Here is a 144,179-nt window from a genome sequence, read left to right as displayed (position 1 = left end):
GGTGACTGAAACAGGAGCTCATTTAATCAATTAGTGGAGCCCCATCTGGTGGCCGAATTTGCTATCCAGGTCTGCAGTCAAAATTAGCTAGGAGGTTTTTATTTGTTTGTTTGTTTAAAGGCAGCAGCTGTATTGAATAAGCAAAATATAGGCCAGATTTTCAGCTGAGCACTCAGCTTCTTATGGCAATAGCAAAAGTAAGTCTCCTGGTTCTTTGCTGTAGCCCAAGCCATACCTCTGGCCTGGGTTAGACTGGAGGCTGTTATAAATAGCACAGGGTGACAGTGATCCTTAAGAGACCATCCACCAGCTAAGTATAACTAGAACTCAGAGTGCTCTTGTCACTCTGCCTGCATTCCCCACCCAACCGCCCAAGCCTGTTTAAAATTTTGCACTGTATTTTTAGTCTGAATATATCTAGCTTCTAATTTGAGCAACTGTATCATCAGAGCCCTATGTTACCAAATGCTGTTCCTCATTTAAGTCCTTATATAGGAAGAACAAATCATCTCTGAGCTTTCTTTGATAAAAGAAATACATTGAGCTTCTTAAGTCTTTCATGATGAACTGTATTTTCCAAACTTTTAATGATTCGGATTTCTCTTCTCTGAACTCTTCCCAGTTATTTAATATCCTAATGGAAGAGCTGGACAGAGTTCTTTCACTAGTAACCATTAGTGGTTACACCTGTGCCAAATGTAGAAGTGGTATCGCATCCCAACTCCTGCAGATTTTTACCCTGTTTATATATTACAAGACTGAATTAGCCTTTAAGCCACAGCAAGCTAATGCTCAACTGATTATCCATTATGATCCCCCCCAAATTGTTTCCATAAGTATCATGGCTCCCCAAAATGCAGTTCTCATCCTGTGAATGTAATCTGTATTCTTTGTTCCTAGATGCATGACTCCACCTTTGGCCAAGTTGAAACATATTTTGTTTAACGATTGCTTATATCTAGCTTATTGAATGATCCAGAACATTCTGTGTTTCTGACCTATCTTTGTCATTATTTACCACTTCCCTTATTTTTGTGTCATCTGCAAATGTATTTCCTTCCAGGTCACTAATAAAAATATCAAATAGTGTGGGATCAAGAAAAATCCTCTGCCACCTCCATGGGAAATCCCATTCAATGATGATTACACATCAGTTTTGTTTTAAGACCTAATCAGGCAACCAGTCATCATTTCATTTCTTGTTGGTCCTAGGAGAGGAAACTGCAAGCATGAGCTGATCTAACTTTGTTGTCTGAATTGCCCAGTGGAATAATTAACAGAGCTGCCAAGTGCTGTATATCTAATACAATGCTCATGCATGCAGGCAGCCCCTCACATATTCCTTTCTGAGTATCACCAATAACTGGATTGTAAAATACCTGTTATTGTGGCTTTCAGTTCCACAAAGTCTTCTTCCACTAGCTAATTCAGCAGTCCCCATCTTGGCACTGACTTCTTCTGCAAGCTATGTAGAAACCCCCAGGAATGCCCTCCAAACCTAGTTACCTAAAACTACCCTCCAGTCACTCAACTGCCCATTAGATTAACTCATCCTCATCAGCTGCTCTCCCCAGACTTCTGCTTCTCTGACACTAAGAGCTTGTCAGCACTGTGGTACCTACAAGTTCTGGCACTGTGGACCCAAGCCGTGCCCTTGCCCACCCTCAACTTCAGGCACATTTCAGACCTGGAAATATTAGTGGGACCACTCTGGGCTTATCTGTCTATGCTTGTTCTTATGCTCTTGAGCATTATTAATCTTCTAAATTTTGGAGTATGTTTGCAGGCATGGGTAGAAGGGCCATGCAGTGGTCCTACATTGCCAGGACACACTGTCACTGCAGATGATCTCTAAGATGTCCCGTTTTCCACATCTAACCACCCTGGACACAATCACAAACCTTCTTCTACCCTCAGCTACTTCCATTGACAAAACAACTTCCCACATCAGATTTTCTGAGACAGTCCTGAATGTTTTGATCTACATCCCAAATCTGGCACCAGCACTATCACACAACATCTGCTGAGATGATTCAGCATGACACAACCCAGCACAATGGGGATGGTGCTAGTCTTCTTTCAGTTTGGGACATAGTCTCAGGCAGGGGAAGATCCGGGGCAAGGATTGCAGGGGTGTGGTCACACCTCCCTTTCCACAGGTGTAGTTTGGCACCTCTGGGTCCCCACAGCCCCAGATGCCTGGGTCCCCTGAGGAATGAACTATGCCATGGGAGCAGCAGTCAGGGACCTTAAGTCCCCAAAGCAGGTAAGAATTCTCCACTGTCAGCACCCACTCCTGCCCTTCCATGCTCAACACTACCTCCCCTCCAGTCTTTACTTAAGTTTCTGGGCCCACGCCTACTTACTTTACAGTTGGGATTGGAGACAGCCAGGAAACTGTAGGTTTATCTTAACCAAACTAAATTTACAGTGACAGAATTTTTGGGACAACCTAAGAGACCAAGGGACAGGACTGAAGGTCAAAGGTTAAAAACTGGGGTTCCCAGAGGGGATGGGAAAATGTCAAGCAGAGCATACTGGCTAGCACTCACTACCCCTTGAACATGTCCAAGGAGCCTGTAGGCATGCCTAGTGAAACCCTGCCCAGAGAGGTGCACAAAGAAGTGTCTGGCAGGGCATCTTTGGTGCTGGCCACTTTAAGGGCTAGAATAAACAATAGAGCAGCCTACAGGTGGCTGCACTCCCAATCAGGAGTCACATGGCCAGCAGGAGGCCCCCTGATTGGGAAGTGGGACCAGCTGCTAGATATAAGAGCAGGCTTTAAGCAGTGGGGCCCACAGTTTGCTGCAAACAGCTGGAGGGAAAGTGTCACCCGGTTGGAGCTGCTGCTCACATAACATCTTGGAGCTACAGGGCAGGAACTATGGGGATGGCAGGGGGTTCCTGGCTCTGGGGCATGACCTAAAACTATACCCTGCTAGGGATGGATAGTATGATGGGGCTGCCACTAGTGGGGTGATGCGCAGGAAATGCCACACCAGTTGCCTCCCTAGTGAAAGGAAAGTATGGGGCACTTTATAGCCTCAGCCCCCACAATCTGGTGAGGACAGGCATGGGTCCAGGGATTATCATCAGGTCTGGCACCTGAGGGGCAAAAGGCCCTGAGGCCCTAGTGAGGGGGCAGAGGAGTGGCTCTAGTGAGGGGGTGTAATGATAAGTAGTAGGCCGCGCAGAGTAAGGTACATATGGGGACCTGTAAGACTGTGTAAAGTAGGATCTGTGTAGGTGGGCCTGAAGGGCTGTACAGGGGCATGCAGAATCGGGTCTGAACAGGGCCTGAAGGACTATACCTAGGCCAGCCGCAGTAGTTTGAGTGAGCCCCAGTGAGGGGGTGTGAGTTTAGGCCCCAGAAAGGAGGCATGAGTAGAGGCCACAGTGAAGGGGTGTAATGGCTAAGGCAAGTCTGTGGATGCCTGAAGCTGAATTTGGGTCAAAGGCTGAGGAGTAGAGCACAGCAACGGGGCTGCGGGAAATTTGACGATATTGGATATCTGAGAGGCATGGGACATGGTATAGGTGTCTTGTATGATGCCCTAGGCATCAGGGCATAAAATGGGCAGCCTCCCGCATTATTACATTTTCTGTTATACACCAAGTCATTGCGGGTGAGACAGGACAAACTGCCCTAGATAGGTGGGCAAGCCGACATCGGGACTGGCCTCGTGACAGCCCCTTGTCACAGAGTGACAGGAAAGTAGCCCCATAGTCAACCAGGTTCACCCAGGCCTCTGGGTACAGGAAGAGAAGACCCATCTGCCACTGTCCCTGGATGGCCTAGGATCTGGAGGAGTCTCAGAGATGCTCTTACCCTGCTCCAGCCTGGGGCTATGGCGAATATCTGTCTAGAAAGCCACACTCAGTTAGAAACAGCAGCAATGGCAGCAGTGGGCAGATTCCCCTTCCCTGCACAGTCCTCCTGGGTGTGCCCTGCCAGCTTGGGAACAGGCCCAGGGAAGGGAAACTGCCCACCACCACTGCTGTGCTCAGCCAATCCCAGCTTCCCATGCAGCTGCTCCCACAGCTCTGGCTGAAACAGGGCAGGGTTAGCCAGGATGGTAGCAATGAGAGGTGGGTTTCCCCTTTCCTCTGCCCAGAAGCATAAGAGAGGGTGAGGGGGTGAATGGGAGGAGAGGAGAAGTGCTACTGAGCACAGAAGGAAAGGGAGGTGCCAAGATCTGGGGGTGGAAGAAAGAGATTCTGATTTAGTGAATTTAAAGAAGGCATGGGCTGCCCACCCTGGTGCTGTGGGAATGGGAAGGTCTAAAGGTAGAAGCCACTCCTGCAGTGCTAGTCACTGCTCCTACAACCTTTTTTTTCCAGAATCCTGGATCTGGCCACAGGCTACCTCATGAACTGCAGGCAGTATAATTGCATTTTACAAGGTATTGTGTCCAGGCAAATTAGCTCTACTTCTAAGGTAATTACCCTCTAAGCTAATTATCTCACCTGCAAAACCACATTCAGGTGGCTAAACTAACCAAAACTTGCAGTGGAGTGAACTACCTCCAACTCTTGTGCTCTGTGGAGCAACAGAGCCATATCCTAGACTAGCTAATTGCCCATCAAAAATTACGGGGGGGAGGTGGCTGGGGACAGCGGCCTGCACCTGGCCCTGCTCCCCCTTTCTCCTCTTGCCAATTTGGGGCTGGGCCACCCCACCTCTGTCTGCTGGCCCCACCCTCCTATATGCTCCATTGCTGCTGCCTGCAGGGCAGGGGTGTGTGGCCAGTGGCCTTGCCCCACCATCCTGTCTATTTTCGCAGCCCAGGGTGCTGCTGGCCCTGCTCCCCCTCCGTTTGCTCAGTCGCTGCCACCTGCAGGGTCTGGGGGGCCAGGGCCAGCAGCAGAGAGGAGTTGTTGGCCTGTCCGCTCCATCACCTGCCAGGAGGGGTGGGGACAGAGGCCCGGAGCCAGGCTTGCTCCCCTGACCCTCACCCCCACCACTTTGGGGCAGGGGGCACTTCTGCCCACCCCCACCTGGGTGGCCAGTGGGGACAGAGCCCAGCATCTGGCCCTGCTCCCCCACTCCCCTTGTCCAGCTCTGTACCCCACAACTTTGAGCCTGACCCTGCTCCCCTCCCCATTGCTTCAGGCCCAACCCTGTTCCCCCCGGCAGTTCAAGTTTGAAGCTGCTCCCTTTTGTCCCCCACCTTGCCACAGTGGCCTTGACCCCATTCTCCCCCCTCACGCCACTGCTGCCACCTCCTCCACAGAACGGCGGGGGAGCACTCCCCATTTCCCCCACTCCACTATGGGGCCAGACCTAGCCCCCCGTCACCCTCCCTGCTGCTCTTGCACGGCCCAGCACAACCCCCTATACCCTCCATTTTGGGGCCTGGCCTGGCCCGGTGTGCCCCCCTGTCCTCCCTGCCACCACCGCCACCTCCAAGGAGCGGGGGCGGGGGGGAGCAAGGTCAGGTCCACTGACCTCGCCCCTTCCATTCCATCTGCTTCGTTGTCGCTGCCTCCAGAGAGCAGGGCAGAGGGGGACAAAGGACCCCCCCTACCCCCCCTGGTTCTAGCCCCGGTGTCCCCACCATCATGGTGGTGCTCCACTGTACCACAAATGCTGTATTTGCACTATTGTTTGGTTGTTTGGTTGTTTCTGTCAGCCAATCAGAGTACAAATAAAGTGTTATAGACAGACAGACAGAGTACAGCTTTTATAATATTAGAATTTTGCTCATTGAAGGTTGGGCATCTTTGTCCATGGATATGACCATAAACCCAGCTTTCCTTAGCAATTCCCCTTAGATAGCCCTCAGCTATCTCTTAACCCATTCCCAAACATCCCCACAAACACTGCTTCCTCTAGCTATCCCAAAAGCCCTCAGCTGTTCTGGCTTTTCCTAGCCCTCTGGTAACCTCTGCCCATTGCCCCATTACTTGTATGGCCTCCTTCAGCACCCATCCACCACAATTGTCCTATTCTGTCACTATTTGGGACACAGAGTACTGGCCACAAGCCTAATACATAGGGTTTTATGCCAATATACTTACTTAGATAGATTTGCATGTTTGCAAACAATTTACCTAAGTATTGTAAATAGATTTGCACACCAATTGGTAGCTATGTATTAAGATAGGGAATCAAGGGTCAAAAGAAAAATAATTCTCTCAGGGTGTTATAACAAAAAGTAAGACCTTTTCTGTCTGACCAGATTCTTGCAATAGCCAAACAACAGTTGATGTAGTTAACACTAAAACAAATAGCTCCACCTAGTTGCTAAATAGTGTTATAATATATGTCACAGATACAATGCACTGCCTGTATCATTCTCAGTTTGGTTGCCATGGTAAAATGTACAAGGTCACATATGAAAAGCAACTGAAAAGCTAGATAGTTTTGTTAAAACTGGAATTTATTTTCAAACCTCAAATCTTCACAATATAGTTAAACAGTCCAACTTACTTTGTCCTTGCTGGTTCTCCTCTTGCCTCTAATTGTTCATTCACTGCATACTTTAGATGCTTATCCTCATCTGCCATCCAACTTTTTATATGTATTCCACAGAACTCTGTCCCTGGCCACCTTCTACACCTTATCTGGGTAATTTCATTTGTAAATACAAATTCAACCATCATCTTCATGCTTGTGACTTTCAGATCTACTTCTGCCCCAGGTACCAGATTGGTCAATTTCTCTGGCCATGGACAGGCATTCATTTCAGAGAAATTCTTACCAGTACAAAAATAGTCCAGATGCAGGGTGTAAATGTGTTGTAGCCCTTTGGCTGGACAGCTACAAAGAGGAGCTCTCCAGCCAGGGAGGCACTAGAGAATGGCTCCTTGGGCCATCCCAGCCATTAGGGTAGCCCATTACTTGGTAGTCTGTCCTCTCTCCTGCCTGGAAAGAAGACAGGCTGTCAAGAGGCAGACTCCCTGGTTTTTAAATCACCCTATGTGGCCACCTGAGCAGCACATACAGCACCTTAAAGCCAGCAGGGCCAGAAACTAGAGTGGAATAAGGTCTCCCTGTCACTGTTGCCAGCTCCATGGGCTTTGAAAACATTGCCTGTGCCACCCTGCTATGATCCCTGGTCTAACGAGCAGGGAAGAGGTTTACCCTGCTTCTTCTTCAACAGGTATTATTAAAACCTGTGGAGCCAACAACCACAACAGTGAGAACTCTCCCTGCCCTGGTTCCCAGCCTGGTGGATTTAAATGCCACCCATAGAAGAAGCAGCATGACAAGCCTCCTTCCCACACCTCAGACCTGGGACCCTGGTCTGAGGAAAACACAGAGCAGAGACCATCTACTCCTCTACTCTGCTCCCACTCTCTAACTAGCAAAGGAGCATAAGATTGTGGATCTAAAGATTCATCATAAAAGTAGCTAGGCCCTATGCCACTACTGTTTATTCTGGAAGGTCGTTCATTCTCCTGATTATCCAGAGAGCTTTTCTATTCACCTCTTTCAGTGTGAATTCATCTCTCCTGAGTACCAGTGGCCAGAATTATATACACTACTGTTCAAACTGAAGTTGCACCAGTGCATTGTACAATGATATTAACACTTCCCTATTTAAAAACAAACAAACAGCAATCTCTGTGATCACCACAAAAAATGGCATTGGCCATGATTCCCAGGAAATCAACCCCCACCCCCAAAAATGTAATAAAAATAAAATGCTGGCTCTCTAGTGGGAGTCAGCAGTCCTCTCTGCCACTGTGGCCCAGCCTCACAGTCTGCCTGGGAGGGTAAAATGCCAGCTGGTAGCTTGGCAAAAAAGGGCAGCAGCTAAGATTGTGGCTGCCCCCTCCTGCCTCTCCACCAGTCAGCAATGAGGGGCAGGGCTGCACGAAGGGCAGCCAGTAGTCAAGATGGTGGCTGTCTCCTCACCCCTTCTCTCCCACATGGCCTCTCCACTAATCAGCACCAAGAGGCAGGGCCTCTCCACCAACCAGAACCAAGTGGAGGGAGCACTGCAAAATGACCACAATATGGGCTGTGACCAAGCTGCAAAAATTGCTTCCTTTCTTCACAAGTTAGGTTGGTCCCCAGTCATAGCACTGCATTTGTCCTTTTCATGGCTATATCACATTGGTGGATCACAATAATCAACTATGATTAGCTGATACATGCTAGTCTCTTTCTTCCTCAATTATTTTCAGCTGATGAGGTCCCAGCCTATAGTATAAATTCTTGTTATTCACCAAATCCATGACCATGTGTTTTGTACTATTACATTTAATCCCATTTAGTTAGTTTAGTTTAGTTTAGTATATAGACAGGGGCGATGCATAGGGGATGCACATGGGTGCACGTGCACCCCCTGAGTGTGGCAGTGCACCCCCTACAAAAAGGTGCCACTGACACTATTGGCGGTGCCTGTGGGTGGTTGCCACTCACCACCCCTGCAGGCGGTTCATGACCACTGTTGGCTGCCACCGTTGCTGACAGTGGCGTCTGTGGGTGGTTGCCGACCCGTGGTTGGCACTCGCCACCCCCACCCCCACTGCTGACAGTGCCAGTGACATCTGTGGGAGCTCCCTCTTCCCACTGCTGCACTCCCATCACTGCGCTCCCGCCACTGCCGTGCCCCCCCAGCCATAGGGCGCATATGTTGTTCATGTATATAGATGTTGTAACCTCCTGTGCTTGTCCTTTGGTGTTTGACGAGACTTCTCACCTAGAGATGGTGTACTTGTTCCCTGGTGCATAGACAGCTTGCTGGTTCGTGCGTCTGCATGGGCACTATAAGTTTTCGTCTGCCACATCTTTGGTGTTATTGAAAACAGAGTCTGATCTTCAACGCCCTCGTACAACCCTCACACAGACGACATGGGTCCTGCATCTCAAGGCTCCACCTCCCCTACACCCCACCTGGCACCTCCCAGATGACAAACACGGGTAAATTATGATCTGAAAATATTCTCAAAGTCCTTCTCTGGTATTAAGGATAATAGAAAAAAACCCCTCAGCACCAGTATGGCTCCTCCAATTGGGAGGTAAAAAGCCCATAGAAGAATCACAGTCTGTGTACTTGGTTCTTTCACTCGTGACTTTCTGTCTTACTTACAGGTCATTCCAGCCTGCCTCCAGCCATCGTCACCACTGAGAACCAGTCCCCACCTTCAGGTAAGCTGCCTGGCTCCTCTAAGCTGGCTTCAGTGTGAGCTGCTTGTTGCCATGGTTCCCACCATTCGCCCCTGCTGGGGCAGTCCTTCAGGCACATGGCCGCCACTGTGCAGCCTCAGCTGCTTCCAGTCCCCCTGCCTGCCAGCTCCGGGTGATATTTCAACTCTGCCGCTGCGTTCCTCTCTTCCCATTGGGAGTGGCGAGTACTTGCGACACAGGCACAGCCTGGGGCTGGTGTCCCCTGGAGCGCCTGCAGTACCTCCGTGCCATGGCCTGTGTGCCTCAGCCCAACCTTGCGTGCATCTAATCGAGCTCTGCTGCCACAGATGTATATCCCTCCCTATAGAAGAAGGCTCAGGGCAGCTTACAATATTTGAAAATAGCCAAACTGCAGATGGCATCAGTAGATTTCCCAGATATCACCCCAACACTTAAACTTCATTTCTGTGACCCTAGAAGTCCTCCAGTTTTTCCTGTATGATATTCCAATCCTGGTCTGAGTTGACAATGCCTATCAACACTGTGTCATCCAGACATTTGGTGGCCTGCTACGACCAGGTCACAAAATCCTTGGATGCAGGTGTCACAGTGGACATAGTCTTCCTGGACTTTAGGAAGGCCTTCGACACTGTCTCTCACCCCATTCTCATGAAGAAATTAGGCAACTGTGGCATTGATGCCTACACGGTCAGATGGGTCGCAAATTGGCTGGAGGGCCACACCCAGAGAGTGGTGGTGGATGGGTCTTTTTTAACCTGGAGGGATGTGGAGAGTGGGGTCCCCCAGGGCTCGGTCCTCAGAACCGCACTGTTCAACATCTTCATCAGCAACTTGGACAAGGGTGTGAAAAGTACCTTGTTCAAATTCACGGATGACACTAAGATGTGGGGAGAAGTAGGAACGCTAGAGGAGAGGGACAGGCTGCAACTAGATCTAAACAGGCTACAGGGGTGGGCAGATGAGAACAGGATGGGATTCAATACTGATAAGTGCAAGGTACTACACCTAGGGAAGAAAAACCAGCAGCATACCTACAGGCTGAGGAACTCCCTTCTAGTCATCACAGAGGCAGAAAAGGATCTTGGTGTCATTATTGATTCCAAAATGAACATAGACCACCAATGTGGGGACGCGGTCAGGAAGGCTAACCGCACCTTGTCATGCATCCACTGATGCATCACAAGCAGGTCCAAGAAGGTGATCCTCCACCTCTATGCAACACTGGTCAGGCTGCAGTGGGAGTACTGTGTCCAATTCTAGGTGCTGCACTTTAGGAGGGATGTGGACAGCATCGAGAGGGTCCAGAGGAGGGCCACTCACATGATCGGGGGCAGCAGGGCAGGTCCTATGAGTGGAGGCTATGGGACCTGAACCTATTCAGCCTCCGCAAGAGAAGGCTGAGAGGGGATCTGGTGGCCTTCTACAAACTGGCCAAGGGGGACCAGCAGGCTATGGGGGAGTCCCTGTTCCCCTGAGCACTACCTGGAGTAACACAGAACAATGGCCACAAGTTGACCGAGAGTAGATTCAGGCTAGAGATCAGGAGGCACTACTTCACAGTCAGGGCAGCTAGGATCTGGAACTAACTTCCAAGGGAAGTGGTCCTGGTTCCTACCCTGGGGGTCTTCAAAAAGAGGCTAGATAATCACCTAGCCAGGGTCATTTGACCCCAGCATTCTTTCCTGCCCAGGGCAGGGGGTCAGACTTGATGATCTGCTCAGGTCCCTTCCGACCCTACCTACTATGAAACTATGAAACTATTTCCTACTTCCTCCTGCCAAATTTCCAAACTGCTATCTTTTGTACTCTGAAAAAATAATTATTGTATTCTTGTGGTTTGGGGAGAAAGAACTGCTGAACTATTTTTGACAGCACAGTCTGAGTGGCTCAAGACACCCTTGAGTAAGGCAGACAGGCAGGCAGTTGTTATGCAGATGGCATTAGTTATTTGACAAATCCCACAATTCGTTTCATTTAGGCTTGCCCGCCATTTGTGCAGAAATGCTCCCCCCCATGTCTGATTGCCAAATAAGCCAACTATATATTACATAGTCATAAGTGATTTATAGTCTTTTTCAATGTAAAAGCTTACCTACACTTGACAGCTAATTTGAAATAATCTTCAATTAATCAAGTGTCATCCTCTTCAATGAGGCTAGTGGCACAATGAAAAAATTATTTACACCTGGTTCCAATCATTAACCAACTTGTATTATAGTGTGAATTTAAAGTGCAGTATCTATTCCTGAATAACTCCATGTGTAGATAACCTTATTCTAGAAGCAAAATGTCTTTTTCTGTTTTTGTTTAAGTCAGTTCTAGAATGAATGCCTATACATTGTGGGGTTGAGTCCCTACCACCTAACACATAAAGATCTGAATCTTCTAATAATCAGCATCGGCTTCTCTATTTGAGCATATTTATACTCAGTGGGCACATCTACTTCTAAATGCGAATCAATAAATTCCGGTGCTTATTGTACCAGAGTTTATTGCTCCTGGGAGTGGTCATTGAATGTGTGCCCAGGACTGCAGCATGTTGAGCTAGGTCAGAGCAGCCCCAGCTGGCAGGGGACCCCAGGGCTCAGCCTGCCAGCCTGGGGCTGCTCCTGCGTGGTCCAACATGCTGTGCAGGGGCTAGATGGAACATGAGGGTCCTCCAGTGCAGGGCTAGCCAGCAGGCAGCCCCATCACCATCAACATGTGTTGTGCTGCAGAGTAAAATACTCCACAGTGGGATAGTACTTATAGTGACAAGTACTATCCTGCACTGGAGTTAATTAGTTTATTCCTGCCTAATAGCACTGCACGTGTAAGTGCAAAATGTTTGCTGTGGAGCTAATCAGTCTACTCTGCAGTATATGTCTCATGTAGATGTGCCCAGTAGGCTCCTATGATTCTACCAGATTTTACCTGTCCCTGGAGGTGGCCTTGGACCACTTCTTTTTGGGGTAACTCTCTTAGTATGTAGGATTGGAGTCTCTTTAGTTGCTTCTTTAGTTTCTCAAGATCCTTATAAGATTTGTATCTTATGCCCATTAGAACATTCTTGCATATTAGCACTTGTGGTAGCTAGCATGGGCAGCTAGATCAGGTACAACTTTCCTCTTATTTCTTCTTTGGGACAGGCAGGGCCAGATTAACCCTTTAGTGGGCCCTAGGCAAAGAAACTCATGGGCCTCTACTTAATATGTATATTTATATTACTTCCTTTCACTCAATAATTGCAATATGTAAAATGAGTACAACCGGGCCCCTTCTTCACTTAGGGTCCTAAGCATGTTCCTAGTTTCCATATCCGTTCATCTGGCCCTGGAGAGGTATATTGGCAATGATCACAGTAAGGCGAAAGTCTACCTGTACGCTTTGCTGTCTGAACTTCCCTTCAAGACATGTTATTTTTTGTTACATGGATTCTAAATTTTGGTTTGGCTTATTTCAGACTTAGCTCTTGCTTTTTCAGATCTATCAAGAGCCTCTGGGCATGTTCTGCTGTTTTTTCCCATATCTAAATATCATCTCGGTAAATCTTTGTATTCTGTACAACTTTTGAGTCCCCATGTGCATGTGCAGTATAATAAAGTTTTTAATTATGTGATCCTGTACCAGTTTTGCTACAGGACCCTTGAATTGCTCAGTACACAAAATGAATAGTGCTCATTTCATAAATAGCTATGCAAAACTTTGTTTTCTCTGCATTCAGTATGTGGCTTCATATCTTTTTGCTATTCAAACGTCATTTTGAAAACAGAGGTATGAAATTCCTTTGGTGATTTTTATGATGCTTATCACTACAGTATCTGAGGACATGTCAAACACTAATTAATTTACTTTTACTTTACCCCTGTGAGGTGAGGTAGCCCATATTATCCCCATTTTACAGATGGCAAATGAAGGCAAAGAAAGATGAAGGTCAAAAGTCTTTGCTAATTGTGTGAAAGATTGCTCCCCCTGCATGCAAGTGAATTTTGTGCTCTACTGTCACATAAGGTTGCGGGTGCCCTCTATGATGTGAAGAACTGTCACCTAGTCTCAATACTCTGCATAGACTATGTAGTATAGCAAAATCCATGTCACACTAAGGTCAGCACTGGTGGATGTGATCTATCTTGGTTAACCTAAACCATGGCACTTGACTGTTTTTAATAGCATGACTAGGATCTTTTCTATCTAGTGTCTGTGTCTGGTTTGTCACTACTCTTCCTGGCTCTCAACCAGGAAACGGAATTTGATGCACTCGATTTTAGGTATTTCACGGGAACCTTTATTCAGTTTCAGTTTCTACTTTGTGGAATTCCTTCAGGTGTTGTGTCCTTCTGAGCAGTGTCTTGTTAAACAGGGCCCTGATTGAATCTGTCATCTTTATTCAAGAGGTGCATCAGGGCTGATTTTCTGGCCGGTCAGTTTTACAACACTGGATTTTCTCTGTCTGCTTCGTAAGACACTGAAAGTTGTGCTAATAATGTACTATTGTATCTTTGGAAAACCAACCACATATAACAAATGTCAGTCAGGTGCATAACTTCCTTTTGATTGGAATGTACTATAAATTACTAACAAGTTAAATAAGCCTCCTTACTTTTCTGTGCCAATAATGATGGATTTTTATTTCAATTACATTAATAAATTAATTATTCTATTTTTAAATTAAGATTTTCTTTATAATAAAAACAGTTGTATGAGCACTCCGAGTAACAGCTTGGCCATATAAACAAATCCTGAGGTGCCACTAGGGGTCCTAAAAACACTTACTGGCTTGGCTCTGATTTTCAGAGACAGAAAGAAGTTAATGTAATGGACCACCGCAGAAATCTGCCTCTCAGAAACTCTGATGGGCAATGGTATTTTCCTGTGAATTGTTCAATGAAGCTTTTAGCCAGTATATTCCAGGCACAATGACTATGCTTAGGTCAGCCACACTGATGACTGCATCAGCAATATCCTCCTGCAACATTTGCTTCTATTCTTTTCCTGTCATGAATTCAGTAGATGGTGGTTATACAAAAAGGAAGAGCTTTTCAATATGATATCCACTCCAACTGCCTAGCAACTGTTTTCAAGCAACCTGATTAGCATGGTAGTACTAGTTATGGTGTAAATGCAATACATATTTGCAGACACAAGATGGCAGCATGGAATACAAAATAAGTGCATTGTTTTGTGTGCATTCCTGAGTAATGGTTATTTAGAATTATATACTATACTCTGATTCAGTTGCTTGATTAGAAATGTTAAGTTGAATAGTGCAAAACCCTTTTCCTACTACTATCTTCTACTATTTTTGCTACTATGTGAATGAAATATTTTTTAACAGTAGAATTACATGTTTATGTTGTTTCCCTATGTTTCTGGACTGTTCTTGCATTTTTCATTCATTGCCATTGCATTCACTTGCTACAAAAATCACAGACAAGGTTTATAAATTAGCATGAAAACAGCTAAGTACAGACAATTAATTCTTGCATGAATAGTACAATTTGGAACAATTCAGCACCTGGAAAGTGCTGTTAATTGCTAATTATATAGATCAGTTACTAAGCAGACTGTCCTTATGCAAATTACAATGGAGTGGACAGTACCTTTAAAAAGTCTGTTTAGACAAAAATAAATTAGTAAATACAGACCTGAAATCTTTACTGCCCAGATGTAGATTATCAGTGAGTGGGCTTTGGATCAGGCCTAAGAAGAAAGTTGTCTATTCTGAGACTGCTAGGTACCAGGTTAGTGCTTGTGGGGCAGGTTGAGGCAACCCTAAGGCTCTGATAGATGTTGCAACACAGTCAAAGAATAGATAGGCTGCTGGTCTGGTCAGATCAAATTTTTCACCATACATATAATAACAGGCAATCTGGTGTGACTCAGTGCCCTCTTAGAAGGGTTATAATGCATGCAATGGTGCACTGAAGGATGCCCCAAAGGACAGTGTCCAGATTCCGTCTCTTAGGGAGTCTCTTGGCATCACAGGGTATCCCCCAAGAAGAGGCATGGGGGGAGTTCTTCTTCCACCACTACAGGTGGAACAAAGAGGCTGTGGGAGATTGAAGAATTTTTAATGATGTTGATGATTGGTTCTTTGGGAATACCAAGAAAAGTATTTACCTTAAGTTTCCTATCATGCTTATAGATGCATATTAATCCATACACATCCAGTGAAGATGTTAGTAAAGAGCTTGAATAAAAACCAAGAAGGAGGAGGCAATATAGAGAGAAGTTAGGGCAAGTGGGTAGTTATCTTAGAAGCTTATACACTAAGGGCCTTGTTAAACCTTATGCTATGAACAGCACAAATGTTGATGGGCGTGAGTGCTACGTCAAGTTTGAAGTAGTCACGCTTTAGGCCATCAGGGGCCTGGAGAACTGAAAAGTAAGGATTCTTCCCTTCCCATTCTAGGCTTCCCCCTGCCCCCTAGGGCTCTCTCAGTTCCTCCACCCCATCCCAGGGGCTCTCCGCTTGCCCCTCAGGGTTCCCCCCTATCTCTTCCTGCTCTGGGAAATTACTTACATGGGCTTCCCACACCATCTCTCTTGGGGGAGTGGGGAAGGAAGGGTTAATCTGCACCTAGCCACCACTGCTGCCAGTCTGCTCCTTCTTTGGCCCAGAGAGAAGCAGCAGTGGCAGTGATTGGGCAGGCAGTTTAATCCTTCCTTGCTTACTCCCCCAGGACAGATGGCACAGTCAGCCACAAATAAGTGGTGGGAGAAATGGAAGGGCAGTGAACAGGGATCTGAGGTGCTGGGGGTGGGGGGAGTGGGCCCAATCCAGGCCAGTGGGGGAGGAAGGCAGGTGGGGTACTTACACTAAGATGTAGCCTAGAGTGGCTATACCTTAGCGCAACATAAGCTGGGTAATACAGATCAGAGATCATCCTGCCCTGGAGTGGTATCACTTTGATCTCCATAACAAGTGGTTAAAATGAGTTTGAGCTATTAAAGTGCAGACAATCCAGGGGTAAAGAACTCCAGAAGCTGCCTAAAATTACTGTGTAACAAGGCCCTAATGCAAGAAGCATGGAGAATAAGCAGGAACTGGGAGTCCTAGCATCATTAGGGAAGTATGATTTAATTGAGAAAACAGAGACTTGATGGGAGAGTTCACATGACTGGAATACTGTCATGGATACATATAATTCCTCCAGGAAGGCCAGGCAAGAGGGAAAAGGATATGGTGTTGCTTTTTTATGTAAGAGATGTACACTTACTTGCTCCATGACTTGGTATAAAGTAGAAGGTAGACCTGCAGAAAACCTCTGGGCCAAGATAATAGTAGGGTATAAATGGCCAATAAGGTCTCTAGATTTTATTGTCATAGGTAACTCATTGCTACAAGTGGCAACAGTGTGTTCCTGGTAGAGGTTGTCTACCTGCATCAGAAAAGCCATGTTGCCAATCTGGCAAATAGTGCATGGAACCGCCGTATTGGAATCCAAGATGGCTACCATACATTCACATTTTGGTCAATATTTCAGCCCCAGCTGGGGTAAGAAAGCTCATTCCAATGACAAAACCAACATTGTATAAACTGAGGAGATCAATTGTAACATTTCCATCATGGTAGCCATATTTGATCCAAGATGACTGATGGCTGTAATTAAAAAGCCTAGTAAACAATACTCTAATACTAAAACCTCAGAAATTCTATCACTACAAATGTCATAGCTAGCCTACAGTACTGAAAATATTATAATTCAGGCTAACCTACTTGTTTGAGTTATATTGAATAAGACAATACTATTTTTTCATTAAAGAATATGTATTAAGTCGGACATTAATAATACATAACTCTATTGCAGTGAACAGACAGACACATGTTCAGCTTGAGGCAATAGGAAAATGTAATAGTTTAACCCAATGGTAATATCATAGTAATATAACAGTATACATTGTTGGGTGGAAACTCATCCAAGCCCTACTTCTCTGTGGGTGAGGAGAACTCTGTGATTAACCACTGGCACTCGTCCGACAAACAGTCAGAAGCTTTTTGACTACAAAACATCTACTAAGCCCAAAGCAATTTATCAGCTGGGGTTGCCAGAATACAAGTAGTCAACTTTACTGGGATTGCCAGAATATAAGCAGACAGTTACCAAAGACTGAGCGCGTTAATGTGATTCTTCACCACTTCACAGTCTGTCTAGAGCTGTTACGCAGGAGTTACTTCCCACAGCTGGCCATTCTGGGAAAGCTTCCTGGGTTGCACTGTTGTTCCAAGTCCGAAGGCTTGGTCCTCCCTTAGAGATCCATGAAGATGTCTCCCTCAGAAGCTCATGCAAATGGTTCATATAGCAAACAGCAAACACTGACTTCACTTGCTTAGGCTATTTAACCCTTTAGCGATGTCATCATGATCAATGCTAGCCAAGCTTGTTATATAATATTTTGACTCATAGATCCTAAAAATACAATAGCACATCCTTGCACCTTGAGAATATTTTCCTGTTATTTTCCCATTCCCAAATTAATTACTCCCAAAAATTACCATGTTATCATTTTATTTTATGGTTCTATTGATCCATTGTTTTAAATGGTCCGTGTTCCCTGGCATTTTACTGGGGTTAACTTTAGGCCACAATCACTGCCAATTTTGAGTCAAAAAACTTCTGGGAGTTTGGTCAATTTGACATGACTAGATTCGATTTTCCTTGCAACATACATAACATTAATACAATGGGTAATTGCAGTTTTTCAGATCTCTTCATCATTTGAATCCTGTAGTTATCATATGGATTGCAACATGCTGACTCGTAACACTCACAGACAGGAGTGCATGGCACATTAATCTGCTTGAACAAACATGCTGGTCCCTGGCATTCCGTCTTGCCCTTGCAACTTGTTATCTAGAGGTATTCTGCTAGTAATGGTTTAAGCATGTTTATGATAATGTAATGCTCCTGCTTACATGAAGAACAATTTCTAGAGTATCCGAGTGGGTTCTACTCCCCTCAACTACCCTACCATGACTTAATTGAATAGAATTTCAAAGGAGGGGTTCAGCAGTGTGGATAAGGAAGTCTCTGCTTGGGATACTCATGGTTTCTGGAGCGACTGACACTGGGGCTCTGCCTCCCCTACACCCTGTCCACACACCAGCCGTCAGTGCTGAGATGTTATGATCAGTTGTGGTACGTCAGCCTTGCCCAGTTCCTATCTTTGGTAACTGATGTCCCAGTGTTTACTTCCTCAAGGAAATGCCAGAAGTCTGGCAGTATTTTCCTGGCCCTCCTAGGTTGCCCTTCTGGTCCTTGTTCTCAAGGAGCTACACCCTGCAGCAGGCCTGAGATAAGGGCCTACTTGTGCCCTGGCCCTTGCAGCCTCTCAGAAAAAAAATCAACAACAACAAAAAAAAAGGGAAAAAAAACAAGGAATGATTTATTCAGGACCCAGCATCCCTGATAAGGTCAATTCATTCTCTTTACTCCCTATGAGAGCTACCCCTTGCTCTACGTTAAGGCTCTATTTCCCAGTCTCCACCTGCTGGAGCTTCTCTGCCCCATACTAAAATAAGGCTCTCGTGGCCCTGTTGGCTACAAATGTCCAACTCGGGATCCTTAAGATTCTGGTTCATTAGGCGGATTAAGCACTGTAATTAAGTTAAAGCATAAACCTTGGGGCTGGTTCCCACACACACACACGCACACACACATGCACACACGTGCGCACACACACAAGAGTCAGGTATACCTATCCCACCGGCGCTGGAGTCTGCTGTCGATGGCCAGTCAAGGCTTCTTTCAGAGTGGTGTTATCCTCCAGAAGGGGGTCGCCGGCTGGTCCTTCTGGCTGGACAGGTCTGGTCGAGTTGGAGATCAAGAGGGCACCACTGAGGGTCACTTTTCACTGCTTTTTATTTGTCCTTGGCAGACTTTGGTGACTCCCCAGTTTTTAGGTTTGCCTAATCCAGGGGTCATTGACTCTCGTGGGACTTCCCCCCTCGGTGGCTACTGGATGGCATCTGTCAGCCCCAGGGGTCGTCCGCATGTACGTGCAGGTTTGGGAGTCTGTTGATGAATTTTGAATAGGGCTCTGGGAGCGGTCGATGTGGAGATATTCAGCCCTATAGTTGGTCCCTCGCATTGATTAACTCAGGCCAGGGCTTCTAGCTCTTGATCAGTGACATTTAGAGATTTCCTGGTTGTTACATTGTCTTCTATTGAGTTCTTCCGTTGGTTGATCTGCGGTTTCCTTAGGTGTTAATTGCTGTCTGCTGCTACGGTGTTACACATTCAATCACTGATTCACTCGCTCTTTCAGGGGCCAACCTGATACAGGGAAGTGGCAGTTTGACTCCTGCCCTTGTTAACATTGTTACTAAACACATTTATAGTTGAAAGTTGAAAGGTGAGGAGTATAAAATATAAGCTACAAATGCCATGGCACACCAATAGATAAAAATACCAAAATACACAGGGAGATACAAAATGCGCACACACAAATTTTAAAACACAATTCCTTATCTTAAAGTGAAAGAAAGAGTAAGGAAGAAAAGATAGAAGAGGAAAAACATATTTAAAGAGGGGAGAGCAAATGCAGGCAAGAGGAACAGGGGGCTTTCTGCTACAGCCCCAGCACTGTTCTGCCTCGGTGCCCAGAGCCTGTCTCTACCCTGGTCTCGGTGGGCCTGGAGGCAATTCTGTCCCCCACCCCCTTGTTGGCACACTGAGTATCTTTTAAATCACCCATGGCTGTGCCTGTGGCTGACATCATTATCCGGGTGCTTCCGAGATTGATGATTTTGACAGAGCTTTTAAACTGCATTGGCAGTACTGCGTGCCGCTGTGGCTCCGATTCTTCCTGATCTAAAGGTAAATTTTCCCTGCTCTCCAGGGCTTTTTGGTTGGCCCATTTAGGGTCGGCCAGGGGTCTTGGGGTATTTAAGGGGCGTACATGACCCATTGTCACAACTCTCATGTTCAGCTTGCCAAGAACGCTGGTCACGTGATGGCAATGGTGGATTAAGTTCAAGTGCACATCACCAAATGAGACAAATGTTTCTACATACATAGTGCATAAGGAAGTCATATATAGGTGGAAGTTTATCCAGAGCTTTTCCTTGATGGGATAATTTCACCCTAACATCCAGAAGGGTAGTCAAGGATGTTGGCAGCTGATATAACAACACAACAAACTTTTATTCACACCTGTTCAAATCCTTATCAATATCAGGCCAACAAATGTGCATGTTGAATGAACAATTTCCAGGGAGTTTTCTTAGCATGACCACTGAGCTGGCTGGTGATGTCACAGCCAGTGACAGTGTGGAATCCAATTAGAGATGCATGGCCCGGCTCAGGCAATTCTGCCACAGTATTATGACCTGGAATGAATCTTACCAGGTTTCTTCTCTTCATCCAAACCTTTGGTACAAGATTATGCCATAGAAGAAGGACCAGTACATCTTTGTCATTGCAGAAGAATACTAGAGAGGAGTATCCCTGACTGACTGCATGTTTGCCATATAAGAGCATTTTTGTGTTTGCTGCCTCTTGCTGTGAAAGCAATTGCAAAATGTCACATAAGCCAGAGTGTTCTGCTTTTCCATCAGTGAAATTACTAACAAAATGAGCACTCTTTCACTTCAGAAACATTGATGTGATTCCTTATGAAGTTCCTCACTTGGAAAATTAACTAGGTGTCCTCTGTTTGCTGGTAAGTATATGAAACTACTCCACAGGTGTGTACAGGAGTTACACTTTTCTCATGATGAAGTGCCAATAGCACTCTGTACCTGTAATATAACAAATGTTCAGAGCTTCAGAGCACGTTAAAAATCACACAAAAAGTTAATCCTCATCTGATTATAGAATCAGATCAGATGTAGTATCAGATAAAGGGGCTCTAGGGCACAGCACCTTACTGAACCTGAGCACAGGGTTGCATTGAGGATTAATTTGGGGCAATTCCACCTGAATCCCAGGGGCCTTTGCAGGGCTGTCAGAGAGGAGACAGAAAAATCTCTGTCTCCGCCCTGCACAGCAGGTTCGGGGAGAGAGAACCCCCGCTCCCAACACTGCAGTCCCCTCCACCCCCCAGCTACCCCTGTTGAGGTATTGGGGGAAGCCAGGCTAGGCCCTTGCAGCAGGGGTGGTCCATTTCCCCATCCCCGCCACTCCAGCCTCTTGATAGCAGCAGCACGTAGCTGCCAGCTCAGCTTTTCCATGGCTGGAGCAGGGCTGAAGGAGAAGGGAATGAAGCACCGCCATCTCACAGGCCCAGCACAGCTCCCCCCAAGACCCCAACAGAGGTAGCTGGGGTGGGGGTTCAAGGTAGGGGGGGTTCTGTCCCCACTTCCTGCTCTAGCTTAGTCTGTGGGAAAGCTGAGCCAGCAGCTGTGTGCTGCTGCTGCCAAGAGGCGAGGGTGAGGGAATGGAGCCCCCGAGCAACAGGGGTTGGGCCTGGCCTGGCTACCCCTGCTGGAGGCTTGGAGGGAGCAGGGCCAAATCTACAAAGTTGGGGGCTCTGTTTCCCTTCCCCCCTCCCCCCCTCAGCTCCAGGCATGGCAGCTAGGACACTGTCACTGTCACGCACAGCTATCAGTGGAAGTATTTCTTCAAAGGTGCATAAATGCTCATAATAGTTTCATAGGTTCATAGATGTTTGAGTTGGAAGGGATCTTAGCAGATCATCGAGTCCGACCCTCTGCCCTGGGCAGAAAAGAGTGTTGGGGTCAGATGACCCCAGGCAGGTGCATGTCTAGCCTCCTCTTAAAGATTCCCAAGGTAAGGGAGAGCACCACTTCCCTTGGAAGCCCATTCCAGATTTTGGCAACCCTTACTGTAAAGAAGGGCTTCCTGATGTCTAACTTAAATCTGCTCTCCATCAGTTTGTGGCTGTTGTTCCTAGTTACCCCAAGAGATGCCCTGGCAAACAGAGCATCTCCTATTCCTTGCTGTCCCTCCCTGATGAATTTGTAGGAGGCCACCTGATCATCTCTCAGCCTTTTCTTGTGGAGGCTGAAGAGATCCAGGGCCCTCAATCACTCCTCGTAGGGCTTTGCCTGCAGGCCCCTAACCATACAAGTGGCCCTCCTCTGAACCTTCTCGAGGTTGTCCACATCCCTCTTGAAGTGTGGCACCCAAAACTGGATGCAGTACTCCAACTGCAGCCTGATCAATGCTGCATAATGGGGAAGTATCACTTCCTTGGACCTGTTTGTCATGCACCTGCTAATGCATGATAATGTGCGATTAGCTTTACTTATCACTACATCACATTGATGACTCATGTTTATCTTGGAGTCAACAGTGACTCCAAGATCCCTTTCTGCTGTTGTGCTGCTGAGGAGGTCCTCCCCCAGCCTGTCAGTGTGCTGATGATTCATTCTTCCTAAGTGCAGCACCTTGCATTTGTCCTAATTGAATTGCATCCTACTCTGTTCCACCTACTTTTCCAACCTGTCCAGATCCACCTGGATTCATTCCTTTCCTTCTGGGGTGTTAACTTTACCCCATAATTGGGTATCATCTGCGAATTTGGACAGAGTGCTTTCCACGTCCTCATCCAAGTCAATGATGAAGACAATGAACAGCACCAGTCCAAGGACCAAGCCTTTGGGGACTCCACTGCCCACATCTTTCAAGGTTGATACCAACCCATCCACCACCACTCTCTGGGTGCAACCCCTAAGCCAATTTGTAACCCTCCAGACTGTGTAATCATCTACGTCACAGTCACTCAGTTTATATATAAGAATATAATGAGATATTTTATTGAAGGCCTTCTTACAATCCAAGTAGATGACATCCACCTCGATTCCTGTGTCTAAGCATTTTGTGACCTGGTCATAAAAAGAAACAAGGTTAGCCAGGCAGGATCTACCTGCTATGAATTCGTGCTGTTTGCCCTTTGGCACTGCTTTCCCTGCTGGACTCCCACAAATGTGATTCTTAATAATTTTTTCAAAGGTTTTCCTGAGGATAGAGGTTAGACTAACCGGTCTATAGTTACCTGGATCCTTGTTCCTCCCCTTTCTGAAAATAGGGACCACATTGGCCCATTTGCAGTCCCCTGGGACATGACCTGAGCACCAAGAGTGCTCAAACAGCCATGCCAGTGGGCTCTGCTATGACACTGGCCAATTCCTTCAGCAGCCTTGGATAAGGATCATCCAGGCCTGCTGACTTAAACACATCCAGCCCCTCCAAGCATATCTTCACTAAGTCAGTGCTAACAGTTTCGTAGTTTCATAGTTGGTAGGGTCGGAAGGGACCTGAGCAGATAATCGAGTCCGACCCCCTGCCATGGGCAGGAAAGAATGCTGGGGTCAAACGACCCCATCTAGGTGATTATCTAGCCTCCTTTTGAAGACCCCCAGGGTAGTAGCGAGCACCACTTCCCTTGGAAGTTGGTTCCAGCTCCTAGCTGCCCTGACTGTGAAGTAGTGCCTCCTGATGTCTAGCCTGAACCTACTCTCAGTCAACATGTGGCCCTTATTCCTAGTTACTCCTGGTAGTGCTCGAGGGAACAGGGACTCTCCTGTTCCCCACTGGTCCCCCCTGGTAAGTTTATAGACAGCCACCAGATCCCCTCTCAGCCTTCTCTTGTGGAGGCTGGACAGGTTCAGGTCCTGTAGCCTCTGCTCATAGGGCCTGCCCTGCTGCCCCGTGACCATGCGAGTGGCCCTCCTCGGGATGCTCTCAATGCTGGCCACATCCCTCCTGAAGTGCAGCGCCCAGAACTGGACACAGTACTCCCACTGCAGCCAGACCAATGTCGCATAGAGGGGGAGGATCACCTCCTTGGACCTGCTCATGATGCATCTGTGGATGCATGACAAGGTGCAATTAGCCTTGCTGACCACATCCTCACATTGGAACATCCTCCATGTTCATCTAGAAATCAATGATTCCAAGATCCTTTTCTGCCTCTGTGCTGATGAGAAGGGAGTTCCCCAGCCTGTAGGTATGCTGCTTGTTCTTTCTCCCTAGGTGAAGTACCTTGCACTTGTCAGTATTGAATCCCATCCTATTCTCATCCGCCCACCCCTGTAACCTGTCTAGATCTAGTTGTAGCCTGTCCCTCCCTTCTAGCGTGCCCACCTCTCCCCACATCTTAGTTTCATCCACGAATTTGAACAAGGTGCTTTTCACCTCCTTGTCCAAGTCGCCGATGAAGGTGTTAAAGTGTGGTTACGAGGACCAAGCCCTGGGTGAACCCACTGCCCATGTCCCTCCAGGTTAAAAATGACCCATCCACCACCATTCTCTGGGTTGTGGCCCTCCAGCCAATTTGCAACCCATCTGACTGTGTAGGCATCAATGCAACAGTAGCCTAATTTTTTAATGAGAATGAGAGACAGTGTCAAAGGCCTTCCTAAAGTCCAGAAAGACTACATCCACCACGACACCTACATCTAAGGATTTTATGACCTGGTCGTAGAAAGCAACCAGGTTGGTCTTACAGGACCTGCCCCTAATGAACCCATGTTGGTTGCCCCTAAGCATAATCTCCCCTGCTGGTCCCTCACAGATATGTTCCTGGATAATTTTCTCAAAGAGCTTCCCCAGGAGCGAGGTAAGACTAACGGGCCTATAGTTACCTGGGTCCTCCTTCATTTTGAAAATGGGGACCACATTCGCCCTTTTCCTGTCCTCTGGCACCTGGCCAGAACACCATGAGTGCTCGTAAAGCCATGCCAGGGGTCCCACAATGACCTCTGCCAATTCCCTCAGCACCCTGGGATGGAGATCATCTGGACCTGCTGACTTGAACATGTCCAGTCCCACCAGAAGTTCCCTAACTAGGTCCTCACTGACCCTAAGCCTGGCGGTGCCTCTGAGTCTGTCCAGAATCCGGGTGGGATGAATTCCCCTTCCCTGCTCAGAAAAATGGAGGCAAAGAATTTGTTAAAGAGGTCAGCTTTATCGTCTGGTGCAACCACAATTGCCAAACGTGTCCTGCAGGGGCCCCACATTACCCGATGCTTTCTTTTTACTCCCTATGGAAAAAAGGACTTCTTGTTATCTTTGATCCTGGTCGCTATTCTTAGTTCTGTTTCTGCCTTGGCCTTCCTAACAGCCCCACTACAGTCCCGAGCAATGGAGGTATAATCCTCCTTGGTGATGGTCCCTCCCTTCCATAGGGAGTATGCCTCCTTTTTAGTTGGTGGGCTAGTTTCCCTTTTATGCCTGTCTATGGTCCATTTGGGAGATTTGTCCTGATCCAAGTTCAGGAATATAGAGGCAAAAAACCTCATTGAAGAGCTCAGCTTTGTCCCCCCTATCTGTCACTAATTGCCCTTGTTTGTCTTGTAGGGGGCCTATGCTACCCTGCGCCTTCTTTTTGCTCCCTGTATACCTGAAGAGGGACTCTTTGTTGTCTTTAACGTTTGTTGCCAACCTAAGTTCCATTTCTGCTTTGGCCTTTCTGACTGCCTCCCTGCAAGTGCAGGCCAAATAGGTATACTCTGCCTTGGTAGCTACCCCCTGCTTCCACAGCTTATATGCCTCTTTTTTGTCCCTAGACTTTCCTGGATTTCCCTGTTCAGGCAAGAGGGTTTCTTGTCCCACTTGCCCCCTTTCCTGCACAAGGGGATTGTTTCTTTCTGCGCCTGTAGGATTGCTCCCTTTAGGAACAACCACTCTTCCTGGACTCCCATCTCGCCAATTCTCCTGTACTTCAGTGCCTCACTAACTAATCTCCTGAGCACACTGAAGTTAGCCTTTCTAAATTCTAGCACTTCTGCCCTACTGGTTATCTTTCCCACCCTATGCTGGATAGTGAATCACTACCCCCTAGGTTACCTTGTATCAGTAGATCACCCACCAAATCCTCCCTTGTAGCCAGGACCGAGTCCAGTAAGGCATTTCCCCTAGTGGGACCATATACATCCTGTGTTAAGTGAAGGTCCTGTATGCAGGTTAAGAACCTATGTGAATGGTTGGATCTTGCTGACTGCTCCTCCCAGCAGATGTCCGCGTAGTTTAGGTTACCCATGACAGCCATGTCCCTTGACCGTACAGCCTCTGATTGCTGTCTGTAGCCATCAAGTTCCAACTCCTCCTCCTGATGTGTTGGCCTGTAATAGACCCCCACTACCAAGTCCCTTTCCCCCCCGGCCCCCTTGCATTCTGACCCACAATACCTCAATTTGACCCTCCTCTGATCCCATCTTGATTATGGAAGATATATATTCCTCCTTCACATAGAGAGCAACACCTCCCACTTTTCTCCCTACTCTATCTCGTCTGTACAGCCTATAGCCCTCAATGCTTACTGCTCAATCATGGGTAGGGTCCCACCAAATTTCAGTTAGCCCAACTAGATCGATGTTTTAGTTTGCAAGCAGGAGTGTGAGTGCCTCCTGCTTGTTCCCCATGCTCCTAGCATTAGCACAGAGACATTTGATCCCCCCGATGGGTGCCTTTGGTGCCCCCCCATCTTGATGCCCATTGGGTCCCTTAGTACATACGTGGGCTGTTCCAGCTCATGGCTTGTGTTTTGTTGATCCTAGGTTCTCACTGTTGTCTGCATCCCTGTCCCCAATGAACCTAGTTTAAAGCCCTGAGTATGAGATCAGCCACCCTGTAAGAGAACAGACTTTTACCTTTCGAAGAGAGATGAAGACCATCATATCCCAGGGTGTTTCTTTCATGGAAGTGCGGATCGTGGTCGAAGAAGCCAAAACCCACTTTATGACACCAACTCCGGAGCCACAGGTTGGCTTCTCTGATTTCATAGAGTCATAGATTCATAGATGTTAGGGCCAGAAGGGACCTCAATAGATCATCGAGTCCAACCCCCTGCATAGGCAGGAAAGAGTGCTGGGTTCAGATGACCCCAGCCAGATGCCTATCTAACGTCTTCTTGAAGACCCCCCAGGCTAGGGGAGAGCACCACCTCCCTTGGGAGCCCATTCCACATTTTGGCCATTCTAACTGTGAAGAAGTTCTTCCTAATGTCCAGTCTAAATCTGCTCTCTGCTAGCACATGGCCATTATTTCTTGCGACCCCCCCGGGGCGTCTTGGTGAGTAGAGCCTTACCAATTTCCTTCTGCACTCCCATGATTAATTTATAGGCAGAGGATGGTGATACACTATTCTCTGTGGATGCAGGGGACAGAACAAAGAGCAATAGTCTTAAATGAAGCAAGGGAAACAGAGGCTGAGTATTAGGAAGAAATTTCCCACTATGATGATGGTAAAGCATTAGAACAGATTGCCTAAAGAAGTTATTGAATCTCCATGCTTGGAAGTTAAGAGCAGGTTAGATCAAGGGCAGGCAATTATTTCAGCTGGAGGGCCGCTTATTGAGTTTTGGCAAGCTGTTGAGGGCCACTTAGGTAACCCCACCCCTTGACAGGTGCCCTGCTCCCTGGTCGTGATCTTGGGGCTGGAAATCCCACCCCCTAACCCCTGACCTTTTCCATCAGAAGTCCCTCCCCTTGTCCCCCAGAAGTACTCCTTTCAGCAAGGGGTTTTGCCATCTCAAAACCGGAAAAATACTAAATTATATTCTAAAAATCAAACATCTACAATATTCATTAATTTGATTTCAAAAATATTTTTGTCCTGTTTACATGTGTTTTTGTAGTGTACATAGAAGTGATTGCACAATAGCTGAAAATGAAATCTTAGCTGAAAATGAAATCTTGTATATTGTGGGGATATTGGGGGCTCTGTGTGGGGGGAAGGGTCGCTGGGGAGGATTCTAGCACGTGTGGAGGGGAAGGGTGGCTGGAGTGTGTGAGGGGGCATGGGTATGGGGGTCTGCATGTATGGCAGTGTGAGGGGGGTGTAGGTGCATGTGTATGGTGGGGTATGCGTGTGGGACTCACCCTATGAACCATACACACACAGAGTCTGTCCTTCCCTCATTGCGCGCACGCGCGCATGCATGCACACATGCGCGCGCACGCGCACACATACACACACACACACACACACACACACACTGTCCCTCCCTCATTGCTTTCTTTGACTCGCTCTCTCTCTCTGTCTCTCTCTCCCTCCCTCTCTCCTCATAGCATGGACATGCACATACACGCACACATACACCCAACCCCCTCCCACTCCTGGCCCTGGGGTACTGGCACAGGCCCCATTCTCCTGCAGTCCGGTGATGCAGCCAGGAACATGTGGTGCCAGAGTGCAGTGGTGGTTGGCAGGAAAGTGGGAAAATGGCAGTGAGTGGGTACACAGTGACAACCGTGTGGGAGCGCAGGGCCTGTACCAGTGCCCCAGGGTCAGCGCTGGTAGGGCCCAGAGTGGGGCAGCATGACCACAGGGCATGGGCTGGCAGGGGCTCTATGGAACTCTGGGATCACATGGTTCCTGGTTGCATGGCCGTGACTGCAGGACTTAGCAGGAGCTGGCCTGGCCCTGAGGACTGGGGCATCACCTGCAGTCCTCCCTTGCAGGACAGCCCCAGGGTCCCAGTCCAGAAGCCTCTTCTTAGGCAGAGGCTTCTGGTTGGTGGGGAGGGCAGGGCTGGGCTGGCTTTGCTGCTGCGGCTGCTGGGGCCTGCCACCGGCTCCCCCTGGGTCCTGCTGCTGTTGGCTCCTGTCATCTTTGACAGGCAGCCGGGGCAGATAAATATTAATTTTCTAAAATTCTTAGGGACCCCACAGGCTGGATTGAATGACTTGGCAGGCTGGATCCAGTCTGTGGGCCGCATTTTGCCCACCCCTGGGTTAGATAAACACTTGTCTAGGGTAGTTTAGACAGGGATGATCCTGCCTTGAGCAGGGAGTAGGACTAGATGACCTCCTGTGGTCTCTTTCATCCCTTTTCTATGATTCTAATACAGTTTGTTTCCAAAATGTTGATTGCTAAATATATAGATGTCAAATCAGTTATGTTTAAAATACAAGTACATATCTACTCTCATTCACAGTATCATCTTCAACAAAATAACAGTTTCTGCCCCTTTATTTTACCTCCTACTTCTTCAAATACATGATCAGCTTCTACTTGGATGCTGTCAGATCTCACAAATGCAGACCTGTGAGTGCTTGGGTAAGAGGCCTCTAAGCAACGTCTAGTTACTGCTTGGTGACCTGGAAATGTCACTGAGTAAGCACTGAACCACTGTAGTCTGATGCCAGTGACATAAAGGGATTTTAAATCTGACAAAAATAGTTCCCACATAAAAGGATTCATCAAGAACAGAGAAATAGTTCTACACCACGTGGACTTTGCAACTGAGTAAATTACAGCAGTCCTGTGACTGCTCTAAATTACCAGATTATGACTACAAGAGCACAAAGGTTCCATTAAGCAACTTCCAGCCTCCTATCTCCTCCATTTGTGTGTCCAGCAAAGACTGATTAAAATGGAGAATTCATCTTGCTGTGTTTCAGATGACAGATGGAAATGGAACTTGGAAACTGAATTAGGTAGCTGGAATCACCTCACTGGCATTTAATTTTTATATACAGTGATGTCTAAATAAAAGGCACCTGATATGCTTTTCTGGCTTTTGCCCTAAAAGCTCTATTGTACTTAAGTAATAGCAATATGTTTCTTTGTTGTACTAAAATATAGGAATTTCCATAACTGATCAGACCATCAGTCTGTCTAGACCAGTTTCTGTCTCTAAGAGTAACAAATTCAAGTAGCTGCTTCAAGTGAAGGTGAAAAAATCTACGCATTAGGCAAGTATGGAATAAAGGCAGTTTCTTTTTAACTCTCATCACTTAAAATTAGCTTGTTCACTAAAGCATGAAGATTTATATCCTTTCCAAACATTTTAATCCTTACTAATTTAATTGCAGATACTCAGTTCCTCTTCATGTCACATCCTGGGCTGTAACAGCATTGTAATCTTGTGTTAAAGTTAATCCATTTTAATTAATTAATGCAATGAGTTAATTCTAGTTAAATTTAGTTAAAATTATTATTAACTAACTAATTAATTAATTAGTTAATTTTGTGTCAGCCTTTCTGACTTAACCCCAGAGTTGGCTATATGACAGTGGTGGATGTAATCCTATACATTCCTTATGTCTATTGTAAATGTTCTTCAGAAGTATTTTATTGCATGCCACTGATCAAAGGGATGGATGGATTCCTTCAGCAAGTTGTTAAATATTTTTCCACAGTTTTATATCACAAGGTTTCCTGATAATTATAAAATGTAATCATTTAAATCTGTCAGCAAATTCTGACTTTTTAATTTCAGCTACTTTATATAGTGCTACAAATTCTACTCTAGGACAAAAAATAGAATAACATTTTCATTTGTAGCCTAAGCAGTGTTTAAACCCAAGGCTGTTTTTAAACATTCAGCATCTTAACACTTTCCCTGGTTTAATTATGTAAGAAATTTATTTTTGTTGGGTAAAAAGCTTGCTACCTATGATAAAATTTTCAAGTCTCTAAAACTTTATCTTTGCCAACTGCCTTAGCAAGCCCTCATACCTACCTAGTGTTGAGAAGGGAAGCCACCTTGTTTGTAGAAATTACCCAATCCTTTCTATGTTGCTTATGTTAACCAAGCTGCTATATACCTAATGATGAATTTGCAACCCTACTGCCGGCACTAGCTGGCAACAAGGGCTGGGTACACCCTCAAATTTCAGGCACACAATAAGTGTTCACTGGAACTCAAGCCCCCAACCAGAATTCTGGAATCACTAAATTTGGTGTCCCACTCAAACAAATTCCCTCCTTGCAAGCAGTGTAAACACAAAAGGGCAAATTTACTATAGAAAACAAAGGAAACACCAAATGCAGTTCAAACACTCTTGACTGCAAGATATAGCCTCTAGTTTGCATCCCTTCTGGGGAGATTCCACCCATGCCTAGGCAGTCTGGGATGTGGGGGCTCACCCAAAGGGTTATTTCCAGGGGCCTGTACCCCTATACCTGCCACTCAGCAAGAGTCTAGGGGGGATGCCAGAGAGTCCTAAAAGCTGTTCCTTGTGGTCTGCTGTGCCTCAGTGAGTGGCTAGTGAATGCAGGTCCTTCTGCAGTACAAGAGGCCCCTTATTGTTCCCTGGGAAGCTGTAGGTGCTGATCTCCAATTCCATGTGATGGCTGTGATGTAAGTGTGACTCTAGTCAGCATATCACACACCCAAAATTTTTAGGCCCAATTACACAACTCTGCTGGGACACAGAAACTGCAAAATGAACTCAGAGGGTGAGTCCTATCTCCTCTGGGGCCTGGACTACAGCTAGGGCCCAATCATACCATTCAGCTGGGACAAAGAAGCTGCAACTACAACAACGAGCCAGGTTTCAAACCTGGCCAAAAAAACTGTGCCAGGTTTCAATCCTGGCCAAAAAAACTGCCAGAATTCAATCCTCCTCACTTTGCTTCAGGGATTAATACCCTGATGGTATTATCCCACTCAAAACCCAGAAAACAGAGGAGGAAAGGAAGGGAAAAAGAGGAGTCCCAAATATGGAGAGAGACTCTCTCTCCCTTTACCTGAGGCTTCCCCTTCCACATTGGCTCCTCTCACCGGGGTCCACTTCCCAGCTCCAGATTCCCTTCTAACCAGCTCCTCTTCCTGTGTACCTGGCGTGACATCACCCTAGCTTCCCCAATCAGTTTGCCATGCTTCCATGCCCTTCTCTTAACCAATTCATTTAAAAAAGAACACTGCTCAGTTTAGCCAATAAGGCTAGGGATCTCGTTAACATCCTGTACATAACAGAAGACCAGACTTTCTGGTTTCATCATCACACAGCAGGGAATCCTAAAACAAAGGGCCATGGGTATCAGGATACCACAGGAGGCTTCCCTGCCTATGTGGTCAGACAGACCATTTCTCCTCAGATCAACAAGCAGAGAAGAGGCAAGATATCAGCAAATACAGAAACATAATTATATACAGCAAAGAAGACATATTACATATGATCATATTTAACTAAACAAAATACATAGCAACACTAACTAACCTAAAACAAACTTTGCAGTACAAAATTGCTCGTACATTTTGTGTGTGTTACATATTTATCTCACTATCTTTCACTGTCACAACCCTCACAATTTCATCTTTCTATTACTATCCTTTAATTTATAGTTATATAGAATTATAGAAGAGTAGGACTGGATGGGACCTCTAAAGATCATCTAGTCCAACTGCCTGCCTGAGGCAGGATGATCCCTATCCAAACCATCCTATAGAAATCATTGTGTAACCTATTACCAAGGAGGCTGTGTACACACATTCAAACGATCTGGGAAAATTCTCCTGGGTTTGTTTTCCTGATAGAAAAACTTCCCCAAAGATGCCTGAATAGACATTTAAGATTCTTTAGGTAAATCCGATACCTTTTATTAGACCAACTAAAATAGTTAGAAAAAATCTTTTTTGCAAGCTTTTGGGCACAAACATCCTTCGTCAGGCTGAGGAAGCATCTGAAATTGGCTAGAACCTATACCCCTGAACAGACATTTGAATGTTGAGCCCTTGAAGATCAGAGAGCTTGCAGTGCTGATGTTGCACAGCTAGGGGGTCCCTGGGTGCACATCTCAGCAGGCTCCCTCAGTCTGCCTGGTGACAAATGACAGCAGTGCCCAGGCTAACCCTGATTGGTTGACCCATACTGCTCACAGGCAGCCAGTGTCTCCCTGCAGTACAATGTGGGGATTGTGAAGTAAGTGTGTTCTGCTCCCTGTCTGGCTAGAGGAGTAAAATTCAGTGAACAACACACTGCCTCCTGGGTTGGGGAGAGAGGCTGGGAGGATAGCAGCAAAGCATACCAAGCTGATGAAGGACTATGCTATGGCTTCTCTCAAAAGAGAATGTGTACAGACATTCACTCTCCCAGAGAAAGCTCTCCTGGCAGTGATTTAACCCTGCTTGTTCTAGGGTTATTTTACTCCTAGAACAGCCACTTTTGCTCTGAGAAAAAAATCCATTTATAATTGCCCTTTGCTTGGGATTACTGAGTGAGCTGTCTGTTCCCCTTACAGTAGTTTTGTCTATGGGATCCTGTGAGACTGTCAAAAACTTTACTGAAGTTCAGATACATTATATCCACTGCATTCTCTTCATCCACCCACTAGTTATCTTCTTGAAATAGTAGATCAGGTTTGTTTGGCAAAATTTGTTTATAGTAAATCTATGCTGGGTGCTCATGATCAGTCAGCAATCTAAATTATGTCAAATTTAACTTGCATAATCCTTGGATGAGGTTCCTGTCTATATATATATATGACACTATGGCCCTAGGCACACATTATTTTTATAACGTTACAAAATTTGTAGTGCTATAAAGTAGATCATTATGAATGTGTCCCCACACAGTAGTGTCCACAAGCAGGAATGTAACTAGGATGGGGCAGCAGCCCTGGGCACCAATTGTGGGAAGGATGGAGGGGTTGAAAAAAAAATCAGTTGCTACCACTGCCACATGATCATGCTGATGGTACAGGGGCTGCTTCCCCCATATGCCCTGTTTCCCTGAGTGCCTGGCTGCTTTGTTAGGTCTCACATGCATAGCCTCTTGGCAGGGGAGTGACAAAATCACCAACCAGGAGCAATAGGATCCTCCAACCCACAAAAGATCCTGTCAGTGAGTGGGATAGGTTCATTGGCAGGCTCACCCCATCAGCTGTTGCCACTGTGGGAGGTCTCTGCTGACCAATCAGCTGTTGTAGCCACTGTAGCCCCATCCTTTGGGCTTTAGCTGTGGCTACCTGAAAGTTGTCTGCAGTGACAAGGGATGATTGGGTGGCAGATACCCCTTGATCAGTCCCTGTAATTACATCAGCTCTTGCCCCCATGGGCTTATGGGGCTGCCTGCAAGCTGTCCCTGGCAGCTTGCCAGTGGGGGTGGACTATCAGGGAGCCAGTCACTCTCCCTTCCTCCTTTTCCCTTGATATTTGAAACAACAGTGTTTAATTGGGGATCTTCCATTTTGGTGATGGATCAGCCTTTTTTAGCACAAAAAAACTGAATATGTTGATGTTCCCTTTTTGTCACAGTAAAAGAGTGTATATAGCATGACAAATGTAATGTGTACCTAGGACTTGTGTATGTTTAAGGCACTGTATCAACAGTAATAATAACATGCAAGATGTGTGCATTAAAATCTAATACTTGTTCTTTTATAACCATTTCCATTTGCCTCACTCAGTTTGGGAGAACAGATGCACTTTTGATTTATTCAAACCTGCTGAGATTGTTCCATCAAAAAGCTATCTAATTTTCTTTTTGTTTTAAATGTTTAACTCCCAAAGACATTTAACATCCAACAAGGCTATAAACTGCTTCTTGGCAAATCCAAACATTTGAACTATTTAATTGCATTTCCTCATCAAGCTAATAACTTCACTGTGTATCAGTTGATATGCTGCTTTTAAAGGAATTGGATACTTACGTATCCAAGTTATTTATGCAAATTAAAATGAATGACTGTATTTTTTAAAATGAGAAATATACCTAAGAGATAGAGATGGGCCTGTACTGAAAACTAGTGTGTGAACTCTTTACAAAAGGATCTTATTCCATTCTTGTATTATGCTACATTTCAACTCATAACCATTGCCAACATTTTTAAGGCTCAGTGCCTCAAGTTAGGTTCCTAAACTCGTATTTGTACTCCTAAACAGAAGTGGTTTCATTATGGAGCTGAAGTTCACCTGCAACTCTCATTGTTTTCATGAATTTGAGTCCTCTTTCTTTTTAAGCGCAAACTACTCACTCAGTTGCATGCTTGTAACTTCATTGAAATTGGACTTCAATGCATGGAAAGACTTAGCCTAGCTTCCTTATATTTCCTTCTTCCTCTTTCACTACTGATGACCAATGCAGCTAAGGTATTTGAACTGCCACTATAAACACAGCATGTACTTTTTTCCAGTGGATAATATTTAACTGGTGGCTGTTTCATCATTGACATTTAATATGCTGACCACTACAATGTTCAGCAATATAAGAGCTATACCAGCTGACAAAATACAGGTTTGAAAGTGTTATGTAGTCCATATTTTCCTCCAGCCTCTAGTTGAAACCTGCTAAATGAGCCCAAACATGGCTAAGCAAAAGAGTACAAATCCACAGTGGAGACAGCTAGTAACCAGAAAACTTTTCTAGCAGTCAAAACTGACCAGGACCAAAGGACTAACAGTTCTAGAAATCCTTATTATTATAATTTCTGCTGCAGTGGTTTTCAGCTGGGTGTCATCAGACCCCGGCTGCAGCATGGGTGCTGCTGCCACCACAGCCAGGTGGAACTGCCTCATGTACCTTGTGCACAGCCAGGCTGGGAAGGGCTTCAGTATAAGCACGTGCTACTGCCTGCAGTGGGGCTATCTATAAGCTTAAAGCAGGTAGGTGCACTCACTTTTCTGCAGCCTTTCCTAGTCTGACCTTGCACATGTCTCTGAAACAGAGGCACATGGGACAAGTGGAACTGCCTCATGTACCTCTGTTTCCAGGAGGAGCATGTGGGGCTGGGAAAGGCAACAGTAAGAGGGCTGTTCTCCAGTTTGCTTTAGGTTTATCAGATAAGCTCAATGCAGGCAAGACCACATTTTTCCTAGTTGTGCTTGATGTGTGCAGGGCAGCTTTACCTGGCAGGATGACAGCAAGAGTGTCACTGAGGTAAACTGAGGCAGTACAAAAGTGGTTCTAAACCAGTTTGTTGTTCAAAAAAATATGATGGGGTGCTCTGAGTTTTAAAAAGTTGAGAACTACAGTTGTAATACATAGGCATTGTTTTAAGAGATACAGAGACATCATTAGTTTTGCTGAACTACTTTATGAGTTCAAACCAAAATGAGTCTCTCTTTGTATCACACGTTGAAACCAGGAAATGCAAGAATGTGTCCTATTACCAAAAACAGAACTGCAGAATTCAAACATTCAATTGTGTTTCATTTTAATTAGTAGTTATTGTAAATTCAGTGCAACTACCCTTACTTAAAAGCAGGAAAAACAGAGGTAAGAATGGCCAGGTATTTAAATAGCAAGTATATGACAGAGGTAGTAAGTCATAACATCTCTATGAATATTGCCAACCCTCAGAAAAAGGGTCTTTGTGGCCAGGCAGAACTGCAACACCTTGAAATTTAGAGCCACACTGTGTATCTAGCATCTAATTGTGGATTGAATGAATATACACTTATGGTAAGTGGACCATGCTAGCACTGCTGTGCTAAAGGTTCTGTCAGCAATACTGTTATAGGTTATAAAGGGGAACTAAAATAACTTATACCTCAATCATAAAAATAGATACAGAATGACACTTTGGGACAATTTTTATAACCTAACAGCTAATATTAAAAAAAATGGGTGTGCACACAGGAATTAATGTTCATGCATGCATGTTGGCTAATTGCTTGTGTAATTTTATTTTTATTTATACAAAGCCATTTCCATAGTGGTTGCTCATGCCATTGTTCTAAATAGACAAATGGATGCAATTATATAAATGTACATTTGTTACAGGAGAGAGTCCATCACCAGACTTTAAAGAAACAATTTTTATGACTGGGTCATTAGTTAGAATCTATTGCCCTATTATAAATCCCTGTAATAGAAATGCTGACAGTACCTTAAGCAGAACAGTGTAAGCAGGGATCATTTGTACTTTTCCTTAGTCAGCTTCCAGTGTTTGAAAATGTGTTTCACACAGGGACACCTTTTTAAACTAAACTGCAGAGCTACTTAAACAGACAGTGGTTCTCCAAAACCTAGGTGCTGCAATATATAAGCTCATCTGAATTAATTAAAGATGGAATCTCAGGTTTCATTCTGAATGCCCTTGTATAGGTATGTCAATCCCTAATGTGATTTTAGCATTATGTAATTTCTTGTAGGTTATGGAATCTAACAACAAATAACAAATTGAAAATGAAAATGGAAAGCATGTTAAGTAGTGCTGTCCCAGTGGATACAAAGGAAGGGCAGGCAGGGTTACTTCTCAGGAATATCAAATATTTCATCCTAAGTGCCTTCCTTTATGATCTGCCAGGGCTGAAAGTGTAAGTCCAAACACGATCCATTGCATCACAGGTCTTATCATTATGTAGAAGTCTGCCTGAAGATCCAAATGCTAATTGAAATTATGCAAAGACTGCCAAAGTAAAATTGCTTGCACCAAAATAATAAAGTTCTGACTTAAATGGGCAAAAGAGAAGAAATCCTGCATGAAGTTTTACACTCTATCTCTACCTCACCACACTGGTGAAGACAGCTTTAGGAAAAAGTGTAATGATTAATTGTAATTATTAATAAAGCACTACCTTGATCCTGTGGTTGTACTGTTGTAGGTGGGTGCATGGAGGATTGGGTTTTTAAAGAAATTAGCACCCAACAGATCCCATTTTGGGACACCACAAAGCACCCAGATTTTCCAAAATGTCTACAACTGCAAACAACAGGAATGTCTAAGGGGAGTACATTTAAAAAAAATCTAAATCTTTTAGTCCATAAAATATAGCGTAGATGGACTTTGGACTCAGTGGCTATGTCCACATGAGTGTGGAGGTTTGTTTCCCCAGGGACAAGAAGCAACAGCACACCTTGTGCTTCTGCTACTTGTTCCCTGGGAACGCCTGTGCCACATGTCCTCTGGAGGGCGGCAGGTTACCTCTGATGGGGTAGGGGAGGCTATGGCCAGTAATGGGCTGGCCCAGCAGACTTACCTGGGGTCCTGGGGGCCTCCTGGTGCTGCAGCAGTGGTGATCCTGCCACTTGGAGCGTGGCTGGCAGCTGGATTGTGGCTCCAGCTGGCCAAGCTCCAGTTTTGGGAGGCGCACACTGCCCCCATGTTGGCCAATCCCCCTTCTTTTTGCTTTGTTTTTTTTTTTACCCCTAGATCTCTCAGGGTCAAAGACTCCCCCACACTGCTACCTTGCAGCATGGAAAACACCTGAATGTGCAGTATGTGGACGCGGCCAATAGAGTTAAAACCAGGATTGAATTTGATCCAAATCATGTTGTTGACAATATGAATCTTACTATATTATACATTGTAAATTTTAATAGAAAGGAAATAACTCCAGGAAACTTTGGCCTCTAGAAATTTACCACAATTCAGATTATCTTAAGATAGTAGTCAACTTTCAGAGTTGATCCTGATACTAATATTCTGCTGTCTTTCATATGTACCAGCATATGTAGGATCATTCATGGAGTAACAGCATAATATGGTTAAAAGTTAAGATCTGTCATATGATTCTGAAAATATAGTTTTCCCCTTAGCTTTCCTCCTGATTTTAATTCTGTTTTGCAAGGAACTGAGACTTTAGTAGTATGCACAATGGATTGGATAATCTACTTTCATTATAATATTGTTAAAAAGTAATTACCAATTAAAGGGGAAAAAACCTTTGTTGTGCTGAGTTTTGAATACAGGTGACCCTCGCCATTTGTGGGGAATACATTCTTGTATCCCCTGTGAATGGTGAAATCCACGAATAAGGCACAGCATTCATGAACACTGTCAGCATTCATGAACTCAGCGCCCCCGGCAGCTGTGGGGGAAGGCACGGCTGCTCTGGTGACGGTGGGAGTGTGGCGGCGGTGGTGGGAGCTTTGCAGCAGCAAGCGCAGAGCTCCTGAGGAGCTCCTTTAAGTGTATTTAAGAAGCAGGTTCGGTGTTTGCAAATATTTGAAACCGTGAATGCTGAACCCACGAATAGCGAGGGTTTCCTGTAATTCAGAAACTGCTTGGCCAGAGCCTTATTTGATGAAAATTGGCATCAATTCATTAAATGCAATGAAATGATGTTGACTTACCTGCTAAGGACCAATCCCAAAATTTCTTAATTGCAGGTTCCTTGATACATATCAGCATAATTTTTGCCTCTTCCTATGTAAGTGTTGAAATATTCTGTGAGGCTATGATTACACAATTAAGCTAAGATTTTCAAAAATACGAATGTAAAGTTAGGCCTCTAAATCTTCTAAATTTATTTTAGTCAGAGATGCTCAGTGCTTAGGATTTTTTCAAAATGTGTCATTTATGCCCAGATTTGGGAAATAATTTAAGCTTGGGGTAAATTTATAGACATTCTAAAGTCTTCTTCTGAAAGGAATGCTTCCTGAACTGGGGACTTATTTTGAATGGATCTGTCTCTGGATTTTTGAGCTTCATTTTATGCATGAATATTCATAACAGCATAGATGTTCATGTTAGTAAAAATAATTAATAATATATGTTCTATGAATAGAATTACCTTTAGCCTCTGGATTTACACAGGTGCTGATCCAAAATCGGTAAAAGTCAAAAACATTAGATCAGGATCCAGTACAGGAAATGTATCATGATTTTTTTCCTTCTTTGCAAGAATTTAATAAATTATAGGTCAATGCCCAATAACACCCAATGGTTTATGATAGGTACACTCCAACTTCACAGTGCTTATATCTACATCATCGCTGTAATTGTACATGTCAAAATATTTATTTCATTTTCTCCCTTTGGTTCTATTACGGTTCTTTGTTGAAGTTGTAGAACTGTAGGGGCTTTAAAGTTTCTGGGAATAGAATGTATGTTGGAGTGTAAGAACAGGTAGATTTTGTGTTTGTTTTGTAAAATATTTTGAGGTTCAGTATATAGAATGGTTGAGAATGTACTGCCATTTTTGTTCTTAAGTGATTTTTGCCCAATGGCAAAAGCCCTCTTGACTCCATGGCATGTAGAGGTTGATAGAAATATAAATCATTTCCCCTTTGCACAGTGCTGTGAGAGAGAACCCATTATATTTATAGCAAATAATCTTCTCTGTCCGTGAAACTGTCAGCTCTGGGTAATATGAACAGTATTCATTCCCCGTGTGCCAATATTAAGAAACACAGTAACATCCATAAACATACAAAAGATGTCATGAAAAAGAAAATGGTGAGGAAATAAAAAAAAGATGTAACTACTCTTAAGCCATGGTTTGGCATTACCATGCTTAAAACAATGATTGGGCCTTCAAGATTCTTGCTTCATAATTGTAGGTTCTAACCTAGGATCTGATTCTGCAAACATTAACACCTTGAGCTCATATACAAATTTGCTGGCTCAAGTCTTTCATTAGCATTTTAGAAAATGATGCACATTTCCTCAGGGAGAGTATAGAAATGGAGGACAATAGGCCGCCAATGGAAGCCACTAATTTAATTTAGGCAAGTCAGATCAATATTTTGAAACACCCACAATGTGTAGGGTGTCAGGGTTTCAGTGTCCAATTTGAGACAGCTAAGACTGGTTTTCAGAGGTGCTGAGAATGCTTTGTTCAACTGAAATGAACTTCTTCCCTGCTCCCTTCCGGGTCCAGCCTCTGTCCCTGCTCTGGTTAGGGAGCAGAGGGGTGGGGCCAGCCCTGCTCCACTGGAGCAGAGAGCACAGCCCAGAGCTGGGTTGCTTGGGGAACTCTGGTCTAACTTAAACCAGGAAGGGGTCTGGAACAGAAGTTTCATAAACCATTTTGAGCTCAATCAGTTAAGTCTGATATTACACTTAACCAGGTTTATCTCAAACTGGTTTTGGCAATTTTGAAACTTGTTTATGTGAACTGAACTTAAGTTCTGTTTACAGGTGCACCAATAGAGGTTTTGGAGGCCGATAACAATGTCTGTTGTGGTGGAAGAGGAGGGGGGAGGGAAGGGGAATGGGTAGGCACATCAAGGCCCCCGTGGTGAGGGAGTGGGGCTGGGCCTGAGGCAAGGGCTGGGCGGGGTATGGGATGGAGCCATGGCTTGTCCAGGGGGGTGGCGGGGGAGGGGGGCTGGTGCTGGGCTCTTCCCGGCAGGGGGGTCTGTGCTGCGCTTGGGGTGGGCAGCAGTGGTGCTGGGAGGGGGTTAAAATTCACCATAGCCCCCCCATTAAACCCCTCGCAGCACCAATACTGCCCACCCTGAGTGCAGCCCTGCCCCCCACATGCCGGCAAGAACCCAACGTGGCCCCAGTCCCAGCCCATAGCAGCAGCCCATCCTTCCCATGCCCAGCGCAGATCTGAGGACACCCCCACCATGCCCTCCCAGGGTGTGTGCAGCTGTGGGAGCCGCACCTCCCTCCCTGCACTCCCTGGACGAGCCATGGCTTTGTCCTGCACCCCACCCTGCCCTGGCTGAGCAGTATCTGCTCCAGCCCCACTCCCTCCCGCACTGCAAGGGCCTTGATCTGTCCCCCATGCCCTTTCCCTTCCCCTACAACAGATCTACCAGCTGGACACTGCTCTTCAAAGTGCTGGATTGGGCTCCTCGCCGCCTACATGCTGTACTGCAGCTGCACCTACACACAGGCATTTATCAGCCAAATTATCAGCCACATCAGGCTGATTTCTGATACAGTTAATTTTTTTATATCGGTGCCAGTGCAATATTAGACCACTGTATTGGTGCACCTCTAGTTCTGTTACAGGTTTAAACAAGTTTCTAATCACTTAAACTGGTTTATGTGTAATGTCTGTCCCTAGCCACAGACTATGACTGACTAGATCTAGTTTGATAATCTAGAAATTGATTTAAGAGTGTTCTCAGCAAGTCTAGGCTGAGGCACATTGAAGCTTGGTATTTCTTGCAGAGGGGACACTGTTTAAGTAATACACTTTCATTCTTCAGGTGTCCGACCCAGTAAGTGTAGGGTTTTTTTTTAAAGGGTCATGGGATTTTGATAGCAGAGCTAAAAAAGAAATCCTTGCATTAAGAAACAGAGCACTTTAGGGCATTCAAACAGGGAAAGGTCTGGATTAAAGAGAGGGAGTGGAATTTGTAATTTATTAGGTAAATTTAGGATTTTAGATTGGGAATGAGCTATCAGATGTGCTGGACTGAGAAGTTTTTAGATTTCTTAATAGTATGCCAAGTGTGGGGGAATATATACCTGGCTGTGTAAAAAAAAAAAAAAAAAAGATATGTTTAAAAATTATGGATCTTCAAAGTTGCATTTGACTCTTGCTAAACTCTTAAGATTTATATATTTTTTATTATTCTATGGAATTTAAAATTATGTGTAAAGCTCCTTAAGGCTGCTTAAAGCTCCTTTTCAGACAAGAGTTACTAGCTGAGTTCAGAGTAGTAGGCCTCAAAAATAACCAATGCCATTGAGTTTTGTCTCACAGACCACTGAGCATTTCTCTTACCACAGCTAATATTATGCGAATCAGGACTAGAGTTCAATCTAGTTTTTAAAAAGTCTACAAAGAAACAGTGAAGGTTGCTTGCTTCAGCCAGGGGAAGGGGACATCCATCATTCTGTAATTTAAAACAATCTCTTGGCTGACAAAACTTCTTCTTCATATGTCTGTTCTAATGAGCCATAGCCATCCTCTTTTTACTCATCTTATCATGGAGCTTGTACATCCTGTTATAATTTCCTTTAAGTAATTTTTTTACCTTTCCCTTACTCTCCTCAATTCCTCCCAGTGCAGAAGTATTGGAAGACCAAACAACAACAAGAAGTTTGGAATTTTGTTTTTAAGAACAGTTTCTGACAAGTTATTATTTAAGAAACCTGCAATTTTAAAGTCTCATTTCTGTTTCTCCCCCCCCCCCATGTCTATGCTGTATGTCCAAATAAGATGTGATATGCCAACATCTCAAGACATTTTTTTTTCTAAGGATGTCAAAGGTGGTAGGTGCAGAAGTCAGGCTTGTAGTAGAAGTTGGCATTAAATTTAATTGTGGGACAGCCACTGTGCTTTTTTATAATGCAGCATTAAAATACAGTAAATAATGGAGACATACCCACCAGACATCAAATCTGACTTTCAGGTATTGTAGAATTGTACAATACCATTTATAGTGATGCTATTCTAAGATGAACTTATACTATGTAATGCCCATTTATCTATACCGAAGAGTTATCTTAATTTATTCTGAGCCTACAAATTAGAGAAATTTATTGTAAACAATGGTATGGAATCTACTTAAATTTTATATTATCACTTTGAAATATTTAGTGAAAAAAGCTTAATTAGAACAATGTATAAAATGCTGGTTAATTTCTGCATTGGCAATTTTTTGGAAGGTTTTTCAAATGCAAAGATTATGGCATATAAAAATTGATACACCACTCAAATGTCAGAGATAGAAGATGAAGGAAAAAAGCTCTTTATGATGTTTTCCTTGTGGGTGTATAAGGATATTTTTAACTCAAACTACCAAACAGTATTGACTGAAACAGAGTTAGATTTTGCTTTCCATCCAAGCCTTTTGTATTTTACAAATATACGACAGCTGTGCCTTGGAAAGATTTTGTACTTAGTTTGCTAATATCTTTTTTGTTGTTGCTAAGAGATGCATTGCTTTAGTGGAAAAATGCGCCTACATGAACTAAATAGATGGAAGAGCTAAAAAGTCACCATACCAATGTAAAAGAATGTTCTGTTTGTATTATAAAAGGCCTTGAAGGGATCTTGCCTGTGGCAAAAATTCAGCACCACTGCACTCACCTGATCATGACTTTATTGGCTTTACATCCTTTGATTACTCAGAACAGCATGCAGTTATAATGTATTATTTTATTATGACACAAAACAAAATCAGAGACTTGCATTTAATATAACTCACAGAAGACCCAATTAACTAAACAGTTAAACTGCAGATATTTTCAGAACCTAAGCTTTCTGAACAACGTTTCATTGACCATAAAAATTTGAGCCTGAAGAGCAAAAATGTGTTATGAAGGATAGGTGCCAGATGTTTTTCGCATACAATAGTGTTTTGTTTACTTAATGCGTATCACATCCTCATTGTCATCATTTTCAGCATCTGTGAATTTGTTGTTGTTAAGTCAATGCTTCCTCTAGTTTCACTGGCTTCTAATCTACTGCAATTTTTTTCCATGCTTGTCCCTAGATTTTCCTGTCTCATTTTAGCTTTAGCATTTCTGTCCATAACTATTTTTCCAATTGCTGAGTTATCATTGTATGAATAGTTTCCTGTTCCAATTTTGTTTTTCTCCAGCTTTGAACAGAATCTATTGGTTTAGATTATTGTGAGTTCATTTTCCTTGACAGACTATCTAGGCTTCTTTTCTTGACAGAACATTTCCAGTATTTCTACAAGAATTTTATTGTTGAATACAGATAATAGTCTACTATTCCGAGTGATTATCTGCAATGGCCTTCATTCCCAGGTCTGGATTCCCACCACGGGCAGATTATCTATTTATACAGATAATCCATATCTCTGTTTTTTTCTCCTTTCCATCATTGTCATTTGTCCCGTAGGAAAGAAATAAACTGAAATTCTAGCTCTAATTGAATCATACCATTGTTCCAGCAAGGTTCTTATACAGCATGAAGAGAAAATTGTCATTTCAAACTGCTGTGGGAACTCCCAGTACTCCATCCCTTCTCCTTGTCTTATAGAAAGGGCATTGCTCCACTTTGCTTCCTACTGTGAATAGCAATAGAGAGAAGGGAAATTATTCCGTGTGTTGTTTAAACTGAAGCAACAGTTTATTTTACTTTCACATCTTGGCACAGCTGGGGAAGTGTATCAGCAGCAGCATGTTGCCCCGATGCCACAACAAAAATATCATTAGATAATCAGGAAACTGGATAACTGTTTCACATTGAACTCTGACTCTTCTGGTCAGTGGCGTTCAGCAGTCCTGTTCAGCCCAGATAAGCTGCAGGATGTAGCCAGAAGCAGTAGCAGATAGCTTAAAGAGCAAATAGCTTCCAACAAGGGTTATGTAACAGGACAATAATTCTGGTATAACTTCCTTTGGCATCATCCATAAACACTAATGGAACTTCTCAGCAGATATTTTTTTCTCTTCAGAATACTTAAATCTAAATTATTTCATCAAAGGGCTCTGAAACTCTGAAGTTGGTTTCAATACAGGTAGTAGGGTTGAAATTCTAATTGTAGCCCACTGGTCTTAATAATCTCAAGTATCAAACACAAAACTCTTTGCATATACAAGGGGGCAAGTTAAGCAACCAAGTACTGTCTTGACATTAGTTGTAAACTCCAGGGAAAAGATGCACTGTTGCAGGCAGCAAAATGAGGATAACTACTCAATATGCCTTAGGCACTCAGAAGTGTGAAAGAGTTGTCAGGTTATATTATATTGCTATTATGCCTGTAGGCATATGACTTCAAACAGGAAAACTGTCAGGTCGCATGAAGTAAGCAGGTTCAGTATAGTCAGACCTTAGGGAATTTATGTGCCACCTGCACTGGTGGAGATGATTCATTAGATAGCACTTGAGTCAACTAGGACAGAAAACCCAGCAGCGTTAGGTGGCACCCTCGTGCCAGAGGTGTCTCCTTTTCACTATAGTAGATGAAGACGAACAAGAAGATGGCAGCAAGGTCTTGTCATTATAGATCCTATGGCACTTTGCAAGTGCTAAATCTATTCCCTAAATTAAACTTTAAACAAAGGCTATTCCTCAAGATTCAACTTTTTTCTGTACCAGTTTTGCAAAATCCTGGTACACATTAGGAGTCCTGAACGTACATTACACACCATCAGAGATGAACACACAAATGGCGGTCTCAAAAAAATGTCCAAGTTGTCTTTTAGTTCTAACTTCTCCATGGATTCCTGATGGCCACAATTCTCAAGCAAGTGTCTCACTCTTATTGGGGAAGAGTATATCACGATGATTGTACCTGCTCTTCTACTTTACAATCAAAGCAGTATGGGGCTCGGAACATTTCTCGTTGCACATGTTTGTGTGTGGGGTACACTGTGGGACTCTGATCCTTGATGAAGGCCTTTAGGTGGTACCACGATACAGATAGATAACAGTTCACCAACCACAACTTTTAAATAAAATGTTAAATAAATGAAGAGATGAATGAAATATTAAATAAAATCTCATTCTTGGGGTTTTAAATCTCTTCCTGGTTGCACGCAGGGCATGCAGGTGACTGGAGCCACTTGTCCTCATTGCAGAGGCTTGGGCAGAGCTAGATGGCTGTCCCACTGCACAAGCCCAGAGTCAGAGCTAGTTGCTGCCTGGAGACTTGACACGCTCGTGCATTGCAGATTGTATTTTGGGTCTGGCCACTGTTGGCTTTACAGTTAATGATCGACTCTTCAAAGCCTTTGCCCACGGTCAGGCCATTTAAGCAGGGTGTAGCTGGTTCCCTTCGATCCTTTGCCCTTGACACTGCACTGCTGCCCAGGCCTCTGGCTGCTGTGGGAGGCAGCTGACACGAGGCCCTGCCACGCCTCCAAATTTAAGATGGAGAGAAACCAGCTGTGAAGCTGCTGCACATTTTCAAGCACTAACTCTGTCACCGACTGCCTCTTTTTCAAGCTGGATGGACCCTTTTATGGCCTGATCACAGTCTAAACTTATAGAGCGATTCAGCAGTCAATAGCATTGTACGTGTAATGTATGACAGGAGCCTGGGTTAGGGCACGGGCCCTGCTCCTCCTCCTCCGTCCCTGCGTTGTAGCCTCGAGTCAGCGGCTCTACAGCCCCGCTCGCAGCCAGGGGGACTGAGCCCGGCGGCACACGCAGGGTTAACCCCGCCCTGCCTCTGCCAAGATGGCGCCCAGCGGGTCCGCAGGAGGCGGCGTGCGTCAGGGGTCGCGCGGCGATGACGCACGCGGGGGCGGGGCGCGCGGTGAGGACGCGCGTGGGGGCGGGGCGCGCGGGGCTGAGCGCGTCTGTGGCGCTGCGGGCGGTGAACATGGCGGGTGTCGCGGACGCCGCCGCCGGAGCTCCGGGAAGCGGCGGGGACGGCAGGCGCGGCGGCGCCCAGGAGCAGCCAGCGCCGCATGGCGGGAGCTGGGGAGAGGCGAAGGGCAGCTGGGCGAGCGGCGAGACGCGGCCGCCACCCACTGAGCCCGGGCAGCCGCCGCCGCAGCGCACCGAGACGCTGGGCTTCTACGAGAGCGACCGCGGACGGAGGAAGAAGCGGAGCCTCTCGGGTGAGCGGCGGGCCGGGGCTGCGCTCCTCTCCCCTCTCCTCCCCTCCCCTCCTCTCCTTGCCGGGCCCCGCGCCCGCAAACTTTGGCCCTGGGGCGGTTTTCGCTCCTGCCCTCGGTTTGGCCCCGCGTCGGGGACGGGCGGGAGTCGCGCGGCTCTCGCGGGCTGTTGTGCAATGGGCTGGAGGCCGCCCTCACCTCGGGGCCCCCTCGGGGCTGCCTCTCAACCAGGGCCAGACACGGGCATGGGTGGCAGCCCTGGCCGGGGCAGAAAGGGGGTCTGAAAATGATAATGTTTTGATTATTATTATCATTGTTATCTCTGGCAAAGAGGGGGGAGACTGATAATAAACGTTCACCCGGGGCCAGCAGGATGCATAGATGACAGAGGCTGCAAGATCATCGTGTCCAGCCCCTTGCACCAGGCACAAAAGTTGGCTGAGTTGACCCCAGTGAGGTGATGGTCCAGCCTCCTCTGGGGAGTACGTCAAGGGCTCAGTGAGCAACTGTTCACCAGGGCGCCCTTGGGGAAAACCAGGAGTAATGGCTACAAACTCCTGGAAGACTGTTTCAAGTTTAACACTAGGGAAAACTTCATAGTCAGGGTGCCCAGGCTGTGGAATAAGCTCCCTCCAGAGGTGGTGCAATCACCTGCCTTGGAAATCTTCAAGAGGAGACAGTCTAGGTACAGGGCTGCTCTCAGTGCTCGCTTGTTTTTTAACTGTAGCAGAGTAACAGCCGTTCTCCTGCTCCGAGAGGCTACAGCAGGACACAGCGGTCTTAACTTTCTGGAGTCCTGGCCAAAACCTCCAGGTCTGTCTTGCGAGCAGGGTTGGCACAGTAGTAACGCTGCTTAGCACCCTGCGACTCCCTTGAAAGGATCTCTGGGCACCCCAGGGTGTCGCCTGCCCCCTGCTTGAGCGTCACTGTCTCAGGACTGTGGGTCTCAAGCTTTTAGGCTTGAGAAAATGTTAGCTCTTAGCTCTTGCTTGTTTCTCGTGGTGGAAGAATCACAGAGCCGACCTTTTGTTGCAGCGGGTCAAAATGTTTTTGACTTTATGAATTCCTGTTTGAAATCCCTGGGTTTATCTTGTAAATCACAGTATTCACACAACTAACAGTGATAATATTGTGCAGCACCCCACGCGCCCTTAAAAGGATCTTAAAGCACTGTAGGGTGCCAGGGCAACCTGGGTGAGAATCACTGTTTTATAAAGGTTGCCTGTGGTTGGTGGATGCTATAAAGCAGTGTTGAGGAATTAGATTGTAGCTTTCACATAAGCTAATGAAATCTTTCCACCAAGTAACTATTTTCCAAGTTAATCGCATGGCAATTCAGATCAAGCTGGGTTTTTGGTTTCCTCTGTCTTGTGTTATGAACAGTTTAACTTCCTTTTTTCAATCTATTTTTCTTTCCTTGAAAGGAAGGAAACACTTTGACTAGAAAGCTTCTGATACCAAGCAACAAACTTACCAGAAGTAGAAAATCATCTTATTTTCTTGACCAGGAGAAAAACATGTATTAAGCTCCCAGAAATATAACTGTGTATCATAATCTACCTGTGGTCTCCCTCCGTTAACTAAATGTCAGCCTCCGATTCTCCTGCATTCCAGATAAATGCATTATATCATAAGATTTACAGCGCCATTGATTGTACTTTGTGATATTGATGAAACTGCATTAAGATTTAAATCCTATGATGCTAATGAATTACCTTGATTACAATATTATGAATTGACTTACAGTGAAAGGAAAGCAAAGTATTTTAAGATGCACATTTCTGTCCTCAAAGTTGAATAATAATTGAATAAATAATGTAGTTTCCATACTGGATACATTATTCTGTAAGATAAACTTCATTTTCTTAACATTAATTTTGATAACATATTAATTGAAAAGGGTAAGAACCAACAGGTTCATATTCTTTCTTTTTTGTAAAGAACAAAGACTAAAAAACCTAAGTTGTCAACATTCACTTAGCTGAAAGTTTAACAGCTAAGAGGACTTTTAGAGTTGCTTCTTACAGTGTGCTGAGTACAGAATAAGTCACTAAATGAATATATATTTTCCTTTATAATGTAAGCAAGACAGTTTGGACACGGATGCTTTGGGGAAGTCAGAAAATGAAATACTCTTTTTCTACTTTTTAAGTTTGAATTGATTCCTTGATGCATGATGAAAGAAGGGTGTTTGGGGGGAAGGGGGGATGTATTTGGGTTCAGGGAGATGAGCAGTTTGCCACTCTGGAATTATGCATAAATTGTTCTGTTGAGTGCAGTGGTGATGAGTTGTTTTTTACACTCTTAACACGTTTTTTTCCCTTTTCTGTTTAGTGGTTTCTAACGTGCAGGTACTTGACTGTTAAGCGTACTCTGTGTAAATTGGTTTTGTTGTTCCAATAAATTGTTCAAAATGTCTTACTTCTGGGGGAGGTTGCATTTTCTGTGCCAAGTGCAACAAACTTCTTAAGATGCATCCACTGTGATTTTATTCTTTCCATCTTTCTACTGCCACAAGCTCCCAGTCACTTTCTCAGGCTGATTTTTACTTTGCGGGGGTCAGAATGAAGGTAGGGTAGTAATGTTACTATTAGACCACTAGATAGAATGCAAAAGAAGGGAACCTGAGATGCTTTGCCTTTGGGAAAGATACTTTTCTACTGTTTGAGAGCTTGAACAAGGCCTTGGAATTAGGAAGTTTGGTGGTGTGGTACCAGATCTGTGCTTCTACAGCTATTTTTCAGATTCGTGGGATTGAGGAGGGGAATGTTTCAGAAAGTCCTCTTCAAGAAACCCTCCTTTTTGGGTTGCTGATGTAACCCTGTCCAAACAAATGAACTTTTTTGTTTTGAACATTTTAGTGGCTGAGTCACGTTTTTTATATTTAACCTGTATTTTCCTGTTTGGTAGGAAATCATATCCCTGTTTACCAAGGGGATTGGTTAAAGTAGTGTTTCCCAAAGCATGGGGCATGAAGGACTGGCCAGGTGAGGGTATAAGTATACCTTTCAGTTCTTTAGTTTTGGCCTTTTAAAAATAATGTATAATGGTATGGCAAAAACTTTCAAGAATATGAAGCTTGCAGTTCTGTATTGTGAACTGCCCCTTTCAGTGGGTACTAACTTTGATGCCTGTGGTAAGACTATAAATATTAATATTTTAAACTTTAATTGCTTATCAAAGAATAGTAAAAGTATTGTCAAGACTTACACTAACACTTTTTAAAATGAAACAAGGGGGAGGAAGACTAGCAAATTGAGATGTTCAGACCATTAGTAATCCATGGTATAGTAGTGGGGAGACAATAGGACTGCAACTGGTCAATTTTTCTGAAGCTTATTTTGCTAAGTTTGGAAGCCGTGGGATTATTACCTATGAAAGAGGTTAAACTGAGCATCATCAAAACAAATAACATTGCAACACCTCATAAGTGCTGTCAACCCCACTTCGTGGAGATCATATTTAGTGATGAAAGTTGCTCAGTCAGTTTGTTAACCTTTCTGTGCATAGTGGCTGTCATAGTGGTATCTTCAGTTACTTTGTTGGAACTACCACTGAGGATGGGGTGGGATTTATTGAGTATAATGGTAGGCAGCAAGCTTAGATCACAAGCCTTTTTTTTTTTTTTTTTAGCAGCCTGAATGGCCATCACTGAGTTGGAGTTGAATTATGCATGTAGTAGGGACAAGTATCAGATCATCATCCATTTCCTAACCTAGTTAGTCCTTTTGAAAATTAGTATTTTTAAAACATAATAAATGCTAAATTAAATTCCTCTGGGAGTTATTTAAAAGAAATAATCTAAGATTTGACCAAAGTTTAATTTACAAGATAAAATGTTTACATTTACAAATTATGGGGGGAATAGCTAGTTATAAATGTTAAAAAATGACAGTATGATAGCGATGTGTATTTTTATTATAAAAACTATTACCGTGTATAAGCCAATTCAGAAATCTGTTGCTTAAAATAGCCCAAGTTGCCTAGTTTTTTTTTTTTTTGGGGGGGGGGGGGTGTTGTGACACATATTTATGTGGAATCTTTTAATGTAGATTAACAAACATACGCATCTGTCTGTGAAGATTAAAATCTCTTTAAGTCCATGTAGAAAAGAAAATTTTGTCTAAATGGACTGACACTTAAAAAATTAACCAACTGGGTTGCTGTTACTTACTGAAGAAACTGTTCCTTTTCCTTGGAGAAATTATGAATATTTTACAAAGGGTTTGTGTTTTTTTTGGCTTTTTTTAATACTGGTGGTGATTGCTCCACAAATTGATAAATCCAGATATTTGATTCTCTCCCCAGGAGTAGTCACATTGCAAAATTGTTTTGAATGACTATTACCTGAGCTGAGTTGCTCTAATTATTTCCCAGTGATTTACTGGAGAACTTGTGTGTTTGTTTGGGCAGTATGGGGGAATTATGTGAAAGTATTGAAGGACTACCAACACTTAGGTAGCTTAGCCTATGTCCACAGCACAGGATTGATGAGTTACCTTGAATGAAAGCAGCACCTGGGTTCAAGCTTGCAGCCCAAGGATGCACTAGCTAGGTGGAGTTGAAAGAACCCCTTAAGCAGGATGTTTCAAAGCTAAATATATTTTAGAATTTTCTTATAATAAGGCTGAGTCCAATTTACAAACTTTATTCAGCGTAGCTGTGTTAGGAATGTGAAGAGACAAGATCTTTGACAATGTAAGCTATGCTGGTATAACTTATTTCACTTAATAGAGTGGTGGCGAATAAGGTACAGTAGCAAATGTCCAGTTCTGCTGATAGAGAAGCTGCATTGCTGCTGAGAATGTTTTGTCAGTATGATTCTAGTGGCCCAGATTGGAGGTTATAGGTAGCTTTATTTTCTACAGGAAGACCTTTTCGTAATAAAAAAGTGAAAGCATAGTTAAGTTTCTTATTTGGAGCTCATGTTTGATATGCGTTCAGTATAGATTTTACTTGTTTGCATCTTTTTTTCTCTATGCAGATCTATCGTTGCTGAGGTTCATCAGTGGTGAGCTAACAAGAGGTTACTTCCTTGAACATAATGAAGCAAAGTACACAGAACGGAGAGAGAGAGTATATACGTGTATGCGAATACCGAGAGAATTGGAAAAGGTATTTTTCTTTAAGTTGTCTATATTGGTTTAGACTTTCAGTCTGTGACCATAATGTTAAAGCCATTTAATTCTTCAATTTTTTTTTTTTTTAAAGGAAGAGGTTTTCCTATAAACCAATTGCAATCATTTATAGTTTGGATGCAGATTCAGAAAAAAATATATATTTTGCTTTTCTTTTATGGTTCAAGCAGCAGTGGATGATTGCATGTTTTTTTTAGAGGTACACCCATACATCGATCTGATATTGGCTTGGCACTGATATAAAGAAAATCATCTGCATCGGAAATCGGCCTGATAGGGCTTTTTAATTTGGCCGATAAATGACCTGTGAATGCGCAGCCACAGCGCAACACATAGGCAGCAAGGAGCACAGCCCGGCAGCTTGAAGAGCAGTGTCCAGCTGGTACAGGAAGCCCCCCCAACCCTCCCAGATGAGCAGCAGGAGAAGCTTCCTGTTGTGGTGGAAGGGGAGAGGGGAAGAGAAGGGATGTGAGGGGGCAGATCAAGGTCCCTCCAAGTGAGAGGGGGGGTGGGAATGGCCTGGGGCAAGTGTTGCCCAGCTGGGGCAGGTTAGGCATAGGACAGAGCCGCGGCTTGTTGGGTGGGGCACAGGAAGGGGGGAGGCCGTTCCCGCTGCTGCACGCTGCTTATCCAGGAGGGCATGTTGGGGCAGGGTGCTTCTGGATCGGGGCAGGGCTGGGGCTGCGCTTGGGGTGGGCAGCAGTAGCCCTGGGAGTGGGGCTATGGGGGTGGGCTGTAGCCACCCTAAAATTCGTTGTAGCCCCCTTGGTGCCATGGCTATCCATCCCTGGCACAGCCCTGGCCCGTCACAGATCCATGGACATGATCCTTCCCTTCACCCTGCTGGATGAGCAGTGGGAGCAGCTTCCAGACAAGCAACGCAGCGGTGGGAGCTGCTGGTACACCCCTAATGCTTTTGATACAGTTGGCAGAAGGGAAAAGGCTGTTGAGATCTAGTGACCCAATTAAAAGTCCAGGGTACCAACAAATGGATCAGAATTTCTCCCTTAAGCCCCCTTGTTTCTAAAGGCAGAAGTTAGAAAAAAATAGCATTTTTGATCCCAGAATTTGCTCTTGCAGTAAAGCCTTTCTTAATCTAAAAGTTGTTTGGAGGAATAATATGGCAGCGGCTCTGTAGAATTATGCTGTTGTACTGTTTCCCTCCCTGTAAGACTGCAACTTAATTTTTGATAAATTTCTCCCACATCACTCACAAGAATCTTCATAGAAAAGAACATGATCCTCAGAATTCACCTGTCTTCTAGAGGTTTTATTAAACAAAATATAGATTTTGTTTGGGGAGGGGAAGGATTCCTGATTTGTCAAAGTGGTATGTTTAGAAAGTCTAACTTTTGATATCTGAAAGATCTAAAATGAAAGAGGTTAAAATTACTTCTTCGCATTACATCTAGTTAAGATCCAGCATCCAGGGTCAAATGTCAGGTGATGAGACTTTGATTTTTAAAAACTAGCACTTTTAGAATAGTAAGGTAAGTTTACACTGTAATTTGTAGGTAGCTTGAGAGAGAGCTGGGAAACAGAGATGGACCAGTGAAAAATTGCAGGAGACCTGGAGAATAAGTGTGGAATTCAGTGAAAGGGGGGAGGGGGGGATTGTTTTTTTGTTTTGTTTTTTTTGCTGCTAAACCTTTGCTATCTCTACTTTCTTATTAGCGGTAGCTCATGAGAACCTCATAAAGAGGAGCGAGAGATATCAAAAACTTGTTAATTTGTCAGTCTCCCAAGATATGTCAGTGGGAAGAGCCCAGCTGCCAAGCCTTTTCTTGTTTTGCTTAGTTTTAACGGGTATCACTTTTGACCCAGTGGATTTTGTAGACTTGTTGGCTTTTAAACCTGTTTGAGTTTGAACAAGGTTGACTTGGGAGTTCTTGAGAGTACTAACATTTGATATGATATGTATCAGTCAGTTGGTTAAGGGGGCACACGTGCGTGCGGGACACACGTGTGCCTGACTCTTCTCCTTCCCGCTGCTGGTTCCCGAGTGCCAATGTCTTTAAGAAACTGCCTGCTACTTTTATCTAAATGTTTTCTATTTTATAGACTTTGTAACCTAGGGCAGAGGTTGTCAACCGGGGGTACACACGGGCGGGCAGGGACGGAGCACTGCCACACGCCATCCCATGCTGCTGCCGCCCGCCCAACCAGACACGGGAGGTGGGGGAAACTTGAACTGGTGGCTGCTGCTACTCTGCATCTGACTGTGTGCCATGACCCCCTGCCCCCTCCACTCGGTGTCTGGCCATGTGCCAACACTCCCCCCTACGCCCCCCTTGGCTGCTGGGGGGTACGCTGCTCCGTGTCTGTCCACCTGAGTGTACAATAGTTGAAAAAAGTTGAAAACTTCTGAACTAGGGTGTTCACCAAAGAAATGGTAGCATCCATGTCCAGAAGCTGCACTCATGGCTGTTGCTACCAAATTCAGCAGGTTTTTTTTGTATTACTCTTTTAGTCCCCTATTTTTCTGTGGTCATATATTTGTTTTTGCAAGGGTAGGTCAGATCTGAAGAAGAGAGCTACCTATAGCTTTCTGTCTTTAGGCTAAATTATAATGGCTCTTAGCAGCTGTCTTTTTCTCTAAAGGGATTTTGGTGTTGGAACAGTAAGTATTTGCATTTTACTCCTGATGAAAGTCATAGGCTTGCATTAGACCTGACTATAATGATATTTTAAGAGTTTGTCAGATAGAATTGCTGCTTTAAAAACTCCATTATTTGTCGTATCCCAGTAGGTATGTTTTGCCCTACTTTGATCAGGTTTTTGGTTCAAACTATTGCTATTACAGCATGTCAGAGCTTTTTTTGGCAGAGCTTACATATTAACAAAATAGAGCTTTTGCTGATATGCTTAACAAAAAGCCTCAATGCTAGAAAAGCTCTGCCTACAAGTAATGTTTATAGACAGGCGTTACATATGTGTCAAGATAAAAGCCTTTCTCCAGGCAAAAAAAGAGCATACAAACATCCAAGGGGGCTTCTTGCAGAAGAGCACTGGGTTTTCCACAAGAAAATGACAGCATTTCTTTCTCTCTTCCCACATTGACTTGAATAGCTGTACACTTCCTGTGGGGCAAACCTCGTACCCACACTTCAGTCATTAGTTATGAATTAGGATCCCATTGCAAAAAGACAAAGCAGAAGACTATCCCTATCCCAGATCGTTTATAATATGTGAGGCATTAAATGAACACTCACCTTTTGATTTGTACAAGAAAGCAATAAGAAAATACTGATCAGTGCTCTAGGCATTGTTTTCAGCCTAGTAGTAGTTTAATTTAAGCATAAAATTAGGCCCTGAGGGGGACAGATATTCCCTTATCCAGAAACGCCAAGTGGTCACACTACAGTGGGCAGAGAGCTTTGTCAAAAACTGCCCCAATTTGAATGACGTCATACTGATCTGTAAAAGGGAGACTCGTCAGTGATTGGGCACGGGTTGTTCTGGGAGTTAGTGCCTTCCCGTACTGGCAGAAGCAGCATGTTTCCCTTATTAGTTGTGGAGACAGCCTTCCAAACATGAACTGAGTGGAAGCTGAGCAATGCTGATGGCATTTGTTACACAAGTAGTTCTGGTGCTTCTGTGGGTGCAAAGTCATTTCTCCTCAGAGACTTGTCAACTTTCACTTTTGCTGCCTGGAGCCCTATAGTATATAGTGAAACTGACAAAAAAAGCCTTTCCAAATATTAGCAAAGGAAGCTATAAAGGGCTACTGAAGTGGTCCTGGAAATACTCATTGGGATTTGAAATCTGGACACAAGAATACCTAGAAGTGAAACAGCAGTTACCATTGCAGAAGTCAGAAGGTTGAAAGACCTATGCTAATAGAAACAAACAAATCAGAGTGGGAAGGTAGTAAAACAGTGCAGTGTCTTTTCATGACAGCTAGGAGTCATTAGGTAGTGGACAACAGAGTTGAGAGAGGATTAAATTTGGTTTGAAAGAGAAAAGACAATGAAAATAATACTAAAGATTGCCATGATATAAGTAAAAATGGATCAGAGGCCACAAGGTCTAATAAAACAAGAGGAAACAAAGTTAGTTAGTTTTCTGAAATTTAAAAAAACAACACTTCAGTTAAATACATAACACAGTAAACAGGGCAAAAGTTAAATTCCTTTAGATTTGTGTCACCATGGGTTGATGGGTATAATAATTATATGCATCTTTTACCAGGTCATTAGTTTGATGGCAAATAGCTGGATAAATATCTCAAGATTTAGTATACTTGCGAGATCACAATGAGATTTGTGTGCACAAAAAAAAGCAAGAACTGTTTGTTATGGAATCTCATTTAAGCTCTTTGAAGGCGGCAGTTCACTGTAATCTTAGTACCATCACACCTGGAATATTTGCAGTTGAAGACCCTACTATATAGTTTAGTTTGGGGGAAAAATAATTAAAAAGCAGAAATCTGGCCAGTAGGGTTCCTCATGGGCGTGCAATGTTCACTGGTCAAGCAGTCCAGGGATTTATGCCACTAGTTGCCCTATCACTGACATGTCTCCTGTGGATCTCTGGACCTTGGATTTTGGTAGTGGGTTCTGTACTGAAATCCCAGTGCCGCTGCAAGTCCCACAGGCCAGATAGATACGGCCCAGAGGACCATGTTGGCCTGTGGGCTATGTTTGAGAATTCCTGGTTTAGTTAAATAAGAGGAAATTAATCTGTATGTCATAGAATGTTAGAATAGGAAGCATTAAGCTAAGGGAGGGGAGTTAAGGATACTACAGGAGGAAAATAAACTGAAGAATAGAAGCAAAATGAATAAAGACTGATCCACAGTGATTTTAAATAAGACATAAGCAAAATGAAGTGAAGATGCCAGCTTTTTAAAATGAAGGTGACAAGGTAGGAATGAAGAGATCCTGCTTCTTACTACTCATGGCTTGTGTGCACTATGAAGTTCTGCTTCTGTAGTGTATCAAATGTCCCTAGTGAATGTTTTAAGCTGAGAGAAGGCATTTTTCTGTTTGTATAGGCACATCATGTCCACAGCAGAGATGAGCTAAGCTGATGTAAGGCCTCTTCTATTAATGCATTTCTGTTCTCCCCAAGAGTTTTGCTAGCATAGTTGCCATATTTTCTTGCATAATTTACATGCACCATTTTCCTCAAAATCAGGTGCAAGAATGAAGAGGAAAACGCAAAAAAACCTTCCTTGAAAATACTGGGAAGTACCATATGTGTGGGCCGGGCCCTGATCCCGCTGCCAAGTGTGAGTCGGGGGGGGGGGCGATCCGCGGCCCGTCTTTGCGCACGCGAGCTGTGGCCAGCAGCCCGGGCACGCGGGGTCAGAGAAAACCGGTGGTGAGCTAGAATTAGTCACAAACGCGTAGTGGTTGATTGAAAAGATTATTTACTTACACCCAAAGATGGTAGTGGTGTAGGCTGGACAGCTTTCCAGGTGCAGCTCCGCTTAAATCCTCGTTGGAGGACTACGACAAATTCTTTTCCATGGAGTTGTTTAGGCTCCGTGGGTTCGGCAGTTCTTTCCCACGGAGTTGTTTAGGCTCCACGGGTTCGGTTCAGTTCCCTGGTCCCCCGGAGTTGTTAAGGCTCCGTGGGTTCGAAAATTGGGTTTACAGGAAAGGGATACGTCTTGGAGTGCACTCGGCGACGGGGAGAGGCTAGAGGCGGTTCGTTCTTTTCTTCCCCCTCCTGAGTAGTTAAAGCTCCGTGTGTTCGATTGTTAAGCCTCTATTGCCTGCTTGAGAAAAGCGTTGGGTCTGTAAGGATCCGCAGCGCTTAGAGATCTTCACACTGGGTGAAGTCTCCTCCTCCTGATGTTCGTGGAGTCCTCCAACTTGGGCGGAAACCACTTAAGCCTTTTGTACGGCTAGCAAGCCAATAGCTAGCTGCCACGTGTGCCTACATTTAGAACCGGCCAATAATGTGGTGCGAATCTAAATACAAATGGCGGGAACTCCTTTGCACCGTACATCTCTGAGATGCAAAAGAAATGCACCATGCAAAGAAAGCTACAGATTGGCGGGAAATCCCCCGTTGCACCAGAGTTCTCTCCCGCAGCAGAGAACTCTACTGTGCAAAGAAAGCTACAATTTGGGCGGGAACAATAATTTAGCGGTGCCGAAGCACACACAAACAAAAACCACAACTTTGGATTGTGACACCATATTTTCCCTGGGAAGGTATAAGCAGCAGAAGATTGGGGGGGGGGGGAGAGAGAAAGAGGAGTGGTTTTAAGCAGGGAAATACAGTAACAACAGACTATGCCATGGGAGCTTCTGGTGTGGTGGAGAGAGGGGAGGGGGGTATTGCTTCCTGTTCTGCTCTTTCCTTGGCAGAGGTTGACTCAGCAGAAGCCTCTGTCTGGGCACCTGGAGTGTAACTTCTCCGTATTCCTAATGAAGAGCCAGGGCCCTCAGTTGACTCACCAGATGTTGCTGGCTATGATTGGGCCCTCAGCTGACCTGGCAGGTGCTGTTGGCTGCCCAGCCAGTTTAACTCACAAGGGGTCAGGCAGTTTGACTTGGCTCACAACACCTGTGGTATCCTGCAGCTGTGGAGTTAAATAGGAGAGCAGCCACAATGTTTTGTTACCACTCCTCTTCCTCCCCCCCAATCTGATGCTGCTGTTTATACTTTCCCAGGAAAATATGGTACTTACCAGTATTTTCAAGGAAGGTTTTTTTGTGTTTTCCTCTTCATTCTGCATTTCAAAAAGAGGCATGTCTTATTTGGATCATGTTGTATGTGAGAGAATATGGTATCTCATCTAGGGCTTGTTATCTTCTTTCACTACTAGCTAGCATAGCTGCATTGGCAAAACTTTGTAATATGAACCAGGCCCCAGTAAATCAAAGTACAATCTCTAATTTGAAAGCAGATGGACCACTGCGTATTGCTTGTTGTTCCACACGCATATAGTTAAAAAATGGATAAATATATCTCTGAAATAGGGGGATAATAGGATGAATTTAAGTTTTGCTAGAAAAGTCCAGATTGTTGTGGATCCACACATTTGTCAAACAGAAAACTGGCAGAGAGATTGTAAACAGTGGATGATCGTGAGAAACTAGATTTTTATTTTTCAATTTAGAAATATCCAGTGACATGCTGAATGTGCATTAGATTTAGAAGGAGTAACAAGAATATATATTTAGTATAATCTCAGAATTTGAAGTTGGTGAGCATTGGTATAGACCAAGGTTGGGCAGTTCTCTGGGCTGAAGGGCCACTTAAGGTTTGGTCAGCTGTTGGGGTGGGGGGTGTGGGGACAAATACCAATTGATCCTATCTGGCCTGCCAGCCACTGCCATGAGCCTGAGGAGGGAGGGCTGCATGCTGTTCTGCTCTGCTCTGCCACAGCCAGGGCCAGGCCAGGCTGTGCAGCACACAGACTCCTACACCCCACCACATCCCTCTCCCCTGCTCAACTTCCTGTTGGTGCTGCACAGTCCTGGCATGGCGGCTGCTAGCAGTTAGGTCTGCATGGGATGGGATGCAATGCAGTGTGTTGAGTATCCATCCCACCCACCTGCTGCAATGAGCTGCTACTGCCATGTTGCACTGGAAAAGTTGGGGGCAGCTACCCTGGTCTTAGCCCCTCTATGGCCAGCACGCTCACCTCCCAATGGCACTGCAGTGGCAGCTTCTCATAGTAGCAGGTGGGCAGAATGGTTCCCCAGTGCACTACATGGTGCCCAGTCCTGAGTGGGCTTGACTTCCAGTAGCCGCAGTGCCAGGACTATTCAGTTCCAACAGGAAGCCAGGCGGTGGGAGGGAGGATGGATGCGGGGCAGGGGGGGAGGGGCATAGGAGTCTGCGTGCTGCCCGGTCCAGCCCAGCCTTGGCTGAGGCAGACCAGAGTGGCATGTGGCGCAGCCCTCCCTCCTCAGGCACTCGACAGTGGCAGATAGTTATATCTGGTCTGCCAGTTTATCCTCACAGGCTGTATTTTGCCCCCACTCTGGCACGTACCAAACTAATACACTGGGCCTTACTGTGGATAGAAACATGGAGAGAAAATGAGATGTTGAGCCCAGAAAGTCTCAAGAGAGTATATCTAGGAAACAGAATCTGAAATAGCAAGAAGGGTGAAGAAATCTGGGAAGCATTTTGAGGCCCATTTGTTAACTTTATTAAGCCCACTTGCCAATATTTAACCTGCAGGTGGAGACATTTGCTTCAGTTGGAGTACTTGCATGCTTACAATTAAGTAGGTACTTAATGTATACCTAAACCAGGGCTATAATACTGATGGTGACTGGTAAAGTTATTAAAGAGAAACATTGCAAATAATGACATGTCAGGACCATGTTAGTAACTGCAAATAGTGACATGATCAGGAACAGCCAGCATGGATTCACCAAGAGTAAGTCATGTCTGACTGCTCTGATTTCCTTCTGTGTTCAGGTGACAGGGTCTATGGATGAGGAGGCCAAAGCAGTAGACGTGGTATACCTTGACTTTAGTACAGGGTGGATATGATTTAAATCACTGGTCAGGAAGCCTCAGTTTAATCATTGTTTTCTACAAAAAGTGCATTCTTGTTTGATAGAAGCTTTTTTCAGGGCTACAGAAATAGGCTGCAGGATAGCCAGCATATGTTCTACATTACTCTTTAGCCCAATGTTGAAAACTTTGGCTATGACAGTTCCATCTATTTTTGTCACAATTTTGTTCACAAATTGTCATCAGATTAGGTCAGTTCTCAATATATCGCTCAAAACAGTCCACTACTGAGTTCCATCATACGTCTTGTGTGAGAGTTAGTTTGGTTCCTCTTGCTTTCTTCAGAGCAGCTGCTGCACAGTGGTTCTTATGGAAGTATTTTGCAATTTCAACCAAATTCTGCTCAAAATATTTCTCTTTTTGTTTCTTCTGCCCCCTCCTCCTTGCACTTATCTCCAGACTCCTCCTTGCCCAAATCTACTCCACCTTCAACAATCCTCTGTTTATTTAACTTCTTGAAACTTTGCACTTCTAGAGAGAGGCTTCGCTCTGTGTATGCGTAATTTGTAGAGAGACAATGGGGTTGATGGGTACATAGTCAGGTCTGTTATTTCTCATCTCCATATACTGCTTTTAACAAGGATGTTATCTCTCTTGAGAGAGAGAGAGAAATCCGCAGTTTGAGAACTAAAACAAAGCATCACAGAGATGCTTAATGGGATCTTCTAGGCTGAGCACTGAATCCCATTGGGTAGAGTCATTTTCTTTAATCTTTACTAATCTATAGAGGAGCCTCTGGGAACCCTATAAAATTGGGCCCCTAATATAGTCCATAGCTTCTTGTGACCTATTTATAAAACGTTTCTAAAAAGGTTACATGAATATATTGTCTCAAACAGTATATGATTAGAAGTAATAATCCCTATTCCGTGATGATATCTTTGAGTTTTAACATATCTTAAATTAAAACTATATAGGTTTATTAAAAAAAAAAAAAAAAAAAGAGCATCTTTACAAAAATGTTTTTAAAAACCCGATTAAATAAAACAAATCTGATTTAAATGATAAAATCTGATTTTTTAAATGTATTTATTTATTTATTTATTTTTTAATTGTTGGTTGTTATCCACCCTGCTTTAATAAGGTTTTTGACACTGTCTCCCACTACATTGTCATTAGCAGGCTAAGGAAATGCAGACTAGATGGAAGTATTGTAAGGTGGATACAAAATGGGTTAGATCATCATACTTGGCGAGTAGTCCTCAATGGCTCAATGTCTGGCTAGCAGGAAGTATCAAGTGGGCTTCTGCAGGGGTCTTTTCTGAGTCTGGTATTATTCAACATCTTCATTAACTATTTGGATGATGGGATTGACTGCACACTTAGAAAATATGCAAATGACACCAAGTTGGGTGGAATTGCAGATTCTCTGGAGGGCAGGGCTAATATCCAGAATGACCTGATCAACTGGAGAAATGGTCCACAGTCAACCAGATAAAATTCAGTGATAACAAATGCAAAGTCCTGCACTTTGGGCGGAATAACTGCATGCATGGACAAATACAGACTGGCTAGGCTGCAGTACTGCAGAGAAGGACCTGGGGGTTATGATGTATCATAAGCTGGCTATAAACCAACAGCTTCTTTTGCTGTAAAAAAGGCCGGCAGCATTTTGGGTTGTATTAACAGGAGTGTCGCTTGCAAATTAAGGGAAGCGATTCTTCCACTATATTCAGCACTGGTGAGGTCTCACCTGGAGTACTGTGTGTGTTTTTGGGCCCCATTCTTTAAGAAAAATGTGAACAGTTTAGAAAGAGTCAAGCACAGGGCAACAAAAATGATTAGAGGATTTGGAGGAAAGGCTGAAAGAACTAGGGTTATTTAGCCTGGGGAAGAGAAGACTGTCTGCTTTTGCCCCCCACCTCCCCACCTACAGAAAGGATGTGGGCAAATTGGAGAGAGTCCAGTGGAGGGCAGTGAAAATGGTTAGGGGGCTGGGGAACACGATTTATGAGGAGAGGCTGAGGGAACTGGGATTATTGAATCTGGAGAATACAAGGCTGCGTGGGGGGGATTTAATAACAGCCTTCAACTAGTTGAAGGGTGGTTCCAAAGAGGATGAACTGTTTCTCCATGGTGGCAGATAACTTAACAAGGAGCAGTGCTCTCAAGTTGCAGCAACAGAAGTTTAGGTCTAGATATTGTGAAAAACTTTCTCACTAGGAGGACAGTAAGGCACTGGAACAGGTTATCCAGTGAGTTGATGGAATCTCCATCCTTGGAGGTTTTTAAGACCTGGCTGGACAAAGCCGTGGGTGGGATGATCTACTTGGGGGTGATCCTGCTTTGAGCAGGGGTTGGGCTAGATGACCTCCTGAGGTCCCTTTTAGCCCTATCTTTCTATGATTCTGGGACTGTGTAATAGTTTGAAAAATTAGTGACGGTACATTAAAGGAAAAAAGTAATCTAGTAGAGCGGGGACACAAGAATAAGAGAGCAAAAACTGTTATCAGAAAACAATTTCAAATGCATTTTGGCTCATAAAATATAGTCTTCCAAAAGGGGAAGTGGAAGTCTCTTCAGTTGTATAAACAGACGGGAAGCATCAATGGGCTGCAGACTTTGTTAACAAGGGGTGTGTAATATTCATTGTAAGAACTTTGCCAAACCAGTTGCCATAAAATGTGCAAGCAACTGGATAAAAACTACTGTTGTATTGTTGGGGCCAAACTTTGCCCTGTGTTTCTCAAGCTGCATGAGTTGGCATTTCTATAAAAATGTTCAGTTTAAAGCAGAATCATTAGCTCTACAAACCTGTTTGGGCACCTGGGGGGGGATAGTCTAGCTGGTTCTGAACAGAACAGTGTTCAGAGCTGAGCTGAAAAGTGTGGCAATATTGATCAGAGTTGAAGAGTGTGCTTAGCAACATTGGAAAAAGAGTTGGCTTCATGCTGCAGTTAGGTAGAAATAATTCTGACTAGGAAAAATAGAAATATGCACAAAAAAGTCCTTTCTAAATGAACCCACCTTTTTATGATAATGAGGGGATTTGAAGGATTAACTCAGAAGATACTTCTGCAGAAACAAATAAACCTGTGAGAAGGAATTGCAACAGAAAATAGGAGTAGAGGGTGATAGGAGAAAATGTCATCCTTCTGTTGGTGTCAAGATTTAGAAACAGAACAATCTTAATTTCCTGACACCTTCCATCTGCTAGTGGCTCAACCCCATTCTAGAAATAATCATTTTGCTTCCTTGATGAGTGGGAAGTGGAATATTGTTATAATAGGTTTGCAGATAATATTTATGTGGTTATAGCAAATGATCTGAGAGAATCAATCCCTTACTGTTTCACACCACCTCTTTACTTTGAGAAGAGGTGAGTAGGAGAACTGCTGTTTTGAGAGAACTAGAAACATGGATTGTTACAGAAGTATTGGCAGAAAATGCTGCTCTCTGAGTTGGTAAAATTTCCATCTTCAGGGTGTTTGCCTTTTATGTATTGTATGGTGTTAAACTTGCCATAATGTCCTTCACAGGGATCTCTGTGGAGACAGAATTTGTCTGTCACTGAAAAAGAAAAAAATAAGTAACTTCATAGTTTAATTCATTTGTCTATGGTGTCAGTGGTTCTGCAGAGATAATAAAAGCAGTAAAACTTCTGTTACTAGAGTCAGCATCTGTGCTTTGTGACTTTAAGGTGATTCTTTTGTTGACTAAGGGGTAGAACTGTTTTCAAGGTTTTCCTCAATTTAAGGAGGAAAGTAAGAACTTCAGAACCCCTGTTAAGTCTGAAATTCTTCCTCAAAGGGTTGAGCTGGCAAAAGCAGGGTTAGCTTCTTCACTATGCATTTGTTCACCATTTGATTCAGTGTGTACGTTTCATTTTACTGTTAATCGGTACTTAGGTCTTACTGTGCTTTGATAGGTTTAGCTTTTATAAAAACAAATTTTAACTAGTCTATTTCTGTGGTAATGCCATTTTGTTAGAAGCATTCATAACATGACTAGTTTTTTTGAACTGTTGTGCTATTATTGCTTTATTTTACCTGAAATCTAGCCTCCTTCAGCTCTTTTTAGCCATTCTTATGTCAACGTTGCCTTTCAGTGTTTTGTGTAGGTGACCACTATCCGTAGATGATGTGTTTCTTCCTTTATTTCTGACTCTCACACCTTTTGAACTCAGTTTGGTTTGCCTCTCTGAAGATCCATTAGTAATCCCTTATTTGCCATGTCTAAACTCAGTTACCTCAAGTAAAATATAAGTTTTCTTACCATTAGCAGTGAGTTGCAGTAGAATATAAACAGGCCTCATTACAAGTACTACTGCAAATTATCCTCTAAGGATAGTAATAGAAAAGACTTCTAAAGCAAAATGAAATAACATTGTGTTGGGAAGTTCATTCCTTCATCATATGGCTGCCAGAGTGGCTCTCCTACAAGGTTGCAAAGAAAAGGTTTGGGTTTTTTTTTTTCTAATTTACATTTAGTAGGTTGCATCAAGACTTTCAGGCTTTGAATACTATCACCTGGAAGTAGGCAAATGAGTGTATAATGCATCAGAAACAGTAAGATTTAACTTTGGGGTAGCAGTGGAAATAACATTAAAAAGACTATGATGGATCATCAGAGTTCTTGTTTTACCCAGTGGTGCTGTAATTTGCCATCTGAAAACTGGGATGGGGAGAGAGAAGATGAAATCATTAATGATTTAGAGAGAGATGACTCCTGGTGAAATCATGGGATTTGCCAGCTAGATTTGGAACCTTCAGAAGATTGACAGGGCATCTCATATGAGCAGCTCCTTTATTTTTCAGTATTTATAGCATCAGGTTTTTTTACATTGCGTGTTCCATAGTGATTGTTGAAAACAAGTAATTAAACGCAATGAAGTAATCAAGTAATTTCTTGTCAGATTCAGAATCAAGATGGAAAGGATTAATACTCATTCTAAGTGCTGAAAACACATTTTTGATTTAAAATTAAATATCTCAATAATTTGTGCTGTGGTAGTGCTTGGAGACTAAAATGAGGTGCTGTGGCTCTGTTGTGCTAGGCACCATACACAAAATTAAAAATAGTTCCTTTCCCAGGTAACTTAATGGATTGATGTAGTAGCTTAATAATGGATTGAAGCTGAACATTTGAGTAAACTTGAAAAGTGAGTCTGTAAGTGCTGTTTTCACTAAAATGTATTTGATGGTAGTGTTAGTTCCTGTACAAGTTTTCCATCAACTCTTCAACATCAGATTGCTTTGGAGAACTGTCAGTTTTTGACAGGAAAAAAATCAGTCTAGGAAGATGTCATGAAAGCTGAAAGGAAAAAATCTGAACTTGAGAAGAAAGCTATGGCTTCCTTTGATGCTAGTGGTTCTCAACCTTCTTAGACTCCAGGCACCCCTCTGGAAAATACCTTCAGTTTTGTTCATTTTTTTTAACATCAGAAATATACCATATTTACTTAAATCCAAGGTAACTTGGAATTTAAAACAACCACCCAATGAGTAGCTTCTATACATGGGAAACTTATACATGTATAATTTATTATAATTTAAGAAATAATAATTTTCTATTAATATAATCTGATTATTTTGAAATCATCTTAAATTTGTACCCCTGACCATAGTGACAGGAAGGGTAGGCAAATGGCAGTGAAAGCAGTGGTGGGGAGGTAGGAAATCTGACCCTTCCCATATGTAGGTGTTTCCACATGTACTGGTGCTAATACTGCATCATACCCCATTGGATCCTTAAGAGGATTATATAGCACCCCAGGACCTAAATTCACTTCCCTAGGGCCTGGAAATGGGTCTGGGACTCTTGGCTCTGGTAATCACTAACAAACTGAGGAAGGTACGGTAAGAAAGAAAAGTAGGGAAACGAGGTATCAAAGAGATCTATCCAGTGGATGTTAACATTAGGGAGTGGTTGGATAATGAAGGCAAAAGACTGCAGTGCCAAGCACTCTGTGTTTACTTAGTATTTGTTTAAAAATAATTTGGTGACCTGTTGAAGAAAACATTTCATTTGAAATGTCATCCTAAAAAAATCCTTGCGTAAGCCCTGGACCATCATGGCTATTACGTCACTCTAACACTACCATTGGTGATTGCTATTTTCCCAAATCAGTCCTGTATTTCTTTTCCTATAATAATCTTTTCATGGTTTTATACTTTACTCAGTGTTTGTGAGGGGCAAAGTATTGTCTGTTGGAAGGGCACAGGGAAAAAAATTAGTTTTCCAAAGTTCTGGTTTGGGTATAAGTCAGTGAGTGCTAGTTTTAAGGTAAATCCCTAGATAATTTTGAATCCATAATTGTTGAGCTGACAGTCCCTGGAAGCATGACCTGTAAAAGGAAAAATAACTAAAGGGCATTGGTAAACTTTAAAAATAATGGAAGGATTTGAGTGAACAGGACTAGTACAACTGTCTCAATTAAATGGAATTCTGGTTTAATTCATTTAGAGAAAAGAATTGGTACCATTTAGAAGAAGTGGAACTGTTCTCTTATTCAAGAAATTATTCTGAATACTAATGAAATGGATTTGTAATATTAGCTTACTAGTCTGTTCCAACTGGCCTGTTACTATCCAAGAGCAGATATAGAAGTCGTAGGCCAAACTGCTGTGAAATTGAAGATTCAGTTGGTCTGTTGCATTTAAAATTAAACACTGTACGTTTTTTATTTTGGAGAATGCCTTTGAAAATATAAATGTACATACAGAAGTGAATTGTATAGTGTATATTTCTTAAATAAAACATTGGAAAATGTCCAGTGTAAAAGGTGCATCAGTGTGAGAGAAGCTGCAATATCCCTATTCTTCTAATCCCTGTCTGTTTGTACATCTTAGCTGTGTATTAGAATATAATTATAAAGAGGCAGGGCAGGGTGGCATCTTAGAGACTAACTTGTGCCCTGCCTTCTGTCTGACTTCAGAATATAATTGTGTATATATATTATATATCAAAAATATATAAATTAGTGCTGTTAATGGTGTTGCACTTTATCAGGATAACTTATTTTTGAGGCATTTTAGTGATAAACATATTTAGCTGTAATACTCTGTTGCTTAGCAACAGAAAGGTGTAATCACATTTTAGTTTTTGAGTTGGTGTATAGATAATTTACTACAGGGCTAACAGTTACAAAGAGCTGAGGCATCTTCCTGGGTTATCCCATTTCTGGAATTCTAACACTAACCCATGAATTAAACCTGCAAGTCACTGTGGAAATACCTGTTACTACATGATGTGCAATTTAAAAAAAAATAAAATGGACTTCCTGTTTTAGTTTATGGTGCTTCATTTCTTAAACTGTCTTTTTGGTTTTTCTTTTTTTTCCCCCCTCCCCCTTCAATATAGTATTTTCCTAATTTCTCCCAGTTTCTTGCACCTTCACCTACTCAGCTGCCGCACATCTGAGCCCCTGTGTCCACTCTCACATAAAATTCTGAAGCAATTGCTGAAGGCCCGTTATCCAGAGGATTTATTTAATATACCAGACTATCCAAAGAATGATACAAAAGCTTGGTCATCAAGGTGCATCATGCATCCCAGAATGCCTAGGTGAGAAGTCACCCCTGTTGTAGTTTTCAGGATGAAAGTTGGGAATTGCAACAGTGTGGTTGTCCCTTGAACCTTCTCTGGAGTATTCCGTGTTTTTTTTTTTTCCATGTTGGCTTATGGCTTCAATATATCTGAGCTCTATAGCTATGGACCTATAGCAATTTTGCAAAAATCACGAAATCTGGCATTGTTGGTGAAATATGTACATAAAATCTGTGGGGGGAGGCAGGGACTTAGTAAAAAGTAAGTTGTTAGTGCCTCAGTGAGAGCCAGCAGTTTTCATGGTCTCTGTGGCTGGCTACACAGTCTGTGAAGAGGGGAGGGGAGCTGCTGGCACAAAGGAGAGCAGCCACGATGGCTGCTGCCCCTGCCCCTTGCCACTGATTGACTAAGAAGGCTGCCTATTGTACAGCCCTGTCCACCTCCACCAATTATCGGTGAGGGCTGGGGCTGCATGAATAATAGCCCTCATGGCCAGTCAGTGGTGAGGTGCAGGGGCCATATGACTAACACACTTGTCAACTAATCAGGGGTGGGAGTTGGGGGGGGGGGGCGGCTGTCATGATAAATGCGTGAATATGGTGGCTGGACCTCTGATCTGCCTGCGAAATCGGCTGCCTGCTTCCTCGATTTGGGTAGAGCCCTAACTATAGCCCCTCAAGGTTGATGAAAAAGCATAGGAGTACTATGTAGGTGCTGGATAGCAAGAATGACTCTGGAATTCTGCCCTTTATTCTGCTTTCTTGGGTCCTCATTCCCCATTGAATAGATCCAATGCTTCTGCTTTTGCTCCTATTTCTTCTTGTCTTTATTTGGGTGATTCTTACTTTCCAATAGTAATAGTAAACTGATGAGGCAGGTTAGTCCTAAGTGCTCCTGTGTTCCTGAATTGGGTACAGGATTATGTGTTAGGCCCCTGGCAGACATTAATGGCACAATTAACATGTTAATCATGCCATAAATGGCAACACACCACATGTTTAGCCAATTTACAACCCCATAACATGGCAAACCAACCACAAAGATACTCCACATATAACGTAGAACATCTTTGTGGCTGGCCTTAAATCAGGCCTTTGATGTTCTGCATTCCCATGCCAACAGTCTTCATCTGATTGTTGGCATAGGGATCAGGGTACCCCAGGGTCTTGAACCAGGCTGGGGTTGTCCAGGGGGTTGCAAGTGCTGGGCAGGGGGAGCTGATTGTTTCCTCTGTTTGACAACTGCGCATCTGTCTTGGAGATCAGGGCAGCTTGTAGTCTCGAATTGGGCTGTGGATTACCAGGGGTCCACTTGCTTGTGCACAGCTTCAAACTTGCCACATGAAGAGTGTTGACTGAGTTCCTCTCTCTAGCACTTAAGAACTGGGGCACCTGACAACCCCACACTGGCCTGCACCATGCACGCTTTCAATGTGCAGTTGCAGGTGGAGGACTCCATATGTGCTGGGAAGTTGAACTGGCAGAATTGCATGTCCTGTCCTGTACATATGCTAGGATGTGTGATTGTTAGGATTTGAGATCAGATGCTTTTGCACCTTTAATTTAATGTGTTCCAGGGGCCCGCCTTTCTTTAATATAAATCCTGTATGCTAAAGCCTTAAGTTAGCTATTTTTAGTAGATATCCTCAGTCAAAGGGAGAAAACTAGGCTTCTTTATATTGCATGCCTTCTTGTGTAAGGTTTGGCACATTTTTTTTAATGTAAAATCAAAGGTTTGTATTCACAACAAAACAAGAGAAGGTTTGGCACAATTCTGTTAGTGATGCTGCAGTATAATTTGGCTAGAGCTCTTAAAACCTTTGGAATCAGATTTTGTGCTTTTTGAAAGAGAGAAGAGAGGGTCTGCTTAGCCTCTTGCCAGCTGTGTGCCTCAAGCCTTGCACAGCACATGCAGATCAAGTGGCAGCTTATCTTTGTCATGCTACGGTCAAAGCTTGCTTCTTCCAAGTGGGAATTGTGAAGAGGTGAAACGAACCAACTAAAGGGAGAAAACCAAAATACAATCTCGCTGTCTCCTGCATGAATTAGTAGTTATTTAATTACTAGTAAGGTATAACATATGTATTAATTTGTAGCTACTATACTGAAGGAGTAGGGTTTTTTGAAAGGGGGGGTGGGAAGCTTCTCAAACTGTCAGGTGTCTTAAAATTGCAGTGCTTAGAAGATGCATGACAATTTGACCTTTCTACTCAAGTGCTAATCTCATTTGTTTAATAGTGCCTGCAAAAGGGGGAGCTGGGTGTTCAGCACTTTACACAATGCGTTTATTTTGCATTCCCACAAGCTGTTCTGGTTCCTTGCTCATCTGTGAGGACCTTTAGCTTTTGCCTTGACAACAACTGTAGTACAAGTATGCAGTGTCAGCTCAAAGATCTGTATATAATTTAATATCTGTATAAAATATCCAGTAATCTAAGAGAGACTGTGCAGATTAGCTGAATTGAAAAAGTCAGTGTTATAGTGAATTTGGAAATAAATAACTCCAATTTGTCACAAAATTTTCAGGCTGCCTTCCTAACAGTCTAGTTCCAGTCTAATTATGATAGAGGACTTGGTACCTTAGCTATAATGAAAGATATCTTGCAAATCTAATCATATGAAATGCTAACTTGCTAACCCAGTATATGTGTGTTAGTGTCCTGAAATTGAAAATAACTTCGAACACTCCCACACCCTGTAACATTTTTGGATCCTTGCATATGGTCTGGAGAAATCCAGTGGAAAACTATTTAAAACCCTTTCATCGTGTAAAGGTGTAGATTTTTGTAAGGAAAGGAAATCCAATTTTATAGATGAAGAAGAGTATCTTTAAAAGGGGTGCAAAAGGTGGCTCTTTATTTTAAACGTCAACTTGTGTAACCTGACTGGAGAATTGGAACAGGTGATCTGCAGCCACATCCATGGACGCTTCATCTACTGATTAAAAATTGACCTCAGAGCTGTGCATGTCTCCAAAGTTTCTGCTCTTTGGGCCTCACAGAGCAGAATTTATCCTGAACAGACTTCCAAGCGCTCAGCATGTTGTTTGTTACAGTTCAGCAAGCTAAAGAAGTATAAGTGAGCATAACTATAACTGTATATAGTTTTGATTAATCAAGGTCTTATGTGAACCTATGACGGAATGAAAAGTTGCTTAAAAAGGACTGACATGTTTATACCTGTTCTGTTCTTTTATGGTCCAGCTGATGTTTTTTGGAATCTTTTTGTGCCTGGATGCTTTTCTCTATGTGTTCACCCTGCTTCCTCTGAGAGTTTTTTTGGCAATGTTCCGGTTCATCACTCTGCCTTGCTATGGCTTACGGTAAGTAGGTTTTGTTTTTGTTTTTTCTAAAGAAAATATGGTTAGTTTTTAAAGAATGCTAATAGTTAAGTTTTTGTAATTAGTTTGTTTAATTTTATGTCCCTCAGTCTTAGACTTTTGGAGCCCATTATTAATTCAAGAACTGTAAAAGAGTTTCTTTCTTACCCCCCAAAAACACAGGGAAGTGATACTAGGTATGCTATCCATTCAATTGGTTTGTTTCACTGACTGTATTATATCCAGTTCATAATTATTCTTAAGTACATTGAGACGAGTAAAAGTCACAGCAGACCGCCTTATATCTGGGTTTTATTCTGTTAAACTATCTTTCTTGTGAAAGTGTCCAGGTTTTTAAAGGTCTGAATGAACTGGCACTCTTTGTATCAACGTGACCTGGATGAGAATTGAGACCTGTGTCTTTATGTTAATATACATGCTTAAGAGAAATTTTGTGAAAACAAAATTAACCCTTTTTTTAAAAAGGGTAGCAATATAAGATGTATAATATTTATTTAAGGAAATGGAGTGGTAGTTCATTAATGGGATTTTTAAGGAACTGGCTTTTGTGGGATTGGTAATGAATATACAGGCTTTCACTCCAAGGCTGTTAGGTCAGATCAGTATTAAAAGTTTTAGAAAGCTATTAATCTTATTCTGAAAAGGGATCTATCTCTAGTTAGGCTTTATACAAGATTTGGAATATACTGTATATGATTGGTGAGTATTTCCAGGGCTGGTACCCATGCTGAATTTTATTTGGATAAATAGGGGTGTGAAGCTAATTGGATTGTGGCTCCACAAGCTGTACTTCAACCTGATAATTGTGGGCAATTTACAGTTGTAATACATGCATGTAGTGTTTTACAAAACACATTATTTGAAGTATTTTATTTTAGAACCAATCTTCTGAACAAAATAAAATTAGCTTTATTATTTCACAAAAAAGCCATAGCTTTTGAAGCATCCTTTATACACATTGAAATTTTGTGTGGCTATTTGGAGATAATTTTAAAACTATTAAAATGATCACTAGATGGCAGCCTTCAACATCTTATCTTTCTCCTTAAATTCAAGCTTCAACCTAGGAAAGTTTTCATAATGCAGATATGGATTTTATCGCCATGTACAGCAAAGTATCAATTTTATTTTTTATTACCAATTAAATTACATTTTAAAATATAAACCTTGTAGTGATGTTATTAAAATGTAGTTAAACTCTCAAGTGGCTTAAAATGGCATTGTGAAGATTTATTCTTATTGACTCTTCTATTCAATTCACACCTTACTGCTGGACTTGCAGGTTCAGTGTAGTTTGAAAACACATTTTTCTATTTGTTTGTCATAATCTGGAATAAAAACATAACAGACAGACAACTATTTTTACACCTTAACAACTCCATTGCCTTCAGTAAGGTTGTAGAAATGTGGCCAAGGTCCAAATTTTTGTAAATTTTAACTATTATCTGTATGAGTCAGTAGAATCCACCTTATTCTGCTAAAATTAACTGTTGGCTTTTTGGGACTAAAGGAAGTAAGTAGGAGGAAAACTTTTTGTTTTCATTACTTATGTCAGCAGCTTTGATTTTCACTATCCTTGAAGGAGTGGATCCTTTCAGTAAAAAAGTTCAGTTATGTGCAAACACTTTCCCAATCAACCTCACTTAAAACATAGGTCCAAATGCATTTAGGTAGACTCTTCATTAGAAAAGATTGCTAATACCGTGTATGCCTCAATAGTTCACTGTCTCGTGCTTTGTCTAATTCATGGATGTTTTAAATTAGTTCACGCTTAACTAAAGTTTACTATACACTGTAACTTTATCTGTAATTGTACAGTAAGTTTGTTTCTAGACATTCATAGTTCTGTTTTACAAATGTTTGATACTTAAGTACACTAGTTCAGTTTGCTATAGCAAAAAATAAGATTTGGGCTTTCATTTTAAAAACTACCAGGCTATGTTTTGTATCTAAATAACATTCAGGTATGTGAAACACATCTACAGTTACTAAAGTTATTGATTACGAAGCAGATGACTTGATATCTTTAACTTTCTCTTCCTCAAACTCAAGTGGGTTCTCTCACCCTTATTTCAAATAAATTGACTTCCTTATAGCTGTAACATCATATTCCATTCTGTGTAGTAAATAAAAGTGCTCCTCCCTTCTTTTTCACTGAGAACTTGGTAAAGAGATTGGCTAACATTCTGTGTCCCTTTTACTCTTATTTTTTCCTTGCAACTTTTAATGCTCTTTCTAAAATAGAAAAGGATTATATTGCTCTATTTTTGAAGGAATAAAAGTCTGATTTTTGTGTGTCAATCTAATCCCTATTCATGGTACTTTGTGAGGTACTTTAAATGAAAAAAGGAACTGCATGTATTCTTTTCTGTTTTTTTTAACATTCATTCACTTAAAGCTAGCTGAGATGGACAGGAAGATTTACCATATTTTAAAAGTTTCCCATCTCATTTCTATCTCTTTCTTCAGGTCTGACATTCTTGCTTTATTTGGTAGAGAATGCAAATTCTTTCACACTTAATGATCAAATCATCATTGCAACTCACTTCCTTGGTCTAGATTTTGGTTCTTTGAGAAAATTCCAGTTCTGTGTATTTGTCAGTACAGTACCTTCAGAGATGCTCAGAATTGCTTAAACTACAAAGCATGTGTTGCTAGAACAATCCACGTTTGTCATTAAGAAAAATGTGAACTGTCTTTCTGATCTCTTTTATAGTTAAACTCGGGGTACTACTGGACTTTCCAAACCTCCATGTTTGGATGGCCTGACAAGCTTAACTTCCTTAGGTCTTTCTTTCATATGTACATCTTCTGTGATCTCCTCCAAATATTTGACAAAACTGCACAGGAAGTTGAGGAAAATTGGTAAATCAACCCTTTAACACAATTCAAATAACTTCATTATATATATGTTTCCTATTTCCATAAATCAAAAAAAAAATCCTTCTTTGCTAGTCTTTATCATAAATTAAGCTCTGGATAATTAACCAAGATATTCTTCAGCTGCTTAGCATGTGTTAGAACCATAAACCATTTAATGTAAAGGTTTCCAGGAATTTGTTGGAAACATCTTTTAAAACATTTACATTGCTTGAGGACAGTTTCCTTGTAATAGTTCTGTAATAAAAAATACTTTTTTTGACACTTAGGACTAGTAAGATCTGGCTCAACACATAAGTTGTTCCAGGCATAATGCATCTTCTGCCTTTATATAGAAGCATTTTCTAGAAATGTTGATTTTTTTTTTCTTAACCTTTTAACCTAATATAGCTACAGTCCCTTAAAGAGATGGCGCAGACCACTACCGCTCACAAGAATATTGTGCAAAGAGTCATAAAAGTGAAACCTTAAAATTGCCTGTTTTCTACAAGAGATTTTGGATACTAAATCGGGTGCTCTTTGCCCCTAAAGAAAATGAAGCCTTTAATTTAGTCATGACATCAGTAAGGACCAGCTTAAGTTGCATCTTTGTTCTTTCTTGAAAGAAGGGCTTTCTTGTTCCTACTGACCTACGCCTTTAAAAAATGACAAGAAAATACTTAATTAGGCAATACGTACATGTAAATAGGAAATGTTAACGTCCATCTAGCATGCCCTTGAAATGCTTCATGAAGAGTGAAACTTGTTCTGTTTTTTTGAGAGCAAATAAACAGACTTGCTCTAAACATGCTTGTCATACAGGGTATCTTACTGCTCTGTTTCATTTCCTCTGAAAAACGAGTAGATTTTTGTCTAGTTATGACTAATTTAGCTTGCTTCTACTACAGATGCACCTCAAAGTAACTGTAACATACCCCATCCTCCTTATCAAAGACCACGGGGCTTTGGTCTCTTCCTTAAGTATATCTGTTGCATTACTTGAAGGAAAGAATTATAGCAGAGAGCTTTCTACGGGGGAAAAAAAGCTTGCTCACTTTTCTTTTACAGATCTTATTCCTTTGTTCACATTGCCAGACTTGGTTAAAAGTAAATTTCAGTTCCCATTGCAGACTTGGTCCCAAGCCTTATTTTTTGCTAAGGACTAGTTTCAGCTGTTTAATATACAAAAATCCTTAATTGTCTAATTAAGTTCAGTGAGAAAGCACATGTCTCTTTCTAGCAGAATGTATTCTGATTTATCGCTTAAAAAAAAAATTCCCAGTTTCGTTCTGTATGTGCTATATTAGTCTCGGAGCAGGTGTCCCTCTTTCCATAATAGTTCGTAGTGTAGCAACATTACAACCTTCTCTTTCTCTTTCTTTCTTGTAAATCAGACCGAAGGGAAGAGCACTTTCACTTCCTTTATAGGATGGAATGTGGTGTCACAGGGACTCCTCCATGGTGAGTAAATTCTGATTTTTTCCTTCCGTGCTATCAGACAAATTCACATCTTGTGTGTGAATGAACTGATTACGCGTACAGCTGGACAGCATAGGTAGATAAAACAACATTCCTGTATAGAGAAACTTGACACGTTGTATACAATGCCCGCAATTATTCATGACGCTGTACAGGAACGCATTAAGACTAATTTCTTGCTATGTAGAATAGGTTTATTTTTCTCATGTCACTTTATTTACTGGGGCCATTGACTATATGGTGGTTTTAACTATTTTGTATATTGAGTGTATGTGCACTACTTGGCCAGCATTTAAAATCATAGCTCCTGATGTAGTTTTGATTATTGGTGATTGTATCCGGCCTAGTTTTACTTCACGTTATATAATATTCTAACTAACTCTTGCATAAACCATCATAATTGTATATTGAACATGATGTATTTCAGCCAAAGAGATGTTATTTGGGGGGGAGGCGGTTGTTTTTGTTGGGGTTTTTTTGTTTGTGTTTGTTTTTTACTCGATTGAATGATACGACTTGTCCCTTTGGTAACCAGAAGATTAGCCTCAGTCCCTTGATATTTTTTTTTAACTGACTGTTTTACCATGTGAAATCTAAGGACTAATTTTGTTGGGTTTTGGGAGGGGAAGATTTGGAAAACTTTTAAACCTTTCTCTGCATAAGAAAATACAATCATCTTTTGAAACATGCTCTACTCATTTGCTAATTTTTAATATAGTTAATTTTCTCTTTAAAAAGTAAATTAATGAACTGACAGCTTTTTTTACTAAAATTTACATAAAGTCTCACTTTGCATTTATTTTGAGACAGCCCTCACAGAGGCCTAAGAATCAGGTTGGTTTTATTTAATTCTTAGCATGGTTTTGTGTTGTATTGTGTGCATCTAGCTTTTGTTGTTTAAAGTGCAATTTGATAATGGTAAATTTTTTCCTTCATTTGTCTTAAATCTTTACATGTGGTAGATGTCTGTTAGCAATCACTGACATTAATCAACCGTATTAAAGCTGGTCAAAATAGATTTTATTTCTAAGGCTTCTTAAATGTGAAATCAGGAACAGTTTTAGAAAATTATTTTTACCAGATTCTCTGATACCTTTCGAAAAATTTGGACAGGTTCCCTCTTGTAGGTAACCATGCCTCTTCATCAGATTCATTCTGGTGGTGTTTTCCTTGACATTTTAATTGCTAGAGAGACTTCTGAAAATAAGGTATCTTAAATATTAACTTGTTCATACCTCATTTAAAGTCACAATCCTCTTTTAAATCGCAGTTCATTCATGTAAATATAATTATGATGTACAAGACTTCTGATGAGGAAAAAGATGTGCTATGGAGTTTGTCTAACAGTCTAGTTTCATACGAATGTCTTTAGTAGCAGTAAAAATGGAGAAGCAAAACTGATTATACTTCTTGAAATACGACTATTTCTAAACACAATTATTTCTCCAAGTAAACTTTTAAATAATAATTTTGCGAGAACCTTTATAGAATTACGTCTGCTATTATACAAGAAAGAATAAATTCTTTGAATAGATTGGACCAAACCCAGTTATAAATTCAAATTGTGTAGTTAATGAAATGTGGATTAAATGAACATAAATATGTCTGATGTTTGTAATAAACATAGAAACTGTTTTCAGTGTTTTTATTTAATTTTTTCTATAGTAAACAGCTTTTTCACTTCCCATTGTTCTTATTTGTGCCAAATATCATGCAGGTTGGCACTTCGTCTTGTGAAATAGTGTTCAGGTTTTTAAAAGATTTGAATGAATTGGCATTCTTTGTATCAATGTGACCTGGATGAGAATTGAAACTTCTGGCTTGATGTTAATATAAATGCGTAAGAGAAACTTTGTGAAAACAAAATTAACTCCTTTTTTTTTTTAAAAAAAAAAGGGCAGCAATATAAAATATATGATATTAGTTAAGTAATGTATAAATAATTGACTCACCACAGAATGCTCAGCATTTAATACTGAGTAGGAAAACAAAAGAAAATCTAAACTCTTAGTTAAACTAAACTCTTCATTTAGTTTTACAACTGTTATCACTAAAGTATTTAATGTATAAGCCAGACTGCAAAACTAACTAGTTTGTAGCACTCTCTCTGCTGGGCAAAATGCAGCAGCAAGTAATCTTTAAATAAGAACATTCTATAATAAAATCAATTTTATCTAAGGTATTAATGCAGGGAATATATTAATAAATATTTTAACTTTTAATAAAATTATTTAATTGGCATAAGAAAATATATCTAAACTACAGTCAGAATTACAGCAACTATGATATTCAATCAGAATTGAAAGTTGTCTTTACAAAAGTAGAGATTTCATTGCCATGTAAGAAATGCTAGGCAACAGCTTACTTAAATTTCAGTTGCTTATAATTTAATTGAGTTTTAGTAACTTGAGTTGAAATTTTGCATTTTGGTCTCTGGCTGAATTTTTTGTAAGCTTGAGCGAAAATAGTCTGAATCTGTTTCGAGAGAGCTTAGCAAAAATAATTAGCATTGTCAGTGTTTAACAGAATCATAGAAGTACGATCGGAAGGGACCTTGCAGATCTTCAGGTCTGACCCCCTGCCTGGGCAGGAGGAAAACTGGGCTCAAATGACCCCAGCCAGGTAGGCATCAAGCCGCTTCTTAAAGACCCTCAGGGTAGGAGCCAGCACCACTTCCCTTGGAAGTTGGTTCCAGATCCTAGCCGCTCTAACTGAAGTAGTTCTTACGGATGTCTAATTTAAACCTACTCTCCAACAACTTGTGGCCGTTATTCCTTGTTATCCCGGGGGGCGCTAGGGGAAACAAGGTCTCCCCCAAACCCTTCTGGTCCCCCCCTAGTGAGTTTATAGACAGTCACCTGGTCCCCCCTTCAGCCTTCTCTGAAGTGGGGTGCCCAGAACTGGACACACTACTCCAGCTGTGGCCTGACCAATGTTGCATAGAGGGGGAGGATCACCTCCTTGGCCCTACTTGAGATGCACCTGTGGATGCACGATAAGGTCCGGTTAGCCCTGCTGACCGTGACCTCGCATTGTCGGCCCATGTTCATCTTGGGGTCAGTAATGACTCCAAGATCCCTTTCTGCCTCCGTGCTCTCAAGAAGGGAGTTTCCCATCTTATAAGTGTGCTGCTGGTTACTACTGCCCAAGTGCAGCACCCTGTACTTGTCAGTATTGAAATGCATCCTGTTTTTGTTAGCCCACCCCTGCAACCTATCCAGGTCTTTCTGCAGTCTTTCCATCCGTACTAGCTTGCCCACCTCACCCCAAATTTTGGTATCATCAGCAAGTTTGAACTGGTTGCTTTTCATCCCGTTGTCCAAATCGCTGATAAAGAAATTGAACAGTGCAGGCCCAAGTACCAAGCCTTGGGGGACTCCACTGCCCACTTCCCCCCCAGGTCAAATATGACCCGTCCACCACCACCCTCTGAGTACGACCCTTCAGCCAAGTTACAATCCATTTGACCGTGTAGGCATCAATGCCGCAGTCTCCTAGTTTTTTAATGAGGATGGGGTGGTCGACAGTGTCAAAGGCCTTGCTGAAGTCCAGAAAGACTATATCCACGGCGACCTGCATCCAATGCTTTTGTGACCTGATCATAAAAGGCAATCAGGTTGGTTTGACATGACCTGCCCCTAATGACCATGCTGGTTGCCCTTGAGCATCATCCCCGATGCTGGCCCATCACAGATGTGCTCCTTGATGATCTTCTCAAAGAGTTTCCCCTGGATTGAGGTAAGACTGACGGGCCTATAGTTGCCTGGATCCTCCCTCCTCCCTTTTTTAAAGATGGGGACCACATTGGCTATCTTCCAATCGTCTGGCACCTGGCCTGAGCACCACGAGCATTCGTAAAGCCGTGTTTAAAAAAAGTGACTCTAGTTCTAATACCTTTTGGGGTGGGGGGTTGGAACCATGCATTGAATTTTGGTAGTAAGATAGTTCATCACTCAAAGGCATCTTTCAGATTTCCCACTGGAATAGCTACTTAGACATTCTCTTCTGATCACATGATAGCAGATCAAAATCTGTCGACAAGTACAAGTTAATACACATTGATATACAATTCTAAATGAACTTGGAAAATAAAGATGACGAAAGGCAGTTCAACAAAGACTCTACTCAGTGAGTGTGCAAAATAAAGATGAAACGGACTATAGCAGTCCCAAATATGTCACAAATGAAAGGTGTGCCATCAGTTCTGGTTCCCCATCTCAGAAAGATTAAAGTAGGAAAGGTCCAGAGGAGAGCAAAAATATTATAAGCAGGAAAATTCCATATAAAGAGAATTTTAAGATTATGTAGTTTGGCAGTGAGTATAGAACAGTATATTAGCATCCAATAACAACTTGCATGTATTGGATGTTGCTGTTATCCCTTCAGCAAATAGAAAAGCCCAGCAAAATTATAAGCTATCACATTAAAGAGCGTCAATTAAAAAAATATTTAGAGGAAATATTTTTATGATTCATAATTAACTACTGCAGCTTGCAAAAAGACTTATCCTAAGGGTTAAATATGTCTCCAAAAGTTTATTATATATGTGGATAATAGGGGTGCACTGATAAAGATTTTTTTTTTTTTTTTTTTGCCCAGTACTGATATAGTCCATTAATGACCAATATTGGCCAATACTGATCCAATTGCCCACACCAGCACCGCTGCCTGCCCTGAGTGAGGCCCCATTTCAGCCCCCCCACCAGGAAGAGGCTGATGCCCCAACCCCAAGCCTGCAGCAGGCAGCCTTCTCTCACCCCGTACACAGATCCAGGGGGCACATGCCTCCCCTGAGGGTGCACGCAGAGCTGCCTTTCATGCAGACAAGCCTGTGGCTCTGTTCCCTGCCCCAGCCCCAATCCCTCCCTTACCATGGGGTCCTCGATCTGTCCCCTCCCATGCTCCTTTTCCCCCACCCTTCTCCGACTTACCAGCAGGATGCTGCTCTCCAAGCTACCAGGCTGCATTCCTAGCTGCATGCATGCATGCTGTGGCTGCATGCATGCACATGGCATTTATCAATGACATTATCGGCCACATCAGCCAAAAAAGCTGATTGCCAATAATGTAAATTTTTCTTTTATTGGTGCTGATACAATATGGACCAATTATATTGGTGCATCTCTAGTAAATAAGTTTACTGTAAGTAAATAAAAATTAATAAAGTATAATAACTTTCAGAATAAAAATCAGACATTAGGTGCTTAGCTTGAATTAGAGTGTGTGTATTAAACATCTGTCCAGGGTGCATTATACAATATCTATTCTTGATTTTTATACCTCGAAAGCACTGATCTGTAGTAGAGAGAATAGCTGTTAAGGTAGATGGACCATTTGGTGAGCTTTTCTTTAATGTCTGCTCCTATATAAACTTTATAGAATCATGCTGCATTTTGAATTGATATATATTTTTTAAAGTTATTAACAGTACCAGATATGGTAATTTAAAACTGTAAAATATACAGCATTATAATTATAATGATTACTTTAATGTTGTTGCTTTTCCTTTTATTTTTGCAAGAAATTTCCTAGTTTTCTATGCAAGATCAGTCGGACCCAGTTGGATGGCCTTTTATTGGGGTGGCAAGGGAATAGCTATTATAAGAACTTTGTGAGGTGTTGTGAACTATCATTGCAAAACACTCCTCAGTATTCTTGGGCGAAGGGAAAGATGGTTACCTGCTTTTTGCTATCTTATTGCTGTAGAGAGGGGCTATAAAAGAAATACTGTCATTGATCCTTCTTATGATACATTTGGTAGAGACCAATAGCTTGACCTCTTTTAAAATGTGTGTGTGTGCACGCACGAACGCACATTATAGAAAAGCAGCTATATACTGCATCCCTTTATTTGTGGAATCAATACCAGTACTAGCCAGATAACAGGCTTTGGATGCTCATATCTCTTAAGGCAGGGGTGGGCAAAATGCTGCCATTCTATCCGGCCTGTGGGGCCCCTAAAAAAATTAGAAAATTAATAGTTATCTTCCCCTGGCTGCCTGTCATGCGGCCCTCGATGGCTTGCCAAAACTCAGTGAGCGGCCCTCCACCCAAAATAATTGCCCACCCCTGTCTTAAGGCTTTTATATTGCAGTGACTTTTGCTGATTTAGAGTTAATTTTGTGCTGGACATCAGTAAATTGAGGCGTTATTGTAGTCTGTTTTACTCATGCGCTAGTAAATGTTAAATAGCTTTAATGATCCAGCTGTTAGAACAAAGATAGGTTTGGCAAGGACAAATGGCAGTACACAGTGTGCCTGGAGCTATTTTTCTTTGTTCCTAAAATATAGTACAAATGTTATCAAAAAGAAAAAATATATATAAATCTGGTCAGTGTCTGTTGAAGTCTGTGGATTTGTAATTTTCTTTGTTGCACCATTTTGGTGTTCTTAAACTAGTACGAGTCTAGATGCTTGAGTTTAGTTTTTTTCCAGCCAGCAGATGGAGATGGAACTCTTATTACCATGTGAGAGGTACTTAAGACATGTTTAGAATAACATTTGCATCAAATTTGCATGTCTTAATTTATTTGTTAACTCTTCATTCTTGTAAACAATGTTCTAAAACAGTTTTTCTCATCAGTGTTTTCATTAAACATTTCTGTTTAATGTATACTGAAATGTGTGGCTGTTTAACTGAGGGTACTACTTAACATTGATTTTCTTATTACTGTCATGAATGTAATAATTTTAAGATACCATGAATTTATTATATGCTCAATTAGCTCAACATTAATGCACCCTAAACTGGTATATATTGCCGTCATGTATTAGTTTGTTTACAGCTTTCACCAAAATAGTACAATCAAATGAGCAGTAAAAATATTTACCAATAAAATAACAACATTTATATTTATTATAATTTTTATGAAAAGCATGCAGTAAGATTATCTGTTTTACCAGTTTACACAAGATTAAAAAACATAATGTATGATGATATAAAAGAAAAGGTAAAATAAGCAGTGCATGATGAAACAAAATGGGGGAATTCTATTTGATTTTGGTTCTTTACTCTTTGTGTAAGTTGCACAAATACACTTCAGGAGTATAAGACCAGGCTCTAAAGAAAAAGCCAAATTTGTTTTTTCTTCATTAGCCCAGAATTTAATATTTCCCATTAATGGAGAGATCAATTTCCCTCATTTCTTCAAAAACCAAACAGGACCAAACATGATTTTTAAGTCATCTCTCTCATTCTTCCTACGAAAGCATATTCTGTCTAGATATGGAGTCTGACACCAGCCACCCATGACAACTGCAGATAAGAGTGAATCTCAGTTTAGTAAAGGTCCCTCGTTGTTTTTAGTTTTGCATCACGGACGTAGGTTTCTGGGCCAAAGGAGTGTTTTATAGATCTTAAAAAAGGAGAAGTTGAAGACTGCTTCGCTGGCATCTTTAATTCTTAAATTTGTGTCTTAAATATGGGGAAATACTGGATCAGTGACTCTCCATACTATTCCCAGGCCACTTGTCTGGAGGACAATATAGATATTGTTTAACCATCTAAACCAGGGTTTATTGGGCAAAGGAGAGGCTTCTAGAATGCGCTTGTCTCATGGAGTATGTTGTAAGTGTAAAATATCTAATTTTCATCTAGTAGTTTAGAGTTCGTTATTGAGCTACGGTGCTCACATTTATCACTCTTGTTTTAGGATGCCTGAGGGCTCCCTCTCCTTACCCCCTGCATAGAATTAGGTAGAAATAGAAGCCACCTTAAAAATAATTAGAAACCTTTTTGGGTTTTGGGTAGACAATAAGGTCACCAACCCAGAGTTCTGCTCCCAAAATAAAATGGATTCTACCTTGGATATATTTCCAAAGACCAATTCCTTGGTTTTGTGTTGATTTTTTGAGTTATTTGAGGTAACCTCAATTGTCACAGTAACCATGTGACAGTTAGTGCTTCGTCTGCAGAAAGGAAGAGGGATATGATCCTTCAAAATCATGAGTGCGTGACATTGATTCCATGTTAGCACCTGATTTAGATCATTTAAGAATAAGTTGAAGACTAGCAGAGTAAGCAGACATGCTTGATGTACCCCTTTCTTAGTCTGGAAGCTATTGGGTAATGTCTTCATCAGCAGCAGGGATGAAGGCATAGAGTGCATCCTTAGCAAGTTTGCAGATGACACTAAGCTGGATGGGAGTAGTAGATGCATTGGAGGGTAGGGCTACGATTTCAGAGTGACCTGGACAAATTGGAAGATTGGGCCAAAAGAAATCTCATGAGGTTCAGTAAGGACAAGTGCAAAGTCCTGCACTTAGGACGGAACAATCCCATGTACCAGTGTGCCAGGAAAGTGATTGTTCCTTCTATTTAGCACTGGTGAGGCCACATCTGGAGTACTGTGTTCAGTTTTGGGCCTCCTGTTACAAATTGGAGCGAGTCCAGTGGAGGGCAACAAAAATGGTGAGGGAGCTGGGGGACATAGTTTGTAAGGAAAAACTGAGTGAACTGGGCTTATTTCGTCTAGAAAAGAGGAGACAGGGGATTTAATAGCAGTCTTCAACTACCTGAAGGGGGATTCAGAAGAGGATGGAGCTAGACTGTTCTCAGTAGTAGCAGATGATGGAACAAGGAGCAACGGTCTCAAGTTGCAGCAAGGGAAGTTTAGGTTCGATATTAGGAAGAATTTTATCACTAGGAGGGTAATAAAACACTGGAACAGGATCCTCAGAGAGGTGGTGGAAGCTCCGTCCTTGGAGGTTTTCAAAACCTGACTAGACAAAGCTTTGGCTGGGATGGTCTAGTTGGGGGGATACTCCTCCTTTAAGCAGGGGATTGGACTAAATGACCACCTGAGGGTCCCTTCCAACCCAGACTTCCTGTGATTCTGTGGTCAGGGCACCACCAGTCCCATAACACCCTAGATGCTGTGTTTGAGTAGTAAGTGATAAATCGTAAGAGAACTTTGTACATTGATGTTATTGCCAGTTTTTTCCATAATTTTAATGCCAGCAGAATCAAAAGCACCCTTTGGCAAACTGTAGCTAAACTTGGCTGTAGTTGGCTAAAAATAAATAAATTGTTTATTGTTATTTTCCCCTGTGCCTACCCATAGCTTCATTTGATATTGTTTCTTTTCTCTATCTGTTAATTTTTATAATCTATTTTAATCTTGTGTGTCCCCCCCGTCCCCCCCCCCCCCAAGGTCCCCTCCCGGGCTCCTAATTCGCCCAGCCCCCAGGGAGCCATGTAACCAGGTGCACTTGTCTGCCCGGCGCGTGAGTTAGCACGGAGTTTGCACAGAAGGGTGAGCGGGAGGGGCCACAGCCCTACCTGTGAGACCCTAGGATAGGTAGTCACAGTTAGCCAGACTACCACCAGTAAAATGCAGATGGGAATGCACCGCAACCCGAGGGTCTCCTCGGGGTCTGCGGCCCCCGCTTCTGGCTCCTCAGAGGCCTCTATCCAGACAGAGCCTATGGTTCCGGGCTCCATGCAGACAGAACCTCTGCCTCTTGGCTGCGTGGGCTGCCTGACACGTTTTCAGGCTCTGGGGACTGGGAGCATCGCCACCTCCCCTTGTGAAGTCTGCTCCCTTTTGGGGTCTCTGGTGCGTCAGCTGGCAGAGCTCCAGGTCGCAGTCCAGAGACTGTGTGCCATCAGGGATGTTGAGAGGGAGATAGACTCCTACTACCAGGCCCTCCACTCCCTGGAGGTGGAGGGTATACCAAGGTTGCCTTCCAGGACAAGGAAGGACTCGGGGACCTCCCATGCTGTCCAGCCAAGGGATTGAACCAAGGTGGTCAAGGGCCCCAAGGCCCACCACACCAAGGTCCCCACCCTGCTGGAGCTTTGCAACAGGTACAAACCTCTTGCAGCCCCAGCAGAGCCTGCTAAGCTGCTAGCTCCAGTAGGCAGCACAGACTCAACTGCAGCTACTGCCCCCGCTCTTCCTAAGACAGAACACAAAGTGTTTGTCATGGGAGACACCATCCTGAGGGGGACTAAGGGGGCAATCTGCTGCCCTACCCCCTTAGCCAGGGAAGTCTGCTGCTTCCTGGGAGCCTGTATCTGAGACATTGCAGAGAAGATTCCTGAGTTCCTCTGACCCACTGACCACTACGCTATGCTTCTTATCCATGTGGGCACGAATGACCCCACTTGGAGCAATCCCAGCCAGGTCATGAAGGAATTTGGGATCAGGGCTACAGGGATTTGGGAGCGGGGTTAAATGGGCTGGGGGCGCAGGTGGTGTTTTCTTCGATCCTCTCAGTCTCGGGCTATGGGCTGAGGAGGGAGAGGAGGATTGAGGTAGTAAACTAAAGACTGCGGCGCTGGTGTCATTGGGAAGGCTTCGGCTTCTATGACCACAGTCTGCACTTTGGTGAGAGAGGCAGTGAGCTGCTGGGAAGAGATGGCGTGCACCTCTTTCCATTGGGGAGGAGGCTCTTCTCAGCCAGACTGGCTGACCTGCTCGACTAGGCTTTAAACAAAGCCTGTTGGGGGATGTGGGGGACTACCGCCACTGCTGGCCCACTGAGCAACCCTTGCAAAGCCAGCAGGTCAAGGCACTTAAGGGAGCCCACCTGTGCCCCAGCCCTGGAATAATCTGTGGGCAAGGCAAGGTCCCCTAAAGGGACACTTGCCTGCCTGTACACAAATGCCAGGAGCTTGGGGAATAAACAGGAGGAACTTGTCCTCCTGCTTAACACATAATTATGATGTCATAGAGATAATGGAGACCTGGTGGGACTCCACCCATGACCGGACCACAGGTATAGACGGCCATACCCAGTACAGGAGGGATCAAGTGGACAAAAGGGGCGGGGGGTGTAGCTCTCTGTCGGGGAAAGCTACACGTCCCTGCAAGCTGACATTGGTGCCCAGGTTGGACCACTGGAGACCTTCTGGGTTAAAATCCATGGAGAACGCAACACAGGGGACACAATGGTAGGAGTCTACTACAGACCTACTACCCAGGATCAAGAGCTTGACTAGGAGTTCGCCAGGGAATTGACTGAAGTTACATGCTCCCGGTGCATGGTTGTCATGGGAGACTTCAACTACCCAGACATCTTGTGGGAAGAGCGCTCGGCCAAATCTGAATGGTCACAAAGCTTTCTCTCGTGCGTGGATGAGCTCTATCTGATGCAAGAAGTCAACAGGCTGACAAGTGGTAAAGTGCTGCTCGACCTGGTACTGGCAACAGGGGACGACTTAATCAGTGACCTGATGAGTGAAGGGAAGCTGGATGACAGTGACCACGAGCTGATCACCTTTACCATCTACTGTAAAGCTGGCAAGTCAGTCAGCAATACAGAAGTCCTCAACTTCAAGAAAGCTGACTTTGACAAGCTCAGGAGGCTTGTCAATGAGGCCCTAAGGGACCATGACCCAAAGGGGAGGGGAGTTCAGGATTAGTGGTTGCTCCTCAAGGGAGCGATCCTGGATGCACAAGTGAAGTCTATTCCATCTCGGAGGAAAGGCAGCAAAAGGGCACAACAACCCCCTTGGCTCTGCAGGGAACTAATGGACCTCCTGTGTCTAAAAAGAAAGACCTACAAAGGATGGTGGACTGGATCCACCTCCAAGGAGGAATATTCTGCAATGGTCTGGGCCTGCAGGGAGTGAACCAGAAAAGCCAAGGCTGCGACCAAACTCCAACTAGGTACAAGTATCAAGGACAATAAAAAGTCCTTTTTTAGATATATAGGGAGCTGGAGGAAAAGCAAGGGCAACATCGGACCCCTGCTAAACCAGATGGGACAACAGACAACTGATGCCCAGGAAAAAGCCAACTTGCTAAATGGGTACTTTGCATCTGTTTTTCACCAGTCCCAAGGGGTGTCTCTGCCCCTTACAGGGTGGGAACACCTGGGTGAGAGTGATTCCTTACCCTCCATCAATGCTGATCTCATGAAGAAACACCTTGAGAGGCTGGACACCTTCAAGTCAGCTGGCCCTGAAAGTTTACACCCCAGGGTACTCAAGAAGCTGGCGAGCACCATAGCTCAGCCCCTAGCATGGATCTTTGAAAACTCCTGGCGCTCTGGTGAAGTGCCCGAAGACTACAAGAAGGCCAATGTGGTGCCTATCTTCAAGAAAGGGAGGAAAGTGGATCCGGCAAACTACAGGCCCATCAGCCTGACCTCTGTCCTGGGGAAGGTCTTAGAAAAGATTATCAAAGAGACCATTCTTAACAGACTGGCCGATGGCAGCATCTTGAGGGATAGCCAGCACAGGGTTGTTGCGAGTGACCAGTCTTATTTCCTTTTACGACCAGGTGACCTATCGCCTGGACAAGGGGGAAGAGATTGATGTTGTATATCTTGACTTTAAAAAAGCCTTCGATCTGGTATCCCATGATCACCTCTTAGCAAAACTGGCCAACTGCAACCTCGGCTTCACCACGATCCGCTAGCTGGGGAATTGGCTCCATGGTCGGACCCAGAAGGTGGTGGTTGATGGAAGTCAATCATCATGGTGCTCTGTGACCAGTGGGGTCCCTCAAGGCTTGTCCTTGGGTCAACACTATTCAACGTCTTCATTAGTGATGTGGACATTGGTATCAGAAGTGGACTGGCCAAGTTTGCTGACACCACCAAGCTTTGGGGTAAAGCGTCCACACCTGAAGACAGAAGGGCAATCCAGGCTGACCCTGACAGGCTCAGGAAATGGGTGGATGAGAACCTGATGGTGTTTAACACCAAAAAATGCAAGGCTCTCCACCTTCGGAACAAAAATCCACAGCATGCTTATAGTCTTGGCCATGCTACACTGGCTGGCACTATGGAAGAAAGAGACTTGGGGGTCATGATTGACCACAAGATGAACATGAGCCTTCAATGTGATGCTGCGGCTAGTAAAGCGAGCAAAATGCTGGCTTGCATCTATAGATGGTTCTCAAGCAAATCCCAGGGTGTCATTCTCCCGTTGTACTTGGCCGTGGTGAGGCTGCAACTGGGAGTACTGCGTCCAGTTTTGGGCTCCATAATTCAAAAAGTATGTGGAGAACCTTGAGAGAGTGCAGAAGAGAGCCACACGCATGATCAGAGGTCAGGAAAACAGACCTTATGAAGAGAGGCCGAGAGCTATGGGACTCCTCAGCCTGGAAAAGTGTAGGCTCAAGGGTGATCTGGTGGCTGCCTATAAGTTTATCAGGTACTCACCAGGATCTGGGGGAACGTCTGTTCAGCAGAGCACCCCAGGGGATGACAAAGTCAAATGGTCACAAACTCCTGCCAGACTGTTTCAGGCTGGACATAAGGAAGAACTTCTTTACTGTCCAAGCCCCCAAGGTCTGGAATAGACTGCTGCCGGGGTGGTTCAAGTACCTACTTTGAACGCCTTCAAGAGAAATTTAGATGTTTATCTTGCTGGGATCCTATGATTCCTGCTGACTTCCTGCCCCTGGGGAATCTTCTCAATCCATTGGAAGCTAGTGCAATCATTTTTAGACTTTTATTCCTCCATGGCATATTAAATCGTATTTAGATTGAAAACAGTCCTCATCCAACCGGGGTTTGTGCCACTGACCGCTTATTCTGAGCAAAGATGCTCTCTTCTATGAAGCAATTGTCCCACAGTTGGGAAATGCCATCATTGTGGGTGCATCTACATGTGGTATTAAGGTGACAAAATAAACTGAGGCAGTTTGCACCAGAATCCGCTGCTCCCAGGGGCAGTGTCTACATGTGTGCCCAGGACTGCAGCACTTTGAGCTGGGGTGGAACACCACAAGCTCCCAGGGAGCTAGGGGGCAGCATTGGGCGATGGAGGGGTGGTGGAGAAGTGCTTAAGTGTTGTTAACCCTGCCATTTTCCATGTTGAAAGGGCTCTAGGCTCAGCAATATTATCTCTGTGTGTGTTCTCTGTATTCTTCCAAAGTTTTATATTGGATATTATAATGGATTGACTCGCCATTTTCACTGTCTTTTTTGTCTTTAGGGAATATTTCTTTTCCTAACCATACTAGAATAAGATGATATTTGGAGACTTTTTTTTTTTTTTTTTAAGCAGAAAAAAGACAAGATTTTCATTGGTCCTGCAATTGTGACTGCATGTGTAGTTTTTCTTTTCACCTAAGAAGAAGTGTTTAAGATGCAAACATCCACTTACATTCTTTTCAAAAATAGTTTTGGGGAAGGAGAGGATACAGATTGAAAAGCTTGGCAAAAAAAATGAAGGTGCTTTACCTTGTGCTCTGGAGATCTTAAATTACAGTTGGTCACAAGCAAAATAAGTTTGGTCTGAATTCCTGATGTGAAGTGAATCAAAGCACAGTACAAAGCAACCATACAGTTTCACAGTTTAGTACAATTGGCTGTTCTAAGGACTCCTTGATTAACATCAAATTGATGTATCTTGTTTCCTGTAATTGGCTGGGCCTTTGCATGAAATAGAGCTGTACTATGATAGAAATTAGGACTGAGGTGTGATCAAAATGCTTGCGCATCATCCTCTTTTGGTAAGAGTGGTGCTAAGTAGCTATTTAACAAATAGAGTAAGTTTTATAGCGTGTGTCATGTGTGATGTACAATATATGGTGACCATGATTCTGATATCATTTAAACAGGCATAACTCCACAAACATTTGAGCCTTTTAAACATCTAGTTAAATAGCCATCTGCTGCAGTACACCTTTTCCTGCATCCATTTTTCCAAATTGACCTTATTTGCTTACTAATGTTAGTATCAAAAGGGTTAGTTAGCAAGTTCATTAAACAAACACTCAGGTTTCTGACTTGAATTAATAGTTTCAAACAGATTTCATTTTGATAAGAGCTCAATATTTTTAGCATTAGCAGTAATAAAGTAATATGGCCCTTTTTACAGTGGATTATAGAGAGAACAGATGGCTATTCTTTATGCTGAAAGGGAGTTATTGATGTTTTTAATCACTTTGGAATAAAACTTTTATAATTAATTCTGCCTATAAATAAGATTACAAGTAAATAGCTTAAATCAGTCATGAAACTTCAAAATGATCACCTTCAGAGAGGAAGACATTCCAGAAATGCTGTTAATGCACTAAATAATGATGAGGACAGTAAACAGATTAAAAGGCAGTGTTTTGTGATCTTGCCTCTGTTATAAAGTTCGTTTGAAGGACAGTCACAAATGCAATAAGTTAGTACTCCAAGTCCTACATCTGACATAGTAAAACTCTATTTAAATATTGTGTCAAATAATAGTAGAAATGTAATTCACATAAAACAAGCTATTTCTGGAATTCAGTAAGAAACGAACCTTAGACAACAAGCAGTTTAGATTATTACCTTTTAGGAGTTAGACATAACAATCAGCTTGCTTTTAGCTGAACATAGACTATAACAGCCAGCATGCATCTGTGGTGTAGATATCACTGAGCTTATACACTTCATCCTCACACACAACAATTTCACTTTTAATAATCAACACTTCCTCCAGATGATGGGAACAGCTATGGGCACTAAAATGGCCCCACAGTATGCCAACCTTTTTATGAGCCACCTGGAAGAAGACTTCCTCAAGAACTGCACCATCAAACCCTTGCTGTACGTACGATATATCGATGACATCTTCATCATTTGGAGTCAGAACCTGGAATCTCTAATTGAGTTCCAACAGTCACCATCCCTCCATCCGACTTTCTTTAGAATACTCCAACACCAACATCCCCTTTTTAGACACAAGGATCAGTATCCAGAAGGGTAAAATACAGACCACAGTATACAAGAAACTCACAGACCAACATACATATCTGCACAGAACCAGCAATCACCCGAAACACACCAAAAAAGCTGTGATATACAGCCAAGCCCTCAGATACCACCGCATCTGTACTGAAGAGAACACCCGGGATTGCCACCTCACCAATCTTAAAAAGGCTTTCACCCAGCAAGGACACTCCTCCAGAGAGGTAGATCGCACGTTTGAAAGAGCCACCTGGATACCACGTGAAGAACTGCTGCAGCACAGAAGAAAACCTCCACAAATCGCACACTGCTGGTTATGACCTATCACCCATCCCTTGAACCTATACAGAAAATCCTCAAAAAATTGCAACCCATATTAGAAAAAGACCCTATTCTTAAAAAGATCTTCCCAGAGCCACCCATCCTAGCCTTCAGACAAGCACCAAACCTCACCAACCTCATCACCAGAAGCAAACTTCCTCAAGCCCAGAACACACCAAAAGGATCCAGACTGTGCCAGGACAAGAAATGCAAAACCTGCCCCCACATCTCCACCACCTCCACTATTACTACACCCCACAGCAGAGCCATCAGCATCCCAGGATCTTACAGCTGCTCCTCCAAGAATGTAGTATACCTCATCCAATGCACCAAATGCCCTGATGGAAGATATGTAGGAGAGACCAGACAACAACTGCGCACCAGAATGAACGCACACCGGAAATCCATCAAAGACGGAAACACCCAATTACCGGTGGGGGCACATTTCTCACAGGAGGGCCACTCTCTCCAATCTCTCAGTCCTGATCCTCAAGGGAAACTTACACAGCACTTCCCAGAGACGAGCCTATGAGCTCCATTTCATCAACCTGCTGGATACTAGAGATCATGGACTAAACATAGACATTGGATTTTTGATACATTACAATCTGCCTGGCAACTGACTCCCCAGCCCCAGGCTTCTTTACTTTTCATTCCATCCAGGAAGAGCACACACCAACTGCTGCAGCTTCCTTAGCCTGACGAAGGGTTTTGAACCCGAAAGCTTGCTTAATAACTATTCTCCAACCATTTGGGTTGGTCTAATAAAAGATATCAAATTCACCCAAGGAACCTTGTCTGCCTATATCCTTAGACCAACACGGCTACAACCTAAACCCCTGCATCTGTGGTGTAGATGCATTGTGAGGGTTCATTTTTACAGCTGATTCACTTTTTAGTATTTGTGTTCCCCTGCTACTGATGACTGTTCCTGCAGTTGAAGAAAAATGTCACGATTTGAAAGTGGCCTATCCAATTATGTTTGGAATGATAGAAATTCTGCACAGCTAATTCCTTTCTCAAGTCATCTTTTTAGTATGTTATTTTATAGTTTTAAAAAATGTCTCTGTCTTGGCCTTTAGGTGATTTATAAAATCAAGGAAACCACATATACTGTTAAAATGTGTGTATATAAGGAGGAAAAACAAGTAACTGATCATTTCAGAGCACTGCCTATCCAGTTTCGAGCTCTCTTTCTCAAAAAAGCCAGAAGAAAATTTTTAAGTTTCTTACTCATCTAGTAGTTAAGGTCCGTTGATACACAAGTGCTGTTTTCCACGGGGTTTTTTGTTTGGTGGGGGGGGGCTTATTTTTCAAAAAGCTCTTTCAGTTTTTCTTTTGAGTACTGATGGCATAGAAGTATCAGTTTATTTGCACAATTTCAAGTGGCATACAGAGTGAATCTATCCTGCTGGCAGTGTATAAGACTGTCAGGCTACATTCCTTACCTTTCATAGCATGAGTGTCTGACCCCCACCATCTTCTTTGTCATTAAATAGGTTTAGAAGACAACGACCCCTTTTTTCCTTCCACCTCTAGGAGTGTTTAATGTATTCAGTGTGGTAATGACCAGGAATTTATTAATTTGTAATTTATCATGCGATATTCATATACCAAGGAATCCAGTTCTCAAAAACTGTTTGCACCCAGAATATTTTAGAGCTCTGGAAAAAACCCTTCAAAACTGGAGTTTGGTTTGAATGCCATTACTAAATTGCTGCTAATAACATGGCAATAATATAGCGGTGACAGAAGACAAAGCAAGTATACTGAGTATAAATGAGCATAGCAGGTACGAAACAATGTTGCATATGTATTAGTGAGATTTAGGACAGGATTTTTTCTATGAACTGCAAATTACCTTGTCAGACTCCATTTTGAGACAGCTAATTGCCTGATGCAACACAAGCTTGTAGTTGCTTGTTTTTATAACTCCTTAAAGTTTTTGATTAGTAAGGATGGGGATGAATTAGTAAGGAAATGGATGAATCTGGGCACCACACTCAACAAGGACATGGGAAAGCTTGAGAGAGTCTAAAGAAGAGCCACCCATAGAATCGGAGACTTGCACAGCAAGCCATACAAGGAAAGACTGAGGGACCTGGGACTCTTCAGCCTCAAAAAGAGAAGGCTGAGAGGGGACTTTGGTAGCAGCTTACCACTACATCAGCGAGCAACTGTTCACCAAGGTATCCTAGGGAAAAACCAGGAGTAATGGCCACAAACTCCTGGAAGACCTCTTCAGGCTTAACACTAGGAAAAACTTCTTCAGTTAGGGTGTCTAGACTGTGGAATAGGCTCCCTGCGGAGGCAGTGCAATCACCTACCCTAGAAATCTTCAAGGAGAGACTAGATCCAGGGTCAGCAACCCCTGGCACCTGTGCTGAGCATGGCACATGAGACCATTTTGTTTAGCATGTGACCACCAGCCTGGACTCTAGGCAGCTGCTGCCAGCCACAGAATCTGGGCTTCTCCCATGATGGCTGGCAGCAGCTACGCCAGAGCCTGGGCCAGCTGCAGCCTGGAGGCTGCAAACAGCTGCTGCCTCCCTGCCTCAGCCAACAGGCACAGTGCCAGCACCTGTTGCCTTCCCAGAGCCCAGGATGAGAGACAGCTGGGGCCAGGGCAGGGAGGCAGAAGCTGTTTGCAGCCTCCTGACTGCAGCTTGCCCAGGTTCTGGGTAGCTCTTGACAGCCACGAGGTCTGGGTTGCTCCCAGCAGGCATCTGGGAGGATGCAAGCCCTGCTGCAAGCAGCCCAGGATCCATGGCTGGCAGCAGCTACCCAGAGCCTGGGCTGGCCTCAGCCGGGAGGCTGCAAACAGCTGCTGCCTCCCCTGCCCCAGCCCTGGCTGCCTTACAGCCACAACCCAGGCCAGGCAGCAGGTGCCGGTGATGCTCCCCACCATGCTGCCTTCCCCCACCACCTCTGCAGAGCAGCGTGTGGAACCTGGCGTGGCAGGACACTGGGGAGGCACATGAAAGCTGCCTGTTGCTCTGGCCACACTTCCCCTGAAGGTGGGGGCAGCAGTGAGGGGCACAACCCTGTGCTGCTGCCCCTGTGCAGCCCTTCTGTGCGCTGCTGCTCTAGGTCGCATGCACTGTGCTTCAGGAGGGCAGCAGGGCTGGGAGTGCAGCCTCTGTGACTTGGGAGTGGTGGCGCACTGAAGTCTTATTTATTGTCACCAGGCTTTCAATTTTTAGAAAATCTTGTATTTTACCATAAAAAAGGCAATGTTTATGATTATTAATTATACTAATATGCTATGCATCCTGCCATGTACCCCCTACCCTCATTTTGTTCTGGCATGCCGGCACTCCAGCCCCTTCCAAGGTAGACATTGTGGGTTTTTTGGCAGTCTGGCCAAAAAATGTTGCCTACCCCTGGACTAGATGGTCACTTTGGTGGGGATCACCTGAATAAGTGTGAGTTATCTTACCTGACTAGTGCAGGGGGGACTGGACCCAATAATCTTGCGAGGTCCCTTCCAGCTTTACAATCTATGAATTGGGACAAAATGGTGGTGGGAATATTTAAATATTTGCAGTTGGTAAATGTGTGAATCATTATTTTATAATAAAAACAATAAATTTGCTGAACACAAGCTGAGAAATTTATGCCTGCAAGCTTTGTGCATTTGTGTGTGTTGCATGGTGATAGAGCAGTTATAAATGGGAATTAATGGATTCAGTTCATGTACTTCCTTACATACATACTGTAGCAGGCTCCAGGCACAGTCGTGATGCCTCCTGGTGGCCATGTGAGTCCTGCCCCACTCTGGGTCCTTGGGATACCTTCCCTTTCACCTCAACTGCCGTACCTTTGATGCAACTTCTATAGAGTTTAGGGAGGCTGTCCCAGAGTGAGACCACAGTTCAGCTTAGCCTGACCCTTGGCCACTAAATTGTGGCCCTTCTGGCCTTATTACTGCCTCAGTGCACCAGTAGCCTTATGGGTGGTGCTTGTGGCCTCTGCTCTCCCCTGTAGCCACACCCATGCCTCACAGGTGTTGCTCTTCATTCAAAAACCAGCTTGTATGGGCTTCAGCTCTCTTGGGTTTAGCTTGCTGATTGCTCTAGCTGTGAACTCCTAAGCCTCAGCCCACTTGCACTTGTCTAGCTTCTCAGTTCTAGCCCATTCTTGGTTGTGCCTCACTCTCACAAGGTGCAGGCTCTGGCCGTTTTGGCTTTTGCCTGCTCCCCTGTTGCTTACTTGGGACACAGGCTCTGGCCCTCTTGCCCCTTAGCCCTCCCCATCTCGCCCTTTGGGTGTGCAGTCCCTTAGCCTGCCCCGTCTTGACCTTGGAACACAGAACCTGAAGTGCCTTCCAGGCATCCATGGGTAGCCTCTACTCCTCCCCTAAACCTACAGCCTAGTTGTCCTGTCAAACTTGATTAGAAATAAATGCAAGCAAACTGCTTCACAACGAAAGTTATCCCCTAAAGCCTCCCCTAAAGCCTTCCCTTAGAGAGAGGAGAAGTTATCCCCTAAAGTTCACAACTAAAGTTATCCCCTAAAGTTAAAATGAACTAAATGGGTGTTCTGCTGTAATATTTGGATCTGTGACTGCATATGAGCATACACACTATTGTTGGGTGCAGATCAGACTGTCTTGTCTCAGTATGAAATCCAACTAATTATAAATCTGGGGTCAATGTATATAACCAATTAAGTTATTTCTTGAGTATAGAACATTGGAATAAATTTCTAATGCCCTAGAATGACTCTAGACTAGAATGCCCTGCTATTGTTGGGTCTTTTAAAAAGGTGCTCTTCTGAAGTTCACCAGTGTACCCAGTTTGAATTGACTAAGGATATATTGGGAGTGCTGAGGCTTTCGGGACACCTTTACATCTGAATCGAGAAAAATCCTGAGAGAATTTATAGCCACCATAATTTCTTTGCATGAATTCTTTTTTATAAAGCCCCAAGTATTTCAGTGCCGAGACAGAAATGCTGTATTACTTTGTGATAACCAGTCTTACAACTTGAATAGAACATTTTGGAATAGCAGGTGTTCCTAGTGGATCATTCACAAACCACAAATTGTTTATATAAGCAACTTTCCAGATACTAGTTCGTTACAAATTTATGAAAACCAGATTCATGAACTAGTAATGAATTACTATGAATAAAAAGGGACTTAATCTCCTGAATATATTAGTTGGATATACTCCTAGTATTACAAGTGACTGAATTCCTGCCAAGTCAAAGCAGTCAAATGTATTTACTTTGAGACTTTTGGACAGCTTTTGCATTGAGCTGGACTGATGCTTCCTCAGTTTCTACCTTGTATCTTCACAATATTTGTGTCATTGAAATAGACATGCAGGCTGCATATACATGTTGAAATGACCTGGGAGAGAATTCTCCTTATTTTCTTCTCCTGGTAGAAAAATTTACCAGGAGATGCCTCAACAGACATTCAAGTGCTAAGCCTTTAAAGGGCAGAGAGCTTGTAGTGCTGATGCTGTACCGCTAGGTGGCCCCTGTGGGTACATCTCAGGATGTTTTGCAGGCTTCCTTAGTCTGCCTGGTGACAGATGGCAACTTCACAGAGCATCCCAGAGCCCACGAAACAGTGAAGGATTGTAAAGGGGACTTATTCTGCTCCCTTCTTGGCTGGCGTAGTAGAGTCCAGTCCAACTAATACACTAGGAGAAACTGAATATCTCTATGTGGCCAGGGATGCTGCATACAGCTCTTTATGGCACTGGGTTTGGTCTGTAGGTCTAAAGCCTAATTTAAGAGAGCAATCCTTCAAGTTGCTCACTGGTAATCCTGTCTTTTAATGCACAAAAATGGAATATATGTGTAAATATAGATATATCTATAGACAGATATAGATATCAATAATGGATAGATATCAACATTTGGTGAAGAATAGTACAGACCGTACAGAGTTTTTCTTGGATTGATTTTTTTTTTTTTTTTAAAGGCCACCTACTGCCTCCACATCTTCAAAATCTTGTGTTAATGCAGTTTTAGTGTAACTGTCATAAGCTGTCAGACTGGGGAAGTAGAAGGTCACAAAAAAGGACAAGTGGTTCCAATGAACCACTGCTTCATTAAAGCTGCCAAGTACATGCAGCCTTAGTGCATGCTTGAGAACGTGAATCCATGGGAAGACTCAGCAGAAACAGCAATAATTATAGGGGGTTTTTGAGGAGGAAAGAGCTTTTATATAAAATATGCATTATCTTATATGTAGCTTGTATATTTCAAACCCCCTGTTCCCTGCAGGTCTGTTTATAGCATCTTATGAAGTAAGCTGTTGCTTACAAAAGCTCTTGTCTCTCTGAATTGGCTAATCTATAAGATGCCAATGCCTTGCCTCATGCGTGTAATATATTAAAGCTGCAGTAAGTAGTGCTTTTCTACAAAAGCAGGATATCTTATTTTAAAATTGAATTGATGTTCATTGTGACCTTATTTTATGTTACAGTAGCATCCAAAAGCACAAATCAGGTTTGGAGTTATTTTCTACTAGATTCTGTACTGGCACCACTAATGGTATTGGTCAAACTCCTAGGAGCTCACAGGCAACTTCATGTAACAGACAGGTGAGGGACAATAGTGGAGGGGAAAGAAAGGATGGTAACAGAAATGGAAACATGAGTTTAAATAAGCTGACATACATTGCTGAGCAATTTACTAAGTTGGTAATCCATCAGTAAATAATAGCAGACAGTGTGTGCTTTTATAAATGCCTTATTTAAAACAAGGCAGACAAGGTTCTGTTAACAATAGCAGCTGCAACTCTTTTCCTTAATTTACTCAAAGTCAGATATGCAAATTCAAAGGGGGAGTGTTTGTTTTGCACTGTGTAATTGAGTACAATAAGATACCAGTTCATTCTAGTTGGTTTTTTGTTTTTTTGTTTTTTAATATATCAGTCATAGTTTCTCTGTTACTTTGGCACAGAATGACTTATCTATGTACAAATATACATTTGACTAATTGGTTTCTCTCTTCCTGGTATTTTCGTTACTTCTAGTTAAGCTTTAAAGTGAGTATGCAAAGGCTGGTGTATGCTTGGAAATCTGCCAGAATAGTTTTTCCAGAATAATTATGCCTGAAAAAGCCCCTTAATGGACTGGAATCAAGAGTGCCTTTTCTGAATTCTGTTTAATTTATTTGGAAAAGGGCATGTTTAGTTTAAACTTTTATAATGTAGACAAAAACTGACTCTTCATTCCAGTATTGTCTGTTAGCTCAAGCTCTGTTCCAGAACCATTTTTAAATCAGTGCAGAAAAATCAACCTCAAGAAAGTTTATTTTATCCTTCAAATCAATTTTAGCCTGTTTTTTTTTTTTTTTTACTTGAGAAATGGAATGCAAATCCCTCAAGTTTTCCTGACTTATTAAAAATAGGCTTATTTAATTTTAGGGCAGCGATTATTCCTAAATATATTTGGCACTATAAATTCCTAAATATATTCCTAATTCCTAAATATATGGCGCACTAATGCATAACTTTATAGCTCCGTTTGTAAAAATCCTTAACTCTTTAGTACCCAATTGGTGTTAAATAGTTACTGGTAAGTACTGACTACAGTACTTACTACAGTCCAGTTTCTTAACTTCATCATGCTAAACACAAATTTTCTGTGGCTTGAGCTCTGGGGAAATTGATGTATATTGTATAGCTTTAGTTTGTACAGTTAGACTGAATGGTTGATACTTGTAAGATAGAAAATGGCAAGACAGTGCTGTGCTCTGTATGTATTAGCTACATATATCCAGGAGCCAGTAGCCTTAGGACTCTTGCGTTTCATGTGCGTTTGAGACTGCTGTAGAATCCTGGTACCAAAAAAAGGGATGGAATTAGGTAGGTATAATAGGAGTAGGATTTGCTCCAGTCCCCCAGCATGTGTTTCATAGTGCAGTCTGAAAGCTGTTTCATTTCCTTTTCATATAGTCAAACAAGAATGGCTACTTCTGTAATGAAAGAGATCAAATTAACATGTGGAGTGGTCTAGAATAAAAAGCTAAATAAAAGCAAATATAGCTAGATTCTTACTTTAATGCCTGGTGCCTTGACAGCTGGGAGAGAAAAGAGCTCTTGCAAGCCAATGATCTATAATTTTGTGTAATTATTTCTGGTACACTTTTTGGCTTTTAAGACCAGCAGTAAGCTGAATTTTTAAACAATACATATTCTTAGCCAACTGTCTGTGTCAGTGCCTATCAACTTAATGGCTTTTGTATTTTGTGGCTGTATAATGTATAGTAGAATTGATTTTGTATTTTATATTTCAGTGATAGGCGTTTGCTGCAGCCTGCTCAGGTATGTGACATTTTCAAAGGAGTTATATTGGTCATCTGCTACTTCATGATGCACTATGTTGACTACTCTATGATGTACCATCTGATAAGAGGACAGTCTGTCATAAAGCTATACATCATCTACAACATGCTAGAGGTAAGGGCATTTTTATTAAAAGTAAATGTCAAACCATGTTTCCACTGGGTTTTCTAGTATTAGTCTACTTTTTGTATTTTGAGTCTGTTACATTTCTTTAATTAAATCAGTGTAAAAAAAATTAATATACACCTAGAAGTTTAATAATGTGTTCAAGATATTTTCATATGTATATCTTTTAATTGCTGCTTCTGTTAAAATAGCACAAATACCTTCATATACAGTCTGTTTTCTGTAGAAAGTTCAGTTAATTGAGTTAAATTGAGAGAGATCATTTGAAATAATTCCTTTCCTGAAATCTTAACTGCCAGTCAGAATATGATATTTGGGAGGGGGTAGAAATCCAGATAAGAGCTGCAAAGAGACATTTTGCTTCATTAGCAATAAAGGGTCTTTGGAAGAGTAGAGAAATTCATAGGAAAAAAACAGAAAAGTAGGCTGAAAGGGATCTCAGGTCATCCTCTAGTCTACCCTCTCCTTGAGGCAGGATTATCCCTATTTAAACTATCTTAAACAAGTGTCTGTCTTATGTGTTCTTAAACAATTCAGGAACATCCCTCTTGCACAGCTACCAGATACAGTGCCCAAAATACAAAAACACCTGAACTTGCCACAAATAAAGAAAGGGAGTGAGGGCACTGGCAATGTTTTGCCACTGCAAGGACAGGAAGTAATTGTTAAAAATGTACTCGAAGTCCATCTTTTATTAGACCAACTAAATAGCTGGAAAAATTGTTCTTTGCAAGATTTCGAGTACAAACACCCTTCTTCAAGAACAACAAAATCTCCGTGTGCTTGGAGAAAGGTGTTTGTACCCGAAAGCTTGCAAAGAACAGTTTTTTCCAACTAGTTGGTCTAATAAAAGATATGGTCTAATAAAGAGATGGGCAGATGAGAATAGGATGGAAATCAATGCAGACAAGAGCAGGATACTGCATCTAGGGAGAAGGAACCAGCAACACACCTATAGGCTGGGGAACACCCTTCTCATTGGCACAGAAGCAGAAAGGGACCTTGGAGTCATTGTTGGCTCTAGGTTGAACATGAGCCACCAATGCGAGAAGCTGTCAGTAAGGTTAACTGCACCTTGTCATGCATCCACAGATACATCACAAGCGTGTCCAGGGAGATCATCCTCCCCCTCTATGTATCATTGATCAGACTGCAGTTGGAGTACTGCATCCAGTTTTGGGTGCTGCACTTCAAGAGAAATGTGGCTAGCATTGAGAGGGTCCAGAGGAGGTCCACTCGCATGATCGGGGGCAGCAGGGCAGGCCATATGAAGAGAGACTAGAGGGCCTGAATCTATTCACCCTCCACAAGAGAAGGCTGAGGGGGGGGGATCTGGTGGCTGTCTACAAATTCACCGGGGGGATCAGCAGGGAATAGGACATGTCCTATTTCCCCAGGCACCACACGGGGTAACTAGGAATAACAGCCGCAAGTTAATAGAGAGCAGGTTCAGGCTAGACATCAGGAGGCATTACTTTACGGTTAGGGTGGCTAGGACCTGGAACCAACTTCCAAGGGAAGTGGTGGTCGCTCCTACCTTTGGGGTCTTTAAGAGGAGGCTGGATAGACACCTGGCTGGGGTCATATGACTGCAGCATCTGTTCCTGCCCAAGGCAGGGGGTCAGACTTGATCTATTTAGGTCCCTTCTGACCCTAGCTACTATGATACTGTATCACGTTTCCCCCAAAGAACCTTGTCTGCCTCTGTCCTTAGACCAACACAGCTACAAGCAACAACCCTCAAGAGGTCCAGGAAGAGAACCATGTGCCCAGCTACAGAGGAAGACAAAACCCACCAGTAAATGCCAATTTGATGGGGACGGGGTGTTAAATTCCTTCCAAATTCCTGATATGGGGATTGGTTTGACCCTGAGAGGAGTTAAGCCTTCACCCCCGTACTGCTGCCTGCCTCGGCCAGCGATATCTGGATTCCAGCAGGAGCATTGGCACACCCCAGTCAAAATCCTCAGCCATGGCTGCGACCAGTACTCAATGTTTCTGAGCGGGGTGTGGGGAAGGGAAAGAAAAACCTGACATCTGTAGCAACAGGAGGGGGAAAAAATCTTGCTTGGCCTCGTGGCTACTAGTTGCATGGGATAAACAACCTTCACTTTGCGCTGCGACCTGGGAACCACAAACCTGAACTGGAGAGCCAGAACTCCCTTTTCTGTCATTCTGTCTCCACTCTAATTTTATCCCAACTCCTTTAATCTTTTATAATGAAGCCATGTTACTACAGTGCTTGCTTGTGTGTTAAGGAGGAGAGCTATGAGCTAACATTTTATCATAGGTTAGGCTCTTTTGGGTAGGCTGTGGTTTGTCTATAATATGGAGATTTTTTATTCTAAACGCTAGTTATTCTCTCATGTTGTTTGAAAACATGAAATAAGGATCACACTTTATCACCATACTAGGTTAATGCACTTCTTGAAATGTGTTGCATGTGAGCCACCTCCAGATATGTAATTGTGAAGGCTTAGTTTTTTGCGTCTGATTTATTTTTTTAATACATTTTCCAGTGAACTGAGAAATCAGATTGTTGAATTAGGATGGCAGGATCTTGTGCATTTTAAAGATCTAGGACAAGGGTTTCCAACCTATGTCCCATGGGCCAGATCTGGTATGAGGAGCCCCATAATCCAGTCCCTGTTCTGCCCCTTTGACCCACATGTTGTGCCAGATGGCCCCACACCACGTAGCACTCGCTGGGGCCAATGTCCTGGACTGGCCCTATGCCATTCATCAAGCCCCAGGGCCTGATGAGTTTGACCCCTGCTTTAGGGGTTATTCATTCCTATGCCATTTTTAATCTATGATGATAAGGATGATTATCACATAGTGAGTAATGCTTAATGCCATACAGCTTAATGCTACTCAGAATAGCCCTTCTGTGTGTAACCATTTCCAAGTGCTGAGCAAATACAGTAAGGAATTTTTCTAGTAGGCTTAAAAATCTACAAAATTTATCTCAGTTGATTAGAAGGCATGTGAATCACTGGGGGAAGCATTTGAGATTTGCCTTCATCCAGGACCAAACAGAAGCAATTACCATTTTCTAACTGAATAATGCAGAGCAAGGAAGGAATCTCTGCTGCCTGGAATTCTCTGTTCAGCTTTTTGGAGAAAAGTGGGAGTCTCATACTGCTCATAACCACTGTCAAAAATCTATTTGATTTCAGTGCAGCGGGATCAAGCTAAAATCCATTTAATTTGCATTATCTGTCTCAAAAGTTTTAGTGTCTAGTAGCAGGGCAGAGTACTTCTTGCAGCACCTCTTGCACATCTAGTCACATCCAAAGTGTCAGCAGAAAACAGAATGCTTCAGTCCTATAAAATACAGTTGCTTTCAGGACAGCTAAATACTTGTACTGCTGTAGTCTGGGTAAAGTTGCCTTCCAGACTGTAGTCAATTCAGTATTTTTCAGTTTAAAAAAATGCAATAACTAGCCTTACAAGTACATCCTAATTGTTTAATTTCAAACTCAAAAGTTGGAGTGTTTAATATGGAAAAATGATTAGACAAAGATATTTACAATGTCTTGATGTTTTCGGCTATCTCGGAGTCAGAGAAAAATAGATATGCTAGAAATGCAAAAACTTTCCATTTGTGTGCTGAATGCCCCAAGTAAGTATGCTGAGGGGCGCATTCAGCACCATTGGCTTAAAATGACACTCTTCTTTTTTTAGATTCAGACCCACCGGCTCCTGCTCCTTAGGAACACCCAGCGTGCGTTATGCTGGTGACACCTCACTCACCATGGAACTCTGCTGGAGCCGGCATATAGGGGTTAGGTAAGTCGACTTGAGAAAACAGCCAACAATATTGCGTGGTGTTTTTAATCGTTCCAGTCTCACTTAAACTCATTTTAAAATAACCACAAAAAAAAGCTTTTTAAAATCCCCGCAATATTGTGGAGAAAACCAAACTTACCTGACTCTCTAAGCATTATATAGTGGGTGCGCGTCACCAGGCATGATAGGGTATCACTGAGCAGGAGCCAATGGGTGTTGCCTATCTTCAGTTTGACAAGTGAATAGCCGAAAACAATGCCATTGTAAATATGCTTTTCAAGAACTACTCTTCTTAATATAAAGTTTAGAAGTTATAATAGGGAAATGGTAAAATTTCCTATAATGCTATAAAAGCGGCTGATGGTGTGCTAAATGCTGTTCTTAGGCAGCATACGTGGGCATTCAGTATTTAACTTCCCTATTTCTGTTGTTTTTGTCAATTATGTACCTTTTAAAGCTTTTATAATTGAGTGGATGTTGGCTTGAGTGAGTTTTGCTTAATTTTATCGTTTTTGTTTGAAGTTGCTCTTCAATAACTTCAAAATTTAGACCCTTTAACTAGCAGCAGGTAAAATGTAGCACTGATGGCAGGGTAACTGTTGTGAAGCAGAAAGCTTTTTAGTTAATGTGAAATGGTATGGTATTTGCTCATATCTTCTACTCTACTCTGATATCCATTGCATAGTGCTTTTGTGTCTAACTTAATTTACAAAATAAGCATTAAAGGAAAAGTTAATTACTACAGTTTAATAAGTGATGCTGATAGTTTTATCATATGCATCTCTTTACTTTGGTCAGATTCATAAGTAAGAGAAAATTCATCAAGAATTAAGGGTTCCTTTGCTGTTCTTCTGAACTTCCTCTTGCTGGGCAAGATATTTAATTCTGCAGTTCTGAGACTACATACCATATTTACCAGAATACAAGACAACTTTTAATTTAAGACAACACTTCCCTAATCATTTGTTTTAATTTTCCATGTATAGAATATAATTAGTGGAATGCCCCTTCTCTCTTCCTTCCTCCACTGCTGTGGTAGGGAAAGCATCAGTGGGGGTGGTAAGGGGCCAGATCCCTTATCCTTGATTTCCCCCCCTGCTGCTTGCCCCTCTATGCCTGTGCCTGCTCGCTGCTTCCTGCTCCCTGCTGCCTGCCAAACTCCCTTTACCGTCTGCTGTAGCTCTGCTCCTCTGGTGCAGTTAGCTACAGCAGTGGTTCCAACCCAGGCCCAGCTCAGCCCGGCCAGAGAGAAGCTTTGGCAGCTCCCAGCCTAGGTCAAGTCTGGCCTGGAGGGATCTGACCTGGAACGGAAGGTAAGAGGGAGCAGAGGGTGGGGGGAGGGAGCAGGCACAGGGGGGTAGGAGGTGGGGGAGGGAAAGCTGCAGGTTCCTTTCCACACTCTGTGGTCTCCCCCTTGCTCCCCCCACCCCACTGCATGCCCTCTCCCCTGCCAGATGAGCCATTCCAGCCCAGGATAGGCAGCAGCTCAGCTCTGGTTTCAGCCCTGAACCCAGGGCCAAAGCTGGAGCTGAGCAACTTCCTCCCCTAGGCCGGTACTCAAATCTAAGATGAGGTTCTACCCCCCCCCATGCTGATTTGGGGGTAAGGGGAAACCTTATCTTGGATTTGAGTACATAGGGCATATAGTCTCACTGACTATTTGGCTGCTGTATTGAATTTACGGACAGCCAGAATTTGCTAACCACTACTATTTTATGTTCCTTTCAGCATTATCAGTTTCTTGATTTCTGCCTCATTGCGTATGTATTTTGGAATACATTTCCTCAGATATTTGTAGTTTTCCAAATCAGTTCTCATTTTCTGCACTTGTTTCTAATCTGCCTAGGTCAGTGTGCCATTTTCCTTCCTGGGTTTTTTGTTTGTTTGTTTTGTGGGTTTGGGTTTTTTTTGTTTCTGTCAATTAGATGTTTCCTGGTGAATTTAATTTTAATTTGTTCCTTTTTCCAGATCTTTAGCAATGGTGTTAAACAAAACCAAACCAAACACTAATCCTTGTAGCACCCTATTAGATACTTCCTTCTTTCCTCCAGTTTGCTATTTATCATGACCTTTTGCTTTTAAATCATTTGGGGTATAAAAGGTGATGCATGCTGATATACTTTGTTTCATGAAAAACTAAAGTTTGAATCACAGTCTGGTGTACTTTTACATAGGCTGTCATAGTTGAGTGCGTTATCCAGGGTCCAGGATTTAATTTTAATAAATCAGGGTTTCATATCCAAGTCCTGCTGAGATAGTGGTAGTTGACTTGAGAGGAAATAACACCGTTAGTTATATGATACCCACAACTACAGTAGAGAGTTGGACATTTTTTTTAGTGGAAATAGAATCATAGAGTCAAAATGAGGGCAGGAGATGAGCTATGAAAAATAAATTAATTTTGAAGACTGTTATGTGAGTTGGACATTAATTATGGCAATGTATGCAAATAACTTTGCCAGAACAAAAATTCTAATATTATTTAGAAATATTAAAAGTTCTCTGTCTTTAGGTGGCTGATCGTCTGTTTTCCTCCTTTGGACAAGATATTTTGGATGCTCTTTACTGGACGGCTACAGAACCTAAAGAGAGAAAAAGAGCTCATATAGGTGTGATTCCTCACTTCTTCATGGCAGTGCTGTATGTCTGTATCCTTTCAAGTTACAAAATATTCTCAACATATTCGAGTTGATTACTTTAAAGCACAACTACTATACAGTTTATATTTCAAGATGTCAGTTTTCCTAAAATTATGTATTAACACTATAAAAAAATACTATTTCCAATGTTTCATATTTTAATGGCTGACTGAAAAGCTTTTAACCTGCCAGAATATAAATTCAGGGTTATAGTGTTCATAAATAAAATCTACCTGTGCTGCCTTTACACATCCCCCATATCATGTCTTTCATCATGACATTAGGACCCAAACCAGACTTCTCATCTACCAGGCTGTTGTCATCCTTACCCTGTTGTATGGGTGTGGAGCCTGGACAACATACTGAAAACACCTGAAGGCCTGACATTCCAGTGTCTTTAGAAAATCCTCCATATCAATTGGAAGGACAGAAGAACAAATTCCAGTGTTCTGGCCCAAGCAGATGCCATGAGAAGCTGTGTTTTATACAGTACCAGTTCTATTGGACAGGAAGTCATAAGGATGCCTGTCAGCCAGTTCCTGAAACAGGTCCTATATTCCAGCTCACCAGTAAACACGGCTCTAGGGGTGGGCAAAAGAAGAAATTTGAGGACACCTTGAAGGCCAATCTGAAGAAATGTGATATTAACATCAATGCGTGGGAGACTCTAGTTTAGTATAGTTTTGGAATTTCACCTTTAAGTTATTTAGCTGCTCATTTGTCTGAAACCTCATGCCAGCTGGGAAAAGGCAGCAGTTCATTACTTGGATGTTAAAAGAGTCTTAAAATTTATTTTCTTTTCTTGTGCAGAACAGATCCCTTCAGGTAATTTTCCTAGATTATTTGCCTGTCTCTTCCTCTCTCAGATTCTGAATTGGTTCTTGAGCTGTTTTGAATTCTTATGGTCTTTCTGATACTCTTGACTCCTAAAAATATGGAAGTTTTTTCATAATTAAACTAGGGTCCAAGGCAGTTCCCCTTAAAAAATATCCCCATTGTTAGGATAGCAAAGCGGGGCTCTACTCCTGCTTTCAGTGTACAGTACAGGCATCTGCTTTTGTTGAGTCTTGTGTTTGGGCAGTACTGTGGTCAGTTCTACAGCAAGGCTCTGAGCATCCACCCACCTATTACTTGATATGCAGGTTAGGAGGTTCCTAGGGGCAAGTACGCAAAGAATTATTTGAGATATTGTACCTGCATATTTCCCTGTGTCCTCCTTCCTCTGCTTTCATTCCTGTCATATTTACATTTATGCCTGTGACAAAGAATGAACTGAAATAGTGATGGGTCTTGCACTTCCCTCAGTGTGCCTTGGTGTGGTGTGTGTGTGTGAGAGTGTTCAGGGGTACCTGTGTAGACGATACACAGCAGTTAGCAGAATCTTTGATCTTTGGCAGAAGGAGCTTATGCATGTCCCATAATGGACTGTACACAGGGACAGCATATTTCAAAGACCCTCCATTTGATAAGTAACTCCTTTTCTCTCTCTAGCAAGAATACTGCCCCTAATAAAATTTAATATTGATTGGGAAAGGATGCAAAAACTAGCAGCTAGAGTAATGGTCCTAGAATTACTAGGTACTGGCAACAGAGAATGACAATAATCTCTCTCTTCTCTCAAATAATTCTTCCTTTAACAGGAAACCTTGATGTAGCCCAGGACAAGTGAAGCAGAATATTTTTTTACATTTGTGGTAATACTGGTATTTCTTAATTACACAGAAGTGCACTTTTCAAATGTCATTTACCTTAACATTGTTGTCTTCAGTCTTGCATGCCATTCTTATAATGGTGCAAGCAACTACCCTTAATGTAGCTTTCAACTCCCACAATAAGTCACTGCTTACTATCATGATGTCTAATAATGTAAGTAAATGGAGTAAATTGAATGTGTACTTCAGACAAATATAGTTATTCAAGATTTGAATAATAAATAGATGACAGTTTAGTGTTATTGTTCCATGGGAATTGATGTTTATAGAGTGTAGACTAACTTCACTTACGTATCCTAAATGACCCAAGACACAGAATGTATACAGACTTGATTGGCTTTTTTTAATGAAAAAAGTATATATTGAATATCAATTCCATATATGTAAAGAAACTAACTGTTGGTATTTAAAATTACAGTTTGTTGAAATAAAAGGAAGTGTTTTCAAGAAATTTGAGAAGAACAATCTTTTTCAAATGTCAAATAGTGGTATGTATATTTGCATGGTTTGGACAAAGTAGTCATTTTAAATTTACCATTTTTTAGAAAATTGTTCCATTATGTTTATAGTTTTATATGTATAAGCTGTAAATTGAAGTGTGATCACTCTGCCCCAAATTCTGTATTTCTGTTACTGCATTGTTCAACAGGACTAAAATGAGGCTTTGGGTCAGAAATATTGTATTCACTCAAATGACTATTCAGAAGATCCTGTCCACACTGTCTAACAATGACGTTGGCAGAAGTCATAGGGTCATTGTTATGTTGGTGAACTTTGAGGGCATATATGAATGTTAAAATAGCATGTTTTCTCACAAGAATAAAACAATGTAGTCCAATAAATAGTCTTGTAGAAAAGTTAGTTATAAATTATTGCAGTTTTTTAGAACATGTTACAGCAAAATTATTTACAAATTAGACAAACTTAAAACTTTAAGAGGCTTTAAGATACAAAGTTTGTACTTTTGGTTCTCATGGCCATTTTGTGGAATATTAGTATAGAAATTTGGAAAAATTCTCAACTAGATTAACTGCTCCTCCAGGAAAAGATGCTTTAAATAGCCTCTGGCTGAAGTATTTTGTTTATACTAAATATTAGAAGATAATGGCTTCAGTACCTTGTTATTTAATGTTGTGATGCCTTGAGCTATAGAACTGTGTTGAGACAATAGTGAGGGTTCTTTATTCCTGGTTTCTTATCAGACCTTTGGCACAAAAAAAAGGGGACGAAAACTTGAGGGGTATATGACATCATAGGCAAAAATTACTTAATTTTTACGGGAGTGTACAAACACATATTTAATAAGCTTTCATTTTCTCACTGAGACTCTACTTTAAAAAAAAGAACAGGCAGTTCCATCTAAATTAGGCCAATAATTACCTATAGAAATGGTATTTATATATAAGAAATAGTTTGGATAGTTTCTAAAGCCAAATTTTAGCGAACTTTTTTAGTGCTTGAACATCTGGCTTGCATTTGTTGGACAAAGGTATTGTTTCTATCTACTTCACTTTACTCTCTTATAAATTTGGTGTGATGCTGCTGTATGTAACTGAAAAGATCAGTGTTTTCATGGTGCATATTTGAGTACATAAGTTGTTTTTTTTTTTAATAAGTATCCTTTTACAGTATGCTATATTACTCTTATCTTTTTATAAAAGTCTGCAAGAGCCAGAAAATTAATACTATTGATATAGTAAAGGCAACTTTTAATTAGTTGAAACTGGGGTAATTTCTGATGTTGTACCTTAAATACTAAATTTAAACAGTAGAATGTGGGGTATAATGATAATTAATGTAATCACATTTGTACAGGTAAAATTTGATTACCTGAAAGTTCACAGAAAGGGTCTGAGAGGCTAAAGCAGACTCTTAAATTTGAGAGAACATTCACTGTAAAGATTTGTAATATTCGCGCTGTTACTTTTTTGTACCATATGAAATCATAAGGCTAAATCTAGTTCATGGGTTAGTTAAGTTCTTAAAATGACTGAAGGCTATGATTATCAGCCACTTCTTATTTCTTTTGTGAATAATGACCAACAATACCATGACAAAAGAGGGCAAATATATATTTTCTACCTTATTCTTCAGTATTCTTTGTTGTAGTCTCTAATGTAAACTTTCCCTCCTTGCCGTAGGGCAAAGTAAGGCCATGCATTATACCAGATGGTTATGGAGCACATGCAAGAATGCACAAAGCAAGTTAGTTTGTTCAGTAACTAACTCTTGCTGGAACAATTTATAGAATACTCACAAATTACAATATTTTATCTTTTTAGGCATAGAATATAGCAAATTTTAATTGGGATTTTTTTTCACGGGTTTTTTAAATTTGAGGTGTAATAATACTAATCCAACATTAAAGCTAGCATGAAGATAAGCCCAGTGAATGCAAATTCACTGAATGAAGAAAGCACAGTAGTATGATTGTTTATATATACAGTAGTAACCCTTTTCTACTGGTTTCATACTTCCTTTGCATATAGTATACAAAAATGGATTAGCATACTGTAAAATAAGTCCTGTAGTACCTAATAAGTCCTGTAGTACTAAAACGTTAGAAGATCAACACTAGTTCTAGAAATAAGGGGGAGTTTTTATGAAATCTTGAAGGAAATTTAAGATACCATATTTTCTCACATACAACATACACCTTTCCTCCGGAAATCAACCCCACAGAATTCAAGTATGTGTATTAAGTGGGGAAACTGATTTTTTTTTTGCCCAGAATAAAATTACTGTGCTTTGATTTGTGCTCCACAGTGTATTAGCCATTGCATTAATATTCAGGCAGCTGAGGGAATCAGTTGACTTAATTGCCTGTCGTTCTTCACTCTGAGGTACTCTTCATTTTAATAGTCTTGATGTTCTACTAAGCAAGCTTAATCTGTCTGAGGGCAATCTTGCTGCTAGCAATGTGCTCCTGGTCTTTAGATTGATCCACTGAAATTTCAGTTTCCAAAACAAAACAACAGCTAGAACTGTCTCACTTAGATGCATTTTTATTTTTATATATAAAATAAATAAAATGTTTGTTTATGAATGTGTTTATACATAAACAAAATGTTTTTGGTGTAGTTTAATATTTTAATACTGTGTCTGCGTGGTGACATTGAGATTGCTGTCAGATGTGAAGGCATGATGGGATCTAATCCGTGATTCCAACAATCATACCTCCTTGATGTGCCACAGATGCATGGCAAAAGGCGGGATTTTGGGGATTGTGATTCAGATCCAAATCACGCCTTACTTGCCAGTGCAGGGAGAGCCTAAAATCATAATCCTGGGCTGCACCTGTGCTGGCAAGGTGCTTGACAGTCAGCTGATTGTCAGTTAGCAGCAGCAGAGGGGAGGCGATAAGGGGAGCTGGTGGGGCGGGGGAGACCAAGAGGCCTGATGCCTATGCCCCCCCAGTGCCTATGCCCCTGCTGCTTACCTACCCCTACTGATCCCCCAGCCCACACCTTTGGCTGGTTTGAGACCCACCATAGTTGCAGCTGATTCAGTGGCTACTGACTCCAGGCAGTGGCAGCTCTGGCCAGCAGCTGCACGTTCTGCCCTGGTACTCGAATCCAAGGTGAGGCTTCCCCTCCCCCCAGTGTTGAATGGGGGGCGGAAACTGTCTTGGATTTGAGTGTATATATGATGTGTCTTGTATTTCAAATACTACATTACTGTTTCAAAATGAATGTCCTAATGTCTTGCATAAAAATGAATTGGATTCTTCCGAAGATTTAAATTGCACCAAATCCTGCTCGCCCCTCCAGACATGCAAAGATCTGCTAGCAGTAAAACATTGCAGTTCAACATATTGCAGATAGTCAAGGCCTTGCAGTTGGAGTTAAAGGATCTGTAATTACATTTTCTGATGCCACGGGATCTACTGTAGTCCTGAGATGTCATCTGCAACCAGAGTAACATGTTTCTGGCATCAAACTTGTTCCCATTTCCATAAAAGCATATGGAGATTCATAGTGTGACAGTTGTTCTGTGCCTTTAGAGCAACTATTGTACTTCTCTCTCTTCTAATAAGAGTTTCTCAAGGACTATTTCCCAATGAATCTGGACTGTAGTTACCGTGGCTGTAGTTTTAATTGTATAAAAAAGGTTAAGAATGAACTAAATATGAATTACAGTAAAAGCTCTGTTATTCAGCAGTCCCAGGAATGGGGGATGCCAGTTAATCAAATATGCTGGCTAATCAAATGTGCACCATCTGGTGCACTCCCCAGCATCAGTGTGCCAGGGGACAGGGAGGGGGGCCCCGCACAGGCTGCTTTGCCCTGGGCCATGGGCTGAAGAAGTGGCAAAATAAAACTCGACTCACGGGGACGAAACCGGAAGTTCCCCAGAAGTGGTACTTCCAGTTTCACTTTTGCCGCATCCCTTGGATGTCGGTTAGTAGAGTTTTCCAGCTAATAAAGTGCCGGTTAACACAGCTTTTGCTGTAAAAGAAGTAGTAGTAAATCTAAAGAATATGCTCTGTTATAGAAATGGGTGAATGATCACTGCATTTATACAGTTCTGGAGTTAGTAAATGATAAGAAAGCTGTCTGTAAAGAGAAGATGCTTCACCACTAGTGAGACTTGGAATGGTAGTTTCTCATATGCTTTTAAATCTGCTTTATCTTCTTTGAGCTCTGCTCTGTGTTAAACTGGTTTCTTCATGAAAAACTGATTTCTTCATGAAAAGCCTTACATCTATGTGGTGTGGAGCTTATATGAATTTGTAGCTTCTTTCTTTTAGTTCACTGAATTCCAAATTTTTCCGTGTTGTTAAATCTCTCTTCCAGATGTGTCCAGTATTTATTAGCAAAATGCTATTATTTCAAAAACACCTCAGTCTGTTCTTTACCACCTTTTAACTACTGCTTTCATTTTTCTTTCTTTGTCATTCTTTCACTTGTTTTTCTTGATTTTTACTTTCACTGCTCCATTCTTCTCTCTGTCTGTCTCATTGTTATAATAAGTGAAAAGCCCTTTTAGTTTGGATTCTCTGTTTTCCATTTCTGAAAAAGTAATTTCCCACTTCCTGCTCCCCGTTTTCACGGCATTCTTCTAATCCTGTTGTTCATTCCAGACACTATACTACTTTTTTTCTTGTAAAAGGACTTGAAATGGCTGCTTGTTGTCTGATATTTCATTTCACTTATCATTCTGTTCTTGATCCTTCCTAAGCTGTTTTTTTTCCTGGTCATTCTAATGAGACAGCCCTCAGTGGGGTTGTTAATGACTAGCTGAGCTAAATCCAAAGGACCTGCTTCTATTCTTATATTTGTTACTTCTTTCTGATGCTGCAAATTTTACCTTTCTGCCTTTACTTCAACAAGCATGTATTTGTTTTGTTTTATTTTTCTTGTTCTCTATTCTAATGATTTTCTGTCTGCTTGCTTGATGCATTATGCAGAACATCTTGGGAGATTATTTTGCTAAAGATACTTATCTGAAAGAAGTACCAGTCCTTGGGGTTTGCACCTGTGCTTAGGCCTAATGCTGAAAATTCTCAGAAATTAAACTAGGGGGATCTCTGAATGGCTGGAAATTTCAATCCAATTTGCATACTATTCTCTGGTTCGAGGAATCTGTTATAAAGTAGTAAATATAGAAGTTGTACTTTGAGCACTTTGATTCTGTTCTTTTTAAAGGCTTGTTGACCTTCTAAGGCTTGTGCTTCATTGTTCTGACCAACTTGGGAACATTCTTCAGCACTGTTGCACTTTAGCTTTAGAGGCAGTATGGTCAATACAGCCACTTACAATTTTTAGAAACAACAAATGGTTGTATTTCTTGCTTTCTTTCTCTACTGCATTGAGAATAGGAAAACTGTCCAGTGCTTTGAAATACATAACAAGTGGAGTCCTTGGAGCCAGCATGCCTTAAATTAATTATCTCAGCATCGGTGATGACTCAGCTAGATCAGTGGTTCTCAATTTTTTTATATTCAAGGCACCCCTCCATAACCTATGCATTGAACAACACCCCATTTCAAAAACTAACTTACTGATTACATTACTTACCTCCTTGCAGTGGGGACAAGGGAATGTCCATGCAGGGACAAGCCTGAGCCTGTACTTACCTGCTTATCTCCTCACATGTTGTGGTACTCTTCAAAGGATATCGGGGCAGCCTGAGCTGCCCCAGTACCCTGGTTGAGAATCACTGAGCCAGATGATATCATGATGCATCAAGTTTTGGAATATATGATACTTCCTGTGGGTGCCAAGATATAAAAGTTTTGGTGTTGAAGGAAAAAGAAGTGATGTCCCCATGGCAGTATAGTCACATGGGTTTGAGAGTTTGCACAGAACAATATAGTTTCAATAGTAGATTCAGCAGTGGTACTTCAACCATTCAAAGCAACTGGTTAAAAATATCACAATGGAGTCACTGGTATGCTGTGACCAGGTTTCAGATCAGTGGTATATGTAACCAAGGGTGGAGAGTTAGGGCACATGTATAATAAGTTAACAAAGGTAAAGCAAGGAAAGGTCCATGTGTCAGCTGTACAAGTAGCTGTCCAAATGTGTGTGCATGCTCCCACAGTAAATGAAAGTGACCTATGATAGCTCTTTCACTGAGGATGGGAAGAGCTAAAATGAGAAGTCTTGTTGTGGTGGAAAATATTAATGGCTGCTGTCAGCAGTGTCATTAATTAAGAAATCATTGTGGATACTGTTGAAGATGTCAGTTCTGCTAAACAGATGACAGAAACTCTGTCCTCTTTCTTCTGTCTCCTATTTTGTCTTTCAAATTCCTGTTTCTCACCAAATTTAAAGGGGTTCTGTTTATTGAAGTCTCAAACCATTCCCTGAAATTTTGGAGTTGATTTACAGCTTACAAGATTGGCTAGCATTGCATGCAGCAAAAATAAACATGCTTTCTTATGAAAGAAATAAAATCAGCTCTCCAAATCCCCTGTACTTTTTCATTGGAGGTTAAGTTTGGAGGAATTTGCTGCTTCTTAAGTTGGTGCCTATTGTCTTTTGCTCTTGGGAGGACACCAAGCTAAAGGACAAATAGTCTGGTTTGGTAGGGCAAATCATAGGGTTCTATGTCAAGGTTGACTTTTACCTTTCTGACAGAAGAACTGATAGTTTCTTCCAGTTTTCTTTTAATACTGTTTTCTTTGACTCTGATTGAATAAGAGAAGGATTTTGTCTTTATGTCTATAATGATGCTACTGTAATATAAATAAATAAACCTTTTCTTTGGAATTTACCTTTTAATTTTTCCCCTCCCCCCAGATATAAAGGAAAGATTCACCAACTATGTATTATTACTAATAGTGTGTCTAAGAAACATGGAACAGTTCTCATGGAATCCAGGTAATTAAGACAGTGGAAAAAAATGTGAGAGATTTTAAAAATGGTATAACTTTGTATAGTCTAAGCTGTATGTAGTAGCATCATTTGACGGTCAGAAAATCAGCTAACATAGGTCAGTTGGTGTCAGTGCTGGCTGTTTGTAGCCCTGAGGCTGCCCGACTGACTGGGTCCTGCATTTTGAAGGCTTCTATTAGTCTACAAACAGACATCACATTTGTCTTGGGATAAATCCTAAACGTTTCACAAGATAAGAGATGCTAACGGTTTATCCTGGGACATCACAAAATGCATCTGAGGAGTTATCCCAGGATCGCATCATTGAAACAGACAGAAAACCACCAATGCATTCAGCTCCTCCTCACTAAACCCTTATTAGACGAGAGAGGTGTGTACATGCCAATCCTGGAACATTTCTGCTCCAGGACACACACAGGTACAACTTGTCAAGAGACAAATGCAATGTCTATTCCTAGCGTTAGAAGTAAGCCTCTCTGAATAAGGGTGATGGGGTGCAAACAGCTAGGCAGAGGCTGAGTAGATGCTAGGACTAAGAAGATAAAGAGCCTTAATGAGGTTCAATCAGGCTCTTCCCTCACAAAGTAGCAGGCAGGCTTAAATCAAATCCAGATATACAGTAGAATTTATCAGTATATACTGTATACTGACAGGTTATAGCTTACATTCCATAATGGCTTTAGGTTTAGGTTCCTTGCCCTCTGCTAAAATAGGGGTTACAAGCTAACTGTGGGTGTATAGAGTCGGAGCAAACAGCTCTGTGAGACCACTGAAGTGTTCCAGCTTATGGCTGTGGATTTATCCTAGCACCTACATGGAAACGGGTGAGCTCCAGCTGAACTGGGAAGCAGCACTTTTTGACATAATTGTACTGTTAACTAAGATTACAGACAGCCCCGATATGAATGACCCAGGTTCTATTGTACTCCCACAGGCAAATCTGTTGGCAAATAATTGTAAAGATAGCACTAGATAAATCACATTGAGGTCATGCTAGGAAATAGATATTTCTACAACTGGCGGGGGGGGGGAGGGGTCACAAACATGTCTGCGGAGGACCCCAAGTTTTTCCCTGCTGTCCCACTGTTTGCCTCAAGAAACAAACCAGGGCTTGTCCTGGGACAACTCCTTGTCCTGCAGGCCTCTGCTCCAGACCCAACAAGTGCAATGAACCCCCAAATCATTCACTGTGACCCACTGTAAGAGTGCAAATAAGTCTCTTCTGACTGTAGTGTAATTTTTACTTCTTACTTTAGAAATTTCTCACTGAATTTACACTAGCTTTTCTTTTAATGTAGCAGGTTGGCAATGCATGTAGCGATATCAGGCTAGATTCCATGGCCTTGTTTTCAGTGGGAAGAAGTATATTTAGTACATGATAGCTGATTGACCTATACTTTGTTGAAGCTGCTGCACTGAGCAGAATTACTATATGGTTGTTTTTGTTTATCTGATATCTACTTCTACAGTATAACTGACTTCAGTATTTTTCTGCCCTTCAGATCACCTTTGGGTGTTGTTGCCAGATGTTTGCATGGTGATTGGATCAGAAATTGCAGTAGATATTGTGAAACATGCCTTTATAACAAAATTTAATGACATCACAGCAGATGTAGGTATACATTTGGATTGCTGAATAATTTTTAAGTTGTGGTAGTTTACTCTCCTAAAAAGTGTTACAAAATGTTAAATAAGATTGATTTAATGCAGGAAGTGTTGTAATCCTTTTGCTATTTAAAAATGAGTGTCATTTTGTAAATTTGTAATTATTTTCCTGTTAATACACTTCTGAGAATGAATTCAATGTGCCAGAAATACTTCTGCTTCTAAATTAATAGTTCTAGATCCATAAATTAGAGTTGAGACTCTTGTGTAACAGTCACAGTTCACAGTAGTAGATCATTTATTGAGAAAGTTTCTACTTCAGGATAATGGAAAGTAAATATTTGTTTTATATATTAGTAAGGCAGTATGTCCTCTTCCTAAACAAAGTAGGTATGAGATGCAATGAAAATTTCAGAAAAATCTATTTCTTTTCAAGTCTATTAGATCTTTGTATTGAATACAGTTTTAAAGATGGAATCTGGAGTCAGGCTATTTTAGTTATTCTTTCCGTCCCTGCAGCACTGAATATTAAGTAGGTTGGCTGTTAGTTTCCCATTCCTGTAATTTCCTGGGGCATATAAAGTATGTAGTCCTTTAAGGCACTGGAAGGAATTGTTTATTGTATATTAACGTGGCACAGATGTTTTCTTTATTTGTCTTTTAAAAATAAATTGTGTATTCAAATACACTTTATAAATCTGAGAAGAGATGGATTAGCATTTCTTTGTAGCTACTAAAATCCCCTTTTCAGGAAATGAGGTCAAAACTTTGAAAGTGCTATCATTTTCAGTATCTCCATAAAATAACTAGATTGTATGGTCTAGAAACAACTTTAATAGATACACTTAATAAGCTCCCTTATGCCAGAGGCATTTTATGCATGCCCTAGTTTTGTGTAAAGTGTATAGAAAAATGGAATAGTGAAATGAAAATAGCCAGAAATACAACATGCTTCAGTGTGCCAAATCAGTTGGGGGAGGTGGACGGTTCCCTGTGAGATTTTGTTTAAGGAATTCCTTTACTATTATTATGTAGCCTTCTAAAGATGTAGAGCTATTGAGCCTGACTTTTTGGAGGGGCTGACCACCTGGGGTGCAAGTTGAAGTCAGACCTGCAGTTTTCAATCTCATTATCCTTAAAATAGATACCATTCCCCATTCATAACAAAATATGTTTTAAGTAGCTTTCTTAAACTTTTTCTCCCATTTGCCTGTTACAACTTTCTTTATTTGCTTAATATAAAACCAGGGGTTTGGTTATTTGTTCCTTTTGAGTGTTATGATTTGATATAACTTCTAATTCTAGTTACTAAATAAATTTTTAAAATAATTTGCCTTCCATGTACAGCAGGTTCATACTTTTGTTCTGGTAGTCTTGATCCAGGTTTGTGGTTCGAATAAACATTATGTACCATAAAGATGATACTTTTAATCTTCATTGTGCTATGGCTAGATTTACTAAAGGCAAAGATTTCTTAGGGTGATATCTTTTATTGGACCAACTGTAGTTGGAATAAAGGTAGACAAGCTTTTGAATGCAAGACATTTTGTTGTGCGCGACATGTAATGTCATTCATGAAAGACCCCAAAACTCAAGAGTTTACATAAGCAAAATCAGTACTCCACAAGTAAAAGACATAATCATTAAGCACGATAAAACAGTGCATTATAACAACTTTAAAAAATATACATGAAGAATACAATATCAGATCGACTTTGAAGGTGTTAAGTGGAATTAATCTGCCTATTTGGAATTGTGCCAGGATAATGGAGGAGAGAAGTGAGGAGGATAAAATTGCAGATGTTGCATCTTGCAGTTTTACAGCGAACAGAATCCTAGTGAAGTTTAGGAGGCCAGTTTGCTTAAACTGGATGTTAATACCCTTTTGGTGAAACTGAAATCCAAACACTGAATTATATAGGTTTGCATTTCAATACTGTCATATAAATTTGTATATAACTGCCATATTGGCCATAGTAGAAGCATTCATGTTGCAACCCCTGTCAGATTCCAACAAATCTGATAAATTCTGCTAAATACCTTGTCACCAACAATCTCAGACATGTGCAATTCTGGAAAAACATACAAAAGAAGATATCATTAGTTTTAGAGGTGCACTGATATATCAGTCTATATTGGATCAGCACTGATTAAAAGGAAAATTGACATTATTGGCATTTGGCTTTTTTTAGCTGGTATAGCCAATAATATCACCAATAAGTGTCATGTGCACGCACGCAGCCACAGCATGCACACAACCAGGAATCTAGCCAGGCAGCTTGGAGAGCAGCATGCAGCCAGTAAGTCTGTGGAGGGGGAGGGGCATGGGGCAGGGAAGATGGAGGCCCCCATGATGAGAGGGGGACTGGGTTAGGGGCAAGCACTGCCCAGCCAGGGCGGGGCATGGGATGGAGCCACAGACAGCTCATTCAGGGGGTGTGAAGAGAGGGGGGGGTGGCACCCCACTGCTGTGTGCACCCCTGGGGGAGACGGGGACATGTCTGCCCCAGATTTGTGTGCGGGGCAGAGATGAGCTGCCCGCTTGGGGCCAGGGGCTGTGCCAGCCTCTTCCCAGTGTGGGGGCTAGGCTGGGGCTGTACTTGGGGCAGGAGGCATGGGGAGTGGGGGGCTACAGGGTGGGCTGTGGCCACCCCAGAATTCTCTGTAGCCCCCCCTCCCAGCACTGCCGCCTACCCTAAGAGCAGCCCCAACCCAGGTGCCCCACCTCCCCCTTTCCCCCCGCTGCTGGGAAGAGGCGAGCACAGCCACTGAGCTTGCAATGGGCCACTTGTTCTTGCCCCATGCAAAAATTGGGGGTCTTTAAGAGAAGGCTGGACAGATATTGGCTAGGGTGTTATGACCCTGGCACTCGTTCCTGCCCGGGCTGGGGGGGTTGGACCTGATAATCTGTTTAGGTCCCTTCTGACCCTAAGCACTATGAAATCTGAGGGAAATACACCCCTCATGCCTTCCCTGTCGGTGCATGCAGCATCGGGGAGCCATTCCCCCTTCCCAACCTACCCTCCCCCCCACACCCTCCGGGCAAGCCACTCATGGCTCTTGTCCCATGCCCTGCCTCGCCCTGGCTGGACACCAACTGCCCCTGCCCCAGCTCCACTCTCTTCCTCACTGTGGGGGCCTCGATCTGTTCCTCCCCATCACTACCCTTCCCTTCCCTTCCCTGCCCCCCCCCCCCCCAACTTATCAGCCTAATGCTGATCTCCAAGCTGCCAGGCTGCATATTGGCTGTGAGATTATTAACTAGCCATGCCGGCGGATACCAGTCAGTCATTGTTATTGCCCAAAAAGATCTTTATCATTGCACCCCTAATTTGTATCAATGCATTCTTGCGTATCTTTAGAAAACTGGTTACCTTAGTTGTCCCGATTTGTCCAATATCTATTCCTTGTTATACAGCAGTGTATGCTACAAAATAGGGCTGAATCCATCAGCTGGTGCACAAGCCTTGTAAAACTCTTTTTTTTATAGAAACACTGTATTGTTAAAATTGTGTCGCTTCTGTACGTTTTCAAAACACATTAATCGCATATTCAATGTGCTGGATTTTTTCCAGGTCTACAGCGAGTACAGGGCAAGCCTTGCTTTTGACCTTGTTAGCAGTCGACAGAAAAATGTAAGTGAGAAAGTGAAGGCTGTTTCCTTGTGTTAACTAACAGTATAGGAAATATTAAAGCCAACAGATGTTCTAAAATTGGTTTTATTCCTGTGGTGTTGAAACTGTATTTGCAAAATAGTGTGTCATGAGATGAAAAGGAAAATGTGGTCATGTTTCTTCAGGTCATTCAGTCCTTCAGGTAATTTGCAGTCAATTGCCTATGTTCTTTAAGAGTAAATTGTGTTACATACATGGAGAAAGTTGTTATAACAGAAAGCATTATAACAGTTACCCTAATTTCAGTCTTGTCTGTGGTATGCTGAAAGTAAGCTGGCTAAACTAGATTTTTCCAGATTCTCGTAAAATAATTTTGAGCTAGCTTTCTTTCCTTTCAGTTTTACCCATGGTAGATCAAGTACTTGTACAGTGCTTGTTGGTAATTTATACTGTCATGTCATTAATTACTTTTACAGTCGTGTGCCCTGCTTGTTTCTCCTACAATATACATGTGTAAAAGCAGTGTATTCCAAGAACTTGGAATCTTCCTTTACCTAAGATTGTGAACAAAAGATCATAAGCAAACCTTCTCATAGAGCAGAGTGTTAAGTTACTGGAATTACTAATGGAATCTCAATATTTGTACTCTAAGGAATGAATTGGATTATCTTTAAACTTTTATTTCTTTGAGTGATGGCAGTTTGAGAAAAATGGAGATTATCTGCTATTACCCTTCTTCAGCATGAAAGATGTGTCAACAGTATATGAGAATTCTTATTCATAATAGCCCTATTTTATGAGGGATTGCAAGCAGGAATATATAGGCTTTAAATGGTTAATAATGAAAAGGGTTATCTAGACCCTAATAATAGAAGCATTTACAATTACTTTACATTGCCTCTGTGGTGCTTTGGATAATCACATCTTTATTCTTTTCTGAATTTTTGTATGTGATATTTGGGGAATCAAAACTAACTTGATTACTGTCAGTCCATTTAGGGAGAGACATCTGTTGAGCACAGATGAAGTGCCTTGGCCTGTTCAGATACAAAGACCCAATTGCTCTTGATTTAGAACTCTCTGGCTAATTTTGCTAGTCATATTAGTGTTAATAGTATTCATGCACAAATGGGGATCTGTATTTTTGGGTCCCTGCAGATTTCTCTGACAACACTTGTTTACCAAATCAAGCTAGCTGTGTAATTTATTATTGTAATATTTGTTAAGTGATTAATACGTTCCTAGTATATGTAAAGTAAGGTAAACTTGTTCCGTTGCATTGATTGATGGTTCATATACCAGGGAAAAGAACTAAGACTATATTTTTTTTCCTCTTCCCTCCCTCTGTCCCAGGCATACACAGATTATAGTGATTCTGTTTCCAGGAGAATGGGGTTTATTCCTCTCCCATTGGCTGTTTTAGTAAGTATCTTTGACACCCCTGCTTCATAAGGTTCCTCAGTCCCAGAATTTTTTCCACTCCTTCATCCAAAATATCCTTAATTTTACTTCTTTGGGGCTTTTTTCCACACTTACGAATACTTGGGGGAAAAGGTGGGCACTAGGTTAATAATGGATTTGACTAGGACCCTTGTACAGAAGAACTTTTATTTTTAATATGCCTGTGTTTGTGGGACGAAGTAGCTTATTGTGATACGTGTGCTAAATGAGCACCTCTTTGTAATTTGTAAGATTTAGTTACAAGTCTGAATTAACTACCTGATAAAAAAAAAAAGAGTTAATGCAAATGTTAATGTTTACCATCCCAACACAAAGGGATAAATTCCATAGCACTAATGTATAGATCTATTAGTGTTTGGACCATTTTAGTGGAATAGACCACCACCATGTTAATTCAACCTTTTTTTTATTGCTTTTGGCAAGCATCCTGTTTGTTCAGTCAGAACAGTAAAAGCAACTAGCTACCAAATGGTTATTAGTAATGAACTTTTTAAAAATCTTGGTAGGAAAGCTTTTTTAAAAAATCTACAGTTTCCCTTGTCTTCAATGCAGTGGTGCATTTAGTAACTTCGGACTTGTCCATATGCGAAAATTGACCAACATAACTATTGCAAAATAAGCCATTCCCAAATTGCTTCCTGGATCCCAGGAGGACATGCTGTTACAGAATCAATCACTTTATGATTGATTATGTAACTGCTTGTCAGAACTATTCTGCAATAATTTGCAGCATAGCTGTTTCTGCAGCATCTATCATGGTGAATTTCCATATGTAGACAAGACTTAGTCATGATGACTAAATATAGATGGTCAAAAAGCCTGAACCCACCTCCCTAGCCCTCACCAGAGCCCAGCCAGTCTTTCTGGCCAGGGGGAGGCAACCCCTCCTTCTCCCCCCATGAGTGGGGGCTGTGGCCAGGCCCTGGCCATGGCCAGCACGCTGAGGGGAGGACGGGGATGTAAACCCCCTCCCTGTCCCACACAGGACCCCAGCCAGGGTCTGCCTGGGAGGGGGCGGGGGTTAGGAGGGGTTGAGCAGCCCCTCCTAGCCCTCCCCCCTGCACCCCACTAGAACAGACAATGAGGGATGTGGCCAGGCCCCAATTTGGGGCTGGCAGCTGAGGCAGAGAGCAGGGGGCAGGGTTCAGCCCCCTGCCTGACATGCGCAGGACCTTAGCAGGGGTCTGCCAGGAGGGGGAAGCAGCCCCTCACAGCCTTCCCTTGAGTGGGGGGAGCCTGGGAGGGACTGCTGTCCCCCCTCCTGGCAGCACTTCTTGTGCAGGCTAGGGAGGGGATTGAAACCCTCCTTTTCCACCTCTCCACTTGAGCAGGGGGAGAGCCTGGAAGGGGCTTCACTTCTCCCTCCCTCGGCTTCCCCCCAGAAGACCCCGGCTGGGTGTCCCATATGGACCAGGGAGGGGGTTTAAACCCCTCTCCACCTCAGCTTACTGGCCCAAGGCCAGGGCCTGGCCATGCCACTCAAGCAGAGGGTGGCAGGGAAAAATCCTGGGTGGGGTTGCCTTCCCACAGCCAGGCATACTCCAGTTGCAGTCTGGTGTGGGCCAGGGAGGGGGTTTAACACCCCCGCCTCATCCTGGCCTGGCCATTCCCCCTACCTGAGCGGGGAGGTGGGGAAAAAGCCTGGGAAGGGCTGTTCTTCTCCTCTCCCCCCCCCCCCAGCCATGCAGCCTCCAACTAGAGTCCCGTGTGGGCCAGGTTTCCCCCGCCCCCTGCCTTAGCCTCGAGTGGGAAGCCTGGGCCATACTTGGAGGGGGTCTAGGACAGAAGCTCCGTAAACTGCTTTGACCTAAATCAGTTCAGTCTGGTACTTCATCCAACCAGGTTTATCTTAAAACAGTTTTGGCCATTTTGAAAGCAGTTTAAGTGCACTGAACTTCTGTTATAGGTTTAAACCAGTTTCTGATCATTTGTACTGGTTTAAGTGTAAATTCTGTCCCTAGCCAATGACATTGGGAAGAAGCACCAATTCTGCCGGCAGATTTTCATAATAGTTATGTGAAATAGTGGGATATTTGTTACAATGTTGCCCCACTAGCTGGAACAAAATATTGACTTACGTCTAATAGAGTTTATTTAGGAGCAGAAGTTACTATGCTCACAACAGTTATTTGCTTTGTCCTTGAAATGGAAAAACATCTGCATTCCAGCTAGAACTTGCATATATTTCTAAACTTCAGCAAGTTCTTAAATGCTGTCCTGAGTTTGGAGAGTCTTAAACACCACCTTAAATGCTTTTCTGAATTGTGACATTAGCTGCTACAAATTGAAAGCAAACATATGATTTCCTTTTGTACAGATTCTGCACAGAGAAATTTCACAGTTTATACAACTGAGTCCACCAAACAATTCAATATTCTAGCTTTCTTTTCAAAATGAAACATTACACTTCTGTTTTCTCATTGTCTTTTATGTAACTCATTTTTCCCTCAGACATGTGTGCCAACAACTGGCATCCACTTCCAGCCATTGTTTCTCTTATGATTCTTCAGTGAAGTCATAACACTGAACTTGATACCAGTTGTTAATATATTAACAGATTGTCATGCTGGCAGAAACACAACTGCACTGCAAAGTCGTACATGAACAGATGCTAGTGTATTCAAACACAAAATTTTGAATACTTAGCAATACCAAGAGGAATACAGAGCAGTGTTTTCAGTAGAAACCTTCCCATTTTTGTCACAAACCTGCCCAGATATGAAAAACACATAGTTTTTTTTCCCTACTAATTATTAACTTGTATGAAATGTGCTTTAACTGTTTAATGTTTATTTTCAAAATAGCTCATCAGAGTCGTAACAAGCTCAATAAAAGTCCAGGGTGTCTTGGCTTATGCCTGCGTTGTGCTCTTCTATTGTGGGTAAGTATGAGAAGCAATTACTGAAAAGCATTTGCTTGTTTGATGCTTTAAGGTTAAAAAAAAAAGTGACCAAAAGGAAGGCAGGTGCTCTTTGGTGATGCTTAACATGGGTGCAGTTTATGTAAAATGTATTGTAATGCCATCCTAGGTGGCTGTGGTATGCAGTAAAATGTGTGCTTACCTCCATTCAGACTTTGAATTTGGCTCAGGTATGAAAAAATAATAGTATAACGGTAAGTCTTGCAGTCTTAGTGTCCAGCACTCAGCAGTCTTCAGGTGAACATTTGCATCTCCTACAGAGCCTTTCTGTTCAGTTAGCAATAACTTGCTGTGACTGGGAAGGTTGAGTAAGTGGGTATAGAGGGTGACTGATGCTTTCAAACAAAGGGAGTGAGCATGCAGAGTATCATTCTTGAATTTCCTTCATACGGGGGTGAAAAGAATACTCTTTTATAAAAATTACAGAATATTTATTATTTTGTATTTACATGTGGTTTAACTTATTGTGACTTACTTGTTACTTTGACATCCTTTAAGTATATTGAGGCATTGTGATATAGTTGAGTTGCTGAAAACGTTTTTTCCGCAGTAAGGTTTCTGTGTTTAGACTATCTTCGTGTTTTAAGATTTCCTAAAGAAATAGATTTTCAGGGCCTCACTAACTGTCCCCGCATTCTTCCCTACCTGTTTACTATTACAGGAATCTTATTGTTCAACAGTGGCAAAAGGTTCCATCTAGCCTCTACCAGGGTGTTTTAGAGAGTGAAATAAAATGTACTTACAGTTCCTTTATATGAAATGCAGGACCCACATTCAGACTGGTTGGAATTGGCTTTGTAAAAATCAAAGTCAGCCTGATTTAGGGCTGAAAAATGAATGGATTTTAGAATCTGTTTTAAAAGTTCACTTGGCTTGTCCTGTAGGTTAAAATGAACGTAGACAATTGCTTAGGTTTTATCTAGAGAAAATCAGACTTCCTTATACCATTGTGTTCCTACTTTGTAGTCTTCAGCTGTGTTCATCCTGGAGGTTTTGGTCTGAAAATGTTACAGAAATGAATATGTAATATTCTGTTGCAAGTAGCAATACTTAATGCTTACGTTTCAAAGCCCTTTACAAAGGTGGGTAAGCTTAATTCCGTGTTACAAGACAAGATGAAACTAGAGTTGTCATTTACTAAAGCTGTCAACAAATCAATGACAGATGTAGGAAAGGAAACCCAGGTCTTCGATCTCTGCTGGACCACACTACTCCCAACATGTTGGAGGTGAATTACTAGATGCAGGACTTGTAGAGTCCATGGACCATCACTTGTGAAAACTGGAGGCTACCATTATCTGAGTGAGCTCTTTGAGTTACTGGAAAGTTGCCAAGATCACCCCTAGTTGAGCAAAAATTGAAGGTGTCATGTAAAATGTATTTTATGGATTTACTGTTAGTTTCAATATGCATTTCCTATTATGTGTTTAAATACTTAATATATTAAATTTAGGCTGATGCTATTTTTATTAAGCAAACAATGTTAAATACCTAAACAAATGTAACTAACTAAAATATTCTTATCTAGGTCCAAATGATTTCTAGGAGCACTGCAACCAGCTTAGTGTGCGTTTTTTGTCTGACAATTGTAAGAAAAGGAAGCTACGTGTAATCTTACAGTTGAAAGGGGTAACTAACAAATAACAGTTCTTGAAGAGAACAGCAGCTGCATCCCAAACTATTGTAATATGAGCATTCAGTAATGCAAAATGTGTAAGGTGTTCCCTTTTAATTTTCCAGATTAATATCGCTCAAAGTGCTTAATAGCATTGTGTTACTGGGAAAATCATGTCAATATGTAAAGGAGGCAAAAATGGAAGAGAAATTGTTCAACCCACCCCCAGCTAGCACCCCAGGCAAACCACTCAGTAAACCCCAAGGCAAATTTAAATCTACTCAAGGTGAGTGTTCTTCCTCTCCCCCCCCCCCCCCGCCCCCCTTGCTTATCAGTGAAAAGGACATTTGTTTCCAGATTAAATTTTGAATATTTAATTATCTGTTCCCTTCTCAGCTGTTTGTCAATATGTTTATTGCATACCTATATGACACAGTAACTATGCTTTGATTCACACCTTAGGCCTCAAAGCAGCCATCTAACAAATGGGATCGCGGTTTTGGAATTTATTTTCTGTTGCTCAGTGCTTTATCCTTTTAAGCATAAATATTCTCCACCACAATAAGTTTTTTATCCTGGCATAGAGAGGAGGTAGGAACATAAAAATGGGAACACTCACTGCACTGTCTGTGGCTGTGCAATCATTTAGAGAAGTAAAATGTTGTTTCACATTTGGCTTTGCACTGACCTTATTGAAATTTTATAAGGAAATATTCTACGTTTTTACAGGTAAAATAAGGCATGCAACAAGTACAGTTACTTGAAATTGGCATGAGTGTTGGGAGTTAGAGATATCTGAGCTCTAACAGGAATTAAAATTGTTGCTCTCCCTGTTTTTAGCTTTCTTAGTTTGTAGTCTGTTTCATAGCACATTAATATCAGGAGTTATAAAAAGAACTATACTGTTTCATTAATAAATAATTGCAATGGTGTTATATTTTATATCCCCATTGACACTTGGGAGGTGGAGAAACAAACCTGCACTGTTCTAATCAACAGAGTTGGATTGTTTATCTTTTCTGTAAAGAATTCAGTGAGAGCCCCTGAGAATTTAACAGTGAGGTTTTATTGTGTTACTCTGCGGCTTGCCAAAGTCTTGAACAGCATGAAATTTAAGGTGCTTATTAGTCGTCACAGTGTCTCGCCAGCAATACTAGAGTTAAGAATCTGTCAGCATTTCAATTATAAAACCCTGTATCTCAGCTGTGTCAAATCACGTTGGGCTGAAACTCTGTGCCCACATTTATTTTAAAACGGTTCAAATCCATAACATAGTTGTTTTCTATATACAGTTCTCCTGGATGTCTTTTGCCAAAATCATACAAGGAAGTGTTAGCATGATAACTGTGCTAGCTTTTTAATTATAGAACATTGTAATTCTACACTTGGATGTAGGACGTGATAATTCTTTCTTAAAATTGGCCTTAAAGCTTACCAGTAGCTTTACTAGGGTAAATAAATCCTGAAAACTATTTTTAGCTGAAGCACTAGCAGGCTTAGCAGGTCAGTCAGCAAAGGGCTTTTGCCTCAAATGACACAATTTCATAAGAAGCAAAGATCTTTATAGGCCTGCAAATTTCTCTCAAAATATCCCCAACTTCTGTCACATACTCAAAGGTGAAAGAGAAGCTTTATTTTTTGTAACACGCATGACTTCATTTTATAAATACAATGACTTTTATAAACAATTTCTTCAGTATAAAGCAAGATCATATGTAAGATTTTTTTTTCCAGTCTCCCTCCACTCTCGTCTCTCTCCATTATTACTACTAGGTTCTGCAGTATTGATTAATCCCTATGCATGTTTATAACTCTTTTCACAACAGATGCTGTGCAGTTAACAATAGTCAGCAAAATTAGTGTCAAGAAATTAGGCTGATGGAAATGAGGCTAAATTATTGTATAAGGGTATCCTATTTTTTTCTTCACTTTTCTCATAGGAACATACATATTTACTTGAATAGAAAACAGCCCAAATTACAAGACAACCCTCCCTCCTGCCTCCCCCCCTCCCCCCCACAATAATTAGATTCTGTATATGGGAAACTTAAAATTCTGTTATAATTTTTGAGGTATAGAATCTAATTATTAAAGGTTTGCCTTGAATTTGTGTCTGTGATACAGCAAGGAAAATAAATCTGGGGAATCAGGTAGCCCTTTGCTTTCCACTCCCCCCTCCCCCCCAACCTTTTCCCCGGCAGCCCTTTCTCCCTCCCCTTACTGTCAGACCTTGCTCTCCCTGAGCACATGGAAGTGTGTGTCCTCGGCCCGGGAGTGTAGGAGGGCTATTAGGAAGGCCAAGGTAGAGATGGAACTCAGGCTAGCATCCAGGATTAAGGGCAATAAAAAGTCCTTTTTCAAGTACATTGGGAGCAAGAAGAAGGCACCAGGCAGTGTAGGGCCCCTGCAAGACACAAATGGTATTCTGGTGGCCATGCCAGATAAGAAAACTGATATTTTTAACAGTTTCTTTGCCTCTGTTTTCCTGAACAGGGACCGGGATATCCCACCTACCAGAGGTAGGGACAATCTTGGGGATAGCTCTATCAAGCCTTCAGTCAGTGCAGATGTAGTTAGGGATCTTCTGGAAGGGCTAGACATTTTTAGATCTGCAGGTCCACATGCCTTCCACCCAAGGGTGTTGAGGGAGCTGGCAGGGGTCATCGCGGAGCCTTTGGCCCAGCTGTATGAGCATTCGTGGTCATCTGGCCAGGTGCCGGGGGATTGGAAACTGGCTAATGTGGTCCCAATTTTCAAGAAGGGGAGAAGGAGGACCCAAGTAATTATAGGCCTGTAAGTCTCACCTCGGTGCTCAGGAAGATCTTGGAGAGAATCATCAAGGAGCACATCTGTGGGGGGGGCCTACAGGGGAGATCATGCTCAGGGACAATCAGCATGGCTTCACCAAAGGCAGGTCCTGCCTGACCAAGCCGATTGCCTTTTATGACCAAGTAACTAAATCCTTGGATGATGGTGTCGCTGTGGACGTAGTCTTTCTAGACTTTAAGAAGGCCTTTGACAGTCTCTCACCCCATCCTCATCAATAAATTGAGCAACTGTGGCATTGATGCCTACACAGTTGGATGGGTAAAAAATTGGCTGATGGGGCGCACCCAGAGATGTGGACAGGTTGTACTCAACCTGGCGAAATGTGAGCAGTGGGGTACCCCAGGGCTCGGTCCTCGGGCCCGTACTGTTTAACATCTTCATCAGTGACTTGGACAAAGGGGTGGAAAGCACGCTGTCCAAATTTGCTGATGACACTAAGATGTAGGGCGAGGTGGACACACTTGAAAGGAGAGAGAGGCTGCAACTAGACTTAGACTACAAAAGTGGGCAGATGAGAATAGGATGGGATTCAACGTAGACAAATGCAGGGTGCTGCACCTTGGAAGAAGGAACCCACAGCATACAGACAGGCTTGGGAGTTCCCTTCTTGAAAGCACAGAGGCGGAAAGGGATCTTGAAGTCATTAATGACTCCAAGATGATCATGAGCCGTCAATGCCAGACTGCAGCCAGCAAGGCCAGCCATACCTTGTCATGCATCCAAAGGTGCATCTCAAGCCGGTCCAGAGAAGTGATACTCCCCCTCTATGCGACTTTGGTCAGGCCGCAGTTGAAGTACTACGTCTAGTACTGGGCGCCACACTTCAAAAAGGATGTGGCCGCCTGGAGAGGGTTCAGAGGAGGGCCACCTGCTTGGTGAGAGGACAGCAGGACAGGCCCTACGAGGAGAGACTGAGGGACCTGAACCTGTTCAGCCTCAGCAAGAGGAGGCTGAGGGGGGACCTGGTGGCTGCCAACAAGCTCATCAAGAGGGATCAACAGCAAATAGGCAAAGCCCTTTTCTCCCCAGCACCACCTGGGGTGATGAGGAACAGTGGTAATAAGCTGATGGAGAATAGGTTTAGGTTGGAGATCAGAAAGCAATATTTTACAGTTAGGGTGGCCAAAATCTGGAACCAACTTCCCAGGGAAGTGGTCCTCGCCCCTACCTTGGGCAAAGTCAAGAGGAGGTTGGATGACCTGTCTAGGGTCTTGTGAACCCAGCATTCATTCCTGCCTGTGGCAGGGGGTCAGGCTAGATGATCTGTTCAGGTCCCTCCTGACCCTAGCTACTATGAAACGATAACCCTGAAATTAAACATGGCTATAGCAATTTGCATATAATACCCATACACTTCATCCAGAATTTGATGCCTGTTACCTTTTTATTCAAACTGCTGTAACTTTTAGCATGGGTACTCCATAAACACTTTTGAACAGCACTTTGACCCCTACTTATATGTAGTATAAATTGTATATGGTATTGGTCCAAAGGCAAAAGGCTCATGATTTACTATATAGTTCATTGGGCTGGGACTCATTAGAGTCAACAGCATTTTAAGCCATGATGACCCGTGACATTGCGTACTGTTCACCCAACATCCCTCTGTCAAGCCTCTCTCTCGCCAATTTGGTTAGTGTCGCCCTGTCCTTTTCAGTGACCCCACAGCTCAGCATTGCTCAATGCTCAGGATCCATGTAATTAGTCCCCACTCATGATTTGAAACCAGTGTTCTTGTCAAAAGTCCTGGGATGCTCCAAAAATGTATGCGAAGATGGGGTGCAGGGCAACCTTGTCTGGCTTCAGTTTGTGGAGGGCAGGGCCACACTAATATGAACCAGCCTGGGAGAGGGGCCGACAGGAATTCTGGGTATGCAATATTGTGGCTTGCCATGACTTGAAAAAGAGTTAGCCAAGAGCATGACTGCACTTAATGGGTGCTACCATACATCTTATTCAGATGGGTTGCACTAGCCTATCATTATAGTAGGTTCCAGTCAGCGTGTTTGCATAACGTGGGCCATGTGTGTTTTATAGTCATGCTCAGTGCTGCCTGCATTTAATTAACTTTACAGTTAATTTTCAGTGCTGAGCACACGCTGCTTTTGGAAGCAGTTTAATGATAGACATTTGTATTTATTGAAATTTCCTTGAATGTAATTGCAAGATGAAGAGTTTTTTCCCCATGCCAGTTGCGGGGGGTGGGGGGGAGGTGCTTATCTTGTATTTGAGTAAATATGGTATGTAGATGCCTTAAGTAGTCTGTCAGCTATCCCTAAATCATGTCACTAACTGCACTGGTAAAAATCGGTAAACCAAAACAATTTCCACAGAGAAACAATTTGAAGGAAGATACTGACCTTCACATTTGAAACCTTTTAGAAAAATATCTTTATGCATCTATTTTTCCTTTATGTGTGTACACTATGTTTTATATAGGAATTTAATAAATTACTTCAGATATTTGGACTAAAAGCAGTAGACAGCATATTACAAATGACCAGAAGAGGCAATATGATGGAGAAATGTTTTATAATGCCTCTGGTACTAGTAATTTATACATTGCTTGCAACATTTCAGCTGCAAACTCCTAGTTTGATGTTTATTGCTTCTGTCGGATAATGTTCTCTTGGCTGGGTTTGATGCATCCTTTCAATCTATGCCAGATGTTTTCCAAAAATTCCCCCAAAATACATCAATTATCTTGTTTCTAAAAGCCAAAAAAGCTTGGCATTTTCTTTGCCAACTTCCTGTTTTCAGCTGTTTTCAAAAATATATTTTAATAAATACAATATAGGTATCAAAATGGCATGTGTTAAGAATTGCGTTAATAAAGCCACTATTCAATAGTTAGAAATCCTAGCAAATCAGGGGCTTTCATGGAGTTATTTTGAGAGCAAATGTTATACAACTCAATGTATTTGTTCCTATTTACCATGTTGTTTTCTCTACTGGATAAAGCTCAGCCATCCAGCTGTCAGTACAGATATCTAGGATTTAAATGCATCCATGCATCTAGATTTTTCTATAGAAATTAGATCTGATGCTAATGTTTACTAGAAACAGACTTTACCATGCAGTTGGTGGAGTGACAAAGTACTATACAAATCAGCAAAACCAAACAAATGAGCATATGGTTTCCAGTACCACTTGCAGTGATTGACTGTAAAAAGCAAGTGCTTTTTATAGTCTCTTATGGTACCTTGATATGATATACTTTTAAAAGTAGATCACTTTGCTGATGCACTTTGCCCTACCTGAGCTTCTGTTAAATTAATGTGCAAATTATTTCTTGCATTAGTAATATGGATGTCTTGCTGGATAGAGGGCATCCAAATAGCCATGGGCCCTAATGACAGTTAAGAGCCCAAGCAGATGTTAATTTAGTCACCTGATTGGGACCTGACACATTTTATTCTGGATCCCAAAAGTTGGGTGTCCTGCCATGACTGATGTGCATGACATGAGGTGCAGTTTTAGGGATCTTGGATAAATTTGTCTAGTTTCAGTTGTGCAGCTGCCTACTTCATCAGGATGTAGGAAGCTGGGGATCAGAGAACTCCCAGGTATCCAATTGCTGAAATTGCCACGCTGAAATTAAAGAATGATGCAAACCACCCATAAGGACTTCTGCATTTTTTTGTTTATTGCACAGTGAACACATTTAAGAAATGTAACATCTAGGAGAGGCTTAAGAATCTGTATCAGTGGTAACAAAATGAAATAGGTTGACCATGTAAAATTACCTGGTTTCCAAAAATGATTAATTTGCTTTTCTGCTACTTCGCATAGTCTCAATGCCTAACTTCATCAGCCCTCAATGCATCTTTGATGAAAGATGTATCTGTTTCGAGTGTGTTGACCTGCCTATACCATTAACTAATGTATTTTTAAATGCTGATTTTGTTGTTGTTGTTCCAACAGGAATTTCTACAGACGAAAGTTTATCTACATCAGTTACCAATCAGCCTGTACATCAGAAAGAAAATACTGCATCTTTACTTGTGACAAGCAATTCTGATCAATTCCTGACAACTCCTGATGGAGAAGAAAAAGATATAAGCCAAGACAGTTCAGAATTGAAACATAGATCTTCAAAGAAAGATTTGTTGGAGATAGACAGGTTTACCATTTGTGGAAACAGAATTGACTAGATTTTATGGATAGATGTTCTAAGGATACTGAGTGACTGGGGCTGCAGATGCTACCAGACTATGGACAGTTGCCAAAAAAGGCACTTAAATATTTATTAAAAAACTTAAATTATTAATGGCAAACAGATAGTAATTTCTTTCTGCACGTAACCTGGCTTGGTAGCTGGGTCAGATCAAGTAACAAATATTTAACTTGGCTCTGTGGAAAATGTGATGGATCATGAGAGCCTCTTGTCAATTTGACAGTTACAGTATCCCTTTCCTGGATATAGACTGAAAAAAATCAAAATCCCATTTGCGTTGTGACATTGTGCTTCCAGAACGTATCACTTTTCTTGAAGGTCTCTCCAGTATAAGGATACACCAAGAAATGTATGACAGCTCTAACAGGAAGCTTATCTTTCCAGTCATGTTATTTTCATAAACAGCTGCAAACAGTATACGTAAAAGCCAATGCATAAAGCAGCACTGGCAGATTAAACAGTAAGTCAAGATAATTATTCTTGTCACCGGAAAAATCTTTGAAGATGTATCTGAACTAATCAGAATAAAATACTATCTTTAAATTAAGAGACCTCTACTGCATAGCATTTTATATAAATACTAAACCAGTGAGGAAAATGGATCACAAATATAAAAAAAGAGTGAAGGTTCTGCATAACTGAGCAAACAGCATTATCATTTTTCTGTTCAATTATGGTGTGTTCTGCAAAGCAAACTCCATATGTTTTATAAACGTTATACAAAGGCTTTTATATAAGCTGAGGGTTTTTGTTGCACTTAAGAAATGTTTCAAAGTGGCATGTCATTATATGAAGGAAAGGCAGTGTTAATTTTGCAGCAACTTCTGCTGCTGTTGCACTGGAGCTATCTGGAATTAGTACAGAAGATCTACACTGCCTTTTGGTTTAAACTGTTTGGTAAAAATGTCATCTATATATTAACTTGGCTGGAAAAATGCCAATAGATATAGTTGTATGGAAAATCAGACATGCCCATTCTAACTGAGGAATTTTAAGCAAAATTAAATAGATTTGAATAGCTTTTGTTATGAAGTACTTAAATGCATCTTAATTTCTGGTGTGGGGGCAGGGTTGGGGGATAAAATCTAGAACACATTTTATCCTTAAATTAAGAAAGAATTACGTTTCGGCTCAACAACTAAGCTAGAGAACAGCATCCCAAGACAATCTTTATCTTGTAATGAAACATGCATACATTATTAAAATGCAACATTAACATCTCCTCACAAATCTTTCAAAGATTTAAGTAAATTCCAGTTAAATTATAGCGACTGGGATTTATTTTGTTTTTTGGAAACTGCAGATATTTCAGTACTGGGCAAATGACAGAAGTGGTCTAATTTAGAATTGTCACAGAGTGGAAAAGCCAGAGTTTAAGGGCTGGTTTATGAAAAGGACGTGGAAGTTCAGAATATGTGCTACTTCCTAAAACCTGTATTACTATGACAGTGTGGAGATGAATGTACAGGAATGTTATGAGGCTGAGCAGAAGTTGCAGTGCAAGGTGGGTTTATCATACAGGGCAACTTTCTCTGCTTTCAAAGGAGCTGGTTGCTACACTCTCCATCTTTTGCTCCCACCAACAGCACCCGGAATAATGGCCAAAAGCACTGGAGACTATAAGGGGAGGATTGTATGGGGGAATAAACTAAAATTCTTTTATTTTGGATGTATTTTATATTCATTGAGCAATTTAAACATTAAACTTAAATTCAGATTATCTGTGAATTTGGTGTAACAATTTTTTCAGTTATTTAGCAGTTGCTAAAGGAAGCTTGGAATTTATTTTCTTTTCTTCTGTTAAATGACAGTCTGTACCAATTTTATAAGTGCATCTTGTGTGAAACTCAATAAAATTCAATTTTGTAATCTTTGTTTAAAAAAGGAAAAGAATAGACTGGATTTCTTTGTTAATGTTGCTGGCTTTGGGTAATGTGACATCTACCTGTTCTAGTTTATTCTGAAGGACTAACATTTTCAAGCAAACGACAAGCAACCCACAGTACAACTGATTTTAATATCTTGTGTTGATGACATTGCTTTTAATGGCAACAAACTTTCACCTATAGAAGAAAAGCTAGAGGAAATGCTGAAGCCTGATTACTGTAGCTGTTTAGAGACAATCACTTGAGATTTACTTGGCTTAGAAAAAATAGGTTTTTGCTTCATGTGTCCTGAAATCGTATTAATTGTCGTGGTTTTATTCTTGTGTTTTGCCATACGCAATGTTTTTTCTCCCCTAATACGTGACAGACCCACACAAACAAATGGATCTAACCACATATACAAAGTGTCAAGTGCAAAAAGTAAACAAAAATACCATTTTCCCCAACTCTTAATTGAAAAAAATCTTTTATGCAATAATAGAATTTTAAAAAATTCATATAGAATGACAGATTGCAGATATATGCCAGTTTAATAAACCTACCAACCTGTGATAATGTCAAACTGTTTAACTTACTCTAGCTTCTTTATTCTGTGTGTGTGTGTGTGTCTGTATATAGATAGGTATGCCTAAAGTCAAGTACAGGTTTCCCTTGTTTTATGTTATACATGTGTTCCTGGAAAACTGTGCATAACTTGAATTCTCATAAAGTGAACCCACTTTACAATGTAACAAATAGGGATATGTTCCAAGACCTTGACTGTACTGACCCCCAGACCCATTTTTACCACTTTTACAAGACAATTTTGGTACTTGCCAACAGCAGACAGTACACACAAGCACAGGGTGATGGTGAATGTTACCATAAATGGGGATGACAACTATAGAAACACGTCACAGACAATTAGTGAGGAGTGTAGATTTATCCAGGAGATATTTTGGTGCGCGTCACTCCCACAATGCACTGTACAAACCAGCTGACTGTGGACTTCCACCGCACTGATGGCATAAGTGTGAATTTACCTTGCATATAATGAATTTTTGGTATAAAAAGGGTTGTCGCATAAGAGTGAATTTGCACATACAGAACCCGCATAAAGTGAGGGAAACCTGTATACCAATGGTTACCAAACCTCTTGGACTTACAGACAACAGGCAGATCTAAACAATTCTCACAGTCAACCATCCACATCTACCCATATCATCGTACTTCTAATTGAAAAGATGGTGAGGGATGTGGTACAATTCAGCCCACAGCATGGGAGCCACTAAGGTATAGTCTTTTGTTCTGTGCAAGTGGCTGGATGATTGCTGATGACTTTTCATGTAGTTGTTCTGATGTCTGAATTATCTGTTTGAATTCTCAAATTTATTTTTACTAGAAAACCTTTGAAAGAGGACTGGTTGCTGCTTTTCCTCTCTGCCTGTCTTTGTGCTGCAGACTGATTCTATCAGATATGCTCTCTCCATGCAAACCTTTGAAGAGGTGTATGCTGAGTAGCTGTGGTACGCATGCAAATCAGATGGGAGCCATGTGTCAAATCCCTGTCAAAAGATACCCTTTTATGTTAGATTTTATCCTACAACAGAATGATGGCTGAAAAATCTGCTCCCCCATTGGTATATCCCCACTCCCAAGTATTCCCCAGCAACCTAGGAAATTAATACATTAAAGCTTCATTACAAAGCAGTTACAGTTGCTATAGATACAGTATGTTTTTCAACCTCCCCCACCAAAATAAGCTAACAGGAAGTAGGAATTAGACCTAACTGTCGTCTCCACCCACAAGTACACCTCATTCTGCTATGTACTACAGGCAGTGCTCTACAACTTGAACATCCCTCTGTGATCCTTCAACCCCTTTTAACTGCCCTGCTGCAGTTGACCTTAGCTACCCTTCTACACAACCCTTTATCAAGCTGTCCTTTCCAAACGCATCAAATCACTCCACTCAATATTACTAGACTTGGGGACTGTATAGCCTGGGCGCCATGGTGTAGACAGGCAAAAATGAGACCAAGTTAAGGTTTCAGTGCATGATTCCTGGTATTGAGGAGGCTTTAGTTAACATCTGTGCTTAGGTGAATTGGCCTGTATTGAATAGGGTGGGTTTATACACTACATGATGAAGAGAAAAGGAGATGATTCTGGAGATGGGTGTGGATTGTTCCTGACATCCCTCCCATTACATTCCTTTGTGTTTTTTAAAAACTAGTAAAAAAGGTTAGCTATTGTTGCAAAGTATTACTTTTAGGATTTTTTTTCTCTGTTCCTCCTCTGTTACCTGCCTCACCCTCCCTTTTACTCAAGCGTTCATTTTTTAATTCTATCTTTGCTCCTTTTTTTACTGGAAACCTGGTAACTTTGTATTTTAGCTGCAGCTTCTATTTTTTCTTCAATGTCTCTTCCTTTCCTCCTGCTGTTCTTGCTTCAGGTATTTTGCTCCTAGAAGAGCATTTTTCTGACCTATGGGTCTCATGCTTTTTTTATATATATATATATATATACTAGCACAGGTAATGATTAAAGTGAATGACAAAAGAGCACAGGAGTCCTACCTCTCAGTTACAGACCATAAAGTTTATTGTGGGCAGCCTGTTTCACTAGATCAGACAACAGCTGGGGAGGGAGATGTAAGAAATCCTCACTACGTATTTTTGGCTAACTAGCATTTATTTTCTGTGCTGTAGCAAGACCCCTGGTGTTCAGGGGAGATGACCAGGATTTTGAATAGAGTTTTGTACCACAGGGCTGTACAGACTTATACTGCTGAAGAGTCAACCAATCAGTCATTTATATTAACAATGATTTCTCCATTTTGCCATGTGGCGTGTTCTTTGTACAGTACTGTTAGACCTACTGGGCACGTTCTTCCCTTGTGCAGTAAAGCTTTTGATAGATTCTGTCCCTGAGTGGCTCAGGATATAGGTCTGGAGTGTGGGGGCAAGGCTTTTCATTTGGATATTGGTCTGGTACCTTCCCTCAGCTAGAGGGAATGTAACACAATTCTGAAAAATACATATTTTTTCAGAATTGTGCTACATTTCAAGTAAACCTGCAGCAGGTGCTTTATATACTGAACCTGTCCCCTGCCACTCTACAGCATGTTGTCTGTGTCCTTATAAAATCTATTTCAATTTGCCAGTCATTGTATTTCATATTCCCCAGTAATATGGAGAAGATTGTCAAAAAGCTGGTTAGAGTCAAAAGTTCTCAAAGCTCCTGGGAACTCAAATGTAATTACCAAAATAAGACAAGCATTTTATTATAGCCGTCTGTTTGTTCATACAAGCACAAGTTCAGTATTGGCTTCTTAACTCCCTTGATCTCCACATGTAAATAGTTTATTGAAAAGTATTCTTCAGGTCTCCGTCATATATAAATCGAATTAAGATGCACATTTCTTTGTGCAACTTAATAACAAAAGAAAATAAACCCTGAAGTATATAAGCATCTAAAAATAACAACTGAGATGATGTGTGGCAAAAAATAAGAAAAAAAAACTTGAGACAAAATGCTTCAACTTAAATAATTAACCTACCTTATCCATGGGAATTCAAATTCAGTCACATTCTAAATAAATGCAAAAAGATTGGCAGATATCTAAAATGCCAATGTTTTAATCTTCAGCTTCACAGGGGACATTCTGTCCTTAGATAGCTAGTGGGTTTGCAGCTTTATGCATTAGAGCAGTGGTTTTCAACCTTTTTGTATTTGCAGAACCCTAAAAAAAAATTTCAAATGGAGAAGCCAGGCTCCTTTGGATGGTAAGAGTGCGTATTCACATGCTTTTAATTGATCGTAGTCATCTTTTGCGGACCCCCTTAGACAGTGTGTGTGGACCCACAGGGGTCTGCAGACCATGGGTTAAAAACCACTGTATTAGAGCAAAGTAAAATCTGAAGAGGGTTATTTTTTAAACTCACGAGTTAGAAATTATGAAAATAGCTAAAAGTTTGTTATCAACAACCATCAGAAACTTCTTCATCTACAAAAACTAGCATAAACGAGGTTGAAAAGGAGCTCTTAGAACGCTGATGCTCAACCAGGGTGCCACAGTACCCTGGGATACCTTGAGATCCGTTCAAGGTGCGGAGGATGCAACATAATGGTAGTACTGTTAACTATGCAAATCTGATTCACAAGATAAAACCAGAAGTTTCCAGTAGGAATTCATAGTTGGAAATACTCTGACCTGCTGAGGTCTTTCTCAGTTCTTTGCAACAGAAGAAGTGTTTTATTATTGTTTTGTAGTTTAAAAAAAAAAAAAAGTAAAAATTGAGAGTGAGCATTTCTGAAGCATGCCTTGAGTCCAAAAAGGTTGAGAATCACTGAAGAAGATCTTTCCCTGGCAACTCATTACTGTATTTACTCAAATCCAAGATGAGGTCATCCCTGCCCCCTGCACCCCGGTCCCTCATTTAATACGGGGAGGAAAACCCCTCATCTTGGATTTGAGTAGGAGGTGGTGGATGTCAGGCAGCTGCTGTGGCTCCAGCCCTATTGCTCCTGCCCCAGGCCAGCCTGGTAACACATGGTGGCAGCTCCAGGCTCCAGAGCTTGGGCTGAAGCTGCTGCTACCACTGCTGCCAGGCTGGGCTGGGGCCATAGCAACAAGGATGGAGCAGAACCAGAGCTGTGCCAGAGCCAGAGGGTAAGCGGTGGGGGGCAGAGCAGGCTAAGGAGTGCAGGCATGGGGATGGTGTAAGTAGCAGGGAGGCAGGTGCTGGGGAGAAGGTGATGATGGTACAGGTAGCAGGGGGCAATGTGCGGTGAGGCAAAGGGGAGGAGTCAGGTTACCTGACCCTACCCCACCATCTCCCCACTGTCTGTGCCCCCTGCTGGCTCCTAAGCACACCCAGCTTTCAAATAACTTTGTGTCCCAATTGCACACTGAACAGGGATTCTTGGAATATTTAGTGCAAACCTTGTATGAAAGACATTTCTGTTCTTGCTAAATCCTACCAACATCTCTAATTAACTGATGAAATGGCTTGCAGGGGTGGGAGAAGCAAAGTAGCAAAACCAGCCAGACCCAGCCATACTCCATATGTTTATATTAATTTTTTTCATTTTTCATGTTCTCTTTGTTTGCAAATTTCAGCAGTTCTCATCTTTATGTTCCAATAATGTCTGAGAACAACTGAATTTAAAGGAGGACTATATGGGTATATGGAATCCATATATCCCCCAAAAGAATTAAAACTGGGCTGTCTTGACACATTAGTTAACTAAGTTCACAGTTCCCAAATTAATTTTAAAGTGGACAGAAAATGAAAACAGTGCAAGCACATAATGAAATGCTTTTGAAACCACCATGTTTTTCCATAGAATTAGTTAATTACACTCTGAAAAGTTATGAAGCCTTTCAAATGTTCATCAGGAGAATGCTGTTACTTTAACTCCTTCAGCATGAGTTAGTATTCAAGTGACGTTTCAGTCATGATGATGCTGATCTGGGAATTATGCAAATCAAGGATTTTTGTGGGTGATATTTTTGTATTAAATCAACTATATTTGGGATACAGTTAGACAAGTTTTCAAATGCAAAGTATTCTTTATCAGGTTACTTTACTTTGCATTCAATAGCTTGTCTCTGTCCCAACTAGGGCTGTGCGAAATTTCAGCAGCCGTTTCGTTTCGGAGGTGTTTTGGCCCATTTCAGCACCCAAAACACCAAATCCAAAATAAAAGGCTCTGAACCTAAACAAAACCATCTGAAATGTTTCGGAGGCAGGCTTGCCGGGGAACAGAAACTCAGAACAGGGAGGGGGAAGGTGGGGAGGAAGGCCTGCTTTGATTGACATCTGTAGCTGGCCAGTGTCTGTGATCTGCCCCTGAGGTCCCTTCAAATCCAAGTGCTCTGGGGGAGGGATGGCAGCCTGCTGTCATGCCACACGCAGGATGTCACATGGCAGCCTGCTGTCATGACCCAATCTGGGGGCCCATGTCCCCCAGGAGGAGTCTGGCACACCCTCACAGCCCTCCTGGGGGGTGCAGGCCCCCGTATCTGTGCGCGGGATGACAGCAGGCTGCCACTGCCAGCTGGGGCCAGCATTGTAGCACCCGAATCTGCTCCATGCACCCCACGCCAAGTGCTGGGAAGACTGGTGCTGCAGCTGGCCCCAGCCAACAGCGACTATATGCTGTCGTCCTGCATGCAGATCAGGGGGCCCGTGCCCCCCAGGAGTAATCTGGCACAGCCCCGCAGCCCTCCTGAGGGGCACAGGCCCCCTGATCTGCGCGCAGGATGACAGCATGCTGCCGCTGCCAGGAAGTGATACAAGTTTTGTTTTGAATAGTTTGAGGTGCAGTTTCACAAATCTCCCTGCACTGATCTTGAAATTTGGCAAGCTTCATGCCCTGATAAGGGTCTTCCATCTCTGAAAGTTTCATCTGAATCAGGCAAGAAATGACGAAGTTATAGGCATTTTAGTGATTCCATGTTATAGCAGATGGCTGAAACACCGAAACAGCGTCAAAACTCTGAAACAGATTTGGACAAATCAAAACAGGACAGTGATCTGAAACACTGAAACAAATCATTGTCCCTCCAAAATGTCAAATGCGAAACCGAAGCAATACATAGCCATTTCTTATAGGCCAAGTCCCAAGTATACAGTTAGTCTAATAAAAGAGATCCCCTGCCCCTCCCTCCCCAATTATCCTTCCCTCTTGTATAGTATATAACTGTTTCAGTTCTTTAATTTTCTTGGTAAGAAATTTCCTTTGCTTGAAGTATACTATTTTAAGTAAGCAACCTGGTTTTTAGGAGGGAGTCATGTCCTTAAATCTCATCTTTATGAAATAAAAGTACTGTACTCAATGGCAATTCTAATGCTGTCTCAGCTCTAGACTGGAAATCCAAATCAGATCCAAATTGTTTCATATTTTCTCCATTGTCAAAAAGCTGGTTAGAGTCAAAAGTTCTCAACGCTCCTAGGAACTCAAATGTAACTACCAAAATCAGTGGAGAAAATATGAAACAATTTGATTTTATTCATCATGTGAGTGCAACAGAGCTTATGGCAAGTCTAAAAATTATGCAACTGAAATTATTTTGACACATATCTTTCTATAACTGAGTGCACAAGTGACACTTCTGTTTGACAAACCAAAGCATTCTAGCGCAAGTGAGGAAAATAATCTCATACATATGAAATCCTGGCTTTGTGTTTGGAATTGACCTCTTTCTAGATATTACGCTGCTTCTTAAAGTTCATCTTTAAATAGCTTCTGTAAGTAAATTAGAAAGCTGGACTATTTGTCCTACTGATGCCAAGAATAATTTGTCTGATAGGACTTCAACACAAGTGTGCATCTGAAATGTACTTTTGCTGGACAGTCCTCAACAGTTTAGTTATATAGAAAGTTCTTCAGCTAGATCATTTTCCACTTAGATGAAGGCCAAAAGGAACCTCTGTGTATCGCATGAAAGTTAGGAGTTTGAGCTTCTGGGGGGGAAGCTGAAATGCAGTGGTTTGTCATTGATAAATAGTATGGGGGTTCCTTAATGCATCTGAAGGGATCGTTTCTATTTGCCCTTTTCACTCCAGGAAAGCAATAAATGTATCTGCCTTGTGTAGCTGATTTGAAAGATGGATTTTTTACTTCCTTGACTGCATATTCTGCTTTACAACCCAGAATACAGACCCAAAGATATCACTGAGCTTATACACTTCACCCTCACACACAACAATTTCACTTTTAATAATCAACACTTCCTCCAGACGATGGGAACAGCTATGGGCACTAAAATGGCCCCACAGTATGCCAACCTTTTTATGAGCCACCTGGAAGAAGACTTCCTCAAGAACTGCACCATTAAACCCTTGCTGTACGTACGATATATCGATGACATCTTCATCATTTGGAGTGAGAACCTGGAATTTCTAATTGAGTTCCAACAGTCACCATCCCTCCATCCGACTTTCTTTAGAATACTCCAGCACCAACATCCCCTTTTTAGACACAAGGATCAGTATCCAGAAGGGTAAAATACAGACCACAGTATACAAGAAACCCACAGACCAACAAACATATCTGCACAGAACCAGCAATCACCCGAAACACACCAAAAAAGCTGTGATATACAGCCAAGCCCTTAGATACCACCGCATCTGTACTGAAGAGAACACCCGGGATTGCCACCTCACCAATCTTAAAAAGGCTTTCACCCAGCAAGGACACTCCTCCAGAGAGGTAGATCGCACGTTTGAAAGAGCCACCTGGATACCACGTGAAGAACTGCTGCAGCACAGAAGAAAACCCCCCACAAATCGCACACCGCTGGTTATGACCTATCACCCATCCCTTGAACCTATACAGAAAATCCTCAAAAAATTGCAACCCATATTAGAAAAAGACCCTATTCTTAAAAAAATCTTCCCAGAGCCACCCATCCTAGCCTTCAGACAAGCACCGAACCTCGCCAACCTCATCACAAGAAGCAAACTTCCTCAAGCCCAGAACACACCAAAAGGATCCAGACCGTGCCAGGACAAGAAATGCAAAACTTGCCCCCACATCTCCACCACCTCCACTATTACTACACCCCACAACAGAGCCATC

At 42.2% G+C, this 144,179-nt stretch overlaps 1 protein-coding gene across 4 annotated transcripts; it reads left to right on the top strand.

The window, feature by feature from the left end:
* The first annotated feature begins 46,571 nt into the window (after nt 1-46,571).
* TAPT1 (transmembrane anterior posterior transformation 1) lies at nt 46,572-135,615 on the top strand. 4 transcript variants are annotated; one of them, XM_019479919.2, is made up of 15 exons: nt 46,572-46,840; nt 51,822-51,952; nt 71,159-71,277; nt 99,841-100,003; nt 101,730-101,813; nt 106,320-106,455; nt 108,215-108,312; nt 108,577-108,646; nt 115,406-115,486; nt 117,004-117,113; nt 120,682-120,741; nt 122,074-122,142; nt 124,986-125,062; nt 126,842-127,002; nt 133,470-135,615. In XM_019479919.2, the coding sequence occupies exons 1-15, from the start codon at nt 46,600-46,602 to the stop codon at nt 133,697-133,699; spliced, it is 1,830 nt and encodes a 609-aa protein (XP_019335464.1). In that variant the 5' UTR covers nt 46,572-46,599; the 3' UTR covers nt 133,700-135,615. The 4 variants fall into 4 exon arrangements, with proteins under 4 accessions (XP_019335464.1, XP_014463159.1, XP_014463164.1 ...); XM_014607673.3 differs by lacking the exon at nt 101,730-101,813 and having other exon boundaries at nt 46,574-46,840; XM_014607678.3 differs by lacking the exon at nt 71,159-71,277 and having other exon boundaries at nt 46,748-46,840.
* The last annotated feature ends 8,564 nt before the right edge of the window (nt 135,616-144,179 follow it).

Source organism: Alligator mississippiensis, chromosome 2, assembly GCF_030867095.1.
Source record: "Alligator mississippiensis isolate rAllMis1 chromosome 2, rAllMis1, whole genome shotgun sequence".
NCBI lineage: Eukaryota > Metazoa > Chordata > Crocodylia > Alligatoridae > Alligator > Alligator mississippiensis.
This window is presented reverse-complemented; position numbering and strand designations above follow the sequence as displayed.

Excerpts from the sequence above, each read along its gene's own strand:
- TAPT1 (XM_019479919.2), top strand. The coding sequence starts at position 46,600 with ATGGCGGGTGTCGCGGACGCCGCCGCCGGAGCTCCGGGAAGCGGCGGG. Across the intron at positions 71,278-99,840 it reads CTGCCTTGCTATGGCTTACG|TGATAGGCGTTTGCTGCAGC; the intron begins GTAAGTAGGTTT and ends TTTATATTTCAG. Across the intron at positions 117,114-120,681 it reads TTAATGACATCACAGCAGAT|GTCTACAGCGAGTACAGGGC; the intron begins GTAGGTATACAT and ends GATTTTTTCCAG.